This window comes from Salmo salar, chromosome ssa15 (genome assembly GCF_905237065.1).
Source record: "Salmo salar chromosome ssa15, Ssal_v3.1, whole genome shotgun sequence".
NCBI classification, from domain to species: domain Eukaryota; kingdom Metazoa; phylum Chordata; class Actinopteri; order Salmoniformes; family Salmonidae; genus Salmo; species Salmo salar.
In genome coordinates this window covers 29,661,491-29,783,386 of record NC_059456.1, presented here as the reverse complement: position 1 = coordinate 29,783,386, position 121,896 = coordinate 29,661,491, and the positions used below count along the sequence as shown (strand labels likewise).

Below are 121,896 nucleotides of genomic sequence, written 5' to 3'. Positions count from 1 at the left end.
GTCTGTGTGGGTGGACCTTTTCAGATTGTCAGTGGTGTGTACTCAGAAGAACTTTTCACCTTCTCCACTGCAGTCCCGTTGATGGGGTGTGCTCCCTCTGCTGTCTCCTGACGTCCACGATCAGCTCCTTTGTTTTGTTGACGTTGAGGGAGAGGTTATTTTCCTGGCACCACTCCGCCAGGTCCCTCACCCCTTCCCTGTAGGCTGTCTCATCATTGTTGGTAATCAGGCCTACTACTGTTGTGTCATCTGCAAACTTGATGATTGAGTTGGAGGCGTGCGTGGCCACACTGTCATGGGTTAACAGGGAGTACAGGAGAGGGCTGAGCACACATCCTTGTGCGGCCCCTGTGTTGAGGATCAGCGTAGTGGAGGTTTTGTTTCCTACCTTCACCACCTGGGGGCGGCCCCTCAGGAAGTCCAGGACCCAGTTGCATAGGGTGGGGTTCAGACCCAGGGCCCCAAGCTTAATGATAAGCTTGGAGAGTACTATGGTGTTGAAGGCTGAGCTATAGTCAATGAACAGCATTCTTACATAGGGATTCCTTTTATCCAGATGGGATAGGGCAGTGTGTAGTCCATCGTCTGTGGATCTATTGGGGCGATATGCAAATTGAAGTGGGTCTAGGGTGTCAGGTAAGGTGGCGGTGTTATGATCCTTAGCTTGTGTTACGGATACAGGTATCCTGTGTGTGTATTTGTTTTCTTTCTTTCACAGGTGTCATTAATCAGTCGCCAATCACTCGCCACTGAAGACACACCTGCTCCTTTTCCCTTTCCCACACCCAATCACATCCCCTTTCCCTTGGTTTAAAAACCCAGTCAGTTGTTTCCCCAAACGCTCTCCCTCTCTCTCTCCCTCTTTGGATTGAGCTATCTCTCTTTTGTTTTTGCGCCTACATGTCACATTTGTCTGTTATTATGCGAGTATGTATTGTTGTGGTGTATGACTTTGTTTGTGTATGACTTTGTTTGTTTGTTGGTGGGAAAAGGGGATACCAAGCCAAGTCGCCCATGAGCATACATTACCCGTAGGTAAATTTTGTCTAAGTACCCTAGTTAGAACTGGGCGGACCACCCACAGTATTTTATTGGTTAGTTAGCTAGCTGTTCATGAAGCAGGCTAGACTAGCTTAGGTTTTTTGTTGTTGATATTTATTAGTTCTTTCCTTGGGTCCAGCTCAGCCCCCCCATTACCGTGTGTTTGAACAATAAACCAAGTGTTTGACGGTAGGTTTAGGATGTCTGTGGATTTCTTTTAGGTCTCACTGTTCCTTTTCACTGTTATGATTTGCATGAGATATGTTACGAGTCTCGTTTCCATCCCCCCTAGACTGCAGGGCTAAAGGGGTTCGTAACATCTTACCTCTCAAAGCACTTCATGATGACAGAAGTGAGTGCTTCGGGGCGATAGTAATTTACTTCAGTTAACTTTGATTTCTTGGGTACAGGAACAATGGTGGACATGTTGAAGCAAGTGGAGACTGCAGACTGGGATAGGGAGAGATTGAATATGTCCGTAAACACTCCAGCCAGCTGTTCTGCGCATGCTCTGAGGATGGGGCTAGGGATTCTGCATCCTCAGAGCCTTGCTAGGGCTAACACGCTTAAATGTCTTACTCACTCGGCCATGGAGAACAAGAGCCCACAGTCCTTGGGAGCGGGCCGTATTGATGGCTGTCCCCGGGGACAGACGCCCAGAGGGGGGGGGGGGGGGGGGTTGACCCCTGCCCAAGGCCACCAGGGGCACCAGTACATCCAGCCAGCTCCCTGCACCAGGGAGATGAGGGGAGAGGGCTGAGGCCGACTAAGGGAGGGGTGGGCCGTCCCCCATAGATGGGTCCGACCCCTGCCCAAGGCAACCAGGGGCGCCAATACATCCACCCAGCTCCCTTCCCTAGTGAGGTTGCCTGACCGCCACCAGCGGCCATCAGGGTGCGTCACTACATCCAGTCAGCTGCCTGCCCCAGAGATATGGGGGAGAAGGCCAGAGAGGGCTGAGGCCAACCCAGGGAGGTGGGCCGACCCCCACCCAAGGCAGCCAGGGGGCGTCACTACATACACCTAACTCCATGCACTAGGGAGGTCGGGGGAGAGGGCCAGAGAGGGATAATTTGTAAGTCGCTCTGGGTAAGAGCGTCTGCTAAATGACTTAAATGTAAATGGCGCCGACCCGGGATAGGGGGGACCAACACTCAGGGAGTGGGGCGACCCTCACCCACGGTCACCAGGGGGCGCCACTACATCCACCCAGCTCCCTGCACCAGGGAAAGGGTGGGGGGGGACGGCCAGAGAGGGCTGGGGCCGACTCAGGGATGGGGGCTGACCCCCGCCCGTGGCCACCAGAGGACGCAACTACATCCAGCCAGCTCCCTACCCAGGGAATGGGGGGAGAGGGCCGGAGGGTGCTGGGGCCGACCCAGTAAGGGCGGCTAACTCCTTGAGAGGGGGCCCAATCCCCACCCACTGCCACAAAGGGGAGCCACTAGATCCACCCAGCTACCTGCACCAGGAAAAGGGGGGGGGGGGGGAGGGCCGGAAAGGGGTGGGGCCAACTCAGGGAAGGGTGGCCGACCCCCGGAGAGGGTGCCTGATCTCCGCCTGCTGCCAAGGCCGCAATGGAGTGCCACTCCATCCAGCAAGCTGCCCCAGCTGTAGGCCTCAGCCTGCCCTCCACAAAACATAGGCTGAAAAAGGGTGACAGAGCAGGCAACCTCAACAGAGGAACATATAGAACGCTCCGTTGCTCCTTTTGCATAGAGTGTGTAGAGTCCTTAACCATAACCCTATTTTCACTGCAATTTCAACGTATGATAATGTTGACATTAGATTGATGTAACAACCTGTTAGTCAGGTTAAGTCATTGTATTTGAATTTTACTTTTACCATAATTTCAATGTTTACAACGCTGGTTGAAATTAGATGAAAACCATACTGGTTGATGACTTTTGCACATCCAAATGTGTTTTCAACGTAGATTCCACACATTAGGCTGACAATAACATTGAAACAACATTGATTCAACCGGTGTGTGCTCAGTGGGCTGGAGCTGTTTGGCGGCCATATTAGAAAATGTGTACCCTATGATTAAATCAGTAATAGCTAGGCATCATTGTTTAGACTTCCCCCAGCTTTATGTACAATTTGGTGCACTCATTATGAAGACATTTTGTGAAAATGGTGAAAATTCTTACACAGGGACATTCGAAGTCAATCTTAAATGAATCATTGTTTATTGTCAGCGTGTTGGAGGTTCCAACCAACTCAATGCACCATAGTACACATGTCAATCAGGAGCTCTCCCTGGGCAGACCCAGCAGTTGTCTTATATACGGCTATACACAGACAAGTTATATTTGCATGATTTAGCGTAATTAATTAATCATTACCATTTTTTTTCATTCATGTGACCGACCAATACTGTTTCATAACATGTGACAGACCAACATCTCACGAGGCTTCACCTCTGTAAGCTGAGACCTTGAAACTGAGATATCTTTCTTTTGTTCTCAAAACAACGTCATTCGTTCTCAAAACACGGTCTGGGCGTACTGCCAAATTGCAGCTACTGATAGTGAGGATTTGTACAGTCAGCCAATTATCTCAGCTCACTGGTCACCATAGCAACACCTATCCATAGCACACACTCCAGCAGGTATATTTCACTGGTCATGCCCAAAACCAACACCTCTTTTGGCCGCCTTTCCTTCCAGTTCTCTGCTGCCAATGACTGGAACGAATTGCAAAAATCACTGAAGCTGGAGACATATCTACCTCTCTAACTTTAAGCATCAGCTGTCAGAGCAGCTGTTCGCACCGGGGCCTCACTTCAACACCATATTATCCCCTCGTTCCATGTGTCTCTCCTCAGGCCGGTGGTGGTTGGTCCGCTCCAGGAGTCTGTGGTGCGGGAGGTTCCTCCGCCCCCTCTGGACATCGAGGGGGCCCCGGCGTACTCCGTCCGTTCCATCCTGGATTCGAGGCGTCGGGCGAGGGGCCTTCAGTACCTCGTGGAGTGGGAGGGGTAGGGTCCAGAGGAGATGTGCTGGGTTCCGGTGGCGGATGTGTTGGACCCTGAACGGCTGCGGGAGTTCCACCGTCGCCGGCCGGCTCGCCCTGCGCCTCGCCCTCCGGGTCGTCCCCGAGGCCGGTGTCGGCGCGCCGCTGGAGCGCGCATCAAGGGGGGGGGGGGGGGTACTGTCACGACTTCCGCCGAAGTCGGCTCCTCTCCTTGTTCGGGCAGCGTTCAACGGTCGACGTCACCGGCTTTCTAGCCATCGCCGGTCCATTTTTCATTGATCCATTTGTTTTGTCTTGTTTCCTGCACACCTGGTTTTCATTCCCCAATCACAATGCATGTATTTATTCCTCTGTTCCCCCTCATGTCTTTGTGTGAAATTGTTTGTGTTACGTGTTAATTGTTGACGCGCCAGACTGGTTTGCTTATACCGTGTTGTTCACGAAGATGTTTATTGTTAAACAAATTATTGTGACTGTTTTGCGCGTTTTGCACTTTTGCCTATGGGCTGGAGGTTTTGGCGCAGTTGCGTCCATCTGTTGGTTCCTCCTGCCTCAATAAAGTGTGCGCCTGTTCACAACTCTCTGCACCTGACTTCAATACCAGTACGCACACACCTGACAATCAATTTTTTTTTGCCACATTGGGGAATATAAGTAGTGTGTACACTTTGTCACTGGTGTAACATTCCAAATGCACTTTGATGTGCTAAACTGTGTACGTGACCAATACACTTTTATTTTATTTTATCACTATTTGAAGCCACCATTGCCACAGCAATTCAAGTGTAATTTAATTAAGAACAACTGACATGAAATAGCTTTTTTAATACAGTCAGCCACCTTGCATACATCATTCACAAAACCCCCCCAAAATCATAGGAATTTCCAATATCCCAATCCAAATCAAAATAGTGTTCAACATAAGTAGCATAAAAGACAAAGTAGCATAAAAGACAAAACATCTGGAATACAACAACTCCACGTGCGCAGCTAACTCTGAAGATGGTGTGGTAGGGCGAAGCCATCACTTGGATCCTATACCTGCCCCTATACTCTCCCTTCCTCAACCCTATGAGAAATTATTTTCAGAATGGAGGTAGGTGTACGATCACCATCCCCATGAGCGTGCCACCCTCCTTCTGGCCGTGAATGAGGCATGCGACGACATCAATGCAGACCAATGTCAAGCTTGGATTTGCTATGCCAAAAGGGTTTTAGCATGAGGACATTCATTGTGATGTGGAGGAGAATTTTGGGCCAAATGCTCAAGACAGACTTGCTGCAAATGAATGCGTGCTAAATGTTATGTTTTATTTTCATGAATTTAATGTGTTTAATTTAATTTCTTACATTTGATTACTGACAGTACACCTATGTTGCAATTATATCTGAAAAATATGAATACTTTTTTTGCATGAATGATTGTAAAGGATCTTCATTGATCACACCTTTGATTACACATTGGATAGATATTATGGAAATTATCGATTTCCTGTCAATTTTTTGGGGTAATGTATGTCTATTGCCGAATGTGAAAACGGTGTAATTTACTGTAAGTTACAGTACTGTAGCATATTACTTTCAGCACTTCTAAGGGAGATTTGAAAGTAGTTTCTTGCCTTGTTTCCTATTGGATTATCTGGTAGATAATACGATTAAATTGAAATGATCTGATTATGTTGTGTTTTGCTGATTAAACCAAAGTTCTCATTACATCTCACAATAAATGTATATGTTGAATCAATGGTTGTGTGGTGAGAGATGTTTACAATCCAAATGAAAAACTGGCCAGTTTGGAGTTTTATACTTAGAGATGTGAAAATGCACCACATACTTGTGAAAATTGTACCAAAGTGATTACAAAAAACTAAACATGCCATTAGTTGGGTGTAACTCTGTAACTAAACATGCCATTAGTTGGGTGTAACTCTGTAACTAAACATGCCATTAGTTGGGTGTAACTATTTAACTAAACATGCCATTAGCTGGGCGTAACTCTGTAACTAAACATGCCATTAGTTGGGTGTAACTCTGTAACTAAACATGCCATTAGTTGGGCGTAACTCTGTAACTAAACATGTCATTAGTTGGGTGTAACTCTGTAACTAAACATGCCATTAGTTGGGCGTAACTCGTAACTAAACATGCCATTAGATGGGCGTAACTCTGTAACTAAACATGCCATTAGTTGGGTGTAACTATGTAACTAAACATGCCATTAGCTGGGCGTAACTCTGTAACTAAACATGCCATTAGTTGGGTGTAACTCTGTAACTAAACATGCCATTAGTTGGGCGTAACTCTGTAACTAAACATGCCATTAGATGGACGTAACTCTGTAACTAAACATGCCATTGGTTGGGAGTAACTCTGTAACTAAACATGCCATTGGTTGGGTGTAACTGTAACTTAACATGCCATTGTAGTGAACATGCAGTACATGTGATTGAAGTCATGGAATGGTTTGGGGAGTTTGAGGTGTTTCAGGTGGAACTTGTGTGAATTACAGTGTGTATGTGTGTGTGTGTGTGTTTGTGTACATGTTTGTTTTTGTATAAGTCGTATGAGTAAGCAGTGTTAGCTACCTGTCTAGGCTGGTAGGGAAGGCAGGAATGACTGTAGATATGTTTTAAAGACTGAACGATTTTTGTACCTCCTAGGTCAGCCCTCCTTCTCTTCAAATTCTGCAGAGCCTCATCCATAGTCTTTTGCCTGTAGTCCTCACTCTTACTGACGTCCAGAAAGACACACACAAGGTCAAAGGGTCATCACCACAACATATTAAAGGCCTAAGACCTAGACATTTAAATATGTTGCCTACAATGCATGGTGCCAACTGGTGGAGGAGGAACAATGTCTGGGGCTGTTTTTCATGGTTCAGGCTAGGCCCCTTATCTCCAGTAAAAGTGAAATCTTAACGCTACAGCATACGATGACATTCTAGACGATACTGTGCTTCCAACTTTGTGGCAACAGTTTGGGGAAGGCCCTTTCCTGTTTCAGCATGACAATGCCCCCGTGAACAAAGCGAGGTCTGTACAGAAATGTTTTTTTGAGAACGGTGTGGAAGAACTTGACTGGCTTGCACAGGGCCCTGAACTCAACCCCATCGAACACCTTTGGGATGAATTGGAACGCCGACTGAGAGCGAGGCCTAATCACCCAACATCAGCGCCCAACCTCACTAATGCTTGTGTCTGAATGGAAGCAAGTCCCCGCAGCAATGTTCCAACATCAAGCGGAAAGCCTTCCCAGGAGGCTGTAATAGCAGCAAATGGGGGACCAACTCCATATTAATGCTCATGATTTTGGAGTGAGATGTTCGACGAGCAGGTGTCCACATATGTCAAATGAGGTACTGGCAAATTACAGTATGAAGGAAATATGCTTTGAAATCTGTCAATTTTCCACTTGATCACTTCCCTTTACTGGAATGACCGGTATAAACTAGCCCATACCTCCACCAATTCAATGCGTTTTGATTTGTGGGATGTATTGAACAACTTCACACTTCAGGAGAAAGGAGATTTGGGATGCATCCCGGTTTGCGACAGGTAGCCTAGCAGCTAGAGCATTGGGCCAGTAACCGAAAGGTGGCTGGTTCAAATATTATGGGTGTCTGTCCTGTTATAGCACCAAAAATTACCAGCTAATAGGGTAAAACATTTTATATCCTGTGTTTGATGACAGATGTAAAATAAGGATTCCACAAGTGACAAAGGCAAATTATAATCTGTTAATGCTTCTTCATTGAAATATTGATTGAACATGCATAACTGGAAAACAAATAATAACAACGTACTATAGTGGTGTGCCTGAATCCCCGTCCCAGCCTCTAGACTCATAGCATACATTGAAAAATTAACAGCTGTAGAAAAATCCCCCTCATAATAAAATATCTACCGACGTAAAAATGCAGCCGCTCAGTACACTGTGTCTTTGGATACAGGCAGTCATTCATTACGTCATAAAACATCTACAGATATGTACAAACATCTACAAATATATATCAGTACAAATATATATCTGCTCTGTACATTGTGTTTTTGGATACAAGCAGTCATTCATTATGTCATAAAACATCTACAGATATGTACAAACATCTACAAATATATATCTGCTCTGTACATTGTGTTTTTGGATACAAGCAGTCATTCATTATGTCCTAAAACATCTACAGATATGTACAAACATCTATAAATATTTATCAGTACAAATATATATCTGCTCTGTACATTGTGTTTTTGGATACAAGCAGTCATTCATTATGTCCTTCGATCATTTCTCTCTCCCCACAGGATAAGGCCATGCACTGTTGATAAACAAACAATCATTCAGGTCAAAGATACCCATATTTGATTAATGTCCAAAAACGATGCAACTATTGATCAACATTAATATCAAAATACCTGGGTTAAAATAACTACTTGAAATCTTTCAAATACTTTTAGTGTTTGATGTTGCCTGCCAATAGTGCCAGGTGGGAAGGGTTTGCGCTCGACTATTCTACTGGTTCTATTGATAAATGAAAGTACAAATCAAGCCCAGTTAATGTATTTAAAATTACTTCAAAATAGTATTTGAACTCAGATTTGATATAGATTTTCTGGACCCAGTTTTACCAAAAACATTTAATCCAGATCAAAATAATCCTGTGTTGTATTAAATTCTGATCCCCCTCCAGATGTAGTCCCTTTTTTATTTTGGGATGTCGTATTAAGACAAAATGAAAAATCCCATTATATGCTACAAAAAATGTGTTATATGACATTAAGTCTAAATATTGTCTTCCTGTGTGTTTCCAAAATCGAATGGGGAAACCCGGATTGAGACAGCACAGGATAATTTTGATCTGGATTAAATGTTTTTGAAAAACTGGGCCCTGAACAATTCAGAAGCCCTAACCTCAGTGTCTCCAGCTCAAAGGTCGGGTCCTCCATTACGGCAGAGAGCAGTCTCAATCCAGAGTACCCAGGGTTATTGTTGTCTAGATTAATTTCTCTCAGGTGTGACGGGTTGGACAACAGAGCTGAAGCCAGAGATGAACATCCCCCATCTGTGACTCTACAGCGTGACAGTCTGCAGAGAAAGTAAGTGAGGGAGGAGAAAGACCAAGAAGGGAGAAAACATGAAAACACTGTCTGTAAGCCCTAGGTCCATTGCTCAGATAAGCAGACTCAAAACAGCAATTCTGTAATAAAGTATTATTACCTAAAGGCATGGTAATTAACTTGCCAGCAAAGAGATGAATATTACATGTGCAATAGAATAGAATGTACTGTATGTGTGTTCTCGCCACCAGAGGGAGAAAAGGCTTAGATAAAACACCCAGGTTTCCTCACACACACACACACACACACACATTGTGTATTAGTGTTATGTGTATACACTTGTGTATCTTACAGATATCCACCTGCTGCCTTCACCAGGCTTGGGGTAAATTCCAGGCAACTCAGAAAGTAAATCAAATCCAAAATTTTCCTAATTGAAAAACATTGCGAGAAAATAATGATAGGAATGTCAGTGTACTTCCCGAATTGACTGGAATTGACCCCAACCCTGGCCTACACCGAACCCAGCTCAGAAATCAGTGTGATTGAATGTGACTGAATAACCTGATTGAATGTATCAGCATAACATTACCTTCCAAAGTGTAGTCATTCTGATGTACTGTTTTTGTTGTGGTGCTAATTTATGTGATTCAAGTGGATGATACCATAGAATTGGAATTAGTCAATTAGCCATAGTCTGAGGGTATATGTTAATTGTATTTCTATGGAGCTTACCTGAGTGTCTTCACTTTACAGTGAGGACTCCCCAATCCAACACAGAGCAGTTCCATCCCTGAATTCTTCAGCTCGTTGCCACTCAGGTCCAGCTCTCTCAGACTACAGCACTTTGAGCTGAGAGCTGAGGCCAGGGCACCACAACATCTCTCAGTGAGATTGCAGTCCTTCAAGCTGAAGGAAATACAATTTTTGATTGGAATGTGTTAAAATCTCTTTAGTTAAAATAACATATACCTTGTAATATGATGGTCACAATACGTACTGCAATGTCTCCAGATTACAATGTAGATTCTCCAGTACAGCAGAGAGCAGGTTTACTCCTAAATCTCCTAGACTATTCCCACTCATGTCCAGCTCTCTCAGGAATGAGGGATTTGTCTTGAGTGCTGTAGACAAGAAGGAAATCCCGTTCGCTGTGACGCCACAATCTGACAGCCTACAGAGAGAAGGATAAAAATTCAGACAGACAGTCTTGTACTTCACACAACTTAACTTTGTTAAATTGGGATAAGACATATTTATCAATGTATCATAATCATCCAATAAGTAGTAGTGTATCATTTGTAGATTCAATACGATCGTCCAATATACTGTACATTGCAATATATAATTTGTTGATTCATATACATTGTTAAATAATATGAATCATGTGTCACCTTCATGGATTGTCTAACTTCTCCATTATCTAACTCAAGTTTAATCTATCAAAGTGATTAACTTTGTGATACTTCATTTTAGGACACGTACACTACACGAACAAAAGTATGTGGAAACCTGCTCGTCGAACATCTAATTTCAAATTCATGGGCATTAATATGGAGTTGGTCCCTCATTTCCTGCTATAACAGCCTCCACTCGTCTGGGAAGGCTTTCCACTAGATGTTGGAACATTGCTGCAGGGACTTGCTTCCATTCAGCCACAAGAGCATTAGTGAGGTTGGGCATTGATGTTGGTCGATTAGGCCTGGCTTGCATTCAGCGTTCCAATTCATCTCACAGGTGTTCGATACGGTTGAGGTCAAGGCTCTGTTCAAGCCAGTCAAGTACTTTCACACCGACCTCAACAAACCATTTCTGTATGGACCTCACTTTGTGCACGGGGGCACTGTCATGCTGAAACAGGAAAGGGCCTTCCCCAAACTGTTGCCACAAAGCTGGAAGCACAGAATCATCTAGAATGTCATTGTAAGCTGTAGCATTATGAGGGCCCTAGCCCAACCATGAAAAACAGCCCCAGACCATTATTCCTCCTCCGCCAAACTTTACAGTTGACACTATGCTTTGGGTCAGGTAGCGTTCCCCTGGCATCTGCCAAACCCAGATTTGTCCATCGGACTTTCAGATGGTGAAGCGTGATTCATCATTCCAGAGAACGCATTTCCATAAGTCCAGAGTCCAATGGCGGTGAGCTTTACACCACTCCAGCAGAGGCTTGGCATTGTGCATGGTGATCTTACGCTTGTGTGCGGCTGCTTGGCCATGGAAACCCATTTCATGATGCTCCCGACAAAGTTATTGTGCTGCAGTTGCTTCCAGACGCCGTTTGGGACTTGGTAGTGAGTGTTGCAACTGAGGACAAACTATTTTTACATGCTAAGTACTTCAGCGGACTCGTTCTGTGAGCTTGTGTGGCCTACCACTTCGCGGCTGATCCGTTGTTGCTCCTAGACATTTCCACTTCACAATAACAGCACTTACAGTTGACTGGGGCAGCTTTAGCAGGGCAGAAATTTGACGAATTGACTTATCGGAAAGATGGCATCCTATGACGGTGCCATGTTGAAAGTCATTGAGAGCTTCAGTAAGGCCATTCTATTGCCAATGTTTGTCTAGAGATTGCATGGCTGTATGCTCGAGGTGTGGCTGAAATAGCCACATCCACTTATTTAAATGGGGGTCCACATACACTATACAGTGAGGGAAAAAAGTATTTGATCCCCTGCTGATTTTGTACGTTTGCCCACTGACAAATAAATGATCAGTCTATAACTTTAATGGTAGGTTTATATGAACAGTGAGAGACAGAATAACAACAAAAAATCCAGAAAAACGCATGTCAAAAATGTTATAAAATAATTCCCATTTTAATGAGGGAAATAAGTATTTGACCCCTCTGCAAAACATGACTTAGTACTTGGTGGCAAAACCCTTGTTGGCAATCACAGAGGTCAGACGTTTCTTGTAGTTGACCACCAGGTTTGCACACATCTCAGGAGGGATTTTGTCCCACTCCTCTTTGCAGATCTTCTCCAAGTCATTAAGGTTTCGAGGCTGACGTTTGGCAACTCGAACCTTCAGCTCCCTCCACGGATTTTCTATGGGATTAAAGTCTGGAGACTGGCTAGGCCACTCCAGGACCTTAATGTGCTTCTTCTTGAGCTACTCCTTTGTTGCCTTGGCCGTGTGTTTTTGGTCATTGTCATGTTGGAATACCCATCCACGACCCATTTTCAATGCCCTGGCTGAGGGAAGGAGGTTCTCACCGAAGATTTGACGGTACATGGCCACGTCCATCGTCCTTTTGATGCGGTGAAGTTGTCCTGTCCCCTTAGCAGAAAAACACCCCCAAAGCATAATGTTTCCACCTCCATGTTTGACGGTGGGGATGGTGTTCTTGGGGTCATAGGCAGCATTCCTCCTCCTCCAAACACGGCGAGTTGAGTTGATGCCAAAGAGCTCCATTTTGGTCTCATCTGACCACAACACTTTCACCCAGTTGTCCTCTGAATCATTCAGATTTTCATTGGCAAACTTCAGACGGGCATGTATATGTGCTTTCTTGAGCAGGGGGACCTTGCGGGCGCTGCAGGATTTCAGTCCTTCACGGCGTAGTGTGTTACCAATTGTTTTCTTGGTGACTATGGTCTCAGCTGCCTTGAGATCATTGACAAGATCCTCCCGTGTAGTTCTGGGCTGATTCCTCACCGTTCTCATGATGATTGCAACTCCACGAGGTGAGATCTTGCATGGAGACCCAGGCCGAGGGAGATTGACAGTTCTTTTGTGTTTCTTCCATTTGCGAATAATCGCACCAACTGCCAAGCTGCTTGGCGATGGTCTTGTAGCCAATTCCAGCCTTGTGTAGGTCTACAATCTTGTCCCTGACATCCTTGGAGAGCTCTTTGGTCTTGGCCATGTTGGAGAGTTTGGAATCTGATTGATTGATTGCTTCTGTGGACAGGTGTCTTTTATACAGGTAACAAACTTAGATTAGGAGCACTCCCTTTAACTGTGTGCTCCTAATCTCAGCTCGTTACCTGTATAAAAGACACCTGGGAGCCAGAAATCTTTTTGATTGAGAGGGGGTCAAATACTTATTTCCCTCATTAAAATGCAAATCAATTTATTATTTTTCTGGATTTTTTTGTTGTTATTCTGCCTCTCACTGTTCAAATAAACCTACCATTAAAATTATAGACTGATCATTTCTTTGTCAGTGGGCAAACATACAAAATCAGCAGGGGATCAAATACTTTTTTCCCTCACTGTATATACAAAAGTATCATGTATAATTTAGCTCTCTTACCTCAGTGTTGCCAGATTACAGTAGGTATTCCCCAGTCCAACAGAGAACAGCTTCACCCCCACATCGTGGAGTTTGTTTTTCCCCAGGTCTAGCTCCCTCAAACTTGAAGTGCGGGAGCTGAGAGCTGAAGCCAGCGCTTCACAGCATTTCTCAGTGAGGTTGCAATCATTCAACCTAGGGAAATACAGAACAGATCCTTAATTGTTTATTTGACCAAACCTCACAACACACACACACCCAGAAGGGTTGAAACAGAACAGCGTCAGCCGCAGAGCAGTGCTGCCGAACCAAATGCATTCTGCCGGTTCAGTTCAGACTTATTGCCCTGCTTGAACCAACCACCATGAGGACACAGTCTTTACCTCAGTGTTTCCATTGTACAGCGTTTATCCTCCAGTACAGAAGAGAGTAGTTTTACTCCTAAGTTACCAGGTTGGTTCTCACTTAGGTCCAGCTCTCTCAGGGGTGATGGGCTTGGCCTCAGGGCTAAAGCCAGAGCCAGAGCAGCACAGCCTTCCACTGTGAATGTGCATTTTTTAAGCCTTTGGAGAGAAGTGACATTTTTTTAAGATTGGTAACATGAGGTGCATATTTGTTAATAAGTCAATGAGATGCATATTATTTCATATGCATTGTTATATAGTCTAGGTAATGTAAAATAAGACCATAGTGTTGAATTGAAAATATCAATAACATAAAATATTATCTATGAAAACATTTCTCAAGTGGTCAAAATAATGAGTTGTTTACAACAGTTTCTCAAGTTTGCACTGTGGATTCTTCAAAACAACTGTCAGCCGTTCTAATTCTGAGTCTCCTAAGTTGTTCCCGCTCAGGTCCAGCTCTCTCAGGTGAGAGGGGTTTGACGTCACAGCTGAAGCCAGAGAAGCACAGCCTTCTTCTGTGATACTACAGTTTGACAGCCTGCAGAAAGAAGGAATAACGCCGTCACTCTTCACTCAGAAATATGAGATACTGTACAAAGACTGTTCAATTATTCACCTCAGCGTCTCAAGTTTACAGTGTGTATCCACCAGTACTGCAGCGAGCTTCTCCACTCCTGAGCCTCCAGGGCCATTCCTGCTTAGATCCAGCTCTCTCAGGTGTGAGGGGTTCGACGTCAGGGCTGAAGCCAGAGATGAACAGCCTTCTTCTGAGACTCCACAGCCTGACATCCTGTGATGATAGTTAATGTAAAAACATTCAACTCTTTGCCTCAAAAGATGATTCACATTTAGAAAATATTCAGTGTCATTGTGAATAGAAGTAAAGCATTGTAGTTATACAAAAATCATTCATATTAATGTTAATTATGGAACATTTGGCTCGAAATGGGTCACCTAAATGGCCAGAAATATTACCCAGAAATGATCTTTTGGGGCAGGAAGAGGCACACATAGCCACAACCATGAGCAAAAGCATATGTTAGCTAGGGCTGTGATGATACCAGTGTCGTAATATTTATTCTATAGCAAAAATTCAAACATGAAGCAGACCAAACTGTCTGGTCCTTTAAAAACCTGCTGAATAGCTTGGAAAATAAATATATGTGACTCTGGATGACAACATAATGAGGTTCGTTTTCAACATTAGGGCTGTTTTCCTAAAGAAGTTACATATGCTTTGTATTTTGTTTCCTTGCCACGATACTGTCGCAATACTGGTATCATCCCGGCCCTAATGCTAGCCTACAACTGGTTTCATGAGTTTAAAGAAATCAATGATTGTTATACATGTTTATATGAACCACACATGCAACACTCATGCCATAATTTGAGGAAAACAATTATCAACTAAACTTCAGATTTGATGAGGTAAAAATTCCTGGTTTACTTTATGTGAATTCTGCTGCTTGTGTTTAGACAGGTGCATGCTGAACATGTCTTAATCCTGTATTAAGGTGTACTGTGGAAGGTGTACTGTCCTTAATGTTGCACATCAAATGGTCTTCCATTTGTTTTCTCCACATGACAGAGAAGCATGTCTGTTCTACATGTCATATATCTATTTGGACTTTCTGAATACATTTTTATCAAATTAGTCAAATCTACTAGAAAACATACATTGTTGAATGTGTGACAGTCTAAAAAGCATATTGACTTTCAACTTTCTGTTGATGTCTCCATAAGGAAGGAAAAGTAATGGTAACGTGGTAAAAAGGTGAAACCAAGCTAGGATTCTTACTCAGCTGTGCCTTCGCCAGGTCAATGGGAATCTACCTCCACAGTAACCTTTTTCTAATGCAATTGTTTTTGTTTAATTCCACTGATCAGAATACTCACCTCAGTTTCTGCAGTTTACATTGTGGATCTTTCAATACAGTAGAGAGCATTTTTACACCTGAGTCTCCTAGGTTATTTCCACTCAGGTCCAGTTCTCTTGGGTGTGATGGGTTTAATCTCAGTGCTGAAGCCAGAGAAGCACAGCCTTCCTCTGTGATATTACACTGAGACAGCCTGAAGAGAGACATTCTACAATTAAATGGCATACGCTTACTATAGGGCTGTGCACTAAATGGTAGTAAAAATCACAACTCATTGTTGGCCGTAAATACGCTTATCTAGCATTTAAAATCTAATTTCACACTCAGAAGATTGTCTTACTTCAGTGTGTCTAGTTTATTGAGTGGATTCCCCAGTCCAGCACAGAGTTTTTTCACTCCTGAGTCCTGCAGGTCATTGTTTCCTAGGTCCAGCTGTCTCAGACTAGAGGACTTTGAGCTGAGAGCTGAGGCCAGTGCTTCACAGCATCTCCAGGTAAGTTTACATCCATTGAGTCTGGGAAAATATATTGTCAAATGTAATGAGTTATCAGGTGACATCTTCTGTCTCCAAAACTTCCTTCACAGCACGAAAAACACTGCACAAATGAACCATGGCATTTTAAAGAGACAGGACACATTGGTGTCCCATCTGAAACAATTTTAGAACGGGTAACATGGTGGTTACTTATAGAACTTAACTATCTTCACTTGAATCAGTAGTATGATTTTGTCCAGGGACTACGAAATTAAATTACCATCAAGTAATAGCATATTTTGAATGTTCTTTTGCTAACTTTCAGTACATCGATTTGACCAAATACTCACAGAGCGGTTCTAGAAGCTTTGACCACTGGCAGCAGCCTCAGAAGACACTCATCCGATCTGATGTATTTCTTCAGGTCAAACACCTCCAGCTCGTCCGTGGAAGTCAGCAACACAAAGACCAGAGTGGACCACTGTGCAGATGAGAGTCTGGCAAACAAGGAACTTCCAGACCTTATGTAGCTTTGGATTTCCTCCTGTAAGGAATGGTCATTCAGCTCATTCAGACAGTGGAACAGATTGATGCAACACTCTGGAGAGGGCTTCTCCTTGATCTTCATCTTGATATACATGGCTGTTTCCTCATTGGTCTGTGAGCTGCCTGTTTTTTCTATCAGTAGACCTTGTAAGATATCTTGATTGCTCTTCAGCGAGAGGCCGAGAAGGAAGCGGAGGAAAAGGTCTAGCTGCCCATTCTCTCTTTGAAGGGCCTTATCTACTGCACTTAAGTAGATGTCTTTGCCTTTGGAGCAGTGTTCTTCTAGCATTGGATTTTCATTGCTGGTTTTGAATGAGATGAAAACATACACAGCAGCAAGAAACTCCTGGATGCTCAGATGCACAAATTGGTACGTCTTGCTCTCGTACAATCCAAACTCTGTATTTAACATCTCTGAACAAACCCTTGAAAAGATGGACCCCTCTCTGACATCAATGCCACACTCTGTCAGATCCTCTTCAAAGAAGGTCCGATACCCTTTTTCCAGTTGCTGATAGGCCAGTTTTCCCAGTGACATGATGCTCGCTTTATACCAGAGTGGATCTCGCTCATTTTCTCCAGGGTACTTTCGTTTCCTTAGCATTCTCTGGATGTTCAGGAAGTGCGTGTACATTTGGGTCAGGGTTTGGGGGATCTCTCCACGCTCTGTTTTGTTCATTCTCTCCAGGACAGTGGCTAAAATCCAGCAGAACAAAGGTATGTGACACATGATGTGGAGGCTCCGTACTGACTTAATGTGTTTGATGATTCTGTTGGCCAGTTTCTGATCACTGAATCTCCTTCTGAAAAACTCTTCCTTCTGTGGGTCATTGAACCCTCGTACCTCTGTCACTCTGTCAACAAACTCAGGGGGGATGCGATTGGCTGCGGCTGATTGGGAGGTTATCCAGATGCGAGCAGATGGGAGCAGATTCCCCTTGATAAGGTTTGTCAGCAGCACATGCAATGAAGTTGACTCTGTGATGTCACTCAAGATCTTGTTGTTCTGGAAGTCTAGAGGAAGTCGACACTCATCTAGACCATCGAAGATAAATAACACTTTGTGTTCATTGTTGTTGAGGATTCCTGCTTCTTTTGTCTGAAGAAAAGGATGAAGAATGTCCATCAAACTTTTATTCTCCCTCATCAAATTTAGATCCCGAAAAGGAAGTGGAAAGATGAATTTTATGTCCTGATTTGCTTTTCCTTCAACCCAGTCCAAAACAAACTTTTGCAAAGAGACCGACTTTCCGATGCCAGCGATTCCTTTTGTCAGCACAGTTCTGATAGGTTTGTCTTTCCCAACTATGGATCTGAAGATGTCGTTGGATAGGATTGGAGTTTCTTGTAAAGCTGTTTTTTCAAACGGTCTTACCTCGTGCTCATTATTGACCTCTCCACTTTCCCCCTCTGTTATATAAACCGCTGTGTAGATGTCATTAAGCAGTTTGGAGTTTCCATGCTGAGCTAAACCCTCCTGAATAGTACTGATCTTACTGTTAATCTTCAGATAGTCTTTTAGTTTTTGATGGTGGTCTTCAACATGTATATCTGAAAGAAACAAAATACATCAAAACATGAAGACGATAGATTTGATTGTTAACAGAAATCTATGCTCAGTAGCTTGTGCGTGCCCTTTTATTCAAAGGGCTGTGACATCCACCAAAAATATATAAAGATTCACACACTTAGTGTCTGATTTGCATGTAAAGTTAAAAGTAATTACTGTATTTAAAAAAAAAAACATAACTTAGATGGTCTGTAAAGGGTGTTATTACCTTCAGAATGAGGAGAAGTCTCTTCATCTGGAACGAGAAAGAGAGAGAGCGACAAAAAGATTTGGGACGTGTGTAAAATTTCCCAACACCAGATAGTACGTTGTACTTTATGTATTCAATTTAATGATTCAGAAGTTTGAGGTAACTTACCACCACCCTTCGAGCCCACACTGATGTAATAATTAATGTCTCTTATTTGGCTGCCAGAGATTGTGGGTGATATGACATTGCTGCCATCCTGAGCAGTGTTGGTGGACTGGAAAGAAGTTCCTTGTGTAGTTATGGAGAGATCTGGCCTCTTTGCAGGGCTGGCCTCCTTAAAAAAAAAATGTTCTGAGAGAGAGGAGTCAGACAGGGAAAATAGAGAGATGCATCTATATATAGGAGCATAACAAATTCCAGACTTGTTTCCATTTTAACCTGTAGTCCTGTCTGTATAACACAACGTTTATATAACTAGTAGCTTATTCTACAGTTATGGCCTGTATAAGGGTTGAACATCTGAACAATTCTGGTTAAATACCTTTCGAATCCATAGATACAATCTCAGCTGGGCTGGAATGGACAGACAAGGACTAACCTGGAAAACAGAGAAAAAGCAAGAAAGAGATGTAAATATTTTGGCTATTAGCTTGGGTGCACATTTATTTAATGTTCCAAATGCAGGTTGACGTTTACGCTTTAGCCAACACTTCAAGATGGCTGACTGAACAGAACTATGTAGACCACCTCATGATAAAAACTAAATATAGGTAAATTAGACTAAATATTAGCGCTACACAATCTGGTGGGTAATAATCTTCAATCTGGATAACAACACAAAACAAATCATAAGACTAGAGAAATGTATCGACAAATATTACGAAAACATGCAACACCCAAACATAACGGAGTAAGAGACGGGAAACGATTTCAAAACGAAAACGTGACTCTTCTACAGACACAGACGATTTAATCTTTTCACCACCGTGAATGTTAAAGGTCGAACCCGATCTGTTAAAATCAATAAATGACAAACTGGGCATACTTGAACTAGTCAGTAAGGATATAAAAGAGTTGAAGGAAAGTCTCAAGATGAGTGACGAAACAGCTGCGACATTGGAGAAAGACACAAACAAGCTAAAAAGATTGAAACTGAAGTTAATGAACTTAAAAAGGAGAATATCGTTCTGAGAGAAGCCTTACTTGACATACAGACTAGATCCATGAGAGAAAAGCTGGTACTTGCAGACCGAGGTAAAGACAGTTTCAGGTTAGGTATTCGCCTGTAGTTTTCCTTACGTCCACAAACAGCAGTTAGGGGTGTCAACAAAGTGACAAATCACATTTTTCAAATTTCAATAGCTCTTTAACCATTACTGGTTGTAGCTAGCCCGATGGCATAGACACAAATTGCACACACTTTTTTTTGTCGATTTCTGTAAGGGCTGCGTCAATTCAATTCTGGTATCAGAACAAAATTTAACACTAGGCTACTGAATATATTTTCAGCTGTTTATTAATAGAATTAGTCAAGCAGAATAAATGGTAAATGCAATCTTCGTATATACGGGTTCACTGTAACACCTCGCAGGGCAAACAGAGAACTGAAATGACGTCATAAGTTCTTCCTTAAATACTTCTTGACAGACGTAGTTCCCTCTCCCTGAGGGCCTGTCATAGTAGAGGCTTGGGTGTGGTTTAGACTTACTCCAGTTTATCGTTGGCGTGCAGGCTGGTCCCAGCCTCTAGACGCATCTTTGTTGCCAAGCATAGTTGTCTTCTAGCTTATCTTCGTGTGTGTACCCGAGAGTCAGACACCCAAGGACAGTGCCTGTTCTTGTGCCACAGCCATTCTCCCCTCTATCAGTTCCTCACATACACCTGTCCTTGAGCGGCCCCACAACCAGGCATTGTGTGTGTGTGTGTGTGTGTGTCACGAGTCTACTCAGCCTACACTACTAGCCAGCAACCCTCCAGTTAGTCATGTCTATTATATGTCGCTCAATCTATGTTAATACAATATAAACCTCTTATGTTTAGCATTAGTATTCATAAGTTATGCACCACAACTAATTTTATTACATAGGTTTAAATAGTTGTATTATATTGGTTATGCAAACAAATAGTTGGTTAAAACAAATATTAATCACTGACATGATGTCAGCAGGTCCTTTTGTGACAGGGCTGAAATGCAGTGGAAATGTTTTGGGGGGATTCAGTTCATTTGCATGGCAAAGAGGGACTTTGCAATTAACTGCAATTCATCTGATCACTCTTCATAACATTCTGGAGTATATGCAAATTGCCACCATACAAACTGAGGCAGCAGACTTTGTGAAAATTAATATTTTTGTCATTCTCAAAACTTTTGACCAAATTTGCTTTCTTTAAAGATAAAATAATGGTTAAAAACCTGGGTAAAATACTTGCTGGCATGAAAATAGGAATGAATGACCAGTTCCCGAAGGAAATTGCAGAATGTTACAAAGTTTTCAAGGAAAATAGGTTAAAAGGGAAATGCGTAGCTCTTGTGGTTGATAACTCCATGGCGATTCAAAACATTTGTAAGTTCTCATAGAGGAGGCAAATAATGAAAAACACAATTCTAGCCCTGTTATGAATTGTAATAATACAACAACAAAAGTATTCAATTATAACTAATTGGAACACAAATTAAGGAAATTCAAGGAAATTCTCAAAGCTGCTAATGAGAACCTTTACGACCTTGTACCTAGCCGGTAGGGGTTCCGGTGGGGTGCCTCCACCCAGGCAGTGGCAGTGCTGGCAACACTAGCTGCAGTAACCCATGGGGAGGGGGCCACACTCAGACATTCAGAGGGGGCATATTATTGTGGTCATGGTGGCACAAAATCAAAGGTCTGACTGCACGGAGATGCTTGGGATATGGTCACTACGGGGGACCATGTGTGGGTGTTTCAGGGTCTCAGGAGAACGGGGTATATCTGACCCCCATCACCTAGGATGTGACAATGGTTAATCAAATCTCCCCATTTCTGCCCATTTTTTTGCTCAGTTTTGCAGGCCTTCTCATACAGCTGCAACTGTATATGCATTCGTAAATCAAGACCTTTCTTGAGTTGGGCTCTGGGATGGTGCAACTGTTAACTGTTGAGAATCTGAGTCTATGGTTGTTGTGAGGGAAAGGGGTTGAGTGTGTATGAGTGTGTGTGTATCCCACAACTGTTGCGAAGAAGTAAAAGATGTTAGGGACAATATATAATGAATCACTATAATTGTTTGCTAAAATAATAATTGCTTACCATAATGTAATTTTGATAATGGCGAGACTGGTGAGAGGTAAAAATCCTTTGCATAAACTGCCTACATTACTACAAATATTAATAGCTAATTATGGAAAATAAGATAAACATGATTTTTTAAATATATATATTTTTTAATGGCTATATATAATAGAAATCGAGGTGAGGGCGATGGAAATGCATTTGGCTGTTGATCTGCTTATGTTCTGTGAGTGGCACTGTGTACTCTTATCGAAGGATGGGTCCCGGTCTCTCCGGGGCCATGGGATCCGGGGGGTCGGGGGTGGTCTGCCGGGCATTGGGATGACAACCTAACTCGGGATGAGGAGGGGTTTTAGCGGGTGGAATAGTGGGGACCAATTGGATGTTTGCTTAGTAGCAATGCAAATATCATGGTACAGCTATATAGACACTTAATCATCATGTTACTTTTTAATGGTTCGTTTACAAACATATATTATGATTAATAGAATTGAAACTTGTGTCTCATTATGGTAATTGGTGAAATAAGTATAGCCAGGCTTAGCAGATAATAAGAAAACACGATCAGTATTTACCTGGCTAAAAGAGAAGGAATATAATATCTATTGTTTACAGGAAACTCTTTCAACAATTTTAGATGAAGTTTTGTGGAAAAAGGACTGGGGGGGTGAAATATATTTCTCCCATGGGCAAAGAAATTCAAAAGGGGTGACGATATAAATTAACAGTAATTTTGATCTAAATGTGCAAATTATTCAAACAGATCATCAAGGTAGATGGATTATTTTTAATATGTTATTGGACAATAAACAGATATGGCTTATTAACCTATACAGTCCAAATAATGATGATCAAAGCTTCTTTGAAAATATATATAAGAATTTATGAACTCTACAAGCAACACTAGACTATTATTATGGTGGGAGATTTTAATACGGTCTTAAATACCTCTATGGACCGGAAAGGAAATCATACTACAAACTATCACCCTCAGGCATTTAAGGAAATCATGAATGGCATGGATATATTGGAATTAGTGATAGTTTGTAGTGTAGATATACATGGCGGAAGCTTAATCAAGCTAGTCGTCTTGCTTACTTTCTTATATCATTCTCGCTGCACAAAAGTGTTGATAGGGGACAGAATGTGGTCGGATCATCACATAATTTACATATATATTACGCTTACAGAATGTCCATGTGGACGAGGATATTGGAAATTTTATCAAAGCCTACTGGATGGTAACTTGTTTATAACTAGGACAGAAGAATTTATAACTGACTTTTTACGACATAACATAGGTACAGCAGATCCCCTTATTGTATGGGACACTTTTAAATATGCCTTTACAGGCCATGCAATTCAGTACTCATCTATAAAACAAAAGCAATTTAGTTCAAAAGAGTCCATATTAACAAAGGAAATTGAGGGACTAACAGTACAGTTAGATAGAAATAAAAACTGTACCATAGAGGCACAGAATAAGTTAGAGGAAAAATAAAAATAAATGGAGGGACTTATTCAAGGAAGATCCAGTGTAATATATTATAACAATAAAGCGAACTGGATGAAATATGGAGGAAAAATGCACCAAATGATTTTTCAATCTTCAACATAGAAATGCTACCAACAAAAATGTATTGAAACTTGTTACAAATGGAGTCATGCAAGATTCACCGAACGATATTTTGAAAGAGGAAGTAAAGTACTTTAAGAATATGTTTTTATTTCAGTCTCCTCCATCTCCACTAACTGAAGCTAATTGAATGGATTTTTTCCCTATTGATAATGTAAAATTAACATCTGTACAGAAAGACTCATGTGAAAGCCCAATTACAGAGGAGGAACTTCTTGATGCAATTAAAGCCTTTAAGTCCGGGAAAACTCCAGGGCTGGATTGCATACCAGTGGAAGTATATCAAACTTTCAGACAAGCAATTTTCGGACACTGATTTCATTATTACTGAAACAGGATCCAAGTGGTATATTTAAAGATCCAGTCCATTTAAAAAAATTGTAGGCCTCTTACACTTCAGTGTTGTGATGCAAAAATTCTAGCTAAATGCTTGGCACATAGAATTAAAAAGGTATTGCCAGATATTATTCATCCTAATGAGACAGGTTTTTTTACATTTGTCACGCTCTGACCTATGAGAGCTGTTTTTTTTCTGGTTAGTTAGGTCAGGGTGTGCAGTCTATGTTTTTGGTTTCTTTGTTTTGTTCTTGTTTTTCTATTTCTAGGTTGAGTTTTGGATGATCTCCAATTAGAGGCAGTTGGTTCGTGTTGTCTCTAATTGGAGATCATATTTAAGTTGGGGTTTGTCTATGGGGTTTTGTGGGTAGTTGTTTTCCGTTTTGTGAGTATCACCTGGCGGAACTGTTGGCTGTCGTTTTGTTGTTTATGTTCAAGTGATATCATTAAAGTAAATATGAGCACTCTACACGCCGCGCCTTGGTCCCCTTCATACGACCAACATTACAACATTGGAGATAATACAATAGAATACTATGAAATATCGGGGGGAACCAGGCCTGGTTTTCATAGCTGATTATGAAAAGGCTTTTGATAAAGTACGACTGGAGTTTTTATATAAATGCCTAGAATATTTCAATTATGGAGAATTTCTTATAAAATGGGTTAAAGTTATGTATAATAACCGTAGGTGTAAAATGGCTACATCTCAGAAAGTTCTAACTGTCAATAGGAGTAAAACAAGGTTGTCCATTATAGGCATATCTATTTATTATTGCCATTGAAATGTTAGCTGTTAAAATTAGATCCAACAATAATATTAAGGGATTAGAAATCCGTGGTTTAAAAACAAAGGTGTCATTGTACGCTGATGATTGATGTTTTCTTTTAAAACCGCAATTAGAATCACCACACAGGCTCATAGAGGATCTAGATACTTTTGCTAACCTCTCTGGATTAAAACCGAATTATGATTACATATTGGATCACAAAAAAATGCTACTTTTACATTACCGTGTAGTTTACCAATAAAATGGTCTGATGGGGATGTGGACATACTCGGTATACATATCCTGAAAGAAAGAAATGATCTCACTCCAATAAATTTTTATAGAAAGTTAGCAAAAATGTGATAAGATCTTGCTACCATGGAAAGGAAAATACCTGTCTATTTGTGAAAAAATTACCCTGATTAACTCTTTAGTCATATCACAGTTTACCTATTTGCTTATGGTTTTGCCTACACCTAGTGACCTGCTTTTTAAATTATATGAACAAAAAATATTCAATTTTATTTGGAATGGCAAGCTAGACAAAATTAAAAGGGCCTATTTATATAACTAATGTGAATTCAGAGGGCAGAAATGATTAAATATTGAAGCCTCTCACTAAAGGCATCAGTCATACATTATTAAATATTTAGAACTCTCACTAAAGGCATCAGTCATACAAAAGTTATACTTAAATCCAAAATGGTTCTCTAGTAAATTAGTAAGAATGTCTCACCCCATGTTTGAGAATGGCCTTTTTCCCATTATTCAGATTACAACTGCTCATTTTCAGTTATTTGAAAACAAAATAATCTCCGAAATATCGTTCTTTTTTAAACAAGCCTTAGAAATTTGGTTGCAATTTCAGTTTAATCGACCTGAAAAGACAGAACAAATAATACAACAAACATTGTGGTTAAACTCAACTACTATTTGATAAAAAAACGTATTTTTCAATAAAATAAAAAAAAGGTATAATCTTTGTAAATTATATCATAAATAGGACTGCTGGAGTTATGTCACACATGCAGCTAACACAGACATATGGAAATGTCTGCTCTACCCAAAATTACAACCAACTAATTGCAGCATTACCACAAAAAAATGGAAGAGGCAAGTGGAAGGGGGAAAAAGTAAGGAACTTGTCTTTCGGCCCTGCATTAAAGACCAAAATGGTTAAAGAAAATTGTGATAAATAAAAATATATACCAATTTCATTTAAGGACCAAAAAATATAGCTGTGCCATATAAATTGCAAAATAGTTGGGAAGAGATTTTCGATGTACCGATTCCATGGTTTATGAATTGACACGCAAAACTATGCTGGATTCAAAACTTCACATTTTTCAATTTCCATTTTTATACCAAATTTTTGCAACCAATAGAATGTTATATATACACAGTTTAAGTAGGAAGTTTACATACACCTTACAGGCTGACTACATCGCTCGCGCCGCGTGCGTTGCAAAATAAATTTAGAAATCTATAGTATTCAATTATTGCACCCACACTGCTCACGCGCGCCAACGAGTGTCTGCGTTGCCAAGGGCTAAAATAGAAGTCAGTTCTATTTGTGACGCAGATCGCGCTGCAAGTCCTGCCTCTCCCATCTCCTCATTGGTTTATAGAAGCAGGTACCCACGTGCCATCTCCTCATTGGTTATACCCACGTGGGTGACTGAAAGACGAACAAGGTCAGTGGCGGTAATGCACCTAATTTATGAAAGTTGCCAATCGCAATATAAAGTCAAGAGAAGAAAAAGCCTAGAAGGAGGAGAGATGACTAGAAACGTTTCCGTTGACCGTTTTATGTGTGGATTAGTTGTCGGAGTAGAAGACATTGTGCAAGCTAGCTAGCTAAATTGCCATAAATGTTTAATGCTTTTCGACCTGTCCCCAACTTAATGTAATTGGTTCCGAGTTTGTTTTGATATTTTAACCTGCGTGTCGTGATCGCGTTTGGTGTGGGGGAACAAAATACATTTATGCATGATGGCACACGCGCGCAGCCGGTTTGGGCTCCGTGTTAGCCAAATACATTTCAACTCAGTTTTTCATAATTCCTGACTTTTAATCCTAGTAAAAACTCCCTGTCTTAGGTCAGTGTTGGGTTTTATTTCACTTATTAGATGTGATGCATTACCATTTACAGTAGATGTAGGCCTAAGTATGAATGGACTGTAATGCACTAAGAGGTTTATATTGTATTAACATAGATTGAGCGACATATAATAGACATGACTAACTGGAGGGTTGCTGGCTAGTAGGAGTGTAGGCTGAGTAGACTCTTGACACACACACACAATGCCTGGTTGAGGGGCCGCTCAAGGACAGGTGTACGGGAGGGGCTGGTAGAATGGAAGATAACTGTAGCACAAGAACAGGCACTGTCCTTGGGTGTCTGACTCTCGGTTACACACACGAAGATAAGCTAGAAGACAACTATGCCTGGCAACAAAGATGCGTCTGGAGGCTGGGACCAGCCTGCACGCCAACGATAGGCTGGAGTAAGTCTAAACCACACCCAGGCCTCTACTCCGACAGGCCAGCAGTGAGCGGGAACTATCTCTGTCAGAGTATTTAATGAAGAACTTATGATGTCATTTTGAGTTCTCTGTTTTGCCCTGCGAGGTGTTACAGAGATCCTGTATATACGAACCACACATTTACCATTCAAGTGTTTGCATTAATTAAAGTACAAAGAAATCAGAAGTTACTATGTGCTGACTATTTTGTCCTGATACCAGATCGAATTGACGCAACTTTAACATCAGTTAGGATCACCACTTTATTTTAAGAATGTGAAATGTCAGAATAATAGTAAAGAGAATTATTTATTTCAGCTTTTATTTCTTTCATCACATTCCCAGTGGGTCAGAAGTTTACATACTAATTGAGTGTATTTGGTAGCATTGCCTTTAAATTGTTTAACTTGGGTCAAACGTTTCGGGTAGCCTTCCACAAGCTTTCCACAATAAGTTGCGTGAATTTTGGCCCATTCTTCCGGACAGAGCTGGTGTAACTGAGTCAGGTTTGTAGCTCTTCTTGCTCGCACACGCTTATTCAGTTCTGCCCACATATTTTCTATGGGATTGAGAACAGGGTTATGTGATGGCCACTGCAATACCTTGACTTTGTTGTCCTTAAGCCATTTTGTCACAATTTTGGAAGTATGCTTGGGGTCATTGTTCATTTGGAAGACCCATTTGCGACCAAGTCTTAACTTCCTGACTGATGTCTTGAGATGTTGCTTCAATATATCCACATAATTTTCCTCCTTCATGATTCCATCTATTTTGTTAAGTGCACCAGTCCCTCCTGCAGCAAAACACCCCCACAACATGATGCTGCCACCCCCGTGCTTCACATTTGGGATGGTGTACTTCGGCTTGCAAGCCTCCCCCTTCAAACATAACGATGGTCATTATGTCCAAACAGTTCTTTTTTTCTTTCACCAGACCAGAGGACATTTCTCCAAAAAGTACGATCTTTGTCCCCATGTGCAGTTGCAAACCGTAGTCTGGCTTTTTTATGGCGGTTTTGGAGCAGTGTCTTCTTCCTTGCTGAGGAGCCTTTCAGGTTATGTCGATATAGGACTTGTTCCTATATCCTACAGTGGGGGAAAAAAGTATTTGATCCCCTGCTGATTTTGTACGTTTGCCCACTTACAAAGAAATGATCAGTCTATCATTTTAATGGTAGGTTTATATGAACAGTGAGAGACAGAATAACAACAAAAATCCTGTAGTTTAGCATTTTAAAAGGATAATTGTTCATTAGAAAACCCTTTTGCAATTATGTTAGCACAGCTGAAAACTGTTGTGCTGATTAAAGAAACAATAAAAGTGGCCTTCTTTAGACTAGTTGAGTATCTGGAGCATCAGCATTTGTGGGTTTGATTACAGGCTCAAAATGGCCAGAAACAAATAGCTTTCTTCTGAAACTTGTCAGTCTATTCTTGTTCTTAGAAATGAAACCTATTCCATGCGAGAAATTGCCAAGAAACTGAAGACCTCGTACAACGCTGTGTACTACTCCCTTCACAGAACAGCACAAACTGGCTCCAACCAGAATAGAAAGAGGAGTGGGAGGCCCCGGTGCACAACTGAGCAAGAGGACAAGTACATTAGAGTGTCTGGTTTGAGAATCAGACGCCTCAAGTCCTCAACTGGCAGCTTCATTAAATAGTACCTGCAAAACACCAGTCTCAACGTCAACAGTGGAGAGGCAACTCCGGGATGCTGGCCTTTGTACGCGTATGTAGATATTCCATAAAAAATCTGCCGTTTCCAGTTACAATAGTAATTTACAACATTACCAATGTCTACATTGTATTTCTGATCAATTTGATGTTATTTTAATGGACAAAAAATTTGCTTTTCTTTCAAAAACAAGGACATTTCTACGTGACCCCAAACTTTATATATGACCCCAAATATATATATATATATGTTTTCTCTAAATAAGCGTTGTTGTTGTACAATTAAAGGTCAAATACACTGCATTTCAAACAGTCATAAATAATCAAATGAATTCAGGGCCTGTGAAGTTATACCTAGGCTTAATATAAGCCTTCGAAAAACATAGTACCCACTAATCATTTAATTAATTCATCAAAATAGTTTAACCTGCTTTTTTTTTGCAATACTCACTGCTCTGGCTTTCAAGTTGGTCTATGAAAAGACCCTTTTTTGTTACAAATTTTACTAGAACCATGCATAATACACATTCACTAATAATGACGAACTTATTGTAGCAGGCATTGCGTGCTTCTTTCACATGCTTTGCTTGCTGTTTGGGGTTTTAGGCTGGGTTTCTGTACAGCACTTTGAGAATATCAGCTGATGTACGAAGGGCTATATAAAAATAAATTTGATTTGATTTGCATATAGAAAATTAACACAGGTCTCATCAACAATCTCTTAGGCCTGTTAGGTTCTAATTATCATAGTAAGAACTCAACGGACACTATGAAAGCTCAAACCAAGTTTATTCTTCCCAAAGGATCGAACAGCTGAACAGACCAAAAGATGGTTTCACCCGTAGTAGTATACATACCCCACTTTGGGTGGAGTCTCCTCCTTATCACTAAACATTGCATGTTATTGCTAGGCAGGAAGCTAAGTGACAAGGTTCCTTCCCTTAACAGTACTGCCACATGTGACCATTTTCCCTGCAATTAGCCCCTCCCAAGCTTACTTATGGCACCCCTCATGTCTCTATTATAAATAATGATTAATAATATAACTAATGATTAATAATAGTTAAAGATCAGAAATCCAAACCTAATCAGGCTCATGTGCTAGTGATTTGCCAGCTAATCTTTATATTTCATGTTTAGTCAACTTGGATCTATTTGCTAGCTAACAAGGTTGAACAATTGAATTGTTATGAACACACCATTTTGTCTGTCTTCAACTGTTCAAAAAGAATGTTAGCCTGTCCACTTTGTTCAGATGTTGAAATCATGTGGTCTACCTTATTTCTCAGAATGAGAACGCGTTAACAATTCCTTGCATAAGTGTGTTTTATGCTTATTGTACGTTTATAAAACACAGATTAGACTTGTATAACAGTCTTTGGCTATAATGCTGCTAGCTGTAGCCCAATGCTGCTTGCGACTAACTGAGCAGAATCAATGTTCATTGATACTCTCAATGAGTATTGCTCTGGTGTGAGTAGTAGAGACATAAAAAGGGTATTGATAGAGAGTTAACTTCTCCTCTATTATAGTAAAATAATGTCTCAATGTGTTTCAGTGTCCATATGACCCATTCTGTCGGACCAAACCTCAAATAGCGAGTTGAAACCGCTTGTCAGAGAGGAAGATGTGATCTCTCAATTTTGTTGCCGTGAAAGGCAGGAAGGGGCTTGTGTGTAAACCATAAAGGAAGAGGCGAAGCAAGAGGTTTCACTTTTGCTAAAATGCATTTCTATGGGTTTATTTTGGACCTAAGCTTGTCGCCTGCATTCCCGCCTTTGGCACAACGACCATGGAGCCAGATATCTGCCAAAAGGTTGAACGTACGTATCGTTAGGATTGTAAGAAAAGCCATGCATGAAACATGAAACGTAAACGTGAAATTTCATCTGTAAACATACAAACACCATGTTACGGTTACGGACTAACATTTTAGGCTTGAACAAATCTTGTGTTGCAATTCTGACGTACAATAATACCTTTCAGAGTTTTGGCAGTTTCATCTCACCAACAAAAAAAACCTACACCAAGCAGTGCTACAGAACAAGCACAACACAGTATAAAAAAAAACGGAAGTCAGGGAAACCAGAAAGTGGTATCCTGCATGTTTTCAAGTTAAAAGTCTCCATTCTCTATTACTTAATTGAGTTTACTTCCCATTTAGGTAGCGAATGTAATGGATATGTTTGCCAGCGCAAGTCTTTATCTCACTAGCTGTATTATTCCTTCAACAGTGAAGTTTCAGTCTGTTAGGTGTATCTCTACAGCATGTGGACATCCCCATGCATGCACCTTATCAAAATATGACTTATTCAATATTGCACCATCCCATTCTCTCTGCAATCATAACCAGTGGTATATACCAGGAATAATGAAACATAGAATAATAGATGTTTGGTGAATCTATGAATTATGTATGACCCCTGGAGTCTTTGCCACTCAAAATACTTTTTTATACAATATTTAGACATTTATTTTATAATTGAAAAGCTTGCCAAAACATATTCTGAAGGAGGGGTTAATATGAATTTAAAATAATGACATGATTTATATGTATCGGGTCATGAACATTAACAAGGGAGAGGTTAAATGTAGGCTAAATCTGGCATAAGCTTATTCCCACACTTTACAATAACTCTGTTACAGTGGTCTTCGGTAGTCTCTGTATAGGCTATTCCCTCCATCGCAACACTGCTGCCCAGTTGAAGAGCTTGTGATCTCCATGCAACACCACAGCAGCATGCGCCTTCAGAAAAGCACCCCTCAGCCTCAGAAGATGCCCTTCTGGAGGCCTGCAGCCATAGAGTCATTGTACCCTAATGTAGGACTATTTGCATATTAGCCAAATAAAGTGCAGAGCATGCATGATGCGTGCAACTCATCATTCCAACATATTTGAACATTTAATTCATCCTTCATTCAGTTCAGTCAATCAGTATGTCATTGATAAGAGAATTATCTAATAAAGGTAAATGAAGGGGCGAAAATCTGATATCAACTTTGGAGGGGACAATTACATTACATTTTCTCAAGAGCAATTCCTGAGGGGGACACCAAAAGTAGTGCTGTAACACAGCCTACTTTGTAATATGATAAATGTATATTGAGGAACCAAAGAAATAAGGTGTTTGCCGTACTCCTAACTACCGGTACCCAAAACTACACAACTAATCACAACAGCAATACCATTGCCTTTAACAAATCTTAGTTCAGTCACCAGTTTAAGTTGCGAGTGGGGGTATCCATGGCATTTTCCAATTATGTTCCTATTTTACAAGTAAAAAAAATGGAGAACCTTTCATAATGTTGCCAAACAAAGACTCAACAAACTTACCTGAGACTCCCTGTCTCTGCCAGTCTGTCTCTGCATATCTGTCCCCAACTCTGCTGTCTGTGTACCATCTGTTGCCTGCTCTGCCTAATGACATCATTGTGAAACATTTCCATTAGAATTTCATTTCTTTCTTATGAACATTTTATCAACTAGTCTTTGAGATATTAGGCTACTAGGGTTCTTACTTTGCGTTTTGGTGTACTGAAAAATACTCTGATGTCCGTCTTTTATTTTTCTGCCATTTTTCTACCTGGCTGGCTGGCTGGCTACACACACACAGTGTGTAGGTTATTTACAGTAGGAGATGGGCTTCTATCATCTTATCTTTTATCATTCTATTTGGGCTTCGATCTAAAAGGTAGCTAGCAAATGTGAAATGGATTAAAATGACAAGAGTTGACAGCTGTATGAGTTCACTATTTACACAACATATGCTGCAACCTTTTGTAATTTTAATAGTTTGTTTCATATTGGCTGGCTTCCAACAATAGCTGAATTTGCAAAGCTAGCGAGCACCAATTCCGTTTCAGTGGTGTTTGCTATAATCTTTGCTACCCGGGTTAAATAAAGGTGAAATAAAATAAATAAATAAAAGTTCCCTTGCGACAATTTAGCTTTTGCAACGAGACCATTAAATATACACTGCTCAAAAAAATAAAGGGAACACTTAAACAACACAATGTAACTCCAAGTCAATCACACTTCTGTGAAATCAAACTGTCCACTTAGGAAGCAACACTGATTGACAATAAATTTCACATGCTGTTGTGCAAATGGAATAGACAACAGGTGGAAATTATAGGCAATTAGCAAGACACCCCCAATAAAGGAGTGGTTCTGCAGGTGGTAACCACAGACCACTTCTCAGTTCCTATGCTTTCTGGCTGATGTTTTGGTCACTTTTGAATGCTGGCGGTGCTTTCACTCTAGTGGTAGCATGAGACGGAGTCTACAACCCACACAAGTGGCTCAGGTAGTGCAGCTCATCCAGGATGGCACATCAATGCGAGCTGTGGCAAGAACGTTTGCTGTGTCTGTCAGCGTAGTGTCCAGAGCATGGAGGTGCTACCAGGAGACAGGCCAGTACATCAGGAGACGTGGAGGAGGCCATAGGAGGGCAACAACCCAGCAGCAGGACCGCTACCTCCGCCTTTGTGCAAGGAGGAGCAGGAGAATCACTGCCAGAGCCCTGCAAAATGACCTCCAGCAGGCCACAAATGTGCATGTGTCTGCTCAAACGGTCAGAAACAGACTCCATGAGGGTGGTATGAGGGCCCGACGTCCACAGGCGGGGGTTGTGCTTACAGCCCAACACCATGCAGGACGTTTGGCATTTGCCAGAGAACACCAAGATTGGCAAATTTTCCACTGGCGCCCTGTGCTCTTCACAAATGAAAGCAGGTTCACACTGAGCACGTGACAGACGTGACAGAGTCTGGAGACGCCGTGGAGAACGTTCTGCTGCCTGCAACATCCTCCAGCATGACCGGTTTGGCGGTGGGTCAGTCATGGTGTGGGGTGGCATTTCTTTGGGGGGCCGCACAGCCCTCCATGTGCTCGCCAGAGGTAGCCTGACTGCCATTAGGTACCGAGATGAGATCCTCAGACCCCTTGTGAGACCATATGCTGGTGCGGTTGGCCCTGGGTTCCTCCTAATGCAAGACAATGCTAGACCTCATGTGGCTAGAGTGTGTCAGCAGTTCCAGAAAGAGGAAGGCATTGATGCTATGGACTGGCCCGCCCGTTCCCCAGACCTGAATCCAATTGAGCACATCTGGGACATCATGTCTCACTCCATCCACCAACGCCACGTTGCACCACAGACTGTCCAGGAGTTGGCGGATGCTTTAGTCCAGGTCTGGGAGGAGATCCCTCAGGAGACCATCTGCCACCTCATCAGGAGCATGCCCAGGCATTGTAGGGAGGTCATACAGGCACGTGGAGGCCACACACACTACTGAGCCTCATTTTGACTTGTTTTAAGGACATTACATCAAAGTTGGATCAGCCTGTAGTGTGGTTTTCCACTTTAATTTTGAGTGTGACTCCAAATCCAGACCTCCATGGGTTGATAAATTGGATTTCCATTGATTATTTTTGTGTGATTTTGTTGTCAGCACATTGAACTATGTAAAGAAAAAAGTATTTAATTAGATTATTTCTTTCATTCAGATCTAGGATGTGTTGTTTAAGTGTTCCCTATATTTTTTTGAGCAGTATATTTAAGACAATGGTAGAAGAGAGTGTAGTTCTGTTCAGTTTGGACTTCAGTTTATCGCTAACCTTATCGCAGGGACTTTGAAGCACTAATTTACATCATCTGCATGTTGATCTTGGAATAAATTGACGATAGCAAAGATTCCATCTTTGATGAGGCCACATAAATGGAATAGGTACTAGCTAGCTTAATAGTTTCATATTTGCGCGCTAGCTCTGCATATTCAGCTAGTGTGTGTGCGCGATTGACTGGATTAACCTCACTTCAGTTACGTTCATTGAGTGCCTTTCAGACAGTAGATACGACCCCTCTGTTACCTTGCCAACTAAGGAACTGGCAGTGGATCAAAACATTGTGAGGCAAAGGGTGGGGGGGTCACAATCTTTTGAAACTTAAAAACGCACTAACCTCTTACATCTAGACGTTCCGCTAGCGGAACACCTGCTCCAATATCCAATGATGGGCGTGGCGCGAAATACAAACTCCTCTAAAATCCGAAAACTTCAATTTTTCAAACATATGACTATTTTACAGCATTTTAAAGACAAGACTCTCGTTAATCTAACCACACTGTCCGATTTCAAAAAGGCTTTACAGCGAAAGCAAAACATTAGATTATGTCAGCAGAGTACACAGCCAGAAATAATCAGACACCCATTTTTCAAGCTAGCATATAATGTCACAAAAAACAAAACCACAGCTAAATGCAGCACTAACCTTTGATGATCTTCATCAGATGACAACCCTAGGACATTGTGTTATACAATGCATGCATGTTTTGTTCAATCAAGTTCATATTTATATCAAAAACCAGCTTTTTACATTAGCATGTGACGTTCAGAACTAGCATACCCCCTGTAAACATCCGGTGAATTTACTAAATTACTCACGATAAACGTTCACAAAAAACATAAATTATTTTAAGAATTATAGATACAGAACTCCTCTATGCACTCGATATGTCCGATTTTAATATAGCTTTTCGGTGAAAGCACATTTTGCAATATTCTCAGTAGATAGCCCAGCCATCACGGCTAGCCATTTAGACACCGACCAAGTTTAGCCCTGACCAAACTCCGATTTACTATTACAAAAGTTTGATTACCTTTGGTGTTCTTCGTCAGAATGCACTCCCAGGACTGCTACTTCTATAACAAATGTTGGTTTGGTTCAAAATAATCCATAGTTATATCCAAACAGCGGCGTTTTGTTCGTGCGTTCAAGACACTATCCGAAGTGTAAATAAGGGTCACGAGCATGGCGCAATTCGTGACAAAAGATTTCTAAATATTCCATTACCGTACTTCGAAGCATGTCAACCGCTGTTTAAAATCAATTTTTATGCCATTTTTCTCGTAAAAAAGCGATAATATTCCAACCGGGAATCTGCGTTTAGGTAAACAGACGAAAGAAAACAAAGCGGGCACGAGCCTGAGTCTCACAGTACTGTAACCAGCCACTACCCAAATGCGCTACTTTTTTTCAGCCAGAGCCTGCAAAGCCACGATTCAGCTTTTTGCCGCCTTCTGAGAGCCCATGGGAGTCGTAGGAAGTGTCACGTAACAGCAGAGATCCTCTGTAATGGATAGAGATAATCAAGAAGGGCAAGAAATTGTCAGACAGGACACTTCCTGCATGGAAACTTCTCAGGTTTTGGCCTGCCAAATGAGTTTTGTTATACTCACAGACACCAGTCAAACAGTTTTAGAAACTTTGGAGTGTTTTCTATCCAAAGCTAATAATTATATGCATATTCTAGTTTCTGGGCAGGAGTAATAATCAGATTAAATCGGGTACGTTTTTTATCCGGCTGTGAAAATACTGCCCCCTAGCCATAACAGGTTAAGTGTCTATAATCAGCACAATTGCTTTCATTGCATATTATTAATATTATTTAAATTACATAGTTATGTTTCAGTGATATATTGGGGGGGGACAAATCATATTTTTCCAAGGATGGGGGGGTCGTGTCCCCCCCGTCCCCCCCGGGATTTCCGCCCCTGGGTAAATGAATCAATAAACCATGATGAATTATTAGTCATACAGCATGGTTAATGAATAATCAATGTAATGATCAATGTAGTGATCGATTGGTCTGATTAGTTCCAGAAAGTTGAGGAACCACTGGAGAGGGAAAGAAATGTGTGTATGCAATTAGTATAGAGAGCAGGGGACAGATGGTAAAGGGAGTAAAACTTCAAAGGGTTCCTAACCTTGAGGGAAAGGAACAGGCTGAGCTAGGTAGTGATAACAGGGTGGGAAGTCAATGGGGGATGCAGGTCACCAACAGTTTGTGTGTAAATGCATGTGCGTAAGTAAGCAAGAACTATAAAATGACTGTTTTGTTATCCTGACCTCAGAACGTTCTCATGAATAAAGCTACAGAAACCTTTTGCAGAAAGCTGAGTCCTTGCCTAATTATTTAACCCATTGTCTTACAAACCTTGGGCATTAGTCAAGGCGAATTGATTATTGATTATTATCATCAAGATATAAAATTCCTTTAACAGTCATCCATTCTGTCATTTGTCTGAGTTGCAATAGGAACTAAATCAAAGATAATAGAAGTCTTATCCATTTGTTTACTGAAATCCATGTGTGTATTCAAAATTATATAAATTCTCCAAAGTTCTTTAGCCTATCACTTTAATAATCCAATGTAGGCCTATCCAGACAGCGTTTTCCTAGGGTGTTTCAGGTGACACTAGCGTTTTCCTTGATGGCCAAAAAGCTCAATTTTGGTCTCATCTTACCAGAGTACCTTCTTCCATATGTTTGGGGAGTCCCACATGCCTTTTAGCAAACACCAAACGTGCTTGCTTATTTTTTTCTTTAAGCAATGGCTTTTTTTCTGGACACTCTTCCGTAAAGCCCAGCTCTGTGGAGTGTATGGCTTAAAGCGGTCCTATGGACAGATACTCCAATTTCCGCTGTGGAGCTTTGCAGCTCCTCCAGGGTTATCTTTGGTCTCTTTGTTGCCGCTCTGATTAATGCCCTCCTTGCCTGGTCTGTGAGTTTTGGTGGGCGGCCCTCTCTTGGCAGGTTTGTTGTGGTGCCATATTCTTTCAATTTTTTAATAATGGATTTAAATGGTGCCTTGTGGGTTGTTCAAAGTTACGGATATTTTTTTATAACCCAACCTTGATCTGTACTTCTCCACAATGTTGTCCCGGACATGTTTTGAGAGCTCCTTGGTCTTCATGGTGCCGCTTGCTTGGTGCTGTGCCATGCTTAGTGGTGTTGCAGACTCCAGGACCTTCCAGAACAGGTGTATATATATTGAGATCATGTGATACTTAAATTTAAGTCCACCTGTGTGCAATCTAACTAATTATGTGACTTCTGAAGGTAATTGGTTGCACCCGATCGTATTTAGGGGCCTCATAGCAAAGGGGGTGAATGCATATGCACGTACCACTTTTTTTTTATCATCATCATCAATTTGGACTATTGCATGACATCCAAATAAAAATCCAATTAAATTACAGGTTGTAATGCAACAAAATAGGAAAAACGCCAAGGGGGATGAATACTTTTGCAAGGCACTGTAGGATCAGTCATGTATCATATGCAGAGGCCATAAGACAGATTGGTAGAACTACAGTGAGGACTGATGGAGTTTACATGGATGTTCCTGTAGTAAGTGGACCTACTGTCTGGGCTGGTGCTTCTGATGGTCCTGGCATGGTTTAGAGGCCTGTTCAGAAATCTTGTGTGCTCATGAATGTGCGGTGTCAAAGGACACTTTGATAATGAATAAAGTTGACTTCATAGCTTTTATTGGTAAGATTATCAATACGACTCGGGTTGTGGAAAGCAGAAATACCAGGTTGAAGGTTATTGTGAAGACGGCAAGAGAGATATTGGGGGTAACAGATGTTACTGTTGAAATGGTTGTTAACATGCGGAGCGATTCTAAGGGTGGAGTGTTTCAGCATGATATAGATAAAGTTTAATGGGTTTCGGGAGTGTTTTTTGGGGAGTGGGAAGGGTATGGTATAAGTTTAGGGATTTATTTGGTTTAGAATTTTATTTTCATGGTCGTACAAAATTGGGCAGATTACGATTGAACGTACATTCCAGCACAGTAGGTGGCGGCATGCACTTTAAACGTTTGTTTGAAGACCATAATGATATCAGTTGTGTCTTCTTTTTCTATGATAGGACAATAAGACATATTTGACCGGAGTGGACAAGGTTTTGTAGACTTTACCATATGCCAAAGTAAAAAAAAAAAAAGGCATTGTTTAGAAAGAGTGCAAAGTCAAATTGAGATATTGTTGGCGTCCCCTATGGAAATATGCAAATATGTGCTAGAACGCACCAATAGGATCTCGCTAGCTCGTGCTTGGCTCTGCCCACCATGGCTAATTTGTTCCCATTTGAAAATGACAGGCTGTGGTCTATCTTGGTTAGGTTATAAAAATCTTTGAATATACTGCTTATTCTGAGAGGCGGGACTTCACTTCTTTAATTTGGCAAGTAGGTTAATGTAATATTCATATGTGAATACATACTGAATTATAATTGGATGCATTTTACCGCCGTATCCTACTGTGGTTAAGACCACCCAGACGGTTAGGTCATGGCCAGTTGATCATGGTTGGAGATAGGCGAACATGCAGTTGTAGCTAGTTAATAAAGAGTTATGTTAAGAAATACCCTGTAGTTCTGCGTTTTATTATTTTGTACAAAGCGTACAAAACAAGACAGTTAAGAACAAATTCTTATTTACAATGATGGCCTACACCCGCTGGGCCAATTGTGCGCCGCCCTATGGGACTTCCAATCACGACAGTTGAACCTGGGTGTCTGTCGTGACGCTTCTAGCACTGAGATGCAGTGCCTTAGCCCGCTGCGCCACGCGGGTTTGAGAGACATGTAAGTGAGAACGCAGAAGGGCTTGGTTAGTGTATATAAAAGCTTCAGTACAGAAACTAAACTACCTGGATACAATGATGCAGCGAGAGACATAGAAGCCCATATCGGCGATGCTGACCTGAGAAACATGTCGTGCAACTCCACTCTGTGAAAATGTCTGTCAATAAGACTATCCAGAAATGCCACGCGAGTTTTAGAAAAATGACGGACTTTGATTCGTGGGGACAATTAGTGGAGGTGATAGATGAGTATCAAATTTAAGCTGAAACAGCAGTTCATGTGTATCCCTTGTCATGGAAGCCAGTAGTGATGGGTCGTTGGCGAACGAACGGCTTATTTTGAACGGATCTTTTTGGTGAATGTCGGGAGCCGAATCGCATCTCTGAAAGAGGAAACATTTATTTGGCTCCATGATTTGCATATTGTTACTACTGCTTTGCAGCGCTAAACAACGTTTTTCTGCAGATAAGTTACAAAATAATTATGTTAAGAGGGTGAATCCTCACAGCAGAAACAATCAATAGTGGGGAGAACGCGTCAATGGCCCACGCTGGGGGGGGGGGTTCAGTGCATTAATCATTTGGCCAGAAATATAAAAAAAATTGAACGCGCAGTTCACGATCTGACATAATGGTAGCCTACCTTTTGGCTTTAATTTTAGATATGTTTTATCATTTTGAATGAAGAGAACAGAGCAGGCTCCCCCGAAAAGACTTTGAATTCCCATCACTAGCAGTACCGAGCGGATCGGACCGGCTTGCATACAGACAGCTTGCACGAAGGTCGGACCAATGATGTGTATAAACCCTGGATGAGTGATATATGAACCCTGACTGCCAGGGGGCGCTGTATTGAAGTCACTGCACATCCATCTTGGCACGTCTCCATTGTAAAAATTATTTTGGATGCTATAGAAATCCATGTATTAGTTCGGGTTTTGACTTTGAGTCCCTTGAAAGGGGCATGTTTATCAGCCAGCGAGGTAAACATGGATGAGAAAAACAGGGTATGGTATGCAACTAATAGAAAGAATCTCTGAAGAATATAGATCATGAACGAACGCCTGAGGCGACAAAAAAATATTATACACTGGTCAGAGTTTAAATTAGGTATCTCCAATGCAAGCAATAAGGCAGTGGTCGCTGATATCAATTGTAAAAACACCACTTGCCAAATACTTAAAGGGGACGGTGAGTCAGGATAAGGTCAATCAATGAGGAGTTGGATAGGTTTTTTACATTCATCCAAATGGGTTTCATTATCAGATGAGTCAAGTTGAACTCAAGAAAGATATTCTTAAAATGATTTGAGGCATATGTAAGCTAATCAAGATTTACATCTAACACAACCAGTTCAGGTACCAGAAAGAGTTTTAAATAATGAGAAATAATACCAACAGCCTCCGCCGAAGTGGTTTTGGGCCGGTAGACCGCAGCAATAAATATGCATATTTTGGCTTATGGACAATTTTATAAACAACAGCTCACATATTTTGGGGACGGAGATTCTAAGAGAGCATGATGCCGTTAGAGAAGATCTTACATAAATAGCCACCCCCTCCCCCCTTTTTTTTGTCTATCACATCTGGAAATGTTGTAGTCCACAATGGCAACGTCCTTATCCACAATCAAATTATTCAGCCAGGTCTCTGAGATAACCAGAAGGTCTGGGCTAGTGTCATGCACCCAGACATCCATAAAGTCCAGTTTAGACATCAGCCTTCGCACATTCATATGCAAGTCCAAGCCCTCTGCGAGATTTGAAAACAACAGGAGTATCCATGGAGACACGAGTCAATAGAACTGGGTGAGCTAGCCACAATAAGCTTCCTGATTGGATTCAAAGTTCCAGAGCTAATAGTTGAAATCAGGCGGAATGATATCATGCAATTTAATGGGAGTAAATACCTTTGATGAGCTTGATTTGATCAGCCATAGTCTCAGCGCTGCTGAGTGTTTGAACAGGATCCAGGGACCCAAATGATTAGGGTGGATCACATCCTCCTTATAGAGAATCCTCTGCTTTCAAAAGGTGTCAAAGTTGTCTACAAAAGTTACACCCAAGGAAGTGCAGTAGTCGCGTAGCCAGTTGTGAAGTACTAGTAGCCTGCTAAAACGTTCACTACCTCGACCCAGCAATGATGGGACATTTTTTGGTATCCAGCAGAGACTCAATCAATTCTTCAAAATCCTGTTTCAGCCATTCCGAGCTACCATTCCTAATGTCATTAAATCCCACATGAAGTACAACAGCGTTATTCGCTGTGTGCTGACATGAAACGGTGTGGAGCAGCCTAGTAATATCCTGTACTTAAGCCCCGGGGTAGCACAGGGACTTTGCTCCAGAAACCGAGACGTGTCTTACAATAGAGCTGCCAAAGACAACAGCCGGCGAGATTGAAGAGGAAATCTGCCCATTCCTACGCCTCGCATAATTCTGGAGACCTGTCGAGGACTTGTGAGAGGCGGAATCCTGCACGCTGCTACTATTTGGGTCCCGTGTGGCTCAGTTGGTAGAACATGGTGTTTGCAACGCCAGGGTTGTGGGTTCGATTCCCACGGGGGACCAGTACGGAGAAAAAAATGTATGAAATGTATGCATTCACTACTGGAAGTCGCTCTGGACAAGAGCGTCTGCTAAATGACTAAAATGTAAAAATGTAAAATGTATTTGCACCCGGTTCAAGCCTCCCATAACCAACAAAGCCTCATTCACCGTAGAAGCCACTGGAGAGTGAGCCAGAATATGGGACGAAAGTGCAGATACCTCTGGATCCGATCTTGAAGTGGAAGCCCTCAGGGATGAAGGCCCCCAGGAACCTCTGGATCCAGGGTGGCAAAGCTGTTTGATGTCTGTATCTGTTCCGGACTTCCCACCTCCAAGGGAACTTCAATTGCCAAAGGACCCTGCTTTTGACTTCTGCCGCGAGTGACGCGCCTCCATGGCTGGTTGGCAGGATCAAGAATAGGAACATCCACTAAGTCATCCAGAAGCATCCTGCGAACTCCATTTTCCAGGGAGACCCCTTCAGGGAGGGATGCCTGCAGAGCACCGGCCAGTTGGTTATGGAGAGACGACAAGGCGGCGACACTCCCATCAGGTCAGAGCGGCATCCAGCTACTCCAGAAAAAAAGAAGGTAGGGGGATGTGGATTCCCCAATAGCTTGTGTAAATTCACTACTTGTTTGCCAAGAGTAGCCACTTCGCCTCTGTAGTCCTCTGCGAGCAAACCATTGCTACATTTAATGTCCAGACAGTCCTCATTGTTCCGGAATAGAGCAAAATAAACAGCTGCAGACAATTGCAATATTGATGAAAATCCAGTGTCTGCGTTAAGACTAACAGATTTACATGATGATACACTCATTCGGTCTTTTGATGATGATTTCTAATTCTAAATCAGTTATGATACTCATTTAACTCGGTAACACAACCTTGTGAGTAAATCACAGGCAGATTTGATCAAGTCTGCTGCAAATTCTCTCTAAAGATGTTGAATATTTCAGTATTTTCCATCTTCCTTTGCTCTTCTAGTGCACAGAGTCCCAGGAAAATTGGAAGGTCTGAAGAAACTAGAACCAAGTACGTATACTAAGAGGAATGTGTCAATCACCTGTGCTTTTCTCTGAACAGTTAAAGAATATATTGACGTATAACAAAGAATTTCCTTTTGCTGTGCAGCCAGTGCCCTTGAGGTAAATTCTGATCTGTGAACCATAACAATGCAGGCTACTTATTGATGTACCCAATGTAGAGATGCACACAAAACCAGTTTTTGGTTTGAGTACACAATAATCAGAACAAATCCATAGTTTGGGAACCACTGGACTAGAGCATGGACTCAAACTTTCCTATGCTCGTACTTCTCCCTGTGTCATTCACTCAGAACCACTGTCAGTGTATACAGTAGGTTGTTTACAGGAAGAGCAGAGTCTCATACTATATATAGATTTGACAGCCTTGACAACATACCGCATAACATTCTAGATATGCAATTAAATCAACAATCAGTCAAGTGTTTTGATTGTACCCACAGCCAAGATTTACTGCAAAGATCAATGCTCTTTAACCTACAGAATAAAACTTTTCACCCCAGCATACAAGATAGTATTTGCATTGTCTTTAATCATGTACAAAAAAAATTGGTTGTTTTAATTTAAAAGAAATGTAAAGTATCCCTGAAATGTAACAAATTACAAATGTGAAAGGTAATATGAAGGTGTTAGATCTACATGGCTTTACACGTGATATAGCTAGCCATACAAAACACATACATTGAAGGGAAATGGTTGACAGTGCTCAAACTATAATTGGTTTCAAGAGTCTTCTCATGTTTCATATGAACAATAGATTACATAACTGCAGTCGATTTGACCAGCTTTATTCATAAAATATCCTAAGAACATAAGTTATACATCTGACCTTCAATTGACCCTTCACTAAGCCTCACCCCCTTGGTTACTGTTGCAACCTCAGACATTTTCCAGGGAAGCTTAATTCCAACATTCATTGAGAAAATAACTTAATAAATGTTCATCACTAGTTACCACAGCCAAAGTCATAATTATGCCTAAACCTCATATTATTTCTAAAATGTTTCATAAAATCCCAACACGAACCTAACAATTGCTGGTCAATGAGGCTGAGCTAGCAATCAAGGTAAAAATGTATAATTAGAGAATTTCAGGAATCACAGTAGCAAGTGCTCCTGGTGCCCTATGCAAATATTTAGCTTAAGAAAAATCCGTTTTTGCAATATCCCTCACTGGCTTTTATGCGATTTAAACGTGATGCGAGCTTGTCCGAGGTGAAGCGCGGCGATGAGTTGCCCAAAATGGGGTGGGGTTTAGCAAAAGGTCAATTTTAAAAGCTTTCCTTCCCAGTTCATTTTTAAGCGACAGCTTTAGGGAGAGTGGTAGTAAGATAATACTTTACTTCTGAAATGATCGATCAAGCAACAAAGACTTGTTAAGCCCGCCCCTTTATTTTAAATCATTTCCACAGGAAACCATAACATTGTGAAATTAATACAAAATCAATGTAATACCCTTTTTTTTTTTTTTTACCTTAGAAAATAAAAATGTAATTTTCAGGCATACAATAGAAATGTTATTGCACAATAAGCCTTCTTGCATGGTGGCAGACAGTCATTTACATTTCAGACACGGAATATAAGACATTTTCTGATGCTTTAATAGGAAAACTAGCTTTTTAGATGCTTCCGTTTGCAAATATATACACTATATATTACACACACAAAAGTATGTGGACACCCCTTTAAAATGTGTGGATTCGGCCATTTCAGTCACACCCGCTGCTGACAGGTGTATACAATCGAGCACACAGCCATGCAATCTCCATAGCCAAACATTGGCAGTAGAATGGCCTTACTGAAGAGCTCAGTGACTCAACGTGGCACCGTCATAGGATATAAACTCAAAAAACTTCAAAAATAATTCGTAAAAATCCAAATAACTTCAGATCTTCAATGTAAAGGGTTTAAAACACTGTTTCCCATGCTTGTTCAATGAACCATAAACAATTAATGAACATGCACCTGTGCAACGGTCGTTAAGACCATTCCACAGCTTACAGACGGTAGGCAATTAAGGTCACAGTTATGAAAACTTAGGACACTGAAGAGGCCTTTCTGCTGACTCTGAAAAACACCAAAAGAAAGATGCCCAGGGTCCCTGCGTGAACGTGCCTTAAGCATGCTGCAAGGAGGCATGAGGACTGCAGATGTGGCCAGGGCAATAAATTGCAATGTCCGTACTGTGAGACGCCTAAGACAGCGCTACAGGGAGTCAGGACGGACAGCTGATCTTCCTCACAGTGGCAGACCACGTGTAACACCTGCACAGGATCGGTACGTCCGAACATCACACATGCGGGACAGGTACAGGATGGCAACAACAACTGCCCGAGTTACACCAGGAACGCACAATCCCTACATCAGTGCTCAGACTGTCCGCAATAGGCTGGACTGAGGGCTTGTAGACCTGTTGTAAGACAGGTCCTCACCAGACATCACCGGCAACAACGTCGCCTATGGGCACAAACCCACCGTCGCTGGACCAGACAGGACTGGCAAAAAGTGCTCTTCACTGACGAGTCGTGGGTGTCTCACTAGGGGTGATGGTCGGATTCGCATTTATCATCGAAGGAATGAGCGTTACACCGAGGCCAGTATTCTGGAGCAGGATCGATTTGGAGGTGGAGGGTCCGTCATGGTCTGGGGTGGTGTGTCACAGCAACATCGGACTGAGCTTGTTGTCATTGCAGGCAATCTCAACGCTGTGTGTTACAGGGAAGACATCCTCCTCCCTCATGTGGTACCCTTCCTGCAGGCTCATCCTGACTTGACCCTCTAGCATGATAATGCCACCAGCCATACTGCTCGTCCGGTGCGTGATTTCCTGCAAGACTGACATTCCTGTGTTTTGCCATGGCCAGCGAAGAGCCCGGATCTCAATCCCATTGAGCACGTCTTGGACTTGTTGGATAGGAGGGTGAGGGCTAGGGCCATTCCCCCCAGAAATGTCCAGAAACTTGCAGGTGCCTTGGTGGAAGACTGGGGTAACATCTCACAGCAAGAATGGGCAAATCTGGTGCAGTCCATGAGGAGGAGATGCACTGCAGTAGTTAATGCAGCTGGTGGCCACACCAGATACTGAATGTTACTTTTGATTTTGACCCTCCCTTTGTTCAGGGACACATTATTCAATTTCTGTTAGTCACATGTCTGTGGAACTTGTTCAGTTTATGTCTCAGTTGTTGAATCTTATGTTCATACAAATATTTACACATGTTAAGTTTGCTGAAAATAAATGCAGTTGACAGTGAGAGGACGTTTAATTTCTGCTGAGTTTATGATGCCACCTTTCCAACAAATCAAATTTCTGCCCTGGTAGAGCTGCCCCGGTCAACTGTAGGTGTTGTTATTGTGAAGTGGAAACGTCTAGGAGCAACTAAGGCTCAGCCTCAAAGTGGTAGGCCACACAAGCTCACAGAATGATACCACCAAGTTCTGAAGCGCGTAAAAATGATCTGCCCTCGGTTGCAACACTCACTGCAGAGTTCCAAACTGCTTCTGGAAGCAACGTCAGCACAATAACTGTTAGTCGGGAGCTTCATAAAATGGGTTTCCATTGCCGAGCAGCCGCACCCAAGCCTAAGATCACCATGTGCAATGCCAAGCGTCGGCTGGAGTGGTGTGAAGCTTGCCTACATTGGACTCTGGAGCAGTGGAAATGCGTTCTCTGGACTGGTGAATGCCGCTTCACCATCTGGCAGTCAGACAAATCTGGGTTTGGCGGATGCCAGGAGAACGCTACCTGCCCGAATGCATAGTCTCAACTGTAAAGTTTGGTGGAGGAGGAATAATGGTTGGGGCTAGTGCCTGTGAAGGGAAATCTTAACGCTATAGCATACAATGACGTTCTAGACAATTTTGTGGCAACAGTTTGGGAAGGCCCTTTCCTGTTTCAGCATGACAATGCCCCCATGCACAAAGCGAGGTCCATACAGAAATGGTTTGTCAAGATCGGTGTGGAAGAACTTGACTGGCCGGCACAGAGCCCTGACCTCAGCCCCTTCGAACACCTTTGGGATGAATTGGAACGCCGACTGCGAGCCAGGCCTAATCGCCCAACATCAGTGCCCGACCTCACAAATGCTCGTGGCTGAACGGAAGCAAGTCCCTGCAGCAATTTTCCAACATCTAGTGGAAAGCCTTCCCAGAAGAGTGGAGACTGTTATAGCAGCAAAGGGGGAGACCAACTCCATACTAATGCCAATGATTTAGAAATGAAATGTTTGATGAGCAGGTGTCCCCACATACTTTTGGTCATGTAGTAATGGGATATATGAAATAACTTGGTACACTTCAATAGTCAAAAGTATGGACACACCTACTCATTCCAGGGAATTATATTTTTACATTGTAGAATAATAGTGAAGACATCAAAACTGTGAAATAACATATGGAATTAGGTATATTTGAGATTTGAGATTCTTCAAAGTAGCCACCTGTTGCCTTGATGACAGCTTTGCACATTCTTGGCATTCTCTCAACGAGCTTCATGTGGTAGTTACCTGGAATGCCTTTCAATAAACAGGTGCGCCTTGAGTTAGTTTGTGGCATTTCCTTCTTAATGCGTTTGAGCCAATCAGTTGTGTTGCGACAAGGTAGTGGTGGTATACAGAAGATAGACCAATTTGGTAAAAGACCAAGTCCATATTATGGCAAAAACAGCTCAAATAAGGAAAGAGAAACGACACTCCATCATTACTTTAAGACATGAAGGTCAGTCAATGCGAAACATTACAAGAACTTTGAAAGTTTCTTCAAGTGCAGTCGCAAAAACCCTCAAGCGCTATGATGAAAATGGCTCTCATGTAGACTGCCACAAGAAAAGGAAGACTCAGAGTTACCTCGGCTGCAGAGGATAAGTTCATTAGAGTTACCAGCCTCAGAAATTGCAGCCCAAATAAATGCTTCACAGAGTTCAAGTAACAGACACATCTCAACAACAACTGTTTAGTGGAGACAGCGTGAATTAGGCCTTCATGGTTGAATTGCTGCAAAGAAACCACTACTAAAGGACAGCAATAAGAAGAGACTTGTTTGGGCCAAGAAAAATGTGCAATGGACATTAGACCGGTGGAACTCTGTCCTTTGGTCTGATGAGTCCAAATTTTTGATTTTGGTGATTTTTGGTCTTTGAGACGCAGAGTAAGTGAATGGATGATCACCGCATGAGTGGTTTCCACTGAAGCATGGAGGTGGTGGTGTGGGGTTGCTTTGCTGGTGACACTGTCTGATTTATTTAGAATCCAAGGCACACTTAACCAGCATGCCTACCACAGCATTCTGCAGCTATACGCCATCCCATCTGGTTTGCGCTTAGTGGGACTATCATTTGTTTTTCAACAGGACATTGACCCAAAACACACCAGGCTGTGTAAGGGCTATTTGATCAAGAAGGAAAGGGATGGAGTGCTGCATCAGATGACCTGGCCTCCACAATCACCTGACCTCGACCCAATTGGGATGGTTTTGGATGAGTTGGACCACAGAGTGAAGGAAAAGCAGCCAACAAATGCTCAGCATATGTGGGAACTCCTTCAAGACTGTTGGAAAAGCATTCCTCATGAAGTTGGTTGAGAGAATGCCAAGAGTGTGCAAAGCTGTCATCAAGGCAAAGGGTGTCTACTTTGAAGAATCTAAAATATATTTGGATTTTTTAACACTTTATTGGTTACTACTTGATTACCTATGTGATATTTCATTGTTTTGATGCATTTACTATTATTCTACAATGTAGAAAATAGTAAAAATAATGAAACCCTTGAATGAGTAGGTGTCCAAACTTCTGACTGGCACTAATATTATATATATATATAAAAATTCATCCAAATTAAATCTAAAGGAAAAGGGAAAAATAAAGAGAAATCGTGGTTGATTAGACATAGCCGGGTTGTTAATGGTAGCAGGTGGTATCCAAGCCCTCTGACATAGTTGGTGGGTGTCTAAGGCTCTGCCATGGAGGAGCTGACTGAGTCCTGGGGCTGGGGGGTAGCTGCTGCCTGCTGGGAGCTGTAGTCTTGCCCCTGGGGACCCACAGAAGAGTCATGCCCATGGGGGGCCTGCTGCATGGGGGGCTGCCCAGGGAAGTCTCTGGGGCCGCCGTGAGGAGGGTATGGGGCCGCTCCTGTGGGCAGGTGCTGGGGTGGGATGGAGTGATCACGTGGTGCGTAGTGCATGTAGGGACGCGGTGGTCCCATGGGTCGGGCCATAGGGGGGCCGCCGCGAACACCTGGGGAGAACGAGATCAAACATGAAAGTGAAAAGCAATAATATAATATCCTAGTACAAAAATAACTATCACTACTATGTTACTTCCCACAACGGAAATAACAATAGCAAAGAAAGTCAACTTGAGGTTAAAAAATAAAACAAATGGGCCGCCGAATTCACCACCTACCGAATGGGGGAGGCACTGGTCCATAGTGAGGTGGAGGAGGGCCCCGGTGGTGTGAGGGGCCGTAGGCACCAGGAGGTGGAGGCCGCTGTCCGGGTGGCATCATGGGACCAGGTGGGTGTCCATTAGGTGGTGGGGGTCCGGGAGGCATCATGCCTGGCTGTCCGTTAGGTCCGTTGGCTGGTCGGTACATGGGAGGCATGAAGAGTGGGGGAGGAGGGATGTGGTGGGGCCCAGGGCCAGGAGGAGGACGGTAGCAGAGTCCGGAGGGATGGCTGAGGGGGCCGGGGCCTGAGTCGGGGGGGGAGCTGATAGGAGAGACCAAGAGGGAGCCAGGGCCCCGAGGTCCTGAGTTCTGGAAGAACCACCAATAAACACCATTACAAACCTAGAAGTCTTAAAGAGGAGATGTAGGTTGGTGGTGCCGGTAGCCCTGTTGCTGGCACCACCAGTGAGCTCCTTTCAAAACAGTTTTGTTAGAACAAAGCACAATCATGCACATGTCAGAAACAACTTCAATATCCCACAATAGCAAGGTAAGTTATGCAGTTCCCAACAAAAAGGGGGAAAAAATAAAATAAATCACACGACAAAGTTCCAATCACCGTGATTTCGGGAATCAGGACCATTCCACAAAGCATTAACCTCAAAACACACAGCTTTTAACGATACCACAATTGACATCATGCAGTTGTGCTTTAGTTATGGCTTTGTAGAACAGTGTCACCACATTTCATTCAGTGGGGTTGGTGTTGTAATGTAGGTAACCACGCATGTGAAAATCCAGCCAGCAACATTCAAGTAACTGTTCAGTGTCTCCAGATTTCAATGAAATATGACCTACAATTAATTACAATATGAGTGAAATAGTTTTCCCTTCCAAAAAAAAATGTCATTAAGCATGTTAAATATATGCTTTTCTGTGTGGAATGGTGTGGGCGTATACCGGTAATAAAAAATATTGTTGCGAGTAGACCGCTGATTGGCCAGCTTATCCTCTATGAGGAAATAGCACGCATTTTTGAAATGGTCAGTTTGAGATACAAATTTGAGGTGTTTTTTCTCTCTCCAATTTATACTTTGGCCACAAACATGAGTATTGGATGAGTCAACATAATTTGGGTATGAGTTAACAATGATTTTCACTGGACAGTTACTGTTAAGTCTGACAACCTTGTGAGGCCACTAGCCCACTGCCTGCCACTGATCCATGGCTGAGGTAAGCATTCTCACACATCCACATCCCTGCCACCGTGCCACAGCCTCCTACATAATACTCACTGCCTCTGGGTTCTCTGTGGAGGCCTGGGCCTCAGCCTGTGACTGTGGTGGAGCGGTCTGCTTTAGAGCAAACACACCCACATGTTGGATGGAGTAACGGGGGGGTGGGAAGAGATGCACATAAGACTAAGGACTCGAGGTGCCTCAATGAAACTTTTCTTATCTAGTTCCATGTCCCTTCCTGACTTTGTAACATAATAAGGAAAGAAGTTGTGGACAGTGTCACAAATTGACTGAAACTTACCGAGCTGTCCAGACTGCTTGGAGAGGATGTCCGTGGTGCAATGGCGTCTAAAGGTGCAGCAAAGAGCAGAATCATTAAAGGAAATACAGCTAGGATAGAGACAGTCACATCTGCCAACCCTGTACCAGACACTCCCGGCAAAGTGGAGATTCAACTTGCGCACAGTGCGCGCCAAATTGAGGTTCTTTCCCCCGCACGCTCGTGCTGTTTGTCTGATCGCAATTATAGAATTGTACCAAATCAAGTCTATAAAAAGGTTGGAATACTTTCTTGACAGCATTCTATTTATACATATGGTAAAAGTCACTAACAAGATCTAATGAGAAAGAACACAAAGGGCCTTTATTCTTGGAGTTTTTTTAAACAAATAAGTTATTTGTTTCAGTACAAAATCTACAAACGTCTTATCTATGATAATTTCTTTCACTAGCAAATGCGAGTGAACTGCTGGCACTTTAGAGCCCACTGAATGTCCATCTTATGTTCGCTAAGGTTAGCTTGAAACAATTAGTGTTTACCTTTCCACAACACACGGAGTCCAAAAGGGATTTGTCCATGTGTTTAGGTACAGCTGAAAGTCGGCAAACTCAGCATCACAACAGGAGGGGCAGACACGGGGTAGCTACGTCCAATAATGATGTATTAATCTCCATGTCCGTTGACACAAACTCCGCACATGTCTGTGTGTTGCAGCTCGAGTCCCGGGATGTTAAATTTACTCAGTGGATACATTTTTTTAAATTAAAAAAAATATATATTTTTTAATCTGGCCCTAATAATTTCTGCCTACTTTTAACTCGGGTCTCGAACCAGCGTACATGGACAGAGAATTGCGTAGTTGGTATGCAAAATGTGTGCATGTTGGCAGGTCTGGATATTGGATCATAGGGAATAATACTGAATCAACCTTCACTGACAAATATATCATCCCTACCAGGTCTAGCAGCCACTGGGTGTTTGTGGTCAGGGGGGTAACGACCGTGAGGGTCAGATGGAGGTCGTGGTCCTGTTGAACACAAAATACACGGTCATACATCATCCTACTTCCAAGGCTAATGTTAACACTGCCATATTCTCTGACCTCTTCTCTGTTCTCGGCTCTCATTAGGCACCCGACTCTACACCACTGTGGTTCACGTTACTGCTTTATGCTACCAGCTATTTATAGCAGTGTCTGGTCTATTTGCAGTCTGAGGAAAATGTTTGGCCATATACTGGTAGGATTATTCCACAACTAGAACACTTGTGAATCAGTATTAATATAATTTGGCTGAAGAACAACTGGATTGAACAGAGTTCCACAAGGGATCACAATGGCTAATGCTTCTGTAACGTGAACATCCCAAGGACATTCCCCTCACAGCAGCTGAGCACCACCAAGACACCAACATAGTATAGAAAGAGCAGGAGGAATGCATGAGAGGGACAGTGAAAGAAAGCGAGGCAAGGGGACATTCTGGAGCGCCTGTACATGCAAACCCGGTTGAAAAAGATGGGTACGGCGGTAGGTATGGGGAGAAAAGGTGGCAGTGAGAGAGGAAAGCATGTCACAAGAAAATCTAAATGTAAACAGGAAGTAATCAGAAGAGGAAAAAGTGATCAGACGTGGGAACCAACTAGGTACAGGATGAGAGCAGTAGGAAGAAAAAAGGGGAAATGATTGAAACAGAACAGGGGATATTAAGGAAGGTGAAAAAGATAGAAGGGGTTTCATTGGCTGAGGGACGGTACTGCTTGGCCAATCATCAGGGCCGAGGCTGTCCGGGGCAGGGTTCTGGAGACTCACCGTAGGGCTCGTTCCTTCTCCCCACAGGGGCAGAGGGGGGTCGCCCAGGACCCTCCATCATGAGAGGGGGGGACGGGGCACCTCCGCTCACGGGCGAGGGCCCGTACGAGTCACCTGTTTAAACCAAACCAATTTAACATCATTTATAATGATGAACACCCAACCAACAGCATACAGCCAAATATTTTGGTCAGTCTCTCCACACTGGTCCAGCTTCAAGGAATAGACGTCAAATCAACAACACAACTCAACATATTTCTGATGGTGGGCTATCCAATAGTCAAAAACAAAGTGCATTTCAGATGAGTTCTTGGAATCACAGCTATTATCCAACCAACAATAGAATAGAGCCAAACCAACGGGGACTCAAAGAACACAGGGGTCTGTTCAGGAAGATGCAACATGACAGAATATTCAGATATAAACATATGATGTAGAGCATGTATCCATCTCTGTCCTCAAGAATAGGGAATCATTTCAATTCTATCTGCAAAATACAATGAGCTCCAAAAGTATTGGGACAGTGACACATTTTGGGTTGTTTTGGCTCTGTACTCCAGAACTTTGGATTTGAAATGATACAATAGCTGTGTTTGAATACCCAAATGAAAATACTGTATACTACATACTATTAGTTCATCTTAGTATACTGTAAACAAACGGTATCCTTTCAGTTGAGTGTACTAGCGCTTCACCTGTCTACCGGAAGTAGATGCTGTTGCTATGCAACTTCATGCTAGCATAACAAATTACTAGCTAGACATCTTACGACGTCATTAACAATGTGCATTGAGAACACACAACTATACCACTTAGTTATGCTAAGAATGACATGAACAATCAAGTCAATACACGTTGGGTAGTTAGATAGCGTATAGTTAATATACTGGCAAGTTTGATGTATTAGTAGCCAACTAAAGTTAGGTAGCGAACATACCGGTACATACAAGCAACTGCTGTAATAGCACTGACAACTGCTGATGTAAAAAGGGCTTTATAAATAAATGTGATTTAATGACATGTTATGTGGTTCGTAAGGCTAGTGTAGCTAACAACTTGTCAGCCAACATAACTTATTTGAAAAGTCATTACATTGCTCAACATTTGAATGAATTTGTATCCGCTCTCGGACTATGGCTGCATATTTTCCGCCATTTTCTTCAAATTGTATAATGGGCCCTAAAAACAGTGTCCACTCGCCAAAATACGAAGTATAAATGCAATGTAGTACGACATCCGGGAACCTATGGATATACTGTAGTTAGTATCCCATACTATGACCAATAAGCATACTACATACTCAATTTATGTCACAAATAGTACGGTTAGTATGAGTATTTGAACACAGCTAATGACTGAGGTGCAGACTGTCAGCTTTACTTTGAGGATATTTTCATCCATAATAGGTTGAACAGTTTAGAACTTACAGCACTTTTTGTACATAATCCTCCCAATTTATGGGACCAAAAGTATTGAGACAAATACACTTGTGTATTAAAGCAGTAAAGTTAAGTATTTGGTCCCATATTCATTGCACACAATGACTACATCAAGCTTGTGACTACAAATATGTTGGATGCATTTTCTGTTTGTTTTGGTTGCGTTTGAGATTATTTTATGCCCAATAGAAACGAATGGTAAATAATGTGTCATTTTGGAATAAATTTCATTGTAAATAAGAATAGAATATGTTTCTAAAAACACTTCTACATGAATGTGGATGCTACTATGATTACGTAAAATCCTGAACGAATAGTGAATGAGAAAGTTGGGCATAAATATCATACCACCCCAAAAATTCTCTCTAACGTTCGCATTCATTATTCATTCAGGACTACCCGTAACCATGGTAGAATCCACATTAATGAATAAGTGTTTAGAAACATTCTATTAAAATGTAGTCAAGTATCATTTCAAATCCAAAGTGCTGGAGTACAGAGCCAAAACAACACAATTGCTGCTGTCCCAACACTTTTGGAGCTCACTGCACATTCAACATTTTGCCTTACTGAATGCACCCCAGATGTGCCAGTCGCCAGCACCTAATAACATTGGGAACTCTGTGGGGATTTGTTCTTACCTCGTCGGAGTGGCATGGGAGCCATCCCAGGGGTGGGTTTGAATAGAGGCCTACGGAGCTCATTCAGCTTGCTGGACATCTCCGTCAGTCTAAGGTGAAAAAGAGAAAGAAATCTAGACTGGTATAGCTAACCCCATTGGTATTGCCCAATTGAGTTTGTTGTAGCACTCACTTGATACGGAGGTTAGTTGATTCCTTTTTCTCGTCTAACAAAGCTCGCTCTGCGGCGCGTGCAATCACCTTGAGAGAAGGAAGAGATATTGAAAATCTCATGTTTGGGACTTTAAATATACCTTACGAAATATTGGTCAAACAGCAGACTTTTATTTATTATTATTATTATCTATTTTTTTTATGTCCTTGTCGTTCTACATGTGTGCCATCAGTGGGGGTTGAGAAATCAGTAGGAGACACATTAACGTTGTTGTTCTAACAAATAAGTTGTACATACCCAGTTCTCATGGGATTTCTGCTCCTGCTCAATGATCTGGGCTTTGTAGGACTTTTCAGTCTGTTTCAGTTCATCCTGGATCTCCTTGATACGCTGCCTGCACACCTTGACCTCCTCCTCGGCCTCCAGGGCCTTGCCGTCCACCTCAGTCAGCCTGTCCTCGTTGTTGCGACGCTCAAACTCCTCCTTGGTTAGCTTCCTGTGAGGTGACGAACACAAATCAAATTAAGCTTTATTTAAAGTGCATTCAATAATCTCAATATACTGCACAGCAAAACAAAATACGTTTTGAAGAAGGCACATTGAGGAAAAAGTCATTCTTTTTACATGCCGTGGTACCACTGAGAACAAACCCTACAATGGTATTAATGCTTGAACTGAGCAGCGTCTAGTTCTACTTACTGCTGCAAGGCGTTCTCCTTCTGCTGGTACATCTCTGTGATGATCTCGTTCTTCTGCTGCAGGGTCTTGTACTGGTTCTCCAGGTGGTTCTTATCACTTTTCACCAACAAGATGTCATGCTCCAGCTTCTGGTATTGTTCTGTGGTGATAAGTTGATCGTGTTGAGAGAGAGAAAAGGGAGTGATGCATATCTAATTCTAGCTGCTGGGATATAGTGCTTGACATACCTTCCAGCTCTTTCCTGGCTTTCTCTTCGTTCAGCAGCTTGGTCATGAAGCGATCGCGTTCTTCCTCCACGACAGAAAGAGTGGTCTGGACCTGTAGAAAGTATTGTATGCCAAGAGTTAGTAAGAGTTGACTCACTTCTTAGTTCTGAATATCAGTATTTTGGCTTTCAGGTACACAAAAATGTGTGTTCAAGAATGGACTCCGTCTTACCCGAGTGACATCCATCATTTGCTTAATGCGGTTTCGGATGACGGTCTGCTTGTCTGAAACAGACCAAACATGATTCTAAATCCAGTTTACCCAGATACACACTGGGGCTAGCAGATGCCGACATATAGCCCTAATTATGCGTTCAGTCTTAACTGCGCCAGGCAGACCAATTCTGTTATTTTTTCCACTAATTGGTCTTTTGACCAATCACATCAGATCTTTTTCAGAGCTGATCTGATTGGTCAAAAGATTGGGCTACCTGTCTAAACAAAGCCTTAGTGGGACAACACTTACATATTTGGCATATTAATTAGCAAGTTATCAAGTCATTTATGACAAGGTGTCAGGTGAATTACCATTAGCGGCTTCCCCGTTAGCCACGACGCCTCCTTTCAGGTCGTCGCAGGCCTCGAGGTCTCCCAGGAGGTCAGACAAAACCTGCCAGAGAACCACCAATTATACACTACACTTCTCCCCTTGGATCAGTCAACAAAAGACTTCTGGACAACAATTTTAGAACAAATACAAAATCGTAACATTACATTTAAAAAAATTCATTACAAATAAAATAAAAACACTCACCTCAACGTTGTGGTCCTTCTGAGCAAGGGAGTCCTCCAGGTCTTTCTGGGACTTCTGGTAGACTTTGATCTGCTCACTCATCTCCCTGTGCTTCTCCTCCCACAAATTGGCAGCATGGTGCAGCTGGAAGGAGGATATTAGGTCATAAGGACGTTTCTATGCAGGCTCTGCATGGCCAAAGACTGCTGCACCATATGTCACGAGGCTTAAAGTGTGAATCATTGTTCCGTGTTGGTACTCACCGAGATGTTCTCCTCTCTCAGGGTGGCGATATCCTTCTCCAGAACCTGGTGCTGGACATTGCGTGCATCTTCGCGGAGCTTGGCTTCTTCCATCAGGATGGTAGCCTGCAGAATCAAAAATGTGTGCTCTAAACTGTGCTATATATTTGTGCCATTTACATTTGAGTATTGCAATGCTGATGTTTACATCTTTGGATATGTACCTTTGAGAGAGCCTCCTGAGTCTTCTTTCTGCTCCGCTTCAACTTCTCAATAGTTTTGTCCATTTCTGACATCTATAGGTAAAGATAATGAGCATAATGACTACTATGTTTCTCTGTGCTCCCCAACAAGTTGTTCTATTTAGGCTATTAGCTGGCTCGTAGTATGTGTCTATGTGGTCTGACAAAAATCGCAATATTACTAGTTCTTCAAACTAGATAAAGGCATAATTTTAAGACTGTTGAATACCATCTATTAGATGTATTGTCAGGTTAAGATACTTCGAAGGAACAACATTGATCAATTGGTTGTTAAAAAACCCAGAAGAAAACCCCACCCGACATTTCGGCTTATCGCTCAGCATGACTCACCATATCTTGATGTTTCGCTGTCTTTGTCCGCTCTTCGTCAAAGGATCTGGCGAGCAAGTTCTTTTCCTCATCCAGGCACTCATTTTGTCTCTCCATCTCTTGCACAAGATTCTGGATAGATATTGAAAGAAAAGGGTGAGACAAACAAAAAAAAACAATGGAAAACAAAAACAAACAAGTAAACAATAGTCAGCCTGACAATGACGTGTGATGAGAATATTTCCCGGAGGCTCACTTTTAATTCTAGGATCTTTTCCAGAGATGAGGTGGCCGATTTCTCAGACAGCCTTTTCTTTTCTTTGAGTTCTTCACCCTGAGGGGAACCCAGTAGAAATATATGATCAAAACATTGTTACGCCTCTTAATTCACATTGAACCCAAAGTCTGGATCTTGGTCAGTGAAAAGTCTCAGCAACATACCTGTTGTTGCAGTTCAGCAACCTTTAGGAGTATCTCCTCCTTCTCTTGTTCAAATGTTTTCATCCTGTCTGCCATCTCTTTTTCAGTAGCTAATCAAAAATATATGTTAAGAGTACGAAATGAGACGTGTAAGCCATGTGACAACGACACATGCCAGTAGGCAATATGAATGAGGATTCACTATGCACCATAAATTGTCAAAAAGTAGATGAACCTACTTAGATAGGACTTCCTTTTGACCTGTGAGATGGAAAAGGAAATAGGTCAATACATTGAGGCAAAGTGTCTTCAATAGCAGCATGCAATACATCATAGAATAACAAAACAAAAACGATGAAATGTAGGGTGTCCAATCAAAAATGCTTATTTTGACCAATGGGCCAAACCTCTATCATAATCCATTAAAATGTTATTGGAGTTTTTACCCTTGTAGGATGGTCAAGATTAAGGTGACTAAATCAATGGAGGCAAAAATAAATAAAAAAAGTGGTCAAAAATGTGGGAAAAAGGCACTGCAGGCCACTGTGGGCTGGATGCTGTGTGAGAATTAAGACTAACTGACAGGCTCATCGTTTGAACTGGTCATTTTTCTTCTCGAATCCAGAGGACATGAAACAATATAGAGGTAAGATAGATATCGATGTTGAGACATGACATGTAGTATTTTTTTACTGTACGCTTTTCATATTACTGGAAATTCCTGTTATTTTTCGAAGATTTCTCTGAAAAGCAAGCGTATCTCCGAAATGTCAATGGAGCACTGAGCGTACTCCAAGCTTTTTACATTTCAATCAGCTTGTGCCAAGTTAATTTTGTGACCCGCAGAAACTAAGTTGCAGAAGATGTAAAATCCTCAAGTCAATGGGAGAGGCGGCACTGCTCTGTCAACAGAACTTGGAACTTATTATCAGATGTATTAGTTCACAAAATCCAAGATAATGTTAATGATATGTTAGAGAAAAACCCCACTGAATGATTCAGAACATGAAGAATCACGTGTGTCTTGGACAGCATATGAAATTATGAAAGCAGTGACCGTGCAAAAATGACTTACAGATAGAACGCTCCTCCAAAAGAGGAAGAGGAAGCCGATGAACCCGGCGCCTGCAGTGACCAGCACGGGTTCCCAGGACACGCCGTAAAAGTCTGGACCTGGCTTCCATTCCTCTGGCAGGCAGGTGACCATCTGGGGAGAGACACAGGCCCAATCACACAGTGTTCCTTCCTACAGCTCATATTTCAGGTCTAGCAAATAAGTTGGGCAATAGTTGGGCTGAGATGAAGGACAGAGGAAAATAATTTTACTGAACCATCAGGCATTACTGTGTTGTTCAAACTGAGCACCCTTTCAGTCAATGCCAACAGACACTTCTTCAGATCAAATCAAGGTGGGTTCTGAAATAGACCTAGCCTATAACCCAGCTGTTGATCAAAATCAATAAAGAAGGTAAACCTGCCTTAAGCTTATCTAATCAAAAGGGGATTGACTTGGGTCCCTGCCACTGTCCAACCAGAGACCTTTGCACTATGAACGTGGCATACAGGCACAACACAGACCATACATCTCAGTCGCTCAGTGAAAATCTTGGATTAGATCAAACATGCTAAATTAAAACACCACATTGTGGAGTGGATCTAACAAACTAAGGGCCTATGTGGATTTAGAGTGCATTATGTGCCCTTTCACCCTGATAAAGGCGGGCAACAAACAAACAACTACTTAACATAAGGTCTAGCATATAATTAATTATAAACTGGGTGGTTCGAGCCCTGAATGCTGATTGGCTGAAAGCCTTGGTATATCAAACCATATACCATGGATATGACAAAACGTTTATTTTTACTGCTCTAATTATGTTGATAACCAGTTTGTAATAGCAACAAGGTACCTCTCGTTTTTTTGTGGTATACTGCCAAAATACCACGGCTAAGGGCTGTATCCAGGCACTCCACTTTGCATTGTACATAAGAACAGCCCTTAGCCATGGTATGGCCATATACCACACCCCCCTCGGGCCTTATTGCTTAATTATAAAAGGGAAGAGGTCAAAGCAACAAAGCAAAATTCAACAGCTCAGAGAAACCCCTCGATCTGAGCCCTACATTTACAGGAATAATGGTTACTGCTAAAGTCTGGTAAGTGGCCAATTTTATTTATGAGGAAGAGGACAATCAACTTTCACTTTGATAACATTGAAACAAACGAGCAATCAAGGGATCCCTTCTAGGCTGAAACTATTGGAGAAATGAAATATGTATTGGACGACAACTAAACCATTCCACAAGACTTTGAAGCTGCCAACAAAATTGAGTTGCAATTTAGTTATAGCAAGCCACCCATTTGGTAGACTTAGACTTGGCTAGCTGAAGTAGTTAGCCTCCATAAATGCGCAGTGTCAACACTAACATTAGCCAACTACTTACATATTGAAGTTCCGTTAGAAATAAGGCGTAGAAGACGGACAGTTGATCAGATTCTGTCATCATGGGCAAAGGGGTTGTTTCTTCCGAATCCATTGCTACAGAAAGTAGTACTGTTTAAATGCTGAGCTACCTAGCTAGGCTAATATGTAATGCAACTGGCTTGCGGAAATCCGAAATTCCTCGTTTCACAAACCTATCAACGTAGAATACTTGAGGCTCCTTCATCGTGGTTGTCTTTGACGACAACGAAGAGGACAAGCTGTGGCCATCTAGCTTGGTGAACTAATAGGCTTATTAGCTGACGTTAGCTTTCTGACTGATTCGCCAGCAACCTGTCTACTAGCGACGCGTAGCTAGCTATGCATTTAGCTTCCTTTTAGAGATTTGAACGCGATTACGTTCCACGACAAATGCACGTAGAAAGAAGGCTTGTACTACGAGCCGCGGTGTAATGTATGCCCTACTAAATACCAATAAACCGGCTGTAGTGGTCACTGAACTTCAGCCTACACTTCCCTAGAACACGTCAACAAAAGAGGAAGGATCAATAAACCTGGGATGTATTCATTCGGTCGATTCTGTTGCAAAATCCCAGTTTCATAACCTCCTGTACTGTCTTTGGCAAAACGTTTCTTAAAGGAAACCGAAATAAACGAGGCGGGACCTAACTGAATTTGTCCAATAGAAACTCGTTTTTGTTGCAAAATTGCTTGAACTAAAGCTTACTGCAGGAAGCAAAGTTTTTCTTACGTTCAGATAGAAAAAGGCTCTGTAGAACAAACATGACTCAGACATGTTGAATAAGGAATCATTTCTGCTCGATTAATGGATTTCTATCTGCAACGTTCGAGAACGTTTTGCAACTGAACGTGGCCCTGCAGAACCTTTGACCTAATGACATCACATCGAGCTTCAAACGTTCAAGTGGGAAAAATATTGTTCTGTGCAAAACCAATGTAAAAAATAAATAATAATAATAATAAAGCTAAAAAAAGAAAACATTTGAAAACCATGCATTGTCGCAGCAATAATTAGGCGATACAATTAATATGCAGACCAGGGTTTCCGTTAGGCTAAAAGCTGGCTTACCGGCTATGAAATAAATAGAAAAGTTGAGAAATAAAAATTGGCGCCCGGCCAATTGTCTGGGAAAGGAAAGAACAATCCCATTGTGAAATAATGCTTTTTAGCTATTCATTGATGGAAACACCAGTCGATGGAAATACATTTGACTGGTCATGCTTATCGGTCTATAGGTTAATTTGCATAATGTGTAGGCTACAGAATATTCGTTATGCATCTCATCACACACATACAGAGTCCTTGAGCGGAAAATCGGTCAGACAGCGCGAGAGCACCAGCATCTCAAACAGCAACGGAAGACAGGCTTCATCAGTGCATCACATACCACTTTGCAATGAGCTGGAGGTAGTAGGCTATGCATTTTGAAAACATATTTAAATTGTTTGAAACCTGAACATTTTAAGACATGAGGTATGTCTTACCTTGCTTCAAAAGTAGCCTATTAGATCTCTCTAAATTTCTAACAGATATTTTAATCTCTGTTGCATGAAACCGCTCGCATGTGCGGTGCCCTTTTGACAATGGTGTTTTCCCTCTAACTGCATTATGGAACGAACATTTGCCCTTATGTTTAGAAATAATAGTTTATCAACATTTTTAGCAAAACGTTCTTATCGATAGCATCGCTCATTGATTTTGAACATTTTTATTTTTACGCCTAGGCCTACTGGTTGAATGAATTTTGGATCCATCTTCCCACAACTGTCCGAGAGTCCATTTGGAATAGACTTCATTTCTCGAATGGCTGACCAATAGTAGAATAGATAAACATTTATCAGGATAGTATTGTTTTAGGCTAGTGATTTTGCTGTTTGTTACTCGTAAATTAATGTTTTCCTAATGGAAACCCTGATGCATACCACACGAGGCCTAAGCATTAAATGCTGACAGTCTGAAAAGTTAGTCAATTAATAGGAAAACAAAGTCATTCATAGACAGAAGTACATGAAGTAACTTACCATAACAGCATATATTCCAAGGTACTCATAAACCAGGGTGACTAGACTACCAGAGAAAATTAACACCGATACGAATGATGAACCACTCTGCTCCTCTTCCTGGAAATCAGAAACAGGGGGCGACTCCAAAGAGCCTGGAAATAAAGGACAAGCAAATTAGGTTAATGTCTGCAGTTTACCTCTCACAGCAATCTCAAAAGTAGAAGAAGTTGAAAGAGCACATACCTGAGGAAGGGTGCTCCATGTCAACAAGTCCCATGTCCAAGGTATTTTCCAAAATAGCTTGAGGGCCCCTTTGGATTTCTTCTGGCTGATTGTCTTGGTTTCTGTTAAAATGCCCCACATCCTCCTCAAGACCCATATCCAGATCTGGTCTGTTGTGGCCTTCATGGTCAGGCTTCTCCTCAGGTGCCTTAGTCTCTTCACCCGTCTCCGTCACAGTGAGGTTGTCCTCTTTTATGTCCCCCACAGAGTGCGGGAACGTCTGTTCTTCCTCTGCATCAGACACGTCCCCATCTTCTCAAATATTTATAGTGGCTCAAACAGTAAGTACATTTTCATGCATTGCAATCTAACTGGCATGTGTGTGGGTGTGGTTTTGTGCTATGTCTACAGACTATTTACTTTGTGGTATTCATAGGCCTTAAAGATGGAATCCGCAATAGGGGGAAACAGCGCCACTGGCCACCCCACGACCGTTGTTGTTGCCGAGCTGAGGACTATCATACAGCATGGTAAAAAAATTGCAGTACATATTTTGCTCTATCGCGTGTACAATGATGTCGGAGAGAAAAATAAAGTGTTTGTTTGCATTAACTTTGTTGTTGTAATATCGCAAATGGACATGGCCGTTTCACCATTAAGGATTCCAGCTTTAAATACAGCTTCTCATGCAAACCCAATCACCAAGCATTATTATCATCATGTCATTTGCAACGCATGACATTTTCAAATAAATTAATTTTAAAAGGTTTTAATCCTCCCATAATCTGACATTAACTGAAGTAAATAAGCAATCTTACCGGTGTCAGGGTGTAGTTGACTGTCCTCTGCCAAGGGAGAACTGTCGCTGGTCGTTGAGTACTTCTGATGCAGGGTGAACGCCAACTCTTGGAAGTTGTCCAAGATGGTGGCTTCCTCATCTAACTCAGTCTCCTGCTGTACATCAGCATTCTCCCGGGCATCCAGCATACTCTCAATCTCATCCAGGATTGGAGTCTCAGAGGCCTCCAAAATGGCCTCCAGCACCTTTTCAATGTCCTCACTGGTGTTTGTCTGTGACATCAGGGCAGCATTCAGCTCCTGCTCCAGGTCAGAGAACAAGAACTCCACCCTGAAGAGGTTCTGAAGACCCAGAATCTTCTGGAAGCGCGCCATATCCTCTTCCTTGAAGTGGGAGCGCAGTAGCGTCAGCCTCAACACATTATCACTGTATTCTGGCTCTTGGCCTGAAAGGAGATCCGGAACTTTGTCTTCAAGTGAGGGTGTATGTGTTTGATCCAAGCCTGCGCTTTCTGAATCTTCTATGTCATGCTCCTCAGGTTCTATGTCAATAGCCTCCTCAATTTGGACAACATCCAACTCATCACTAGATACAACCTCAGTTTCTGTAGCATTATTGGATTGCTCTGACCCAAATTCCAATCTACTTTCTTTGTCCTCATCAGTGTACTCGGTTTTGGATGAAAAAGACAATGCTGCATTTTCATCCTCTAGCAATTCTTCTTCAATCTCCAAGTTCTCTGGGTCTATCAAATCCTCCTTGTCTACAGGGAGTTCTTCATGCCTCTCTTTAACCATTGTGTTTTTAGTTGGATCTGGGACGTTAGGTCCTCTTAATCGTCTGAAAAGCTCTGTACCACCTCGTTTCAATTTATTCTCTACTTGTGAGAAATCTCTTGACTCTTTTTGTATAGGGAGTTCAATAGCTTGTTTCTGCTCTGATACGTTAGTTTTACTATCAAAGTCTGAGAGCAGTTCAGTCTGTGAGACGTGTTTAGGGACTGGGCTTTCATTTACTGTAAGATTCTCTGCTAAAGCCTCCTCAGTATGTTCAAAAGGAATCACCTCATCATCAAGCGGTATTGAAGGTTCAATGTCACCTTCAGGTTCATCCTCCAACTGCAAAGTCTGGGAATCCACATCAGGCATTTTGACAGCCTCAAGGAAATCAGAGTCTATAGGTTCCTCAAAGATGACCTCGTGTGGCTGTTCTGTTACCTCTGGCTCCTGCTTTGGGTCGTTGGCTAGCAGCTGTATATTCTCCTTGGGTTCTTTTTGTATGGGGAGTTCTTCAACAGCTTGCGTCTGTTCTGAGTCGCTAGTATTACTATCAAAGTCTGAGAGCATTTCTGTCTGTGAGACGTGTTTAGGGACTGGGCTTTCATTTACTGTAAGATTCTCTGCTAAAGCCTCCTCAGTATGTTCAAAAGGAATCACCTCATCAGCAGGCGGTGTTGAAGGTTCAATGTGACCTTCAGGTTCATCCTCAAACAGCAAAGTCTGGGATTCCACATCAGGCATTTTGACAGCCTCCTCAAGGAAATTAGAAACTACAGGTTCCTCATGTGGCTGTTCTGTTACCTCTGGCTCCTGCTTTGGGTCGTTGGCTAGCAGCTGTATATTCTCCTTGGGTTCTTCAATTTTGGGAGGCTCCTCTGGTGCAATCTCACCTTCGTCATCCTCGTCGTCATCCTCTTCCTCTGAACCTGTAACATGAGCTGTTCTTTCCCCACCACTGACAATGTTAAAAACTGTATCACCTAATGAAGACCACAGGTCCTTGGAGTCCTGTTTTTCAGCTGTCTCTGGTGGACTCTCTTCCTCATCTGTCTGCTCAGATTCCAGAATGTCCTTGTGTTCTAAATTAGAATGTTCTTCAGAAAAAGCCAGCAATGGAGTTTCCCTAAGATGATAATCACTTTTCTCATCCTGCTGATATTCAAACTCTTCACTTCCCTCGTCACTTCCCTCGTCCTCCTCGTCATATGGAGTCACTTTCCTAGTTTCCTCGTCATCGGAGGTGACAGCATCAAAAGTTGTTCCAAGTATAGTTTTCAACTCAGGGACAGGTCTGCCTTCTGAAAAACCATCTGGTGCATTCTCTAACTCAGGATCATCTTTGGATAGAGGTTCTGAAAGGCTTTCTTTAGCCTCACCTTGCTCTGGTTCAACAACACTGTCCGGCACAGAGTCCTCGGTCCTCAGCTGATATTTCTGAAGGTCATCTTTGATCCTCTCAGCTGTGCGCTCAACTACTGTGTTGGGCTCAACTACTGTGTTAGATTCAACTCCTTTTGCGTCAAGAGCTTCAATTACAGTTTCAGGCTGAGGTAGAGAGGACTCTAAAGGATCAAAAAGGCCTGGATCTTTATCCTCTGGAAACTCCTCTAAAACCTCCTCTAAAACCTTATCAATGTCCTCAGGAACATCACTATCAATCTCATCGTTTTCTAACAGAGTCACTTCAGGTGGAGGCTCTTCCACTTCCACTGTGGTGCTCTCTGCACTTTTGTTTCGGTCTAAAGTCTCTGTGGTTCCTTGTACAGACTTGTCTTGGTCCGTTAACAATAAGGAGGAGACTAACAGTGACTCAATGTCATAACTGTCAAACTTATCGTGTCCGGTGTCGAAACAAACAAAGTCGGTTTCCTGAAAAGAAATAACCTTGTTTGAGTCATACTACCCATTTCAGAAAGTGGTTCAGGCATTTCAGATAATTTCTTAATGATGCATTGGCAATTAAAGAAATACAATTTATTTTCTTACCTGAGCAGGAATCTCCAATTCTTTTTCGGTGTATATGTGATTGATTGCGAGTTGGTCCTTATGGAAGTAACCAAAGCGGTTACCAACCTAATTGTAAGAAATGGAAACAAAACAAAGAACGAAACAATGTCAACATTGCAGTCTAGAATGTTTTGTTATCACATGATTAAATATTAACTCATACTTACAGACCCCGCCCATATATCTGTCCTTCTGCCTGAGAGTTTATAGTAGACATATACCGTCTCTCCTTTTTTAAAAGACAGGAACCGACAGTCTGGTCCAGTGAAATCACTTGATGCTTTCCCCCGGCACAGGAGCACTGTGGAGAGGTAGGATTCACCGATCAGTTGTTGTGGGAATGTCACCCACACCAAACATCTCATCCAATGACCCAGCCATGGACCGTCATTGGGCGTCCACCTTTACTGCCCCATGCACAATCAGGGTGTAAATACACATCCCTAAGGTAAACCTTGCTTAATCTTCTTATCTGTTTACACTTTACAGTGAGTATCAAGGGTTCAATGAAACAGCTATTGTTTTTGATAAGGCAGATGCAAAAAGTCAAGAACTTGCAAGCAGAGAGGGGGTTAATGACACTTTTTATGTCAACAATATATAACTAGCTAAGCCTATACACCATCTTGCAATTGAGCTAGTCACAGTGAACGTGGCTATTTGCTTCCTAAAAGCCAACACATAATAAATGGTCCCTAAAGATTATCTTAAAGTAAAAATGGATTTATAAGTACATTTGATTGCTTTAGGGAGCTAGTTGATTACAATAACTTAGCCTACCACACACACAACATAGATGTGTTAGCTAACCATGGACACTGCCAGCTATGTTGTGTAGTCCACACTGGTGAACATTGCCCATGAAGCACTGGGGCCTTCGATGGCTTTGATTTCAATAAAATATGTAGGCCGAAAGCTTGTTTACATGGTACAAGCTACTACAAAAACATAGTTGAGTTAACGTTAACTAGCTCCAGAATTAGGCAACTAGCCAACCCAGGCTTCGGCTACGTTACAACCAAGCAAGCCAGGTTACTAGCTATATTTAGTAATATTACGTTACTCGTCTCGTGCTGATAAGAATACTAACGCCAGTTCTTTTATCTAGGTTAGCCGAGTTCATCCCTTTGAAATGGCAACAGGTCAAAGATAACGCCGGTTTATTAGCTAGCTAGCTGCTACGTTACACTGGAATGAGGTGGGGAGAGTGCATTTAACGATAGATGGAAGCATCATTCCTGAAAGTTCGCGTGAGCTAAACGCCAAGTACTTACGACTGCATTCCTCGTCGGCACATCGTTTGAAGTCAGAGAATCTCCTTTCGGTGGCGGCATTGGATATGAAATTATTAATAAATACAAGTAAAATGTATACATGAGATACATTTACAGCCATGTTGTCAGTTGGGCTATCTGGTTCTGCTCGAGCATGAGCAGATGAAGCCGACACGTCAGCAAATCCAAGGCTGGTGCAATTTGCAGGATGTTGATCGTGGAGTCAAATATCAAAATATGGGCGGACAAGGACAAAAATTAAAGAGCAAGGCCATAGAACCAGAATATAATCTTCCTTTGAATCGCATACATTCTGATTCGGGTTTATTACGTCTTTGTTGGATACACCTCAAACATTCCACACGTTTACTGGCAAGCGGTCGCAATTTCCTTTTCCCCATTCAATTTGCCAATCTGACTACAGCAGATGTATTATGACACCTCAACAGATGTGTGTGTGTGTGGTGTACACGTGCATTGTTTTTCCAGGGGTACCCTAACAAACAAAACAAATACAGAGAGAATATGACACTGAATCTCTCGCAGCCTCAGGGTGGTTAGGCTATCCTTTCTGCATGGCTACCTTTCTGTATGAGAGCGTGGTGCATTCCCGTTCTCAAAATAGTAGGTCCAGGGTAGCCCGGCAGGGCTCCTATTTGGGGGGGACCTCAAGGGTGGTAATGATTCAAGTCACATGTCATTGCAAATGAAAATGACATAAAAGCATTGCAACGTATTACAAAGACATAAACCTCTTTCTGACTATTCTTACAGCCCATAAGTGACGTTGGCTAACTGGGCTGCTCCATTCCACATTTAGAGTAAATATCTCCCCTAGGTATTGACATTATTGTTTTAAAATGAATCTCTATTTCACTCCCATAAATAATATCTTCCCCAGCACTATTTGAGGCCTACTTGCCTTCATTATTCCAGTGACGTGAGGCACTGAACCTACCAATGATTTGCTAGTATATTCTCACTTGGTTATATTACCTACTCACTTCGACCAATATGTGCGTTAAAGTGCATGACTTTACTTTTTATTTGATTAAACAACAGTAACATACAAAACAATAGAACAGCCAGAGCGATTACAATGAGGACAAATAAACAAAAAGTAACAAATACATCTGAGACATTTTGCTTTGCATACGTTTTAATACAAAACGAATGTTTATGTGTATGAAAATGTTTCCTAATAAGAGATTGACATACTGACATTCAACTATAGAATATGTGTAGTAAAATGTCAAACTTGGATATTTCAATGGTTGTATGCATTTTGTTGCCAAGATATAGCGTCACATCGGTCCAGAAACCCTCACCATGCAAACAACCACAAAATAAGTGTTCAATAGATTCAGTTTCTAGTTAACAAAAACTGCATTCACTAGTAACATCAGGTGTGTATATATTTAGAAATCAAGTTATTACAGGGGTAGAATCCATGGATAATCTTAAAGGAGATAACCTTTACTTTGTTGGTCACCATAAATTTGAGGAGTGAGCCAAGCACGGTGCCAGTTCACATCAAACGATGAAGCCCAACAAAATATGCCAGAAGGAATAGATTTCCTGTAGAAAATATCCCTTAATAATCCATTGTTGAATTTCTAATCTGGTAAACCTATGCCATTCACCTGGGTATCACTTACAATCGGAAATGTCCCACAATATCCATTATTCTGTAGTAAAGACTTTATCGCCACTAGGTATAGCTTTTATAACGGTGTCATATTCCTTGCTTGAAACCTCAGTTGTATCTTTCCATAAACTCCGTGTATACAGATTCCCACTGATACTAACTAATTGGCTGACTAGAACAATGTTGTTTGAGAACCAATTACGGTAAAATAACATCTTGTTTCCATGTAATATAGAATTATTATTCCATATAAAACATTTGAAGTGAAAAGTTGTTTATACAGCAAAGTCCATCACATTAAAGCCTGCTTGTGAAAAGATGCCAATTTCACAGGAAGTTTACCCACAATATAAGGACATTGTAGTAAAAAAAATATTCCAAAAACGGAGTATTTATTTTTTATTAAGTACCTTTTTAACCCAGTTGGCTTTTGTTATTGAATTAAAGAGAATGAAGTCTAAGACATTTAGACCACCATCTAACCCTGTTGGTGATAACATCTCTTTTTATTTTGGCTTGTTTTTCCATATGAAGTTGTACAATAGCCTAAGGTACAGCAAGTGGATTTTGGAATGTCAATAGATAGTCCCTCAGCCTTTGATAATAACCTTGCTTTAGAGGCAGGTAGTTCTCCCTTTATTTATAGCCACCTTTAAAGGTTTCACGTAAAAATGGTGCTGTTTCTTCAGAGGTTTTGGAAAATTCAGAGGGTAATCCAACATGGCCTGGATAGTTTTTTTTTTTTTTAATGGGGCAATCCCATTTTGGATGTCCATAATGGACAAATCTTGACAGCAAGTCTGATTGAATTCTTCACTAACAGTTAACATTCTCTTTAGAACCAAGAGTTTAGTCACTGAAACGTATCTAAGGAGTAAAGATTCTCATAAAACATAGTGGTAAAGTCTGATATCAACTCTCTATCCTCAGAGGTTACCCCATTAATCTTATCTTTCCGAAGTGTTCTGAATTCCCTTCTCTTTTCCAAATAAAAAAAGCATCTGTTAATTTTACATTTTTCAAGCCATTGTTTTCTTAACCTTATGAAGGCTCTTAGCCTTTTCCTTATATAATTTGTGTAGTTGGTTCTGTAAATCATTAAATTTAGCCTTAAGATCAAGATGCTCAATTTCCGTGATATTTGCAATTTTCTTAGAGCTCAGTTACCTCACATCTTAAAGCAAGCTGCTTCCCATAAGTAATACAGGCTGAGCAGATTTTACATTTCAGCTGTTCCCAATATTCCCCATATAGCGAGCAATAGTAACGGCGTCTTTTTGTTGGCACTAACACCACCATGGTTCGTTGAACAAAGCCTTTGGGGGAAAATAATGGTGTTTGGGGATAAAACGCAGAAAATAAGGTCTGTGGTAAACACAGGTTTAGGCGATCGTTTTGTTCTATGAGATCATCTCCAACTAACGTCACTTTTTGTGAATTCTTAATCATTTATAAAGGCAACCTAATTCATAAAGGTATTGCTAACTGACTGATATAATTATCCCTACATCAGAGGTAGAGACGTTGTTTACATACTAACGAGCGGAATACGTTTTTCCACCAATGATAGAATGCCAGAAAGCTCTTCAACAAGTTTTTCCACCAATGATAGAATGCCAGGAAGCTCTTCAAGAAGTTTTTCCACCAATGATAGAATGCCAGGAAGCTCTTCAGGAAGTATACCGGAAGTGAGACATGTTTTAAACCAGAGGCGAAGCGAGAGTGATAACTGGGGGCAAAATCTGTCTTCTCTAGCAGGTGGCGATTTTTCGTTTCTTTCCGCTCATCAAGCGACCAGTTTTTGTATGGAGGTCAATGAGAGCGTGTCGAATTTGGTTAACAAAACATTGAATGGCTTATTTACTACGTGTGGCTTATTTGATCGAATAGAAGTTTCGTAATTATTCGGCTGTTACGAGTGTACTGATATAAGTAGAACAAGTAACATCCCGACAACTTCGAGAATAAACACTATATCGCCGTTGTGCCTGGTCGTTACTAGTTACCCCAGTCACAAAGTCAGAAACCCCGCCTATTTCGACAATGTATCATCTTAAAATGTTATTTTAAAAATAACTTTGACCACACTACTAACCTTATGCTTAACCTTAAATTTAATCTCATTTTGTTTTCATACATTTTTACGATACAGCCAATTCTGACTTTGTGGTTGTGGTAACCGTTGTGCTTTTTGTTCACACGCGTATCTGCCCTGTCATTGGCTAGAATGGTCCCACCTGATCTTGCCTCCCGTTTGCCTTCATTTTGAAGATTTAATGTCATTGTTAGAGTGTCCAGTAGGGTAACTGTGTTTTAATGAAAAGCATGCATGGGGTTTGGAGCAAATTCACATTTTACTAAACTAACTACATTATATTTTGCCAGAATATGACATATTGTGGGCTTTCACATGATTATCTATGACCTGTACGCTCTCGTTGGCTGCCCCTCGCTTCGTACTTGTCGCCAAACCCACTGGCTCCAGGTCATCTACAAGACCCTGCTAGGTAAAGACCCCCCTTATCTCAGCTCAATGGTCACCATAGCAGCACCCACCTGTAGCACGCGCTCCAGCAGGTATATCTCTCTGGTCACCCCCAAAGCCAATTCCTCCTTTGGCCGTCTCTCCTTCCAGTTCTCTGCTGCCAATGACTGGAACGAACCACAAAAATCTCTGAAACTGGAAACACTTATCTCCCTCACTAGCTTTAAGCACCAGCTGTCAGAGAAACTCACAGATCACTGCACCTGTACATAGCCCATCTATAATTTAGCCCATACAACTACCTCTTCCCCTACTGTATTTATTTTGCTCCTTTGCACCCCATTGTTTCTATTTCTATTTCTACTTTGCACTTTCTTCTACTACAAATCTACCATTCCAGTGTTTTACTTGCTATATTGTATTTACTTTGCCACCATGGCCTTTTTTGCCTTTACCTCCCTTATCTCACCTCATTTGCTCACATTGTATATAGACTTATTTTTCTACTGTATTATTGACTGTATGTTTGTTTTACTCCATGTGTAACTCTGTGTTGTGTCGAACTGCTTTGCTTTATCTTGGCCAGGTCGCAATTGTAAATGAGAACTTGTTCTCAACTTGCCTACCTTGTTAAATAATTAAAAAAATGTGTCATGGATGATCTTGAGTCAGAACTGAGGTTACCAGGAGAACTGTGCGAAAATGACTATTCAGATGATGAATCAATCAACAAAAAACGAATCAAGCAGCCAAACCTCCCCCGGAGCCAACTATATTTAAAGGTACTTTATAAAATACAGTTTGTAGACGAATATGTGAACAGCTAGTTTATTGTCTTGACAATGCTACCTGTGGCAGTTTATGCTTGCTCTGGACCCAATGCGTCACGAGAACGCACGACTATATGCCTGATTATCGTGTTCATCATTGTGTAAGATTTCTTAGACCTAGTAACCAGTCTGTCTCCTGTATAATCACAGAGACACAGCGTGAGACTGGTTTTTACAAGACCACAATTAACTGCCTCCAGCACATCAAGGAGGCCCTCCTACACTATAGATGTCAGGAAGCTGCTGAGTACATGTCCAGTTACTCTCGAACACTGGAGGACATGCCACAACGCTACGCGGTATGTATATCTTTGGTCTGACTAAACACTCACAACATGAACTCAAAGTACTGTAGAAATGCAAAATTTGATTTCTTCAAACATTGTCTTTCAGATAATTTGGAGGACAAGCACAGATACTACACCACCGTCCCATCTCGAAGCTGGAAGACACAACAGTTTCTATGCGTGAGTGAAACACTCAGGACTTAAAACATTACCTGACGGTATGTTCCTTCTTATCTTCTTTCCTTCACCTCTGCATTCATTTTGTTAAACTATCACCTTTCCTAAAGGACCCTAAGTCAATATAGGTTAAAAAAAGTCAATACTTTTATTATATTTTGAGCCAGTATGACACCTTCAAAAACAAACAAATGGCTGGAATATGTAACAATGTGTTTAACATGGAAATGTACAGTAACAGTCAAAAGTGTGGACTCATCTACTCAAGGGTTTTTCTTTATTTTTACTGTTTTCTATATTGTAGAATAATAGTAAAGGCATCAAAACTATGAAATAACACATTGAATCATGTAGAGACCAAAAAAGTGTTAAACACATAAAAATATATTTTATATTTGAGATTCTTCAATGTAGCCACCCTTTTCCTTTGATAGTTTTGCACACGACATTCTCTCAACCAGCTTCACCTGGAATGCTTTTCCAACAGTCTTGAAGGAGTTCCCACATATGCTGAGCACTTGTTGGCTGCTCTTGCTTCACTCTGCAGTCAAACCCATCCCAAACCATCCCGAGTGGGTTGAGGTCGGGTGATTGTGGAGGTCGGGTCATCTGATGCAGCACTCATCACTCTCCTTCTTGGTCAAATAGCCCTAACACAGCCTGGAGGTGTGTTGGGTCATTTGTCCTGTTGAAAAACAAATGACAGTCTGACTAAGCGCAAACCAGATGGGATGGCGTATTGCTGGTTAACTGTGCCTTGAATTCTAAATAAATCAGTGTCACCAGCAAAGCACTCTCACTCCATCACACCTCCTCCTCCATGCTTCACGGTGGAAACCACACATGCGAAGATCATCCGTTAACCTACTCTGCGTCTCACAAAGACACGGCGGTTGGAACGAAAAATGTTTAATTTGGAATCATCAGGCCAAAGGATAGATTTCCTCCGGTCTAATGTCCATTGCTCGTGTTTCTTGGCCCAAGCAAGTCTCCTTCTTATTGGTGTCCTTTAGTAGTGGTTTCTTTGCAGCAATTTGACCATGAAGGCCTGATTCACGCAGTCTCCTCTGAACAGTTGATGTTGACTGACCTTCATGTCTTAAAATAATGATGGACTGTAATTTCTCTTGGCTTATTTGAGCTGTTCTTGCCATAATATGGACTTAGCCCTATTTGGTAAAAGACCATCTTCTGTATACCACCTCTACCTTGTCACAACACAACTGATTGGCTCAAACGCATTAAGAAGGAAATTCCACAAATTAACATTAAAAAAAGACACACCTGTTAATTGAAATTCCAGGTGACTGCCTCATAAAGCTGGTTGAGAGAATGCCAAGAGCGTGCAAAGCTGTCAAGGCAAAGAGTGGCTACTTTGAAGAATCTCAAATATAAAATATTTTGATTTAACACTTTTTGGGGGTTACTACATGATTCCATATGTGTTATTTCATAATTTTGATGTCTTCACTATTATTGTACAATGTAGAAAATAGTAAAAATAAAAACAATTGAATGAGTAGGTGTGTCCAAACCTTTGACTGGTACTGTATGTGAATGTACATTGAGGAAGTGTTTTGTCCAGTAGATCTGTCTGGAGCACTCGTTTCACCTCCTGGTGAACGGGCAGTTTGAGTACGCCAAGCGTCAGCTGTCCATCGCTGAGAGCTGGAGGTACGGCAAGCAGTCAGCTGATCAGTCCCAGCGGATTAAGCTGATCCAGTCTTACAGTGGCTTCCTGGATTACTTCATCTGGTGTGGGGGGGGAATAAAAGAGGGGGGGAAAAAGGCCACCGTCTCCAGCACAGGTAAGAGGATACCTGGCAACCCCCAAACATCCATTATTCATTGGTTTCAATTACACTGATAGTAAAAATCTTCATTTGTGTTAGACTGCTGGGCCACTCGGGAGATCTAAGGCACTGCATCTCAGTGCTAGAGGCATCACTACAGACCCTGTTTCGATCCCGGGCTGTATCACTACCGGCCGCGATCAAGAGTACCGTAGGGCGGTGCACAATTGGCCCAGCGTTGTCCGGGTTAGGGGAGGGTTTGGCCGGGGTAGGCCGTCATTGTGAAATAAAAATGTGTTATTACTGACTTGTCTAGTTAAAAAAATACAATAAATAAAGACTAAAAACATCACCATCTACTGGACAGATAATGTAACTGTGCCTTTTGGGACATAATTCCAATGCATTTCAAACATCATGGTAAAACAAAGAGTAACCAGAAACTGTGGTGCCTTAGCTTAACATGGACTTTGACACAATTATTTCAGATGAGTATGATGCTGGTGTCATTCAAGAGATGCACAGCTACTTCCGCCAATCCTTTGTGAACCTGAAAGATATCATGAAGCTTCCTGGGGTCTGGGATCCTTTTGTTCTGAGTTACATTGACGTAAGTACTAGTTTGTGTTTTAGTAGGCATGAAACAGGAGAAAACATTTCAAAACAGAATGGGGAATGGTACTACTTGAACTTTACACTTATTTTCATTTTGCGTTTCAAAGTGGTTTGCTACGATTTGCCCTACTGAACACGACCCCTGGCGTCCCCTTTTCCCTTCATTGAACTACGTTCCCTTATCACACTACCTATGATGAGAATGTTTTGACTTGTATGTGTCAATGGCAGATGCTGGAATTCTACAACGATAACGAGGGAGCTGAGAAGGTTCTGACAACAGTTTGCCCACCCCCAACACCCATGTCTACAAAAGTATTTGATCCCCTGCTGATTTTGTACGTTTGCCCACTGATAAAGAAAGGATCAGTCTATAATTTTAATGGTAGGTTTATTTGAACAGTGAGAGACAGAATAACAACAAAAATATCACAAATGTTATAAATTGATGTGCATTTTAATGAGGGAAATAAGTATTTGACCCCCTCTCAATCAGAAAGATTTCTGGCTCCCAGGTGTCTTTTATACAGGTTAGGAGCTTGAGATTAGGAGCACACTCATAAAGGGAGTGCTCCTTACCGCAGCTATAAAAAAGACACCTGTCCACAGAAGCAATCAATCAGATTCCAAACTCTCCACCATGGCCAAGACCAAAGAGCTCTCCAAGGATGTCAGGGACAAGATTGTAGACCTATACAAGGCTGGAATGGGCTACAAGACCATCGCCAAGCAGCTTGGTGAGAAGGTGACAACATTTGGTGCGATTATTCACAAATGGAAGAAACACAAAATAACTGTCAATCTCCCTCGGCCTGGGGCTCCATGCAAGATCTCACCTCGTGGGGTTGCAATGATCATGAGAACGGTGAGGAATCAGCCCAGAACTACACGGGATGATCTTGTCAATGATCTCAAGGCAGCTGGGACCATAGTCACCAAGAAAACAATTGGTAACACACTACGCCGTGAAGGACTGAAATCCCGCAAGGTCCCCCTGCTCAAGAAGGCACATATACATATCCGTTTGAAGTTTGCCAGTGAACATCTGAATGATTCAGAGGACAACTGGGTGAAAGTGTTGTGGTCAGATGAGACCAAAATGGAGCTCTTTGGCATCAACTCAACTCGCTGTGTTTGGAGGAGGAATGCTGCCTATGACCACAAGAACACCATCTCCACCGTCAAACACGGAGGTGGAAACATTATGCTTTGGGGGGTGTTTTTCTGCTAAGAGGACAGGACAACTTCACCGCATCAAAGGGACGATGGACGGGGCCATGTACTGTCAAATCTTGGGTGAGAACCTCCTTCCCTCAGCCAGGGCATTGAAAATGGGTCGTGGATGGGTATTCCAGCATGACAATGACCCAAAACACACGGCCAAGGCAACAAAGGAGTGGCTCAAGAAGAAGCACATTAAGGTCCTGGAGTGGCCTAGCCATTCTCCAGACCTTAATCCCATAGAAAATCTGTGGAGGGAGCTGAAGGTTCGAGTTGCCAAACGTCAGCCTCGAAATCTTAATGACTTGGTGAAGATCTGCAAAAGGAGTGGGACAAAATCCCTCCTGAGATGTGTGCAAACCTGGTGGCCAACTACAAGAAACATCTGACCTCTGTGATTGCCAACAAGGGTTTTGCCACCAAGTACTAAGTCATGTTTTGCAGAGGGGTCAAATACTTATTTCCCTCATTAAAATGCAAATAATTTTATAACATTTTTGACATGCGTTTTTCTGGATTTTTTGTTGTTGTTATTCTGTCTCTCACTGTTCAAATAAACCTACCATTAAAATTATAGACTGATCCTTTCTTTGTAAGTGGGCAAACGTACAAAATCAGCAGGGGATAAAATACTTTTTTCCCCCACTGTACCTCTACTGTTACATGAAGAAATGCGACCACCCATCAAATAAAGTGCTCAAGGTAGGACTGAGGCCATTTTTTGTGTTCTTGACAAAGGTATCTAGCAGAAATGTTGAGCGCTGGCTTCTGTTTGTTTTAAACATTATTTTGTATTAAATAAAAATCGGCTATATTTGTTTTTTTCTGAAGTATGTCCTTTCCTTTTGTATTGTAGGAAAGGCACCAAAGAGGGTGTGAATGGGAATAGGTGGGAAGTATACTCACAAAACATTTGTTTATTTAGCTGTATGTTTATAGTTGGCTTATTGAATGTTAAATTAAGCCATGGAAAATAATGTTTGCCTAAGGTTGACCTCCCTAAAAAAAGTAATTACAGTACTTTTGTTAGATGTAATTGCTAAGCTCTAGGCTACAGTTAGTCCTGCGCTCCTCTGCCCTTTCAATAGCATTCTAGTACAGTAATGTTTAATGAGTCCATGTTTTCTATTACATTAGCCTTAGATCCTGTATACATTGGTCCCAAATCACAAGTTAATGCTGAAATACAGTTCTCTTCTGCTACAGTCCGGTAAGTAAGTGTGTTGTGTATAGATAGTACCAGTCATTCAAGGGTTTGTCTTTATTTTTACTATTTTCTACATTGTAGAGCAATAGTGAAGACATCAAACCTATGAAATAACACACATTGAATCATGCAGTAACCAAACAAGCGTTAAACAAATCAAAATATATTTTAGATTTCAGATTCTTCAAAGTAGCCACCCTTTGCCTTGATGAAAGCTTTGCACACACTTGGCATTCTCTCAACCAGCTTCATGAGGAATGCTTTTCCAACTGTCTTGAAGGAGTTTCCATATGCAGAGCACTTGTTGGCTGCTTTTCCTTCACTCTGCGGTCCAACTCATCCCAAACCATCTGAATTGGGGTGAGGTCGGGGTGATTGTGGAGGCCAGGTCATTGGCGGCAGGTAGCCTAGTGGTTAGAGCGTTTAGCCAGGAACCGGAAGGTTGCTAGACTTGGTGCTCCGGTACCGCTTGCTGTGCGGAAGCAGAGAGAACAGTCTATGACTAGGGTGGCTGGAGTCTTTGACCATTTTTAGGCCTTCCTCTGACACCGCCTGGTATAGAGGTCCTGGATGGCAGGAAGCTTTGCCCCCAGTGATGTACTGGGCCTTTTGCACTACCCTCTGTAGTGCCATGCGGTCGGAGGCCGAGCAGTTTCCATACCAGGCAGTGATGCAACCAGTCAAGATGCTCTCGACGGTGCAGCTGTAGAACCTTTTGAGTATCTGAGGACCCATGGCAAATCTTTTCAGTCTCCTGAGGGGGAATAGGTTTTGTTATGCCCTCTTCATGACTATCTTGGTGTACTTGGACAATTTTAGTTTGTTGGCGATGTGGATGCCAAGGAACTTGACGCTCTCAACCTGCTCCACTACAGCCCCGTTGATGAAAATGGTGGAGTGCTCAGTCCTTTTTTCTGTAGTCCACAATCATCTCCTTTGTCTTGATCACGTTGAGGGAGAGGTTGTTGTCCTGGCACCACACGGCCAGGTCTCTAACCTCCTCCCTATAGGCTGTCTTGTTGTTGTCGGTGATCAGGCCTACCACTGTTGTCATCGGCAAACTTAATGATGCAGTCATGAGTGAACAGGGAGTGCAGGAGGGGACTGACCACACACCCTTGAGGAGCCCCTGTGTTGAGGATCAGCTTGGCGGATGTTGTTACCTACCCTTACCACCTGGGGGTGGCCCGTCATGAAGTCCAGGAGCCAGTTGCAGAGGGAGGTGTTTTAGTCCCAGGTTCCTTAGCTTATTGATGAACTTTGAGGGCACTAGGGTGTTGAATGCTGAGCTGTAGTCAATTAATAGCATTCTCACACAGGTGTTCCTTTTGTCCAGGTGGGAAAGGGCAGTGTGGAGTGCAATAGAGATTGCCTCATCTGTGGATCAGTTAGGGCGGTATGGAAATTGGAGTGGGACTAGGGTTTCTGGGATAATGGTGTTGATGTGAGCCATGACCAGCCTTTCAAAGCACTTCATGACTACAGACGAGAGTGCTACGGGTCGGTAGTCATTTAGGCAGGTTACCTTAGTGTTCTTGGGCACAGGCACTATGGTGGTCTGCTTAAAACATGTTGGTATTACAGACTCAGACAGGGAGAGGTTAAAAATGTCAGGGAAGACACTTGCCACTTGGTCAGCGCATGCTCGCGGTACACGTCCTAGTAATCCGTCTGGCCTTGTGAATGTTGACCTGTTTTAAAGGTGTTACTCACATCATCTGCGGAGAGCGTGATCACACAGTCTTCCGGAACAGCTGGTGCCCTCATGCATGTTTCCATGTTATTTTCCTCGAAGCGAGCATAGAAGTAGTTTAGCTCATCTGGTAGGCTCGTTTCACTGGGCAGCTCTCGACTGTTCTTCCCTTTGTAGTCTGCAATGGTTTGCAAGCCCTGCCACATCCGACGAGCGTCAGAGCCGGTGTAGTACAATTTCATCTTAGTCCTGTATTGATTCTTTGCCTGTTTGATGGTTCGTCGGAGGGCGTAGTGGGATTTCTTTATAAGTTTCCTTGTTAGAGTCCCGCTTCTTGAAAGCGGCAGCTCTAGCCTTTAGCTCAGTGCAGATGTTGCCTGTAATCCATGGCTTCTGGTTGGAGTATGGACATACGGTCACTGTGGGGATGACGTCATCGATGCACTTATTGATGAAGCCAATGACTGATGTGGTGTACTCCTCAATGCCATAGGAAGAATCCCGGGAACATATTCCAGTCTGTGCTAGCAAAACAGTCCTGTAGCTTAGCATCTGTTTCATCTGACCACATTTTTTTATTGATTGAGTCATTGGTGCTTCCTGATTTAATTTTTGTTTGTAAGCGGGAATCTGGAGGATAAAATTATGGTCAGATTTGTCAAATGGAGGGAGAACTTTGCATGCGTCTCTGTGTGGAGTAAAGGTGGTCTAGAGTTATTTTTTTTTCTCCTCTGGTTGCACATTTAACATGCTCTGGGTGAGGCTTTTCCTCTTTTCTTATGGCGGAGTAGTTCATTCACTGTGGTCTTAGTGCCAGCATCGGTCTGTGGTGGTATTTAGACAGCTCTGAAAAATACAGCTGAAAACTCTCTAGGTAGATGGTGTGGTCTACAGCTTATCATGAGATACTCTACCTCAGGCGAGCAAAACCTCGAGACTTCCTTAGATATCATGCACCAGCTGTTATTTACAAAAATATGTTTTCCACAGACTCTTGTCTTCCCAGACGCAGCTGTTCTATCCTGCAGATGCAGCGTATAGCCAGCCAGCTGTATGTTGATAACGTCGTCGTTCAGCCACGATTCCGTGAAGCATAAAATATTACAGTTTTGAATGTCCCATTGGTAGTTTAATATTCTGCATAGGTCTTCGATTTATTTTCCAAAGATTGCACCTTTGCTAGCAGAATGGAAGGAAGTGGGAGTTTATTCGATCGCCTATGAATTCTCAAAAGGCAGCCCGCCCTCTGGCCCCTTTTTCTCTGCCTTCTCTTCACGCAAATTGCGTGGATCTGGGCCTGTTCCCGGGAAAGCAGTATATCATTCATGAGCTAACGTGCGCTAATGTGATTAGCATGACATTGTAAGTAACAAGAACATTTCCCAGGACATATACATGTCTTAAATGGGCAGTTAGATTAACAAGAAATTAAGTTAACTGCAATGTCAAATTTACAGCAGCGATTACAGTGTAAAAATACCATGCTATTGTTTGAGGAGAGTGCACAATAACAACAACAACAACAACTTCTATCACGTCAACTCGTTTGATACATTCACTTCTGAAGGTAAATAATGTACTTACATTCAGTACTCTTGCTCTGATTTGTCATCCTTAGGGTCCCAGAGATTTTGTTTAGACAAAATCAATTTTTATATTCAAATGTGGAGACTGGGTTCTACAGTTTGAACCCCTGCTGCGTCTGGCTCCACACCCACCCCGCCCGGCCATCTAGATGTGTATAAGCTAATGATCCATCTATGGGGCGGCAGCGTAGCCTAGTAGTTAGAGCGTTGGGCTAGTAACCGAAAGGTTGCAAGTTCGAATCCCCGAGCTGACAAGGTACAAATCTGTTGTTCTGCCCCTGAACAAGGCAGTTAACCCACTGTTCCTAGGCCGTCATTGAAATGAATAATTTGTTCTTAACTGACTTGCCTCGTTAAATAAAGGTAAAATACATTTTTAAAATGTATGATATTCCTGGGAGTGTGTAATTTTTTTTTTATTACCATATCATTTTTGTATGTTCTCTAATGTACTTGAAAATGTATCAATTGACCAATTCGGCACATTTGGGCAGACTTGATACAAAATATTGTCCAGTATTGAAATGCTTCGATGGAACAATCTGCAACTTTGTGCACACACTGATGCCATCTAGTGGCCAAAATCTACATTGTGCCTTCGCTGCAATAATACATTATGGCCTTTCTCTTGCATTTCAAAGATGATCGAATAAATAATACAAACAGTTTATCTTTTACCAGGTCTAATCTGTTATTGTCCTACATTAATTTCACATTTCCACAAACTTCTTCAAAGCATTTCCTTTCAAATGGTATCAACAATATGCATATCCTTGCTTCAGGTCCTGAGCTACAGGTAGTTAGATTTGGGTATGTCATGTTATGTGAAAATTGAAAAAAATTGTCTGATCCTTAAGAGGTAAGGACACTGTGCCCTAGCGTGTAAAATGTGGAAAAATAGCCAATTTATGGTGCATCTTGATGTTCTGGCCATTCTTTCAATGTTGTGCATGAAACAGGGGCTTTTACACATTAAGATGAATGTGTTTAGTGGATGCGCCCTTCACATTGACGTTGGTCCCTTGAAGGTGTTCATAGTAAAGGAAGAATCGATTTGTTTCAGAGATGCACTTCACAACATTCCAGGCCAGAGAGACTTGGCAGTGAATCGGGTGCCACTGGAAGTGAAGCACTTTGTGCTCGGAGCCTTTTGTCCTCAATGTAAGTAAAGCTACACACTAACACTTTTGTTGTTGTGGAGTATTACTTTCTTCCAGTTGTGAGATAGTGACAAGGCTGCCAATAAGTGAGGAAGTCTCAATGTGGCCAAATATACAATTAGTTTAAGAATACATGTTTACTTCCTTGAATCACTATTATTGGCTGTCCTTAGGTCTTGTTCCTCCTGGTTCTGATAGTGGAAAATTAGCCGTATGACATCTAATGTATTTTAATCAATTTGTCTCTTTTGCCAGATGCCTTCATGTACCGTGGTGTAGGTAACGACACCCAAAAAGGAGTTACGTCCGAGGCGCAGAAGACTAAAAGGTCCAAGAAGGATAAGGAATCCAAGACAGCTAAGGCTCAGCAGAGAATGCGGAAAGCAAAGCCCAGACTGACTTTGAGAAAGCACCTCGGAACGCTGCTGGGCGCATCGGCGAGAACTGAAACGTTTTAAAAATACGTGAAAAGCTTCCACCATTGCCTGATCATGGCAGACATAACCTCATGCAGTCATCGGGTCATACTCTCTCCCTTTCCATGACAGCTGCTCCAACTACACCTCACTGCAGGCCTCACTCTCACTGCAGGTCTCACTCTCCTTTCATTGCTTTACTTCTCAAGTTCTACGATTGTCCACCAGGGAGAGCTCACACGATGGCTACGTTTTGAGTCGTTCTGAATGCTGCTGAGCCAGTAACTGAGAGCTGCGTTCACTGTGGTAGTTCATAGGGAAAAAGGAGGCTGGGTATGCTGCAGTATTAGGTCTAGGACACGGTACACAGCTCTCCCAACGGGTAGATCGCAAGCTACCGGTAGCTCGCAGCCAACATGTATGAGTAGCTCACCAAGCAATTCTGAAAGTACATGCATGTTTTTCATGTGTTCCCATCACAAACTTTCATAAACAAGCTCCTGGCTACTATTTAACCAAAACCACATTGAAATTATCCTACCCCTGGTTAGCCACTATTGGCTTAAAAGCCCAAATGAACACTAAATCTGGCAATTAATTTCTGGCAATATTTCCATTTGCCTCAGTCTGTCTGCTTGGTACATGCATTTGTCTATCACTCAGTATGTTGCCAGTTAGCCATGCTAGTAATGATAACCATCTTGTGGGTAGACAGACTTTCTGCAAAAACTCAATTAAATGTTAACTGCAAAGTAGGCTTACCTAACAAAGTTATGATTATTTTTATCAATTGGGTGGCCATCCTTTTGCAAACGCTGCCATAACGTGCTGCAGCAGTAGGCCTAACAAACATTACTACACTGACACATTCCCCACTTTCTGAATGTGCAATTAAAGGGGAGTTGCACATGAAAATCAAAATGTATCCTTCCCCAATTACATTTTCCGTCAAGATAGCAACTCCGCCCCCTTCAGCAGTTCTATCTACTGTAGAGAGCCTGCAGAGTTCTGTTATACTATCCAGGTCTGTGCCCAAACAGTTCGAGCTTCTACTTTTAAAAATCCATCTCGCCAGAAATGAGTCCCTCACTGTTGCTGCTTGTTATAGACCCCCCCCCCCCCACCCCCCCAGCTCCTAGCTGTGCCCTGGACACCATATGTGACTTGATTGCCCCTATCTATCGTCAGAGTTCGTACTGTTAGGTGACTAAACTGGGCTATGCTTAACATCCCGGCCGTCCTACAATCTAAGCTAGATGCCCTCAATCTCACACAAATTATCAAGGAATCTACCAGATACAACCCCAAATCCGTAAACATGGGCACCCTCATAGATATCATCCTGACCAACTTGCCCTCTAAATACACCTCTGCTGTTTTCAACCAGGATCTCAGCAATCACTGCCTCATTGCCTGCGTCCGTTATGGGTCAAACGACCACCCCTCATCACTGTCAAACGCTCCCTAAAACACTTCTGCGAGCAGGCCTTTCTAATCGACCTGGCCCGGGTATCCTGGAAGGATATTGACCTCATCCCATCAGAGGATGCCTGGTTGTTCTTTAAAAGTGCTTTCCTCACCATCTTAAATAATCATGCCCCTTTCAAAAAGGCTAGCTTTTTCAAACAGAAATTTGCATCCTGCAGCACTAATTCCAAAAAGTTTTGGGACACTAAAGTCCATGAAGAATAAAAGCACCTCCTCCCAGCTGCCCACTGCACTGAGGATAGGAAACACTGTCACCACCGATAAATCCACGATAATCAACAATTTCAATAAGCATTTCTCTATGGCTGGCCATGCTTCCACCTGGCTCCCCCGGCCAACAGCTCTGCACCCCCCCCCCCGCTTCTCTTTCACCCAAATCCAGACAGCTGATGTTCTGATAGAGCTGCAAAATCTGGATCCTAACAAATCAGCAAGGCTAGACCATCTGGACCCTCTCTTCCTAAAATTATCCGCCTCCATCGTTGCTACTCCTGTTACTAGTCTGTTCAACCTTTCTTTTGTATCATCAGAGATTCCTAAAGATTGGAAAGTGGCCGCGGTCATCCCCCTCTTCAAAGGGGGAGACACTCTAGACCCAAACTGTTACAGACCTATATCCATCCTGCCCTGCCTTTCTAAAGTCTTCGAAAGCCAAGTGTACAAACAGATCACCGACCATTTCGAATCCCACCGTACCTTCTCCGCTATGCAATCCGGTTTCCGAGCTGGTCACGGGTGCACCTCAGCCACGCTCAAAGTCCTAAACAATATCATAACCGCCATCGATAAAATGCAGTACTGTGCAGCCGTCTTCATCGATCTGGCCAAGACTTTCGACTCTGTCAGTCACCGTATTCTTATCGGCAGACTCAACAGCCTTGGTTTCTCTAATGACTGCCTCAACTGGTTCACTAACTACTTCTCAGAGTTCAGTGTGTAAAATCGTAGGGCCTGTTGTCTGGACCTATGGCAGTCTCTATGGGGGTGCCACAGGGTTCAATTCTCGGGCTGACTTTTTTCTCTGTATATATCAATGATGTCGCTCTTGCTGCGGATGATAATTTGATCCACCTCTATGCAGACGACACCATTCTGTATACATCTGGCCCTTCTTTGGACACTGTGTTAAAAAACTTCCAAACAAGCTTCAATGCCATACAACACTCTTTCCGTGGCCTCCAACTGCTCTTAAATGCTAGTAAAACGAAATGCATGCTCTTCGCCCGCCCGCCCGACTAGCATCACTACTCTGGACAGTTCTGACTTAGAATATGTGGACAACTATAAATACCTAGGTGTCTGGTTAGCCTGTAAACTCTCCTTCCAGACTCATATTAAGCATCTCCAATCCAAAATTAAATCTATAATCGGCTTCCTATTTTGCAACAAAGCCTCATTCACTCATGCTGCCAAACATACCTTCGTAAAACTGACTATCCTACCGATCCTTGACTTCGGCGATGTCATTTACAAAATAGCCTCCAACACTCTACTCAGACTGCATCCAATTTGCTATCACAGCGCCATCTGTTTTGTCACCAAAGCCCCATATACTACCCACCACTGCGACCTGTAGGCTCTCGTTGGCTGGTCCTCGCTACATACTCGTCGCAAACCCACTGGCTCCAGGTCATCTATAAGTATTTTCTAGGTAAAGCCCCGCCTTCTCAGCTCACTGGTCACCATAGCAACACCCACCCGTAGCACAAGCTCCAGTAGGTATATTTCACTGGTCATCCCCAAAGCCAACACCTCTTTGGCCGCTTTTCCTTCCAGTTCTCTGCTGCCAATGACTGGAATGAATGGCAAAAATCACTGAAATTGGAGACTTATCTCCCTCACTAATTTTAAGCATCAGCTGTCAGAGCAGCTTACCGATCGCTGCAGCTGTACACAGCCCATCTGTAAATGGCCCATCCAACTACCTACCTCATCCCATATGTTTTTTTTTTCTGGTCTTTTGCACACCAGTATTTCTACTTGCACATCCTCATCTGCACATCTATCACTCCAGTGTTAATTGGTAAATTGTAATTACTTTGCCACTATGGCCTATTTATTGCCTTACCTCCTTACTTCATTTGCACACACTATACAGATTTTTGTATTGTGTTATTGACTGTACGTTTGTTTATCCCATGTGTAACTCTGTTTTTGTCGCACTGTTTTGCTTTATCTTGGCTAGGTCGCAGTTGTAAATGAGAACTTGTTCTCAACTGGCCGACCTGGTTAAATAAAGGTGAAATAAAAAGCATTGACATGGATTCAGAACATAATTTTTTTGTTGTTGGTCCTCTATCATTAATTGTAATATTGAGAGTAAAAAAAAATGAAACGGAACAGAATTCCCAAAAATACAAATGAATTTAATGGGGACCCAGAGGTGTTTTTTCACCTTTATTTTTAACAGGTATATTGACAGAAAACACATCTCATGTACACCAGGGACTGGGAGCAGAGAAGAATGTGCCTATTTGAAAGCAACATTTTAGGTAAATACAATTTAAAAAAGTATCTGGTGCTAGAAAAGGTTGGAGACCCCTGGTCTAGGAGGTAAAAAGCTCTGAAGCTAGCTGTGGCCTCAACTGAACCTCTGATTCATGGAAAACTCAGCTGCATTCATGTGGAGGCAACATGTTGGAATTTACTCATCTTTTGGGACGCCAAAGAGCAGCATAACAGACGCAAAAGACAATGCAATGATACAGAGAGAAAAAAAGTACATTTCTGTGAACTGCTGTTGCGATTCTTCTGCCAAGTTCATGCTGACACCACAAACAACATTCTACATCACACACACACAGGCGGAACGCAAGTCTGATTACTGTACACCCCTCCAGCTGCTCGATGCAGGATAACAGAGCTCAGTTTCACAGGCCAAGGGTTCGCATGCTGCCTGGGAACAGAGAACAGTGGGCCCAGCTTTATCATGATTAAGGATGACATCATACACTCATGTTTGTTGTCACAACCTGCGATGGAGTCTTTTGTTCCTGAACAACTACAGTTGAAGTCAGACGTTTACATACACCTTAGCCAAATACATTTAAACTCAGTTTTTCACTATTCCTGACATTTAATCCTAGTAAAAATTCTCTGTCTTAGGTCAGTTAGGATCACCACTATATTTTTAAGAATGTGAAATGTCAGAATAATAGTAGAGAGAATGATTTTTCAGCTTTTATTTCTTTCATCACATTCCCAGTGGGTCAGAAGTTTGCATACACTCAATTAGTATTTGGTAGCATTGCCTTTAAATTGTTTAACTTGGGTCAAATGTTTCAGGTAGCTTTCCACAAGCTTCCCACAATAAATTGGGTGAATTTTGGCCCATTCCTCCTGACAGAGCTGGTGTAACTGAGTCAGGTTTGTAGGCCTCCTTGCTTGCACACGCTTTTTCAGTTCTGCCAACAAATTTTCTATAGGATTGAGGTCAGGGCTTTGTGATGGCCACTCCAATACATTGACTTTGTTGTCCTTAAGCCATTTTGCCACAACTTTGGAAGTATGCTTGGGTTCATTGTCCATTTGGAAGATCAATTTGCGACCAAGCTTTAACTTCCTGACTGATGTCTTGGGATGTTGCTTCAATATATCCACATACATTTTTTCCCTCATGATTCCATCTATTTTCTGAAGTGCACCAGTCCCTCCTGCATCGAAGCACCCCCACAACATGATGCTGCCACCCCCGTGCTTCATGGTTGGGATGATGTTCTTCGGCTTGCAAGCATCCCCCTTTTTCCTCCAAACATAACGATGGTCATTATGGCCAAACGGTTCTATTTTTATTTCGTCAGACCAGAGGATATTTCTCCAAAAAGTACGATCTTTGTCCCCCATGTGCTGTTGCAAACCATAGTCTGGCTTTTTTATGGCGGTTTTGGAGCAGTGGCTTCTTCCCTGCTGAGGAGCCTTTCAGGTTATGTCGATATAGGACTCGTTTTACTGTGGATATAGATACTTTTGTACCTGTTTCCTCCAGCATCTTAACAAGGTCCTTTGCTGTTGTTCTGGGATTGATTTGCACTTTTCGCACCAAAGTACGTTCATCTCTAGGAGACAGAAAGCGTCTCCTTCCTGAGCGGTATGACGGCTGCGTGGTCCCATGGTGTTTATACTTGTGTACAATTGTTTGTACAGATGAACATGGTACCATCAGGCGTTTAGAAATTGCTCCCAAGGATGAACCAGACTTGTGGAGGTCTACAATTTTTTTTCTGAGGTCTTGGCTGATTTATTTAGATTTTCCATGATGTCATGCAAAGAGGCACTGAGTTTGAAGGTAGGCCTTGAAATACAGCCACAGGTAAACCTCCAATAGGCTAATTGACATCATTTGAGTCAATCAGAAGCTTCTAAAGCCATGACATAATTTTCTGGAATTTTTTAAGCTGTTTAAAGGATAGTCAATTTAGTGTATCTGACCCACTGGAATTGTGATACAGGGAATTATAAGTGAAATAATCTGTCTGTAAACAATTGTTGGAAAAATGACTTGTGTCATGCACAAAGTAGATGTCCTAACCGACTTGCCAAAACTACCGTTTGTTTACAAGACATTTGTGGAGTGGTTGAAAACGAGTTTAATGACTTCAACCTAAGTGTATGTAAACTTCCGACTTCAACTGTAACTGACTTTATGACCTGTACTTTTCAATTTCAGGGAGTTACAGGAATTAAACACTCTGATACTTTTCTGTAAGGTGAGAGTGACTTGATTGTTTAAATTTGAACGGTTGTACCTGATTCATTGCTGTAGTCTGTGTGCCTGTGGAATGGCAAATGTGACTGCTGTATTTTGTACTGTTTGTTACTGAATAAACACTTTCGATTAGTTGGCTGAAAAAATATAGCCTAAATGAATATAGTTGTTTATAATTAATGACTCTGAAGCTTAAGTATTTTTGTTTCACCCATGTAACCTTATCAAATCAAATTGTACCTTACTGTGAAATGCTTACTTACAAGCTCGTAACAGTTCAGTTAAAAAAAATACGGATAAGAAATTAAATTAATAAGTAATTAAAGAGTAGCAGTAAATTAACAATAGCGAGACAATATACAGGGGGGTTCCGGTACAGAGTCAATGTGCGGGGACACTGGTTAGTTGAGGTTATTTGTACATGAAGGTTGAGTTATTAAAGTGACTATGCATAGATGATAACAACAGAGAATAGCAGTGGTGTAAAAGGGGGGGGGGGGAGCAATGCAAATAGTCTGGGTAGCAATTTGATGAGGTGTTTAAGAGTCTTATGGCTTGGGGGTAGAAGCTGTTTAGAAGCCTCTTGGACCTAGACTTTGTGCCGCTTGCAGTGCAGTAGCAGAGAGAACAGTCTATGACTAGGGTGGCTGGAGTCTGAGAATTTTTAGGGCCTTCCTCTGACACCACCTGGTATAGAGGTCCTGGATGGCAGGAAGCTTGGCCTCAGTGATGTACTGGGCCGTTTGCACTACCCTTTGTAATGCCTTGCGGTCGGAGGCCGAGCAGTTGCCATACCAGGAAGTGGTGCAACCAGTCAGGATGCTCTCGATGGTGCAGCTGTAGAACCTTTTGAGGATCTAAGGACCCATGCCAAATCTTTTCAGTCTCCTGAGGGGGAATGGGTTTTGTCGTGCCCTCTTCACAACTGTCTTGGTGTGCTTGGACCATGTTAGTTTGTTGGTGATGTGGACACCAAGGAACTTGAAGCTCTCAACCTGCTCCACTTTAGCCCCGTCGATGAGAATGGGGGCGTGCTCGGTCCTCTTATTCCTGTAGTCCACAATCATCTCCTTTGTCTTGATCACGTTGAGGGAGAGGATTTTGTCCTGGCACCACATGGCCAGATCTCTGACCTCCCTATAGGCTGTCTCGTTGTTGTTGGTGATTAGGCCTACCGCTGTTGTGTCATCGGCAAACTTAATGATGGTGTTAGAGTTGTGCCTGGTCGTGCAGTCATGAGTGAACAGGGAGTACAGGAGTGGACTGACCACGCACCCCTGAGGGGCCCCTGTGTTGACGATCAGCGTGGCGGATGTGTTGTTACCTACCCTTACCACCTGGGGGTGGCCCATCAGGAATTCCAGGATCCAGTTGCAGAGGGAGGTGTTTAGGCCCAGGGTCCTTAGCTATCTGATGAACTTTGAGGGCACTATGGTGTTGAACGCTGAGCTGTAGTCAATGAATAGCATTCTCACATAGCTGTTCCTTCTGTCCAGGTGGGAAAGGACAGTGTGGAGTGCAATAGAGATTGTATTATCTGTGGATCTTTTGGGGAGGTATGCAAATTGGAGTGGGTCTAGGGTTTCTGGGATAATGGTGTTGATGTGAACTATGACCAGCCTTTCAAACTTTGGTCTAATAACTTTAGTCTGATAATATACATTTGTGTTCAATATAATGCGTTTGTGATTTCAAAATTTGATATCTGGGTAGAACAATATTTATGTCCTGAATGAATGTACCGTAATTCACCCATAGGGAAATTACATTAATTATTTTAATTGAGCTCAAATGGCTAGAGGAATGTGTTTGTGCGTGTGTGTGAAATGCAACTGTTGCCCATTTATATTTCTGTCCATGAGTGTAGTCTTAAAAAGTAGTGACATCGTATTTCAAGTAGACTATCTTCATCTTCCACTTGAAATTCGAACTCATGTTTCGGTTGCTACATGTTTTGTAGAAATGCTCTCTGGGACGTCCAAAGCCCCCCACCTCACTCCTCCTATGTCTGGTATTTTATTAAGGCTACTTGAATAATGTACTTTTATTCAATGGGAATTCATTTTTCTGTCACTATGTCATTCTCTTTCATGGGTGTTAAAGGACGCTTCCTTACACATGCTCTACTCCATCATTCTCATGGTCTAACGTCTCAGGGGCTTGCTCCAGATTGGGCCCCGTGCCAATTTAATAAACGTAAGTGCTTGTAATGATTCTGTTGTAGGAGCTCGCCTTAACGTTGGCCATGCATGCAGTCAGTTGTTGCATCCGAAATTGCTCCCTATTCCCTATGTATTGCACTAGTTTTGGAAGTGCACCATAGGGAATAGGGTGCCATTTGGGATGCAGTCAGTGCCTAAGTTGACCAGGGAATGTGGCTCTATGCGTCTATCTGCTCTGCAGTCATTACATAACCAGAGCCCAGAGCGCTAGGCTAGGCTAGTTAGCCAAACCACAGTGCAGCTGGTTTGGGGAGAGAAGGCAGAGAGAGGGGAGTGCATCAGAGGAGGAACACATTGTCTGAGAATTCAACCTCACAGGGAGCAATTAGGAAAGGGACCAGTGATTTATACATACACTAGATGACTGAAAGGGGGTGCTGTTTTGAGGCCACCGTGCCTCCATCTTGACACTCCCCCACCGTTGTAAAATATATTTTGGAAGCTATAGAAATGCATTTAATTTCTACACTTGTTTTCGCCACATGTATTCTATTAGACACCTTAATTCATACTTTCAAATTATATTATGTGAGCTAAACATAAAAATAAAAAATGAAAATATATTTTGTTCTGTGTATTGCACTGTTGAAGATGAATTGTCTGTGTATATCATTTCAATTTATTTATAAAGCCCTTTCTACATCAGCTGAAAAAGTGCTGTACAGAAACCCAGCCTAAAACCCCAACCAGCAAGTAATGCAGATGTAGAAGCACGGTGGGTAGGACAAACTCTCTAGAAAGGCAGGAATCTAGGAAGAAACCTAGAGAGGAACCAGGCTCTGAGGGGTGCCGAGTCCTCTTCGGCTGTGCCGGGTGGAGATTATAAGAGTACAGTACATGGCAATTAAGGCCAGATTGTTCTTCAAGATGTTTAAACTTTCATAGATGACCAGGAGGGTCATTCGGAGATCGAGACTGCAGGTGAGGTAGAGAGAAAGAGAGAGAGTCAAAACAGCAGGTCAGGGACAAGGAAGTACATCCGGTGAACAGGTCAGGGTTCCATAGCTGCAGGCAGAACAGTTGGAACTGGTGCAGCAGCATGACCAGATGGACTGGGGACAGCCAGGGGTCATCAGGCCAGGTATTTTCTGTATATCGTAACAAATTTCTTGTGACAAATGTTTTAAGTTTTTAGTGGTGCGACTGCATCTAGGGTATTACGCAAGGTTAAATGTACCATAAATTCCGGACTATTAAGCGCACCTGAATATAAGCCGCACCCACTGAACTAATTTTTTTTTTTATTTTGAACATAAATAAGCCGCACATGTCTATAAGCCGCAGGTGCCTACCGGTACATTGAAACAAATGAACTTTACACAGGCTTTAACGAAACACGGCTTGTAACAAAAATAAATAGGCTTTAACGAAACACGGCTTGTAACAAAAATAAATAGGCTTTAACGAAACACGGCTTGTAACAAAAAATGTAAAATTAGCAGTAAACAGTAGCCTACCAAGAAAGTCATTGCTCCAGACCAAGCTCCCGTGCAGCAGCTCTATTTCCTTTTCCAACAGCCAGATCAATTGTCTTCAACTTGAAAGCTGCATCATATGCATTTCTCCGTGTCTTTGCCATGATGAGGGTGACAAAATGACTACCGTAATCAGAATGATGAGCGCGCCCGATTTAATCTAAACAGTAAACAAAAAAGTTGTTTGACCTTAACCCGTTCGGCAATTTCATTGGTCTAATGAAAGCTTCATGCCGCCAAAAAACTGAGCACGTCACAGAATGTGTTTTTTTGTTTGTTTGTTTTTTAAAGCGGGAAAAATCCATATATTAGCCGCGTCATTGTTTAAGCCCCGAGGTTCAAAGGGTGGGAAAAAAGTAGCGGCTTATAGTCCGGAAATTACGGTAGTTCCTCAGTTGGTTAACCGATTTTTGTACTCCGAAGTCCATGGGTAGGTGGAGAGAGTCTGGAAGGGCATCAATTAATCTTTGTGTTGTCAGAATTTATAGCACGGCTTTTGATGATCCTTGGTTGGGGTCTAAGCAGATTATTGCAAACATAATAAGATGGAGGTCCGATAGTCCAGGATTAGGAGGAAAAACATTTAGATCCACAATATTTATTCCACCGGACAAAACTAAATTAAGGGTATGACTGTGGCAATGAGTAAGTCCGGAGACATGTTGGACAAAACCAACTGTGTCGATGATGGCTCCGATAACCTTTTGGAGTGGGTCTGTGGACTTTTCCATGTGAATATTAAAGTCACCAAAAATGTGAATATTATCTGCCATGACTACAAGTTCCGATAGGAATTCAGGAAACTCCGTGAGGATCGCTGTATACGGCCCAGGAGGCCTGTAAACCGTATCTATAAAAAGTGATTGAGTAGGCTGCGTAGATTTTATGACTAGAAGCTGTACATTTAAATGTTATGACGTAAATGTTAGCAACACCTCCACCGTTAGGGGATGTGCGGAGGATATGGTCACTAGTGTAACCAGGAGGAGAGGCCTCATTTAACACAGCAAATTCATCAGGCTTGAGCCATGTTTCAGTCAGGCCAATCACATCAAGACTATGATCAGTGATTAGTTAATTGACTATGACTGGCTTGGAAGTGAGGGAACTAACATTAAGTAGCCCTGTTTTGAGATGTGAGATATCACAATCTCTTTCAATAATGACAGGATTGGAGGAGATCTTTATTCCAGTGAGATTGCTAAGGCGAACACCGCCATGTTTAGTTTTGCTCAACCTAGATCGAGGCACAGACACAGTCTCAATGGGGATAGCTGAGCTGACTACACTGACTGTGCTAGTGGCAGACTCCACTAAGCTGGCAGGCTGGCTAACAGCCTGTTGCCTAGCCAGCACACTATCTCATTGTGGAGCTAGAGGAGTTAGAGCCATGTCTATGTTGATAGATAAGATATATCTTATATTTTTATCCTAAAAAGTCACAACATCAGTTTGAATGTGTATGAGCCTCTTCATGGCTCCTTATCCAGGGCTCAGGCCCTGAAGTCAAAGAATTGTGTTGCACATTGCATGGCTCACTATAGGTCACACTGATATGGCGTGGGACGGTTGCTTGATATGGTTGACAGCCATTAGAATTGTGCCACATGTATCCATGTGTCAATGACTACACTGACCTCAGGCCTAAAGTGATAGACTATAGTGCCTGTAAAAATCCACCAGCAAGGAAATCAATGATTAAAACAAAAACAAATCAATGTATTGCGAATCAGATTGCCTGTAGACTGGTGACAACGCCACACGAGTACTGCTACTGCTGGTTGATGCACACGGTACTCTTTTGTACAACTACCGTATAAACCTCCCTTTGACTAACTACAAAGTCTAAGGGTAAACACTTCTCTTGAATAAAGACCTGGTCTGTATGGTTTCTGTTTTGTCCCTGGCTGTAGTCAGGTAATTAAACTGTATCTAAATGTTGCATTCTCATGTCTGACAACTGGCACAGTGGCACTTCTTAGAGGTGATGATAATCGCTTATGACTGATCGTGGAAAACCACACGCAGTAGCTCTTAAGGACTGTCCTAACTCCAGCCACCAGATGCTTGTTCTTCTCTCTCTATTTGGAAACAGAGAGGGAGAGAGGTATTATATTCAGCCATTGCCTCATCAAACCATTGGCATAACAAACCTTTGCTCTGGTGACTGCTACTGCTGTGTGTGTGATACTTGTACAATACTGGCTTTGTCAGACACCGTCTTGTCTTTCTCAATCTCCCATGGCATTTGGTGAAATTAAGAAATAGAATGTCATCACAAACCGAAGATTTAAAAAAAATATATATATATTACATCTGTCGTTTTGAGAGCTTGTCACTTAAATCCAAAGTAAAATATTTTTGTAGAAAACCTCTCCATTATTATATAACTAGAGTAGCATACATAGTATAAACTATAATAACATAACATTATTATATAACTAGAGTAGCATACATAGTATAAACTATAATAACATAACATTATTATATAACTAGAGTAGCATACATAGTATAAACTATAACATAACATTATTATATAACTAGAGTAGCATACATAGTATAAACTATAATAACATAACATTATTATATAACTAGAGTAGCATACATAGTATAAACTATAATAACATAACATTATTATATAACTAGAGTAGCATACATAGTATAAACTATAATAACATAACATTATTATATAACTAGAGTAGCATACATAGTATAAACTATAATAACATAACATTATTATATAACTAGAGTAGCATACATAGTGTAAACTATAATAACATAACATTATTATATAACTAGAGTAGCATACATAGTATAAACTATAACATAACATTATTATATAACTAGAGTAGCATACATAGTGTAAACTATAATAACATAACATTATTATATAACTAGAGTAGCATACATAGTATAAACTATAATAACATAACATTATTATATAACTAGAGTAGCATACATAGTGTAAACTATAATAACATAACATTATTATATAACTAGAGTAGCATACATAGTGTAAACTATAATAACATAACATTATTATATAACTAGAGTAGCATACATAGTGTAAACTATAATAACATAACATTATTATATAACTAGAGTAGCATACATAGTATAAACTATAATAACATAACATTATTATATAACTAGAGTAGCATACATAGTGTAAACTATAATAACATAACATTATTATATAACTAGAGTAGCATACATAGTATAAACTATAATAACATAACATTATTATATAACTAGAGTAGCATACATAGTGTAAACTATAATAACATAACATTATTATATAACTAGAGTAGCATACATAGTGTAAACTATAATAACATAACATTATTATATAACTAGAGTAGCATACATAGTGTAAACTATAATAACATAACATTATTATATAACTAGGTTACAGCAACAGGTCAACTAGGCACCATTTCTCTAGTTTAGCCCAATGGGTTAGTACTATCTGGGATCCTTGGGAGGTCCTTACCATAACATTAACCCTTAACCTTAACCATAACCCTTACCTTGACCATTTTAAATGTCAACTTCAATGGGGTAGGGACGTCCCAAGGATCTAGCCCAATGGTCATAAGATATGGATGGTGACATCCTCAGTGCTTACACCACAACACTGTTTTGGCTTCTGATTGGTCCCTGGTGGTCGTGCTGGTTGTTGGGGATCTATATCCATCTTAGTCCCTCCTGAACTTTTCCACAAGCTGACCTTTGACCTCTAACCTCATCAACAGCATCTGTGGTCGAGAGAGAGAGAGAGAGAGACACGAAGAGAAGAGAAGATGTGAGAGAGAGAGAGAGAGAGAGAGCACTAACACCTGTCTGTGTGAGGAGAGGTAATTATGAGTGTCACATTGAGGGAAATGGGGCACCAAACCCACACTGTTTACATGTCCCTACAACTCTAATTATGGCCTGCTATCTCTCAGAGTTATTGAGGGACAAGCATACAAGACTAACTTGATTCAAACGCTTTGGCTCCCTAGGGATCATCAGTCATCTGCAGCTCGTACATGCACCTTGTAAATTAATTTTCAGTAACCTAAGCTGAGGGGACATATGAACTCCACCTAAAATCTTCAGTTCCAGTCCTTGTCTGTGCTTGATGATTTTCTGCAGCTCAAATGCCAAAATGAGTGCCCGGTACACGTGACCAAATGCATTAAGGAAGTGGAGCAACCGGTCAACTGTGGGCAAAAGTCTCAGCCCCTCAGGGGATGAGCCTGTGTGTGTGTGTGTGTGTGTGTGTGTGTGTGTGTGTGTGTGTGCGCGCACGTGACACTGTCAGTGTGTGTGTGTGTGTGTGTGTGTGTGTGTGTGTGTGTGTGCGAGACACATACACAGTGGGGCATTCATAAGGTCTGGCCTGGTTCATAAGAGTGAACACATCAGTGAGCACATCAACCTCCTCTTTTAAACAGCTGACTGCTGGTCTCTGGGTGTAACTGGTGCAGAATTCATTACACTGGCCCTCTATTCACTTTCTCACTCTCTTTCCCGCTTTCTCTGTTTCTCTCACTCCCTCACTCAGTCACCCACTCAGTCACTCACTCATTCACTCCCTCACTCAGTCTCCCTCCCTCCCTCCCTCCCTCCCTCCCTCCCTCCCTCACTCACTCACTCACTCACTCACTCACTCACTCACTCACTCACTCACTCACTCACTCACTCACTCACTCACTCACTCACTCACTCACTCACTCACTCACTCACTCACTCTCTGTATCCCTCTCTCCATAACTATCTCTCTCCCTCACTGTAGTCATGGTCTCTAATGTTCCTTTTGCTGACCCCTCGATGATGAGTAAGTCTGAGGTTGAAGTCTAAGTATGAAATCTCAAATGTTTTCTCCCTGAGGTCAAGTCTAGGTACCGGATCTGAGAAACACAGACATTCTTAAACACAGACAGAAATACATTCATGGCTCTGATCTCAGTGTGAACATGTCCTGTATGTGTATTTATACATGCTACAGCCATATGTTCCTTCCTTTGAACATGTGGCCTAAAGAGGGAACTCATTGACCTTTTCATCAGCTGCTGGATTTGACCTGCTCGGATTTCCATGCTTTCACATGAGACATACTGTACATATACTGCACAGGAGGTTGGTGGCACCTTAATTGGGGAGGATGGGCTCGCGGTAATGACTGGAGTGGAATACCATGTGGAAACCACGTGTTTAATGTATTTGATACCATTCTAACTATTCCACTCCAACCATTCCACTCCGTCTGTCCTCCCCAATTAAGGTGCCACCAACCTCCCGTGTGAGACACGTCTTCAGTGGGACATCAGGTCCAACCATGCTGGGCTGTTGTAGTTAGTAGACTATACTTAATGGTTGATGCTTCGCCACATCTGTTCAGAACACATCAGCTCTGGCTGGGTCACTCAAGGACATTCACAGACTTGTCCCAAAGCCACTCCTGTGTTGTCTTTGCTGTGTGCTTAGGGTCGTTGGCCTGTTGGAAGGTAAACCTTCACCCAAGTGTGAGGTCTTGAGCGCTCTGGAGCAGGTTTTCATCAAGGATCTCTTTGTACTTTGCTCCGTTCATCTTTCCCTCGATCCTGACTAGTCTCCCAGTCCCTGCCGCTGAAAAACATCCCCTCAGCATGATGTTGCCACCACCGTGCTTCACCATAGGGATGGTGCCAGGTTACCTCCAGACGTGACGTTTGGCATTCAGGCCAAAGAGTTCAATCTTGGTTTCATCAGACCAGAGAATCTTGTTTCTCATGGTCTGAGAGTCTTTAGGTGCCTTTTGGCAAACTCCCAGAGGGCTGTCATGTGCCAACGCTAGGAAGAGTCTTGGTGGTCCCAAACATCTCCTATTTAAGAATGATGGAGGCCACTGTTTTCTTGGGGACCTTTAATGCTGCAGACATTTTTTGGTACCCTTCCCCAGATCTGTGCCTTGACACAATCCTGTCTCAGAGCTCTAAGGACAAGTCCTTCGACCTCATGGCTTGGTTTTTGCTCTGACATGCACTGTCAACTGTGGGACCTTATTTAGACAGGTGTGTGCCTTTCCAAATCATGTCCAATTAATTTAATATTAAGTACATATTGGGTAAAATGCCACTTTATCTCTGTTCTTTTTTAATCTGATTAGTAAATAAATATCGATTACGGTCCCATTCTCACTTGCTTTTAACAGCACCAAAAATTAGAACAGGTCATGGTAGAAATAGTTTTTGTTACTCAGCTCTGTGGTCCTGGAATTCTCTCCTGAGTCTCATAGCAAAGGGTCTGAATACTAAGTTATTTCAGTTTTTGTTTTTTAATAAATTTGCAAACATTTTTAAAAAATGTTTTCGTTTTGGTATTATGGGGTGTTGTGTGGAGATTGAGGATTTTATTTTGATTTAATCCATTTTAGAATAAGGCTGTAATGTAACAAAATGTGGAAAAAGTGAAGGGGTATGAATGCTTTCCAAATGCACTGTATATGTAAAATGTATGCACGCATGACTGTAAGCCGCTTTGGATATCAGTGTCTGCTAAATGGAATATTATTATTATTTTATTCACCCCGGGACCCTTTCTGTATCATATGAAGATCCATGGTGAATCCATTTGTGTCTGACTGGCAAATATTATTTTTCTCTATCATGCGGCTTTATTGATGTTCAATGATCTACAGATGCTTTTATGAACAATGGTTGGGAATGAAGTGGGGAAGTTCAGTTAGTTGTGCCTTTGACTATGCCACCTGCTTAGTCCTTGGTCTCTCTCTCTCTCTGTATGATATGCAAAAAGGTGGAGAAGCCTTTCACTCTGACCTTTCCATTTTGTATTTCTAATCAAAGATAGAAAACATTGACTTGTGCCCACCATTTCATCCTTTAAAATGGTTGACATCTTGGCTGTTGTCTATTGTTATGTATGTACTGCACACCTTCTAACTATAGCTTGTTCTACTACCATATCATATCACTCTATAATATTGCAACGGGCATCCTCAAAAATGTCACTGAATAAGAAATCAAGATGGGAATGGTAAACTGAAATGTTGTAGTAGTGATGCCTGGACAACTAATGGGCATTACCACCAACATATGTGAAATCTATCAAGTGAAAGCAATGGCCCTTAAAAAAGGCTTCCCCTTTTAGCAGGGTCTCCATGGGGCTATCGGTCCTGTTAAAGCCATTCTAGTTTCGACAGGGCCTGAAGTTTACTGATGTCTTTGTCACAGTGCCTCTGAGAATAGCAAGCGAGACCACAGGTAGACGTGCGTCACAATTGTTTATCTAATTAATCATTGTTACGCGCAGAGAGAGAGAGAGAGAGAGAGAGAGAGAGAGAGAGAGAGAGAGAGAGAGAGAGAGAGAGAGAGAGAGAGAGAGAGAGAGAGAGAGAGAGAGAGAGAGAGAGAGAGAGAGAGAGAGAGAGAGAGAGAGAGACAAAAAGACAAAAAATATGCTTTAATTTTATGCCTGACATGGCATGGCCCTGCAAAATTCTGTCTGTGTTGTTCGCTGCAGCACAGTCTGGGTTTAATTGAGTTTTCTCGTCCCTCACTCTTTCTCTCTTGGTCCCTCTTTCATTTGTGCTCACACACATACACACAGGGTTGGCCCCAGACATAAATGGCATAAGAGGTTGCTTAGGGCCCCAGACCGCTAGTGAAACCCAAATCCCCTAGCGGGAACTCAGTCGAGGTCTCAACTTACTGTTGACAGTGCAAGAGGCTGCTGAGGGGAGAACAGATCGTAATAATTGTTGGAACGGAGTAAATAGAATGGCATCAAACACCTGGAAACCATGGAGACCATGTGTTTGATGTATTTGATACCATTCCACTAATTCCACTACAGTCATTACCACGAGCCCGTTCTCCACAATTAAGGTGCCACCAACCTACTGTGGTTGAGAGTTAGAATATTAGGCTACACAAGGTGCAAGTTCGGAATTGGGTTACGCATCAGCAATTCTGTATACGTCTGGCCTTTCTTTGGACACTGGGTTAACAAACCTCCAAACGAGCTTCAATGCCATACAACACTCCTTCTATGGCCTCCAACTGCTTTTAAATGCTAGTAAAACTAAATGCATGCTCTTCAACCGATTGCTGCCCGCACCCGCCTGCCCGACTAGCATCACTACTCTGGACGGTTCTGACTTAGAATATGTGGACAACAATAAATACCTAGGTGTCTGGCTAGACTGTAAACTATCCTTTCAGATTGACATTAATTAAGCATCTCCAATCCAAAATTAAATCTAGAATCGGCTTCCTATTTCGCAACAAAACCTCCTTCACTCATGCTGCCAAACATACCCTTGTAAAACTGACTATCCTACCAATCCTTGTCTTTGGCGATGTCATTTACAAAATAGCCCCCAACACTCTACTTAGCAAACTGGATGTAGTCTATCACAGTGCCATCTGTTTTGTCACCAAAGCCCCATATACTACCTACCACTGCAACCTGCATACTCTCGTTGGCTGGCCCCCGCTACATATTCATCACCAAACCCATTTGATCCAGGTCATCTATAAGTCTTTGCTAGGTAAAGCCCCCCTTATCTCAGCTCACTGGTCACCATAGCAACACCCACCTGTAGCACGCGCTCCAGCAGGTAAATTTCACTGGTCATCCCCAAAGCCAACTCCTCGTTTGGCCGCCTTTCCTTCCAGTTCTCTGCTGCCAATGACTGGAACGAAGTGCAAAAATCTCTGAAGCTGAGAGTCTTATATCTCCCTTTCTATCTTTAAGCATCAGCTGTCTGAGCAGCTTACCGATCACTGTACCTGTACACAGCCAATCTGTAAATAGCACAGCCCATCCCCATATTGTTATCTTTTTGCTCTTTTGCACCCCAGTATCTCTACTTGCACATCATCATTTGCACATCTATCACTCCAGTGTTAATGCTAAATTGTAATTTTTGTTCGCCACTATGGCCTATTTATTGCCTTACCTCCCTACTCTTCTACATTTGCACACACTGTACATAGATTTTTCTATTGTGTTATTGACTGTACGTTTGTTTATGTGTATCTCTGTGTTGTTGTTTTTGTCGCACTGCTTTGCTTTATCTTGGTCAGGTCGCAGTTGTAAATGAGAACTTGTTCTCAACTGACCTAACTGGTTAAATAAAGGTGAAATAAATAAAATTTAAAAAAAATGTGTCTCTTGTCATGTCATTCACTGACAGTCACTAGCCATGTCAACAAAACATTTTGAGATAGGTAAATTGGTCTAGCCAGCTATCTACACTTGCAATAAACATGGCCATTTACCGACCAGTCAAGCAGGGAACGTGTCCAGAGGCCCTGACTTCTAGGGGGCCTCATTGATTTTGTTAATCACTCACACTAAGACATCATTAACATAGCATGAGTCATGGCAAAATGTGTAGAATTGCAGGAAATTAGCTTTAAAACTGAAAACATTTATCTCCACCCCCTGGAAAAATAGGTAGAATTCAAGGAAATGTGTCATTAAATTGCTTGCCCCATGGCAAAAATGTGTAGAATTTCAGGAAATTCGCTTTAAAACGTAACAAGCAAATCTCACTTAGGGCCCCCAAAAGGCTAGAGCCGGCCCTGCATACACATGCATGCACGTAGGCATTCACACACAAGTGCGCATGCACTCACACGCACACAAACACAGACTGCAGCGAGAGTGACTCAGAGGTCTCGCTTGAGTTGGTCTGCAAGACTCAGAGGATTTGTAATCTAAGCTAAAATCCAGATTTACGGAGTGACATCTTGGTAGAGCTGCAATATATTTAAATTCAGTATGGTATGGCTACAGAGAGAGAGAGAGAGAGAGAGAGAGAGAGAAAAGGTGGGGGATGGAGGGAAGGAGCGAGACATGGAGGGAAGGAGAGTGATATTTCTGCTATGTTAGTCGGGCTTAACATTTTGATATGTTCGCCAGTGCTGCTTGGCACTACAAGCAGAGAGGAGATAACAGAGAATGACTGCAGGCTACAGCTACAGAATACTCTCCGTTACAAGAGGGAAGAACAAAATGATGATGAAAATAGAACTCCAACTCATAAATGACAAGACTCTTAGTGGAGAATCACAAGCTAGCCACGCTCTTAGAAAAAAAAGGGTTCTAAAAGGGTTCTTTGGCTGTCCCCATAGGAGAACCATTTTTGGTTCCAGGTAGAACTCCTTTGGGTTCCATGTAGAACCCTTTGTGGAAATGGTTCTATGTGGAACCCAAAAGGGTTATACCTGGAAGCAACAGGTTTCTACCTGCAACCAATAAAGGTTCTTCGAAGGGTTCTCCTATGGGGACAGTTGAAGAATCCTTTTAGGTTCTAGAAAGCACCTTCATATACACTCAAAAGTAATGGTCCGATTAGGGTTGCTTTCTATTCCTCGAAGAACAATGGTGTTCCTTCAAAGGTACACATATGATCCTGCACAATACTATTCAATACATAGATCAGTGCTTGACTTGGGCAGGAGCTCACTGGAGCTGAGTACCGGCACATCAAATGTTCTATTGTTTGAGCTCCTGTTCCTCTTATAGAATATTCGCTCAAAAGTATTGTGGAGCTCCTATACCTAAAAATAAACAGTCCCGGCACCCAAAATGAGAACCGCCACCTATTTCAGTCCCAGTCAAGCACTGACATAGATATATTGTACATGTATAGCTGTGTCTCTGTGGTCCTGTACCTTACTATGGTATATACATGTTTACTGCTGTGACATGATTTCCGTGTGCTCGTTGTATACTAATGCTGACATCAACATTATGATAAAACCAGTAGGCCTGTGTTCTTCTGGCTCACCCGAGACTAAAGCAGATGTTGAAACAAAAATGCTAGAGGGGAGTCAAACACTTGTGCAACTTCAGGACGAGGAGAGAAAAAAAGGGGCAAGGATGAATCCCAAAATTCCCTCCCCTCTCTCTGTGATGTCGAAAGTGACAACTGCAATACCTTTGTTCTCAGAGCGCGGCTGCAAAAATAGCTTTCAATAATGTATTAGGTGAATAGCAACCAGGAGCTGATATCTGGGGAGAGGCTTCTTGGCTCTATGTACACCAAGGGCAGGAAGGATCTGTTTCTGCATTCATTCTCAATTCTTAAGAGAAAAACTAATGGCGGAGAGGTTTTTTTTATAGTTATTTTGATATTTTAAAAATCTTTTCTCTGACTGTGACACAGGTCAGTTCTATTACGGCAAGGTAATCTTCAAATAGTATGTCACTTACAGACAGAAACGCATGAGATAGGTTTGTCACATTTGTCAACATTTGTAATTGTGAAGATTTGACATACTTTGAAATTGTTGATGTGAGATTGGGCCCATAATGACCAACGACCATCACTCATCCACAAATTCACCTTAACGAAGGCCTCGAACAAACCACTTTAGACAGATATCTCTGTCTAAAGTGGTTTACTATATGTCTACTATAACTGTTTTTATAAACTTTGTGATTCGAGCCCTGAATGCTGATTGGCTGACAGCCGTGGTATATCAGACCGTATACCACGGGTATGACAAAACATATGTTTTTGCTAATCTAATTAAGTTGGTAACCAGTTTATAATAGCAATAAGGCACCTCGGGGGTTTGTGGTATATGGCCAATATACCACGGCTAAGGGCTGTATCCAGGCACTCTGCGTTGATTTGTGCATAAAAACAGCCCTTAGCCGTGGTATATTGGCCATTATACCACACCCCCTCTGACCTTATTACTTAATTCTCTCTCTCACTCACTCACACCATACTGTCTGAACAGATTCCTACCGTAACACACAAGGTGCACACGGCCACAGAGGCTTGAGTCATTCCAGGAAATCAGTGAGGGAGAGGGCTGCCGTTGGCTCTTTAAAACCTAGCTTGGCGATTGGGACGATAGACTGTGTGTAACAGGGACGTAATGACACATAATTGTAAGTGGCTCAGCCAACGGAACGTTCACGTGAGGATGTGAAGTTTAATTTCTTGCTTGTGATAAGTGGCAATCACAGTGTTACTTTGAATCTTGTCAAGTCCAGTCAATGCACCAAGAAAAGAGTGAAAGTTTGAGAGGATTACCAAGACGGGGAAAGAAACGGATTTCCAAGCCAGACATCAATTATCATGACAAGCGAGACAGGCGCATAGTACGGCTTAAAAGGGAATCAGCTCAACAGCATACCATGGCATCCTCTTCTGCCTTCTTTACACCATCGGTTGTTAAAGATGCTCAAGACTGAAATTGAGATTTGCATGGAATATCTGTCAAATAACATACAATTTTAGAACCGAATCCCATGTTCAACAGTGAAATAACTGCTTTGTGTCCTTTTTCTATTATCTTTCACCATAAGTTATTGTTATAGATGCTGAAAACTGAAATGGAATTTTACACCAAATATCCATGGCCTGAATCCCATGTTCAATTGGGCATAATGTTTGCCCAATTGCCACTGTTACCATTCCTCTCCTGCAGAGGGCACTCAAGCTACCTGCTACGCTGATGAGCAATGAGAAGATCCCTGTGACATTACTGATGTTGGAGTCCTGACCTAGTGGCTCAGCACAGGAGGTTGGTGGCATCTTAATTGGGGAGAATGGGCTCGTGGTAATGACAGGAGCACAATCAGTGGAATGGTATCAAATACATCAAAAACGTGATTTCCAGGTGTTTGATGCCATTCCATTGGCTCCATTCCGGCCATTATTATGAGCCGTTCTCCCCTCAGCAGCCTCCACTGGTGTTAATTAAGATATACTAAAATATCACATAAGTGGTGTTCTATACTTAGTGAGGCAACGGAACACCTAAAAATGAGCCTCCTTGTTTGTTTACATCCCATCTCTTCACAGAAAAAGCTCATGCCAAGCGACAGAAAATGTTGGCATAAATATATGAGCGCAGACTAGCTTTGAAGTGGAATGATGCTTGGTGCTATTTTGTGTTTTGTGAAACAATGTTTTAATCATTTTGATTCTTATGTTCTGAGACTGGTTTCATATCATGAGACATTGACCTTTTTGTCGAGTATAATTATTCTATTTTGAGCGTGCGCAGGCAGTGACAGCTAATTGTTATTCTACCAGCTTCTTCTCACTTCCTCTCTCGCTCCACTCTTCCGCTTTCCTCCTGTGAAAGGAAAACAAGGGATATTTTTAAAATTTGAGAGTGGGAAGGGAAAGATTTACACCCCTGTAATGTAGTCAATGTGTTATCAACCATCCATCCTCCTACACACAAACACACACACACACACACACACACACTCATCCAACTATCATACCTGCAGTCTGCAAATTAGGTAAATTTTACACTCACAGTTTTTATTCAGGGTAATTAAACTCATTTCATTATGTGACATTTTGAACCACCGGTGCGATAATGTTTTCCCATCTACCAACTTACTGGTCGCTTTCCCATAAACAAACCTACTGGTTGCATCCCGAATAGCACCCTTTTATCATGCACTACTTCTGAGCAGAGCCCAGTTAGGTGCCTATATAGGGAATAGGGTGCCACTTGGGACACATCCACTGTTTATGTAGTGCCAGTAATCAACCAGATGACTCATGTATACTCACAGGCATACATGGTGAGCTCAATTGACTAATTTTCACTATCTGTAATGCTAAGTGACTACAATGAGCAACTTTGTGGGGCCTAGAGAGTACATGGAGATGGTTGTGTGGTCGGAAAACACTGCTGTCAGAGCAAAACGCTGAATCGGTGTGAATCAATGTGGGCGTTGGAGAGTATCCACCCATTTGTTAAATGGATATGATCTATTCATCTCTCTGTCTGAAATATTTTTTTTTAGATGTGTGCCTTTTTTGTCATTTATATCAAAGATAACACAGTAGACATCTAAAACCTTAGCTTTAGGCCTTTTATTTGTCTGTTTAAAGGTCAACTCCCTCACTTTTCAACCTCATTTTCATTATCTCCAGCACAATACCAGTGTCAACATTATGTGAAAATGGTGCATCTTTAAGTTTTGTAAAAAAAAAGATTAAATATTGAAGTTAACAAGTTGTACCCGATGACATCATCAAAAGTTAAACTTTTTAAAAACAGTGATTTTCAAACACTATTAGATTCGCGGTGACATGGGGAGCAAGAAAATACCCTCCCCTGGGCTAGAAACTCATTGCAGGTTTTGAAAATCAGTCTTTTAATCCTACATTGTGATGTCACAGAGAAGTATTTTCGTAGGACATTTAAGCTCCGTTTCCACTGGCACTTAAAATTAGGGCCAAATTAGAGATGCTTGAATGGAATTCTCAAAACCGAGCTGGGTCGAGGGAAACCCGGGCCAGCGCAGCCCAGTTTCACAACTGGTGCCAGCTTGATTAGAATTCAGGCTTGTGACGCTGTTACTATGCAACCACCAAGCTGATCACTGCTGAATGCTGACACAACATTTAGCTAGCTCGTCTGGGCTTGTTGCTGTTTGTTAGCACATAGACAAGCAGTACTGCAGTAGTCAGACACTAAACAAATAACCACTATAGCTGAATCCTTCATTCATTTTTGCACTAGACAATAAACTTTTATCAGAACAGTCATACCAAACATTAGCTATCAAATTAGAGTTGAAACAAACTGGCTAGCTAGCTAACGGTAAACTAGCAGGAATTTTAGCTGGCCAGGTTGTATAGAAAGCTAAATAGCTAGCTACATCATATCAAACCTGTCATCTGGTTTTCTTGGTTAGCTAGCTATCTAATAGCCAATGCCATGGCAAGCAAGGTAGGAATTACGCTAGCTTGCTATGCTAGCGATGACACTAACCGTTACTCTAGCTAGTTAATGTCAGCAAGCTAAATACATGGCTCTGAGTCTGGCAGGAGTACGGGGTAACGCAAGTTACAGCATGGTGAGGGTCAATTAAATTCTTCAACATCTTGCTAGTTAGCTAGCAACATTAGCGAAGCCAGCTGCTGACACATATTGCTGACACATATTGGCTACCTAGCAACATTACATAATTTTTCATTTCTGGAGGCAGTGGAAATGCAATTGGAGTTAGCCCTCCAAGGCCAGCCCAACCTGGGTTGACTTCAAAGTGCCAATGGAGACGGGCTTTTTCTTATCTTTATAATCACCGGTCATAGAAACACACATATATATAGACTGGTTTGGTGCTGTAGATTATAAATAGGAGGTTGAAAAGTGACTTGCCCTTTAATAAAACAACAAAGTTCATGTGTGATGTAGCAATAGGAAACAATAACTCCAACACATGGTGTCCTTACACATTTCACGGTCAGTACCTGCTCTGCCCTCTGCTAAATCAGTAATTGTTTTGTCATTGTCTTTTGAACAATTGAATAATTGACTAATAACAGTTATGTTGTGTGTCTTTTCTTTTCTTTTTTTCACAAAGCTTCTGTATTAAAGTCTGGTTCTAACTTTCCTTTCACTTCTATCCTGTAAACTTGCTGTTTGTATGGCTTGTTTGTCCTGTTCAACTGTGTGTTAGGTCAGATTAATGAATGGTAGCCCTGCTCCTGGGCTGAATAACAGCATTAACCAGGGGACAATGGGACAGTGGGACTAAGCCCTTTTACAACCTGTCTGACAGACTGCTGGCTGGGTGATGTCATCCTCTGTCACCACTGCACCCCCCCCCCCCCCCCCCACCCCCAGGCTACCCCTGTCCACCACCACCTCAATAGTACCACTTTGTTAGTTTGTTAAACGGCAAAGAATATAATGATATAATGGAGTGACATCACCTAGTTAGTCAGTAGGCAAACAGAGTTAAGTCATGTCATTGCTTAGAATCTAGATAAAGGGAGTGCAAACATGAGAACAAACAGTATTTGAGTCATGTGGTTGGTTCCTGGTGTGTGACCGCATATACTCTATTGTTGGCATTCTTGGTGGGACATTGTTGAAATAGCAAAAAAGCCTCAGTAGGAATCAGGGCAACATGGGCAATTACTTGTAAGTGGAAAGTTGTATCACATTTATACAGCCCCATTTCCTAACTAACAGCAGTTTCAGTAAGTAGACAAATAACGGTGCATTAAAGGGATAGTTCATCGATTTCACATAGCTGAACTGTCCATTTAACATCATGCAGGTACAGTATGTAAGCAAATACAGTACCAGTCAAAATTTTTGACAAACCTATTCATTCAAGGGTTTTTCTTTATTTTTACTATTTTCTACATTGTAGAATAATAGTGAAGACATGAAAACTATGAAATAATACATATGGAATCATGTAATAACCAGAAACATGTTAAACAAATCAAAATATATTTTATATTTGAGATTTCTTTGCCTTGATGACAGCTTTGCACACTCTTGGCATTCTCTCAACCAGCTTCACCTGGAATGGTTTTCCAAAAGTCTGCTGAGCACTTGTTGGCTGCTTTTCCTTCACTCTGCAGTCCAACTCATCCCAAACCATCTCAATTGGGTTGAGGTCAGGTGATTGTGGAAGCCAGGTTATCTTATGCAGCACTCCATCCCTCTCCTTCTTGGTCAAATAGCCCTTACACAGCCTGGAGGTGTGTTGGGTCATTGTCCTGTTGAACAACAAATGATAGTCCCACTAAGCGCAAACCAGATGGGATGGCGTATCCCTGCAGAATGCTGTGGTAGCCATGCTGGTTAAGTGCGCCTTGAATTCTAAATAAATCACAGTCAGTGTCACCAGCAAAGCACCCCCACACCATCACCCCTCCTCCTCCATGCTTCACGGTGGGAACCACACATGCAGAGATCATCCGTTGACCTACTGTGTGTCTCACAAAGACAGCGGTTGGAACCAAACATTTCTAATTTGGACTCATTAGACCAAAGGACAGATTTACACCGGTCTAATGTCGATTGCTCGTGTTTTTTGTCCCAAACCAGTCTCTTCTTCTTATTGGTGTCCTTTAGTAGTGGTTTCTTTGCAGCAATTCGACCATGAAGGCCTGATTCATGCTGTCTCCTCTTAATAGTTGATGTTGATATGTGTCTGTTACTTGAACCCTGTGAAGCATTTATTTGGGCTGCAATCTGAGGTGCAGTTAACTGTAATGAACTTATGCTCTTCAGCAGAGGTAACTCTGGGTCTTCCTTTCTTGTGGCAGTCTTCATGAGAGCCAGTTTCATCATAGTGCTTAAGGGTTTTTGCGACTGCACTTGAAGAAACATTCAAAGTTCTTGAAATGTTCCAGATTGACTGACCTTCATATCTTAAAGTAATGATGGACTGTAATTTTTCTTTTCTTATTTGAGCTGTTCTTGCCATAATATGGACTTGGTCTTTTACCAAATAGGGCTATCTTCTGTATACCACCCCTACCTTGTCACAACACAACTGATTGTCTCAAATGCATTAAGAAGGAAAGAAATTCCACAAATGAACTTTTAACAAGGCACACCTGTTAATTGAAATGCATTCCAGGTGATTACCGCATGAAACTGGTTGAAGAATGCCAAGAGTGTGCAAAGCTGTCATCATGGCAAAGGGTGGCTACTTTAAAGAATCTGAAATATGAAATATATTTTGATTTGTTTAACACTTTTTTGGTTACTACATGATTCCATATGTGTTATTTCATAGTTTTGATGTCTTCACTATTATTCTACAATGTAGAAAATAATAAAAATGAAGACACACCCTGGAATGAGTAGGTGTGTCCAAACCTTTGACTGGTACTGTACATTGGTTTTGCGCTGTGTCATAAGTGAACTATTCCATGTTGTAATGACGTCCATCTAAAGAAACACTCAAACTAAAATACATTGATGGTGTTTTGCAGAGCTGATCTCCACCCTCACAAGAATGACAGTTAAGTGGTGAGAGCGGACACTCCTCATTCCTGTGTACTGGATCCGGTATGTAGGCCTGTGAGGCCGTTTCTCTACACAGTTGACCCTGGCCTGCAGGCCTTTCACGACACATGCACAACAACTGGGACTACATCACTGACGAAATCTGACACAACATTTGACAATGTTTATTTTCATGAAAGAACAGCTATTACACATGTCACATTTTTCCCAATATAGTTTCAGTATTTTGTACATGTGTGATGTGTAATTACCAAATATATATATAGGCCTATTAAGTTTGTGTTGACAGATCACACAGCCTCTGTGTTCCCTCCATCCCTGCAGTCCAGTTGCACTTGACCTGCTGCTTGGAGAATGCGTTCTGGTCCACACAGGATGCATACACCAACACGGCTGCCGTGTCTTTCAAACGGTCCGTGGTTCCCTTCCAGGCCTGCAGCAGGTGACCCCCTGTCCTAGAAACAGTTGCTGTTTTTACGTGATTAGCATTAGCGATGGCAGCGTGCGGAGAGAGAGTCATTGTTATTTATACTGTGCAGAGTTACAGTTCTGCTGCAGAGCCAATATCCCCGTGTTTGTTTCAGACTCCATCACAGAGGGGGAATCTGGATTTCAATGACTTTGCTCCGTACGGCGGTTGTTGTGTTTGCCTTACTAGTTTGAACTAAAAGTAAATACTAATATCGAATTAATGTTAAATGTAGCTTTCCATTGGTAGTGATGAGCATAACTAACAAGTTCCTCATGTAATATAAGTACGGTCAATGGATCCATGTGTAAGATATGCTTCCATTCTGGGATCAGGTCACCATTAAAATGTGTTTTTTATTGTAGGCCGAACGACAATATTTTCTATTCTTAAGATTTATGTCTTGTATTTCAACAGGGCATGAGCTAACACAATATTGCACACCCAGATGTCATGGTATATATCCATCCCTACATCAAGGGTCCATTTTAGGGCCATTACATCATGGGCTTCATGCAAGCATGCGAAAGTGCATGTGTGTGTGAGAGAGTGAGTGTGTGTGAGTGAGAGAGTGAGTGTGTTTGTGTTTTTTTTATTATTAGCCAAACAATATTTGGCAGTTGCTAAGTGACTGTGAGGATGATTCACCCCCACTTCGGGCTAAAGGACATGCCAGCTTGAATGAATAATACTGAGAAGACTGCGCCAACTCGGTGAAAATAGGGTTGTTATGAATACAGTGATGGAGCTTCTTTGGCTAAAAGTAAACTATGCATTTTCTCTGGAGACTGTCGCAGACGTTGGCCTCTGCTCACAGACAGCTTGACAGTGAAGCTCCGGGGAGACATTTTATCCTTCAACAATAGCAAATAATTCATCAAGTTTTGTTTGAAACAAGAAGGCTCAGCCACAATTTTGGGAACTGCCCATACCACCTTCTTCTCTGCTCTCGTTGTTGGTGATCTGTTAGAGTTTGGTAGTTATGGCTCATGATTGGTTGACCCTTGTTATAAGGCCTGAACATTACAAAATACTGTATATCCATCTTACTGTAGTTTTATACACAGAGAGAGAGAGAGAGAGAGAGAGAGAGAGAGAGAGAGAGAGAGAGAGAGAGAGAGAGAGAGAGAGAGAGAGAGAGAGAGAGAGAGAGAGAGAGAGAGGGCTCCCGAGTGGCGCAACGGTCTAAGGCACTGCACCTCAGTCCCTGGTTCGAATCCAGGCTGTATCACATCCGGCCACGATTGGGAGTCCCATAGGGCGGTGCACAATTGGCCCAGCGTCGTCCGGGGTAGGCTGTCATTGTAAATAAGAATTTGTTCTTAACTGACTTGCCTAGTTAAATAAAGGTTAAATAAAAAAAATAGGAGGGAGTCAGTGTGAATAAAGGACATTTGTATATAATAATTAAACCTAGTTATTAAGGCAATAAAATATCTGACGTTGAAATGGACGAGGACCTGTAAGTGAATTGTTTGAGCGTCTGTGATTTTCTCATATAACTTTTGAAATGGATTTAAAACAATGATAAAAAGGATAACACCCCGACACCCTTCCTCTCTCTTTCCAAGTCCATAATTCCCCTCTTTACAAGAATGCTGTGCTATGTAAATTAAGTCCAATCGGATGAATATGCAGAGAGTTATGGGTCTACAGACTGTTCAATCTTTGGCACTGTCTCTCTCTCCCATCTCTCTCTACCCCCTGTATATAGCCATGTTATTTTTACTCATTATTTATATTGGTTATTCACTGTATATTATTCCTCGTGTCACTATTTCATTTTTTAAAATCTTATCTTTCACTCTGCATTGTTGGAAAAGGACCCGTAAGTAAGCATTTCACCGATGGTCCACACCTGTTGTTAACGAGGCGTGTGACAAATACAATTTGATTTGATTTGATCGATTTGGACATGTTGCTTTTCAAGCTGTCGATTCTGCAGTATGCCCATCTGTGCCATTTTCTCCCAGAAACCCAAAAGCATCTCTTAAATCCTTAGCCTCGCAGATGAAATGGTATAAGTTGGCATTTCATGGCCAGATGGGCCAAAAGAAAATATGTATATCCTTTTTTTATTGATTATTTGCTTTAAATACAGCACACGCAACACCATATACTGGTCTAGGCGAACATAAGGAGGGTATACATGAAAACCTGTTTCTAGGGTTAGCACATTTTTTTTTATATGTAAGGTTACAAGGTTACAACTCACCGAGTTGTGACTGCCCTCATTTCTCAGGCTGCTCTTTAAGTGAACGCAGGAAGTGGTTTAGCTTCTTCCTGTACTTCAGAGCCAGCAAATACCACACAGTGAGATAGCTGTCAGATTTTCCATACACAGAGCGAGAAACACGAACAAACCCACATTACCCTGTTTAGCATCAAACTTTTGACATGATCCGGTATTATGCATGCAATCGGTCGACGACGGAAACCTGTGACTAAATTGTGTCATGCTTTCCAAGCCTTGACATTAAGAAAGCTGCCATTGAAGTGAGACACAGACTGAACCATATCTGCAGCAAAATGTGACTTAAGCCTGAAAAATAGAAGATACAAGATACATGAACATTCTTCTCCCAATGGGGACCTTGTGACCTCACACTGAACGTGGGCATTTCCCTAGTGCTGCTGTTCCAAATCATGGATCCTCTTTGTTGAGGACACATGAAGATTAGTAAATACACTTAAATAGAAATCAAATAATGGGAGCACTCCTAAAAGCTAATGAATTGCAAGATCCCTTCCTAAAGGTAAATGCCATAGTGCTGCTATTTAAAAAACAATAAGCCTCCATTATGATATTATGTAAATATACAATTCCTATCACGTAAGCGTTATTATTTACAGAACCAAGGTACATTTAATTCTGCCTTACAGTGCAACTTTGGAATGACAGGTGGCGTGAAATTCTCAAGATAAACAAGTTCAAAAATGAAACGGGAAAAATTGCATGTTAACATATCAAGGGGTTTCCGACATTTCATTTACATTTCTGTCCGTATACAGTGCCTCCAGAAAGTATTCATACCCCTTGGCTTATTCCACATTTTGTTGTGTTATAGCCTGAATTCAAAAAGGATTAAATAGACACAATACCCTATAATGACAGTGAAAACATGTTTGTAGAAATCTTAGCAAATTTATTGAAATTAAATACATAAATATCTAATTAACATAAGTATTCACACCCCTGAGTCAACACTTTGCAGAAGCACCTTTGGCAGAGATTACAGTTGTGAGTCTTTCTGGGTAAGCCTCTAAGAGCTTTGCACACCTGGATTGTACATCGTTTGTACATTATTAAAATTCTTCAAGCTCTGTGAAATTGATCATTGTTAGAAGCCATTTTCAAGTCTTGCCCTAGATTTGTAAGTCAATTTAAATAATAACTGTAACTAGGCCACTCAGGAAGATTTAATTTCTTCTTGGTAAGCAACTGTGTTTTAGGTTATTGTCCTGCTGAAAGATTAAATTGTCTCCCAGTGTCTGTAGGAAAGCAGACTGAGCCAGGTTTTTCTTTAGGATTTTTCCTCTACTTAGCTCTTTTCCGTAGATTTTTATGCAAAAAACTATAGTCTTTGTCGATGACAAGCATACACATAACATGATGCAGCCACCTCCATGCTTGAAATATGAAGAGTGGTACTCAGTGTTGTGTTGTATTTGCCTCTAAAGTCACTGGTTTCCTTCCTCTCCGGCAACTGAGTTAGGAAGGACGCATGTATGTTTGTAGTGACTGGGTGCATTGATACACCATCCAAAGTGTAATTAATACACTTGCTCAAGTGTTAGTCAATGCCTTTTCAAGGCATTGGAAAACCTCTCTGGTCTTTGTGGTTGAATTTGTGTTTGAAGTTCACTGCTGGACTGAGCAACCTTACAGATAATTGTATGTGTGGGATACAGAGATGAAGTATTCATACAAAAATCATGTTAAACACTATTCCATGCAACTTATGTGACTTATTAAGCACATTTTTACTCCTGAACTTATTTAGGCTTGCCATAACAAACGGGTTGAATTCTTATTGACTCAAGGCATTTCAGCTTTTCATTTTTTATTCATTTGTAAACTGTCTAAAAACATAATTCCACTTTGACATTATGGGGTATTGTGTGTAGGCCAGTGACCAAAAAAAAATCGACATTTTATCAATTTACAATTCAGGCTCTAACACAAAAATCTGGATAAAGTCAAAGGATGTGAATACTTTCTGAAGACACTGTAGGTATGGTCATAGAAATATACTGAGAAAAAATATAAACACAACATGCAAAAACGTCTAAGATTTTACTGAGTTACAGTTCATATGAGGAAATCAGTCAATTCAAATAAATTCATTAGGCCCTAATCTGTGGATTTCACATGACTGGGAATACAGATATGCATCTGTTGGTCACAGATACCTTAAAAATAAATTGGCCTTACAATGGGCCTCAGGGGGCCTCCTGGGTGGGCAGTGGTCTAAGGCACTGCATCTCAGTGCTTGAGGCATCACTACAGACCTGGGTTCGATCCCAGGCTGTGTCACAGCCAGCCGTGACCGGGAGACGCATGAGGTGGTGCACAATTGGCCCAGCGTTTTCCAGGTTAGGGGATGATTTGCCTGGCTGGGATTTCCTTGTCCCATCGTGCTCTAGGGACTCCTTGTGGCGGGCCGGGCGACTGCAAGCTGACCTTGGTCACCAGCTGGGCAGTGTTTCCTCCTACACATTGGTGTGGCTGGCTTCCGGGTTAAGCGAGCTGTGTGTCAAGAAGCAGTGCGGCTTGGCAAGGTCGTGTTTTGGAGGACGCATGGCTCTCGACCTTTGCCTCCCCTGAGTCCTTAGGGGAGTTGCAGTAATGGGACAAGACCTACCATTTGTATATCACGAAAAGGGGTACAAGTACCCCAAAAAACAATGGGCATCAGGATCTCGTCACTGTATTTTTGTGCATTCAAATTGCCATCAATAAAATGCAATTGTGTTCATTGTCTGTAGCTTATGCCTGCCCATAACATAACCCCACCGCCACCATGGGGTGCTCTGTTCATAACGTCAACATCAGCAAACCACTTGCCCACACGACACCATACACATGGTCTGTGGTTGTGAGACCGGTTGGAGGCACTGCCAAATTCTCTGAAATGACATTGGAGGCGGCTTATGGTATAGAAATGAGCATTCAATTTTCTGGCAACAGCTCTGGTGGACATTCCTGCAGTCAGCATGCCAATTGTACGCTCCCTCAAAACTTGAGACCACTGTGGCATTGTGTTGCACATTTTAAAGTGGCCTATTATTGTCCCCAGCACAAGGTGCATCTTTGTAATGATAATGCTGTTTAATCAGCTTCTTGATATGCCACACATGTCAGGTGGATGGATTATCTTGGCAAAGGAGAAATGCTCACTAACAGGGATGTAAACACCTTTGTGCACAACATTTTAGAGAAATAAGCTTTTTGTGTATATAACATTTCTGGGATCTTTTATTTCAGCTCATGAAACATGGGACCAACACTTTACATGTTGTGTTTATATTTTTGTTCAGCGTAGATGTGGATTGGGTATGATGTTCCCCTTTGGTTCCTTCCAACAACGCATTATTTGACGAGAAGGCTTTCAAGCTGAAAATTAAATCCCTTGAATTTGTCTGACTTATGCCATCTTGGTTTGAATGTCATTTTTCAATTTGACATTAGGTAATGTGACCAGTGAGACACATGTATATATTTTTTACCGGCAGAACACAGGCTGCATACTGAATGACATGCGACAATGAAATGCATTGGTAACAAATAATTTAGTGATCTTTCAATGTCTTGTTAAGTCAGAAGACAGTGGTTCATCATGGAAAGTGACAAGACCAGAAACGCTAGGTTGCACTGTATTCATGCAGTATTTCTGAGCTATTTCTAAGCTTACCAAACATAGGACCTACATGCATCAGATAAACTCTATTATAGAACAAACTAGCCTTCAAAAGACCTCACTAACGTCAGTGTGACATAATCCTAATGTTGACCTATACTTTTATTCCGTGGTTTGTGACCACACTAAACCGGTTTAGTTTGCGTAAGCACATCAGCCACACTGTCAGCGTTTGCATGGGTCTCAATGGGAAAAACTGATGAACCTGCTATGGTAAGGAGTATATTGTGTATTTTGGAAAAGAATAGAATAACTGCATTTTTACCTCAGGGAACTTCAGTTGTGGCTTTCACTAACTTTTGACAAAGATGCTGCATATCCTTTGCTCTGATAAAAGATCCACACACCATAGTGCTACAGTTGCACCCAAATATATTGGCACCCAAATATATTGGCACCCAAATATATTGGCACCCAAATGCACTTTTCTTAAACAATTCTCTATTTCTTCTAAAATAAATTGAAATTGATTAAAAAAAACTAATCTTAACTCCTACCACAGAAAACAATGGGAGATCATGATCAAAAATGGTATGATAGTGGCCTAATACAACTAATAACACATGGTTGTTGATTTAATGTGTTGTTTTTTCAACCTTGCACATTTACTGTAAGTGCTTTTCATGGACATTAACAGTGACACATATTCATAACAACACAACCAGGCTGTGATCACAACACCATCGCCAACTGCCGATGCTATTTCAGCATTGACTGTTAGTATTCATTTGAATGTTATGTAAATCTCAATGTGTTGCTTTTCCTGGATCTACAACTGTGTTCATTTTTACCACATTCAGCAGCAACAACAAAAACAAAAACTCCAGGAGTAGCTTACCTCCTTTACACTTTGAACAGAATAGTTTATGGGAACAACATAACATAATGTCAACAACATCAAACACTCTATCGAGCCATAATACCAAACCATTTATCATGGACATTGATCCGATTATAGCACGGTTTTGCGGGGTGAACAATTCTTTGTGGCCAAGGTAATCCTCAATTATGGGCAAGGGTCCCTGTCCCTGTACCCTTCCTCAACAAATGATACCAGAGTCTCTGAGAATTCAATTTGGATAGGGCTTTGATCAGCTCCAGTCACACATTTCTAAATACCCCCTCTGTGCAGCTGCTAAGAATAGCAGCCATAATAAAAGTCCTGCATTGTTCAAGGCTGCTGACAGGTATAAATAGAGAGCTCAGATGTTGTTTGGACTTTGATAGCGGTGAGACCCTCTCCCCACGACATGTGAAAAACAGGGGTAGGGTTGTAGAGAATCGAAGGACCATGAATGTAATAAGAAACCTGTCACGTTCGTTGTACGAAGGAGACCAAGGCGCAGCGTGTGTATCGTTCCACATTTTATTTTAACTGTGAAACTATGCAAGAAATACAAATAAACTACTAACCAAAACAACAAACCGTGATGAAGAGGTGCAACATACACTAACTCAAAATATAATCTCCCACAAACCCAGGTGGGAAAAACAACTACTTAAATATGATCCCCAATTAGAGACAACGATGACCAGCTGCCTCTAATTGGAGATCATCCCCAAAAACAACAACATAGAAAAACAGAAACTAGAACCACACAACAGAGAAAATTTAAACTAGACAAAACCCCCTGTCACGCCCTGACCTACTCTACCATAGAAAATAAAAGCTTTCTATGGTCAGGACGTGACAGTACCCCCCCCCTCAGGACGTGACAGTACCCCCCCCCCCTAAAGGTGCGGATTCCCAACGCAAAACCTGAAACAACCAAAAAACAGGGAGGGTTAGGGTGGGTGTCTAATGTCGGTGGCGGCTCTGGTGCAGGACAAAGAACCTTCTCATCCCACGGATCCTCCTGCATCGGAGGCGGTTCTGGTGTGGGACGAAGAACCCTCTCATCCTGTTTATCTGCCAGCATAGGAGGCGGCTCCGGTTCGGGGCGTAGCCCCCGATCTGCCAGCTGATCCCTCCGCTTTTGTGTCACCGGACCGTGGATCGTTGCCGAAGGAACCGGACAGTGGATCATCGCCGGAGGCTCTGAACTGGTAACTGCCACTGGAGGCTCTGAACTGGTAACCGCCGCTGGAGACTCTGGACTGCAGACCGCCGCTGGAGACTCTGGACTGCAGACCGCCGCTGGAGACTCTGGACTGCAGACCGTCGCTGGAGGCTCCGGACTGGGGGACGTCGCTGGAGGCTCCGGATTGGAGACCGTCGCTGGAGGCTCCGGACTGGGGGACGTCGCTGGAGGCTCCGGACTGGGGACTGTCGCTGGAGGTTCCAGACTGTAGGCCGTCTCAGGAGGTTCCGGACTGTAGGCCATCTCAGGAGGTTCCGGACTGTAAAACGTGAAGGACCATGAATGTAATATGAAACCTTAGGTGCTGGCTAAAGGCCGGTAGCAACCACTACCACCACAGAACTAAGCTGCCTGATTAGAACTAACCATAAAAGATGGCTAGAATCAGCTGACTGAAGCTGGACATTTTAACAACATGTGTCCTGTCGGATGGGAGCGTGTGCTCTCAGCCAACTTGACACTTTTTCCAATGGGGCCACGGCCAATGAGCAACACTCGCTTACCCCACCAATATTACCTCACAATATTACCTCATAATATTACCTCACAATATTACCCCACCAACATTACCCCACAATAGTACCCCACCAATATTACCTCACATTGTTCACAGGCTTCAGGGTCACTGTTGTTGTTGTTGTGTGGGCGTGTGTGCATGTGAACAAGCGGCACCATAACCACTTGACTTGGACAACCTTTAAAAGTCTTTGCATTGTTGACCTGCTAACATCCAGCTTTGTGTAGTTAATCCAAACTAATTTCAAAACGATATAGTACAGTAATAGACTTGTATCAAATGATGGATGACTGGTTGTTTAAAGGCTCAGCTCCTGTCCTAGATTGGACTTTACTGTTATGATACAGGGGTTAATTGATTGTTGAATGTACATACAGTCATATTTGGAAATATTTGGACAGATATGTAATCTTCACTTCAACACTATTGACAGAGAAAGGTAACCTAATTTAACAAATGACACTGAAAGATTAAACTTTGCAATCATTTATCCATAAAAAATCTACAGAAATGCAATTCCATAAAACAAGTACACACCTAGTTTCAACAGCTGGTGTTGCCCGTTTGGCTGAAATAACTTAATGTAGCTGTTTCTTGTGACTATCTATCAGTCTCTTGCATTGACTGGGAGTAATTTGTACAGTACTGCTTCAACTGTGTCATGTTCAAGGGCTGTCTTGCATGCACAGCCCGCTTCAAGTCCCCCAACAGCATTTCGACAGGATTGAGATCTTGGCTTTGACTCAGCCATTCCATAACCCTCCATTTCTTCTTTTTGAGCCATTCTGTTGTAGCTTTGCTTGTGTATTTTGGATCATTGTCCTGTTGCAAGATCCATGGTTGGTTCAGCTTTACCTTTTTGACAGATGGCCTCACATTCTCCTCAAGAATTCTCTGGTACAATATGGAATTCATGGTTGACTCAATAATGGCACGTTGGCCAGGCCCAGAGGCAGCAAAGCAGCCCCAAACCATAACACCACCGCCTGCATGCTTTACGGTTGGTATGAGGTTGTTCTGTTCAAAGGCAGGGTTTCGTTTTCGCCAAACATGCCGTCTGGCATTGTGGCCAGACAACTCCACCTTTGACTCATCTCTCCAGAGCACATTGTTCCAGTAGTTTTGGCAAACGTGAGTCGTGTCTTGATACTATTTTTTGAGAGCAGAAGCTTCTTCCTTCTTGACCTCCTATGTGGGCTAAGTTTGTGCAGTCTCTTTCTGACAGTTGACTGTCATTGATTGTGGTAAGAGAGACCTGTAGATCCCTTGATGTTACCCTGGGGTTCTTAGAGACTTCTATGAGCATCTTTCGGTCAGCTCTTGGGTTGAATTTGGTGGGACAACCTGTCCTAGATAGATTGCCAGTGGTCTGGAATTTTCTCAGTTTGTAGATGATCCGTCGGACAATGGAATGATGTACTTCGAATTGCTTGGAAATGGATTTGTAACCCCTCCCAGACTCACGGGCATCAATGATCTTTCTTCTGAAGGCCTCGGAGGTCTTTTGATCTTGGCATGATGTGTTACCACACACCCATTTAGTGAAGACCAAACCAGACAAAGTTTCTAATCTTGATGAAAGGCTGGATCCTCCCAAGTTACTCTCTAATGATTTTCTATTTTGGTGCATCTGATTGTAATTTGAGCCATTTTATGTGATGGTAAAGGTAGGAGTCCACTACATTTTTCTGCATAAGGACTTTCATTTTAATTGCATGACATTTTCTGTATGATTTGTTAAATTGGGTTACCTTTATCAAAGAATGTGGTTGGAATTTAGCTCAAATATCCATGTGTCCAAATATGTTAAAAAAATAAAAATAAAAATACAACTTTCCAGGTGATGTACTCACTTTTTCATATGACTATATACAGTGCTTTCAGAAAGTATTCAGACCCCTTGACTTTTTTCACATTTTGTTACTTTACAGCATTATTCTAAAATTGATTAAATTAATAAAAAATATCAGCATACCCCATAATGGCAAACAGAAAATTGTTTTTAGAAAATGTTGCATATTTATAATTTTTAAAAAACAGAAATACCTTATTTGCATAAGTATTCAGACCCTTTGCTTTGAAAGTGGCCAGACAGAAGCCACCCCTCAGTAAAAGGCACATGACAGCCTGCTTGGAGTTTTCCAAAAGGCACTTAAAGACTCTCAGACCATGAGAAACAAGATTCTCCGGTCTGATGAAACCAAGATTCAACTCTTTGGCCTGAATGCGAAGCGTCATGTCTGGAGGAAACCTGGCACCATCCCTACGGTGAAGCATGGTGGTGGCAGCATCATTTAAAACATTTTAATTTTTTATTTAACCTTTATTTAACGAGGCAAGCCAGTTAAGAGCAAACTTAACTTAATCGTCAACAGTAAAGAGGCGACTCCGAGATGCTGGCCTTCTAGGCAGAGTTGCAAAGAAAAAGCCATATCTCAGACTGGCCAATAAAAATAAAAGATTAAGATGGACAAAAGAACACAGACACTGGACAGAGGAACTCTGCCTAGAAGGCCAGCATCCCGGAGTCGCCTCTTCACTGTTGACGTTGAGACTGGTGTTTTGCGGGTACTATTTAATGAAGCTGCCAGTTGAGGACTTGTGAGACGTCTGTTTCTCAAACTAGACACTCTAATGTACTTGTCCTCTTGCTCAGTTGTGCACCGGGGCCTCCCACTCCTCTTTCTATTCTGGTTAGAGCCAGTTTGCTCTGTTCTGTGAAGGGAGTAGTACACAGTGTTGTACCAAATCTTCAGTTTGTTGGCAATTTCTCAAATGGAATAACCTTCATTTCTCAGAACAAGAATAGACTGACGAGTTTCAGAAGAGAGTTCTTTGTTCCTGGCCATTTTGAGCCTGTAATCGAACCCACAAATGCTGATGCTCTAGATACTCAACTAGTCTAAAGAAGGACAATTGTATTGCTTCTTTAATCAGGACAAGAGTTTTCAGCTGTGCTAACATAATTGCAAAAAGCTTTTCTAATGATCAATTAGCCTTTTAAAATGATAAACTTGGATTAGCTAACACAACATGCCATTGGAACACAGGAGTGATGGTTGCTGATAATGGGCCTCTGTACGCCTATGTAGATGTTT

At 41.9% G+C, this 121,896-nt stretch overlaps 3 protein-coding genes and 2 long non-coding RNA genes across 12 annotated transcripts; 3 read left to right on the top strand and 2 right to left on the bottom strand.

Moving 5' to 3' along the window:
• Positions 1–7,733: 7,733 nt before the first annotated feature.
• LOC106571215 (NACHT, LRR and PYD domains-containing protein 12) lies at positions 7,734–41,296 on the bottom strand. Of its 3 annotated transcripts, none has more exons than XM_014144005.2 (15): positions 40,926–41,296; positions 18,921–18,977; positions 18,548–18,730; positions 18,398–18,424; positions 16,424–18,170; positions 15,939–16,112; positions 15,618–15,791; positions 14,338–14,511; positions 14,086–14,259; positions 13,698–13,877; positions 13,336–13,509; positions 10,072–10,245; positions 9,807–9,980; positions 8,926–9,099; positions 7,734–8,332 (listed from the first exon to the last, which is right to left on the bottom strand). In XM_014144005.2, exons 2-15 carry the CDS (start codon positions 18,931–18,933, stop codon positions 8,299–8,301), a joined length of 3,576 nt encoding a protein of 1,191 aa, XP_013999480.1. In that variant the 5' UTR covers positions 18,934–18,977; positions 40,926–41,296; the 3' UTR covers positions 7,734–8,298. The 3 variants fall into 3 exon arrangements, with proteins under 3 accessions (XP_013999480.1, XP_013999479.1, XP_045551566.1); XM_014144004.2 differs by lacking the exon at positions 40,926–41,296 and adding an exon at positions 19,583–20,112; XM_045695610.1 differs by lacking the exon at positions 40,926–41,296 and adding an exon at positions 19,592–20,112.
• Positions 30,247–31,450, top strand: LOC123727267 (uncharacterized). The gene is made up of 2 exons (XR_006759146.1): positions 30,247–30,408; positions 31,232–31,450. It is a non-coding gene; the product is annotated as an uncharacterized lncRNA (long non-coding RNA).
• A 6,912-nt stretch (positions 41,297–48,208) lies between the features above and the next one.
• On the bottom strand, positions 48,209–67,318 carry mia3 (MIA SH3 domain ER export factor 3). 6 transcript variants are annotated; one of them, XM_014144003.2, is made up of 28 exons: positions 67,032–67,318; positions 65,925–66,058; positions 65,737–65,823; positions 64,536–65,619; positions 62,991–64,172; positions 62,194–62,484; positions 61,969–62,102; positions 58,557–58,688; positions 57,721–57,742; positions 57,503–57,591; positions 57,318–57,395; positions 57,083–57,193; positions 56,714–56,785; positions 56,511–56,615; positions 56,269–56,391; positions 56,043–56,124; positions 55,687–55,739; positions 55,476–55,566; positions 55,249–55,387; positions 54,847–55,045; positions 54,568–54,635; positions 54,396–54,484; positions 52,316–52,429; positions 51,464–51,535; positions 50,530–50,576; positions 50,286–50,345; positions 49,008–49,359; positions 48,210–48,839 (listed from the first exon to the last, which is right to left on the bottom strand). In XM_014144003.2, exons 1-28 carry the CDS (start codon positions 67,150–67,152, stop codon positions 48,553–48,555), a joined length of 5,418 nt encoding a protein of 1,805 aa, XP_013999478.1. In that variant the 5' UTR covers positions 67,153–67,318; the 3' UTR covers positions 48,210–48,552. The 6 variants fall into 6 exon arrangements, with proteins under 6 accessions (XP_013999473.1, XP_013999474.1, XP_013999475.1 ...); XM_014144002.2 differs by having other exon boundaries at positions 62,991–64,233; positions 64,597–65,619; XM_014143998.2 differs by having other exon boundaries at positions 48,209–48,839; positions 62,991–65,619.
• On the top strand, positions 62,439–70,655 carry LOC123727266 (uncharacterized). Its single transcript, XR_006759145.1, has 3 exons — positions 62,439–62,513; positions 62,609–62,702; positions 65,999–70,655. It is a non-coding gene; the product is annotated as an uncharacterized lncRNA (long non-coding RNA).
• A 1,590-nt stretch (positions 70,656–72,245) lies between these two features.
• On the top strand, positions 72,246–75,244 carry LOC106571232 (TATA box-binding protein-associated factor RNA polymerase I subunit A; the record flags this gene model as incomplete). The annotated part of the gene is made up of 4 exons (XM_045696066.1): positions 72,246–72,293; positions 74,047–74,266; positions 74,740–74,861; positions 75,098–75,244. Coding segments are annotated over exons 1-4 (537 nt in total), but the record flags the coding sequence as incomplete, so codon positions are not given.
• Positions 75,245–121,896: the final 46,652 nt, after the last annotated feature.

Bases quoted from the DNA above. Each gene is read 5' to 3' on its own strand.
- LOC106571215 (XM_014144005.2), bottom strand. The intron at 18,425-18,547 runs GTAAGTTACCTC...TTCTCGTTCCAG, and splicing joins TGTGGGCTCGAAGGGTGGTG to ATGAAGAGACTTCTCCTCAT. The intron at 9,100-9,806 runs GTAAGCTCCATA...CTTTCTCTGCAG, and splicing joins TGTAAAGTGAAGACACTCAG to ACTGTCACGCTGTAGAGTCA.
- mia3 (XM_014143998.2), bottom strand. From the start codon at position 67,152: ATGGCTGTAAATGTATCTCATGTATACATTTTACTTGTATTTATTAAT. The intron at 57,396-57,502 runs GTATGTTGCTGA...GGTTCCCCTCAG, and splicing joins TTGCTGAACTGCAACAACAG to GGTGAAGAACTCAAAGAAAA. The intron at 56,786-57,082 runs GTGAGTCATGCT...CTTTACCTATAG, and splicing joins CAGCGAAACATCAAGATATG to ATGTCAGAAATGGACAAAAC.